Here is a 143,403-nt window from a genome sequence, read left to right on the forward strand (position 1 = left end):
GGCAATGAACCTGGATGTTTAGCTGCTCAGATTTCCAAGCAAAGTGTTGAAGGTGCAGCCTGATTTCTCCTTGCTGCTCACAGTAAAATGCAAAAGGAAGGACATGAAGGACTGTAAAACAAAAACAAAAACAAAAAACCAGCACTTGATAATTTTCAAGGTTTTCAGCCCATTCAGATTGCAAAAGATGCTAAAATTAAGAAATTCACTATTGGAAAGGCATCCTCTGCAGAGTAGGACAAGGGTGCAGCTGGACTAAGTGTGTGACTCATAGACTCACTCAAGCATCTCAGCAGAAGCCAGGAATTGAGATGGGGTTGCCTAAGAAAGATCTGGGCTTTTTGTCTAATGGTATGTAGACTCCCCGAACATACACAGGAGACCTGCAACATTTTTGAGAATATCACAAAAACCAGCTTGGACTGAAAGGGGCAGAGAGAGGATGAAAAGAGATGTCTGTTGGACTTCCAATTCTTCAGGCTGAGAATGGTTGGTAAGAGTCACTCACTTACATATGTGCGCCTTCAAGGGAAAGTGGAATGATTCTGAGGGCATACATTTGGATACAAAGACAGAGGCTGGAGGAGGACGCACAGAAACAGAGGCCGATGAGTCACTGTGGGCACAAACTCGAGGCCTATGGAGCTGGCGTGGGCCCAGCGGGCAGAGCCTCAAGTGACACAGAATGATTCTCAAGACTTGATACCTAATGGAATTTGCCTAGCTGGATTTCAAGCTTGCTTAGGACTGGTGACTCCTTTATTCCTTTCAATCTCCTCCTTTTGGAACAGGAATATCTATTATATGCATATCTCACCATTGTATCTTGGAAGCAGGTAACTTGTTTTCTAGTTTCACAGGTCTACAGATGGAAGACTTTCGACCCAGATGGTTCATGCCAAATCTCCCCGAATGTGATGAGGATGATGAAATTCAAGACTTCTGAGCTGACGACATTTAGACTTTGGTCGTGGAGCTGGTTCTGTAATGGGTTGAGACTTCTGGGGATGTTGGGATGGGGTGAATGTATTTTACGTGTGGGATGAGCATAAATTTTGAGGGGCTAGATAGTAGACTGGAGTGGGTTAAATGGTGGCCCCCGCTGGAAGAAATGTCCACATCTTAAATTGCAGAATCTGTGAATATTGCCTTACATGGCAAAACGTGATTAAATGAAGGGTCCTGAGACGAGGAGCTTATCCTGGATTATCCAGATCAGCCCTAAATTCAGTCACAACGGTTCTAATAATAGGCACACAGGGGAGATTTGACAGGCAGAAGACGAAATGGCAATATGACCATGGAAGCAGAGATGCAGCCACAAGGGATCACCTGGACTCCCCAGAAGCTAGAAGGAGCAAGGAAAAGAATCTCCCCTACAGTCTTCGGAGAAAGCGCTGTCCTGTCAGCACCCCGATTCCAGACTTCTGGCCTCCAGAATTGTGAGAGACCAATTTCTGCTGTGTTAGGCCATGCAGTGGGTGGTGATTCGTTACAGCAGCCCTGGGAGTCTAATACCACTAGAGGGAGCAGGCTCTTTAGTTGTGCCTGTTGGCTTCTCCAGCGCCCAGCTGGGGACAGATGAAGCAAAAGGAAAACCCAAGGAACTCACCACCATGTCACTGCTCAGGTCCAAGGTCTCCAGCTGCTCTTTGGCCTTCTACCTTTCAGCAACTTCTTATATTTGCTTATAAAAAATGCTGAAGGACTTTAGTTATATTTAAAGGGAGGACTGGGGAAAGTACATCTGCTTCTGTTCTCGGAAGCAGAAGTCCTACCTCGAGTTTTCACTTTTTAAAAAATCAATTAGCATATCCCAGTTACATTAGTCTTTTTAAATCATTGCTTTGGTGATGTCATTTTCTTTTCAAAATTCTTCAGTGACTCCCGAGTGCCTATAAAATAAGCCTATAACCCTTAGCCCAACATTTATTCCCTCCCCAATCTGGCCCCATCCCAGCCTGTCTTTGTGGTATGATTTCCCACTATGCTCCTCATCAGTATTTCCAAAATCATGCTGTATCCAACTCCAGCTCTTTGGGATGTTAATAAATGTTACACTCACATGGTGGGGGGAAAGGCTCTATTGTCCGTGTTCGGTAAACAGATTTACACAGTTAAGGCAGTTTATCATCACAGGACTCTCAGAAACTTTAATAGGCCAGTGTACAATGTGAATCTCCAAGAGACAATTAAAGCATGAAGCATTTCCTAAACTTACTTGACCATGAAACCTGTTGTACTGTTTCCATGGAAGCCAGTTTGTGAAACTCTTTTATTCCAACTTCCTTCTCTGACCAAACTCGCCTATTTGTGCTCATCTGAACTCGTCTTACTTTCCTGCTTTAATATACAGAAGTTTGGTGAAATGTCAAAGAAGCAGTGCTAGAGCTACATGGCACCATTTGATCCATGTGCTATTCAATTTCATGACATCTTCCATTAAGTTGGTTTTCGAGTTCCTAAGTCCTAACCATAAATATTGTAAAAATAGATTGTGGAACCCAGTACAAATGTTTGAGTTACGTTACAAAATATAGAAACTATTTTTTAAATAAATCAATTTAATAATACTGCTAGATGATATGAGAAGCAGGGGCCCCCCCGTCCCGCCACCGGCCCCACACAGCTGTGTCTGAGCAAGTTCAGGTGTGGGCACGGCGGCCGGCAGACGTGGGGCTGACAGGTACGCTTTTCTTCTTTCCTTCTTCCCCACGATGACTCGCTCCCAGGTGGTCTCTGGGACCCGAAGGAAGGAAGCGGCTCGTCTGCACTAGCTCTCGCGAGTCACTCTGTGGCTGAAAGGGCTGTGGCGGGGAGAGCTAGTGTTCACCTACAACCTTGCCGAGGGGGCACAACCACCAAAGTCGTCGGTAAAAGGGAAATCTTAGCAGCAGTGAAATGAAAAGAGGAAGAGAAAGGATGGGGCCAGGCAAGTCTATGATTTAGAAGTCTGTTTGGTTCCGAATCCAGATGAAACACTAGCTGTGAGGACAGGTGGATCAGGGCCTCTGGAGATCAGGAAGGTCGGGAGAGGACAGGCTGACATCGAGTGTCCTTCACACTGGGTCCTGAAAGAGTCCCGTCAGACATTTGTCCAGTGGTCTGTGGGGCAAGTACCTTGAGCACTTTTTGAGAGCAGAGGAAGCAGCTCGTGCCTGGCATCAGTGTTCGCTGAGCCTCTGTGATGGAGGACTTCCAGTGTGCGGACAAGTTGCTGGTAGTGCCCACAGAGGGCCACACCCCTGGCCCGTGGCCAATGTCTCAACTCGTGGGGAAGTGACAAGATCTTTGGGTGCCGAAGACTTCCGGGACGTCATTAGAGCAGGGGCCACCGTGGGAGGACCTCAGGCCAGGCAGCCCCCTCAGGTCAAGGCCACCCACACAGTCAAGAGGCCTGTTCCAGGCTATTCTGCTCCTCTTCTTCCGTCTGTAACCAGCTCCAGTCTAGAGACTGAAAGTCAACAGGCACGTTAAAAATACATTGGCCACCAATACACCTCAGGTTGTTTGTCTTCCTCAGGAGGCGACCAGTACAGTTCAGAAGGAAATTTAAATCCTCTCATTCATAGCAGTCTTGTTATTTTAGGCCACTCTTGGGCTAAAGCTACATTTTCAAAACCGTACACGAACTTTCCTTTGGCCTAGCATGAAGTCCCTCAGATGCTGTGACTATGGAAACTAGATGGGAAGTTTTAGTATGACCTGGGGCTCACAGCACTTGTTTATGCTCGCTGTGGGTAGGTGGTACCAAGAGCTAACCTCAGCTACCCATTTCCAACCCTACCAGACGAAATGGCCTGATAAGACTTCCTTTTCCTCTGGCAGAAGTGCAACTCAGCAGTGAAATGCTCCACATACACCCTTGTCAGGAGGAGGACGAACAGCGACGAAGAACAGAGAAAGCCCCAAACCAGAGCGGACACTCGAATAAATAAGAAGTGATTACAATTAGTAGTGGTATCCCGTCTGATTCCTCTGACAACTGAGAAGTTAGGGGGAGATTGGCAGGTCACTGTCTTGGCAGGAAAGGGCCTTTTAAAATCTGAGGAATGACTTAGGGTCCTCTCAGCAAGGTAAGCTTTGCCTTAAAATGTACCTGTGTCTTGACTCACTTTTCGTCAGCTTAGCTTCCCTTCAACGAGTACTACCTACTGCTATGAATAATAATAATATGTACTAGAAAAGCATAAGCATATACTGAGACAGAGGACATGCTGGATTGCCTTTCCGTTTTCTTTTTCTGGTTTGCCGTGGAAAGGATGGACATGGTATAGCTGGGATTCACACAGCCCATTACCCTCAAACTCTGGTCCTGTTCTTTGATGGTGTCTTGCATTGCATTTTCTAGCTGGGTGCAGAGAGTATGTGCTTCAGCCACCAGTTCTTCACTAAAGGAAAGGATCACAGTGTTAGAAAATGCTCCGTGTGATTTTTCAGAGATAATATGCTACAGAGCCTTTGACAAGATTTTAAAAATTAAATTACAATTACTTTGATGCTGAGTGTCTTAAAGCACCATGTCCTGACTAGTAATCTCATTCATCTCGTTAAGCACTTTTCAGAAGCCCATACCCAGCCATAAATAAGCATTACCATTTCACACTGTGAAAAAGATCTTTTTCTTTTTTTTTCACTTAAGTTCTTACTTTATTCAGATCTCATTAGTTTTTACCTAATGTCTTTTTTTTATGTTATATTAATCACCATACGTTACATCATTAGTTTTTGATGTAGTGTTCCATGATTCATTGTTTGCATATAACACCCAGTGCTCCATGCAGAACGTGCCCTCTTTAATACCCATCACCAGGCTAACTCATCCCCCCACCCCCTCCCCTCTAGAACCTCCAGTTTGTTTCTCAGAGTCCATAGTCTCTCATGGTTCGTCTCCCCCTCCGACCTCTCTTTTTAATAGAAAAGTTAGAAGTAAATGAGCGCTTTCTGACTTAACTAGATAGCTGAATTTAATTCTCTCCAAATTGCCAAAATCTGAAGATATCTCACAAATCACCTGTTTCCCAATTTTTGAAATAGAAAAAAAAATTATATAGACCAAGTAATTTCACCATGTCCACAGATCTTGAGATCTGTGAAAAAGCAAGTTCTAGGAGCTGATTTGATTTAATCCACTCTCTCTTTTCTAGGATAAGAAATGCACATGTCCTTTCAAGAACCGCTGTGGGGAGAGAGGGGAGAGTACAACAAGCCGCTGTCCTAGTCCAACCTCAGCCTCATGACATGGACAGACAATCTCTCCCGGGACGACTTTTCTAAAGCTTCCAGGATATCACTGGAGGGACTATGCCCAATCCAGGAAGACAGTGCCCTGGAACTCTGCTCACCTTGCAAAACATGATGCTCTGATGGAAGGAACACAGACCACATGTTTGCTCAGCCCCTTCCGCGTGGCTACTAACTAGTGTGAAGGCTCAGTGCCAGCTCCAGAGGGCAACGGAAGAGGCACAGGACCCGGTTACCGTCCTCAAGCTCACCGCAGGTTGGGCAGAGTTAAGAATCTAAGGCCACGTATGATTAAGTTCCACAACAGCAGAGGCTATGAACTCCCCAAGCACAGGAACAGGATTTTTAAAACAGCTTTACTGAGATATAATTTACAGACCCTAAAGTTCACCCATTTAAACTGTATAATTAGATAGTTTTAGTATACTTACAGAATTACACAATTTTTACAATCTAGTTTTAAAACATTTTCATCATCTAAAAAGAAACCTTGTTTGTACCCATTATTAGCCCTTTCCCATCCCCCCTCCACCTGCCCTAGGCAATCAATTTTTTTTTTAAAGCTTTTATTTGTTTGACAGAGAGAGAGAGACAGTGAGAGGGGGAACATAAGCAGGGGGAGTGGGAGAGGGAGAAGCAGGCTTCCTGCTGAGCAGGGAGCCCGATCCCAGGACCCTGGGATCATGACCTGAGCCGAAGGCAGACGCTTAACGACTGAGCCACCCAGGCGCCCCTCATTAATCTATTTTCTATGTCTGAAGACTGGGTCACGGGAATGATTTGAACCATCGCCAGTGCCTAAGGCCCAACACACAGAAGGTGCTGAAGAAACTTCGTGGGGCTGAACTAGAAACAACTCCCCCCTCCCGCCCCCAGTGGTCTAAGAAGAGAGAGCTGTGTGTGTGTGAGTGGTCAGGGCACTGGAGGAGGGGGAAACAGAGGTGTCCTGCAGGTGGGAGGACCACCCAGGGCAGGACACTGGCCAGAGGTTCTGGAACTTCAGTGTGCATCAGCAAGCAGCCCAGGCTTCTGAAAAGCTACCTGCTGGGCCCACCCCTGAGCAGCTGATTCAGCATCTGCATCTCTAACAACTGCCCAGATGCTGCTGCTGTTGCTGGTCTGGATCAGACTCTGCGACCACTGGGCGAGGCCAGGAGTTTGTACGGGAGGGAATAGGGGATCAGCCTGGAGAGATCAGCCTCGGAGAGTGGCTCCGAGGTGGCCTCAAATGTCCGAAAAGGCTCAGCGTGGATCCTCTAGGGGAGTGGGAAGCCACTGCTAGTTACTGGCCAAGAAAATAACTTGATCCACTCGTAGTCTGTGAAGACTCGTTTGACCAGAAAGGGCTTGGAGGCGGTACTAGACAGGAAGCAGGGAGGTGAAATGCCTTACAGAAAAGGCGGAGACGCTCTGCTCCCCACCTCGGTGGCAGTGGCCCAGGCGACAGGAGGGGAAAGCTAGGGAGGAGTGGGGGGTGAGGACAGGCAGGAGGAGGAAAACCGCAGCTTGGTAACTCAGAGTGTGGGGGGTGAGAGGGATGAGGCAAGATGACCGAGGCGTGGCCAACAGGGCATGCCCTGTGGGGAATCTGGTTTTCAACAACAGGTGATGGCTGACGGGACTAGCACTTCCGATGTCCTCATCAAGCAATTCGTAATCCAACCCTCAGACCACAAAAGTACTTAGCTAGCGAGTTACAAGGGACTTGGAGAGTAAAATACCACATCTGCAGAGCATATGAACCAACACAAAGAAAAACATGCACGAAATCACTAGACAGATGAAATGATCTCTCAATGATAAACATGCATTTCCATTCCCATGACCTCCCAATGCGCCCATGGCTGTCACGCCTGGCACTGAACAGTGACCCACCTTTTCTTGACGGCTTCGGGTAAGCTGTTGGGGGCAGCAGAAGGCTGAGACAACAGCTGACCCGAGTGACTGAGGCGAGAAGCATTCATGCTGTCTGGGCTTCCGCTGACAGGACCACGAACTTTGCTCTAAAGGACAAAACCAAAAGAAAGTCAATAGAATTTGGGAGAAAGGGACAATCCCAATTTTGTATTCACACCATGGGATTTTCTCATGAAACAACTGGTCACAAGACCAGGACATTGGCTATTCCTACAAATTTTTAGTCAACATCCTGACTCATGACCACAGTTTGCATTTTGGCTTGGAAAATCTTTGTGTCTATAGGTGTACTTTTTTTTTTTTAAGATTTTATTTATTTGACAGACGGAGAGAGAGAGAGACACGGCACAAGCAGGGGGAGAGCAGCAGGCAAAGGGAGAGGGAGAAGCAGGCTCCCCGCTGAGCAGGGAGCCAGAAGTGGGGCTCGATCCCAGGACCCCAAGCCGAAGGCAGATGGTATAGGTGTACCTTTTGATAAAAGATTCTAAATTAGGGAGATCTGAGTACCTGTATTCATAGGCTTTATTCACTAGTTTGCTTAACAAACTCTAACAAGGAAATTAAGACAGAGATGGTTTCACTTTTCCAAGCAGAAGACTTGAGACACACAAAAAGCTTGTAAGTGGCCTTCTGTGAACCACATCATCTGTGGGACGGCCGAGAAGAAAACCAAGATGTTCTGACCGCCCCCAGCGGCCCGCTGGCTGCCGCAGCCACTCCACCTCAGTCAAGAGGTTAAACCAGTGGCTCGGGCTCCAGGTGCCTGCCGCCTGCAGACATGACCCACTGTCAACCTTCTCGGCACCTCATGCCCCTCCCCTTTCCACGGCCCCAGCCAAGCGCTCTTCTGTTGGCCTCGCTATCTTCTCGCGGACCCGGCTCCTGTGCTTGCCACAGCCCATGTGACTTCAATCCCACTCAGCCTCGCAAGCTGGGGGACCCACCCTGGTTCCACATCCCTCCTTCCAGCTGAACATCAAGGTCCAGCTTTAACCAGTCAGGCCCCCCCCCCCCACTTTTGCCCTACTGCTCGTCACCCATGGAGAGACCCAGCCATCCTCCTTCTCCCCTCTGCCTGGGCCTGCGAGTGTGGCAGGAGGGCAGCCCTCCCACTGTCCTGTCCTGTGCAGCCAGGGCTCTGCGACTCCAGCCCCTCTCGGGGGCAAGGTCTGTCCAAGCCTCAAATCCCTTCTCCAGCTGCCATGAGGGATTTCTCCAAAACCCAGATGTGATCAAACCATTCCCATGCTTAACTTCCTGCAACATGGAAGATAAAAACAAATTCTGTGGTGTTTTCTGTGCCTTCAAAACAAAGTGTGGCCTGTGTAAGCATGGCCCTCACCTGCCTCCCCAGTTCATCCCACAGGACACCCTTTCCCCCACACCCCAACACTCTGCGTGTAGCACCCAGAACACACCCACTCTTTCCGGCCAAAGTCCTGGGCCTCTGACAGAGCAAAGTCTTCACTCCTGAAGGTCACCTCCACCTATCCACCTAACTCCTACTCATTCTTCAGCTGAAGCAACACCTCCTTGTGAACGTTCCCTGTGCTTCCCTCCCCTCCAAGACTGAAGCAGGCGTAGCTCTTTGCATTCATGCTACAGCTCAGCTTCTAGCACTAAAGCTGCTGATTAACACTTCCTACCCCCAAATTCAAATTCACTTCCCTGCCCCTCACCAGATTATGAGCTCCTGGGTTGGGCACCATGCTTCTTTCCTCCTTTAGCTCCAGTTTTCATCACATTCCTAGGCTCCTGGGCACATGGTCAGTGCTCAATAAATGTCACATGAATGCAGATGGTGGATCAGGCCATCCCTGGGAATACCTCAACTTCCCTCTCCTTCCTCAATCTTCTCTCCTTGTCATCTCTTTTTTCTTTTCTTCCTTTCTTACAGGAGGAGATGTCACCCACCCCTTCCCAAGGCCATGCATGCTCATCATCATGCTGATACCCCATTGTTCTCAGGACTTAGAGACTCAACTGTCTCTTGCCTCTTTGATTCTGTGAATCTCCCAGTACACTGTCTCCTTCTGCTTGGCCTACAAATCTGCTCCAGTCCATGATCTTAAAAACAACACCCTTGCATCCTGCTTCCACCTTAGGCAACTATCTTCCCATTCTCCTCTTTGCTCTTTAACACTATCAGTGACTTAATCGCTCTTCATCCCAGGCAAGCTCTCTGCAGCCTGCACAGTGTGGTCTCTTTCCCTTCAGCTCTGGCTTTCATGGCCTTTACCTGGCTCTTCTCCCTCTCTGTCTTAGGCTCTTTTTTGTGTCCTGTTTTCTCTCTGAGCAACATGCAGCAAAATCTCAGCTACAGTAAGACGGCGGTAGGGGGGTGGGGGGGAGCAGGAAGCCTGTGTGGCTCAGCTGGTTAAGCATCTGCCTTCGGCTCAGGTCATGATCTCCAGGTCCTGGGATTGAGTCCTGTGTCGGGCTCCCAGCTCAGCGGGGCGTCTGCTTCTCCCTCTGCCTGCCGCCCCCCGCCCCCCAGCTTGTGCACACACTCTCTCTCTCCCTCTCAAGTGAATAAATAAAATCTACAGTAAGACAGTGGGCAAGAAAGTGCGGGTGACAATACTAAGCAGATCCGGATGAGGATCAACCAGGTCATGCAGACATGCCCTGTAGTGGACTGCATGAAGGTCCCCCCAAAAGACCCACCATGTCCTAACTCCAGGAAACTGGGAATGTGACCTTAGTGGAAAAAGGGTCTTCACAGATGCAGTTAAGGATCCTGAGAGGAGATGAGGATCTCCCCAAGAGGGGACCCAAATCCGATGGCAAGGGTACTTATACGAGACACCGAGGAGACAGACACAGAGAAGAAGGCCTTGTGAAGACACAGGCAGACACTGGAGTGATGCGGCCACAAGCCAAGGAATGCCTGGGGCCACCAGAAGCTGGAAGAAGCAAGGAGGGATTCTCCCCTAGAGCTTGCAGAGGGAGCCCCGCCCCGCCAACACCTTGGTTTCAGACGTCCGGCCTCCAGAACCGTGACGGAGTAACTCTGTGGTGGTACCTCAGTACAGGAGCCACGGGAAACGCATGCAGGCAGAAGTAAGAACACCCGGCGCAGGCCTGACTCCGCCCCTCCCGCCCACGCCCGGTCCCGGAGGAGGGCAATGGGAACGCAGTGGCGGCAGCTGAGTGCTTGGTCCGTGGCTCCGTGGTCTCCCTTGGAGGGTGGTGACAGCAGCACAGAGGTGGAAAGGCCCCGAGGAGCTGGCGGGCTGAGGGCTGAGGGCCTGGCCGTGGGGCTCACTCACACAAGCGATCTTCAGGAGATTCCAGAGCTCCTTCTGCCGCTTCTCCTGAAGCCGCACAACAGTCTTCTCATCTTCGTTCATTAAACTCACCACCTCTTCCACTTTGGGCAACAATTCCAGGGCCTTCTGCTTGCAAACCACAGTTTTACTGTAAAGAGTAAACGGGACAAGCTCCAGTGGCACTGGGGTTGGAAAAAGCAGGAGAACATAATCCCTGGGAATTATGAATCCAACAGCAGCTGCAGATAAATTTTCTCCAGGCTAAGCAAGTCAGAGGGGACTGAGAAAATGACCTCACGTGTGGCCTCGCTGCTTCTCCGAACTCCACCCTCGGGAAGGGAAGTCAGGGCGTATACCTGAGCTGCGTGTAAATCACTCGCACTTTCTTCTCAAAGCCTTGGATGGCCTGGAGGAGCAGCCGGACCATCTCCTGACTGTCGCCATCCGTTCGCTGGTCTGGAGAGAGGGACGTAGACGCACAGCTCCTCAAGGCAGCTGACAGAGAGCGCCTACACCACACAATGACAAAACAAGGCCCCCGCCACACACAGAAAGCCCGACATACCTCTGGGTTTTTCCCGAAGTCTCCTGTAAAGCTCCCTCGCCTGCTCTTCTCTGAAACATATGAAGGAGAAGCTCTGTCAAGATGTGAGGTCAAATAAGCACATCTGAAACACTGGTTAGCTAATTTCTGCCAGTACAATTACTGACTTTTAGAAGCAAGACTGGCATTGTCTTGATTGGGGAAAAGTATTACCCCTGGAGACATCATAGGTGATGCCTACAACAAGGAAATGATGGCCCTCGTCATCAAACCTGAACCATCTCTAAGGTTTAATGAAAGTCTCAAGGAAGCGCGTTTCTCCTGTCCCTCGGAATCTCCTCTCCACGCAGCTTCTGCAATAACAACCCCAGTACCATCACTGGGCCTGAGCCCTTGAAAACTCAAGCCCAGGGGCAACGCAATCTCCTATCCCTTTCTGGCCTCCACACAGTGAAACTGGCTGACATTTTCAGAGGTGACTTTCATTTGAAAACGAAAGAGAATAAAGGGTTAAATAATTTAAGAAAATATAGAATCCGGATCATCAGATTTCTAGTATTTGAGCTGCTGGTCCTGAGAACCCTAGTAAAGGCATTAGAGGACCCAGCTGAGCTCAAGCCAGAGCTCCTGAGTCTGATGCAGCTCGCCTGCTTTCCTCCCACCTGCCCCTGGGAGCTCCACGTGATTCCCTTCAGGTAGGATGGTGTTGCCGGGACACCTTATCACCTCCTAGAGCCAAGGCCAAATTCCTGATAAAGACTCAAATGAACAGTTTCTGGGTTCAAACTCTCAAGACCTGGCAGGCTCCTTCTCTGTTGTACTTTCTGCTCTTCGAACCACGCCTGGATCAGGCCGGGCTGCACGAACAGTGACGTCTGATACTGTGGCGAAGGCTGCTTCCATCACAGCCTGTAAGTTTATGAACTCATGCTCTATCTGAATCATCTGAATTGACCTTCACAACTCTGTGAGGTCAGACAGTTCTGCTCGCCGCTGATCGTCCCTTGCTCATCTCTGGAACTCCCCTGGAACATGCCAAGATGCTTCACCAGGGGGTCATGCTCTACAGAATGGTCTCAGAGAGCTGCCATAATAAACGCACTCGAACCCTTGGATGATCACAACACCTGTGCAGAAGCTTGTCTGGGGCGTCTGCGGGTTGGCCTGCTGCCCGGCTGCTACTCACAGGTCGTCCAGCGTGCCCCCCTGCTTCCGCCCCATTGGGCTCCTCTGCAGGTCCACTATGTCAGTCTGCAGCGCCATCATCCGCTCCACCAGGTGCTTCACTTCATTCTCCTAATGAAAAAGCTGTGCTAATGTCAACTGACGTAATAAGAGCCTTCTGAGGCGCGAGATTTGGGGGGAACACCCTCCAAATGCACTGAAGACTCTCGAAAGACTGGCTAGAAGGGATACAGACTTTGGAGTCAGATGGCCTGGGTCTGGAGCCCAGGTCTATCACTTTCTAGCTGTGTGACCCATGGGCAAATCACCTAACCCCTGAGCTGTAGTTTCCTGACTTTTAAGCAAGACTGGCATTGTCTTGATTGGGGAATGTTTCATGAAACCATGAAACAGGCTTCTAAAGGGGCCACTTTAGGGGTTAGATAAGATACAGCATGTAAAGTACCCGGCAGGGTGCCTGGCATAGAGAAGATGCCCAACATGCATCCCTTTCTCTTCCCTTACTTTGTCCATCCCACGTGGGAGGCCCAGACTCCTCTGTTTCATAGCTTTTGTGTGTGAGGGCAAGGTGGGACTGTCTCTGTGGCTAGGGGAGGCATTATCTACGTAATACCCACCTTTAAGTCAGTATTGATTCATAGAAACTGATGTTAAGACACAGAGGTGAAGGTCCCTACCCAAGTTCACAGCAGAAAATGGCGAAAAGTCCAGAAAAGGCCTTGGAGGCTTCAGTCTTCAATTTGTGTGGGGTTTACTAAAGCCATACTTCCCTTACCTCACAATTCACGCTTTTCAGTGGTATTTGATTTATGCTATCCTACTACTTTATGCTCAGACTTTTTCTTTTCTGTGGATTTAGAGTCTCAGCAAAACCAGGCAAAACCCCTGGCAGGATGGAGTGTCGATCATTCATCCGAGGCCCTTTCTAAGAGGAAGAGGTCTGGGCTGCCTGCAAGGATGCTTCACATTTTGCTCCTTACTCAAGTCTGCACCAGGTCTGGGGGTGCTCCTCCATCTGCCATTGTGAGGCCCCCTTTACTGGCTACCGCCCTGGCCTCTTCCTAGCAAGGCCTAGTTAAGGTCAGACAGCATGACAAGGACAACCTGATTTCAGACATACAAATCGATCCAGTGTTTGAGGAGAGAGTGAGAAACGGTAGTAAGAAGCCTCCCCCCCCCCCCCCCCCCCCCCCCCCCCCCCCCCCGCCCCGGTAAGAACAGGGGTCTAAAATGAGTCTCCTGGGACACCTGGGTGGCTCAGCTGGTTAAGTGTCTGACTTCAGCTCAGGTCATGATCCCAGGGCCCTGGGATCGAGTCCCACATCGGGCTTCCTGCTCAGCAGGGAGCCTGCTTCTCCCCCTGCTTGTGCTCTCTCTCTCTCTCTCAGACAAATAAATAAATAAAATCTTTAAAAAAATAAAATAAAATGAGTCTCCTACCCGCCCACAGAGCTCCACAGCCTGTTCCATTTCCCTCCAGGCCAGCAGCAGCTTATCTGATGCTGGAAAAAAAAAATGTAGGGGAAAAAAAGAAAAACAAAATGAAAACACCACAAAACCAAAATAGAAACAAACAACTCAATTATAAGAGGCAAAAGAAACCTCAGGAAGAGGGGGGAAAAAAAAAGACAAGAATGGTCTCTCCACACGGATTGCAGAGAGTACACTCACTGATCCCAAACTCAGTTTGCTCACTGTACTTCTCCAGGTCAATCTGGATGCTGGTTTTAAAGAAGTCCAATTTGGCTTTGAGCTGCTGAGACATGGAAGCCATAGAGTTCTTCATCTTGGAGAGGCAGCTATTATTCCGAAGCAGATTCATCCTGCAGGGACCACAAGAAACAGAACCTTCGGGCATCCCTGGGATCCAAATACCATTTTCTATATAATACCAAAACCACCTCAAAGGCCAAGGCAGGTCCCTATTATAATTATTATTGTTGTAACAAAAGCAGCCACCTCTAATCATAAAGACAATTTCCTAGCCCTCGGCGAGCATGAGGTTCTGCACCAAAACTGGAATTAGGCACAGAACCACACCCAAGGGCCAATAACCCGGAGAGGGAGTCAGGCAGTCCCCGGCATGACAGTCAGGGGAGTTTTGCTGACCCAAATTGCCATAAGCTTTTCCACAGTCCAAATTCTGCCCCTAGTTCAGCCAGCCCGGCCCTCAGTTTATACTCCTGCTCCATGTGCTGACCTCACTCACCTCATAAAGTCAATCCTGCCCAGCCAACCACTTCCTGCCCGTCCAAACCAGTGTCTCCCTCTTGTCTCTCCTACCAGTGGCTTTCTGGGCCCCTCCCTGTGGCAAAAGCCACCAAGCAATTTAAAATAAGTGAAGTCCCAGACCGCCTGGTACAGTACATGGCAGCTCGCTGTCCCTGCTGCAGCCGGTTACAGTCCTCCCTCAGGGTTTGGATGCTGTGCCAGACCTGGCCCCACACCTTCCTCAGCTGGAAGAAAGACAGGTTCCTCTTGGGCTCTTGAACTGCAACAGAGACATATGCCACCGTCAGAAAATAACTGCCCTCACATTAACCATGTCCTACCTTGGTTAATGTGTACTCTCACATTTTTTAGTTATAGAACTGGTACTCAGGAAGCGTCTGCCTTCAGCTCAGGTCATGATAACAGGGTCCTGGGATCGAGCCCTGCAATGGGCTCCCTGCTCAGTGGGGAGCCTGCTTCTCCCTCTCATTCTCCCTCTGTGCTCTCTTTCTCAAATAAATAAATAAAATCTTAAAAGAAGAAAAAAAGAACTACTATGCTATTACATAAGTTATTTGGGTGATAAGCCTGGTTACTGTCACATACATTTGTTTTTGCACTCCATTAATAGCACAAGCATGTACCAGTCAATAAATACCTATCGATTTGAAGAAACAGTCTGTGAACCATGTATAGACAATCATATGTATACAGGCTCACATGCTTTCAATAGAAACCTTTATGTTTATAACATTTAAAGTCACGTGAACTTTTCCAAAAATTCAGCTTCAACCGGTAGTATTAGCATATGTTTAAACAAGCAGTAAGTCTGGAACTAAGACTTTGGACTCTTGATCTATTCTAAATGTGTGTGGGGGGGGGTAGTAATGCGGGAATGCATTAATATGTCCATCTAACACTCATACAATGGAATACTACACAAGCATTAGAAATTAGGGAGCTCATGGGGCGCCTGGGTGGCTCAGTTGTTAAGTGTCTGCCTTCGGCTCAGGTCATGGTCCCAGGGTCCTGGGATCGAGCCCTGCATCAGGCTCCCTGCTCTGCAGGAAGCCTGCTTCTCCCTCTCCCACTCCCCCTGCTTGTGTTCCCTCTCTGGCTGTGTCTCTATCTGTCAAATAAATAAATAAAATCTTTAAAAAAAAAAAAAAAGAAATTAGGGAGCTCAGGGCACCTGGTGGCTCCACTGGCTGAGCAGCCGACTGGATTTTGACTCAGGTCATGATCTCAGGGTCCTGCGATCTAGCCCTGCTTCAGGTTCCAAGCTCAGTGGGGAGTCTGCTTGGGGATTCTCTCTCTCCCTCTCTCTCTGCCCCTCCCCCTGCTCCCACACACTCTCTCTCAAATGAATGAATAAATCTTTAGAAAAAAGTTTTATTAAAAAAAAAAAAGAAATTAGGCAGCTCTATATGCACCAACAGGGGAAAAAATCTCTAAAATATATTATTAAGTGAAAAAGACAGGTGCAGAACAGTACATGTTGTATGCTACCATTTGTTGGGGGAGATATATATATATATAAACTTTATATATGAGGAGAATACTCCCAGAAGATATATATACCCAAGAATCTGACAGGAGCAGTTTCCCTGGAAGAGACTGGGAAATTGGGAAGAGAGGATGGCTTATTTTTCACTGTTTATTCTTTTTGTACCTTTTGCTTTTTTTGTATCATATACATGTATTAATTATTAAAATATAAATAAAACTTCAAAAATAAATAAAATGGCCATCTGATTTGATCAAGTTCAGAGACTTGCAGGCAGTATTCTCTGTTCTGTGTTTAAAGTTCTACCTATGACACTGAAATTGAAGACTCCCTTTCCTCTTTTCTGGCTGGGCTACACAGAGGCCCCAAGTAAAGAAGGCTGCTCTGGGGACCAGGTAAGCTCATTTCCTTGGTGTGGACCCCCTCCCCTGGTCCATGTCTCTCCCTCCTCCTACCCCGTCCCAAGCATTACAAAAGATTATTTTTTTAAGAAAACAATGCTGTTCTTACGGATACAGCTGACACTTTCAGGTTGGGGCCGGGGGGAGATCTGAGTCTCATAGGCAATTTTACTGTTGTCAAACAGAAAGACGAGATCCATGTCCAGCGTGCGGCCCTCAATCAGCTGCAAAGGAATAAGAACAAGATGAGATCTTGTGGCTCCCAACCCTGCTTTTTCCAATTCATAACACAGGGATTTCAGAGCTTTTCCCACTGTTCACCAATGGCATCATCTTCAGCCAGCAAGTACTGAGTGCCCATGCAGGCTTTCTTCATGACTCCAGCCTAGATTTCCCTTTCCTGTTCCTTTTACACTTATTATCCAAATGTATGCCTTATTTACAACTTACTACTTTCTATCTATTCTCTGTTGTCTTTACTGTGCAATGTAGACATTCGCCATCTCCCTTCCTATCCAATGCTTGTTTCTCCTAAGTTGGCTTTATCAGTTCCTTGGGGCAGGGGCCGTGGCGTGCATAGCTGTGGCTGTCTGCACAGTTTTGTACCCGAGAGGTACACCGGACAAAGCTTTGGTTGACTCGGAGGAATGAAGCATTGCTTGGCAACAAAAGCAATGGAAAGGCACTCTGAGCGGTCTGGAAGTAACGAGTCAAGCGTGGAGGGACTCGTGTCTCCTGTGGGGCCATGCAGGGGATCTGACGTTCGAACTGAAAACACAGGCAGGTGTCTGCACTGTGTGACAAAGTAGAGCTGAAATCTGAACAGCTGGGAGGCGAAGTCCGAGGAACACAGGGCCTTCGGTGGGGAGCAGGGGCTCACCTTGCCATCTGAAATACACTGAGTGGCAGGCTTGTCAGGGATCAGCGCCAGCCCAGCTTCCTGCAGCAGCTCCTGGTCCTTCTCAGGGATTCCTGTGTCTTGCTGGATTCTGGCCTGCAAGCTCTGCAGACTCTCGTCCTCTGTCACTGGATAGGTGTGAATGATGCCTGTGACCATGTTCAAGATATGAACCAGCTGCAACACAACCCAGATGTTACTGGAAAAAACCCATCTTTAGAGAGAGGCCCGTCTATTTGCCTGGATCGTCTGCTGCTCCCAACATTCCCCAGCCACACAAAGAGAGCGGCTAGGCTAGCGGGAGGGAAGGGAGCCCCAGTGCCAAGGTTCATACATTCTGGTCTTTAATACTCCTGTTTGTCCACAGCTACTACCTCACAACCAACGTCAGTTGGCCCAGGCGCAGGCACTCTCACGGGGCCTCCCTTCCCACTGCTCAGATGGCCCACGACCTGCTTCTTAAGGCGCTCTTCTTTCTCCCAAGCCCTGCCACAGCCCATCGGGGACCTGACCTGCTGCCTCGAGGCTGACCCGGCTCCGCACTCACCTTCAGGTTTAAGATGTCATCCAGGGCCTTGAAGCAGCCGTTGGGCCCGTATACAGGATCGGTGCCCCTTTGTCGTGGGTGCCACATCAGCATCAGCTGCAGCCACTTCTCCAGTCGCTGTGCCAGGATGCTGAGGAGAACAAGAGCATGGTGTGGAAGGAGACAGCTCCAACACCGTTCTCAGGCAGCCTCCCACGCGACCTCACGTACATTCACCGCTACACACATCCGTGGCAGCCAGTATGTGATTACTGAAAATGAGTTAATCTGAGGGAAAGCGAACGTTTCCAGCCAAACTAATGATTCGGGTGCTTATCCCTTCGCCTGGTCTGCTATGACACCCCCTGAAAGCCAAGATTTCTTAACAGATGAGTCAACAGACTGATCTCCACCTGGCTGCATGAGAATGATCTGTGAGGCTCTTTGAATGCTGCAGGCATGTCCTACCTCCCGGTGAGCCCCACACACAAGCTAGATGCCATCCTGCCAGATTTGTTAATCCACGCCCCCCCCACCAAAAAAAAACCACTCGTGGCCCCACAACAAAGTTTACACTCCTTCCTGGCCACAGGTCCTCCTTATGCAGGTGCTCTCAGCCTCCACAGAGGCCAACACCCTACTCACTGCCCCCTGGAATATGCCTTTGCTCCCCTCACTCCTTCCCCCTCAAACTTCCTTCCTCTTCATCTATCCATGTCCTGCACATCGTTCCAGATCCTTCCAGAAAGTTTCAGCTCATCCAAAGTCATTCCACACAGCTCTAGTCCACACGATACCTCTCTCCCCATTCTCTAAATACTCATGGTAATTATTATCCGTGCTACTCAGTTGTGTGACTGCCTTGCCACTTTCTTTTGTACTACTACCCAATGCTGATATTACTATTTAAGTGTTCACATTTGGGCTCTAAGACTAGAATATAATGCTGTTCAAACTACAAAGATCTATTTGTTGACTAAGACACAGTATGAGTCTACACAGGAGTGCAAAGAGAAGTAAAATATAATTCCCTACCCTGAAAAGGCTTACAGTTGAGGAGATAAGCCCTATGCAAAACCAAATGTAGTATGAGGTAAAACCAAATGTAATATGAGGTAGAAGCTACTAAGAGTGGTAAGAGGTACAGATCAATTGTTATGTGAATTTAGGAAAGAGATGATTTCTAGATGGGGTGAGGGGTGGGAATCCATTCTAAGTTTAAGATGGAGATGGTTATGTCAAGTCCCTAGTCACGGGATGCTATCCTAATAACCTCTTTAAAAGCTATCCGATGTCATTGCAGACATTTATTTGTAAAAGAGGAAGAGAACTACGTAGAGAAGCGCCACTGGGCCTTACCTGTTCAGATTATTGGGGTAGGGTAAGGAGCTTGAAAACTTCACCGCTCCATTCAAGTCCTCACTGACGACAATGTCCATCTCACTCTTCTGCCGGACTCTGGAATGCCTGCGAACGTGTCATCTCCTTAATTACAGCCTCTAAGTCACTTAATGGGCAAGATGCACTTTACATCTGTAACAGATCACTTTACAACTGTACGGGATACCCCCAGGTCGCGATTTTATCTTTGGGTGACAGTCAGTGCCTCAGGATCCTGCTAGGATGGCTTCTTTCAGAGCCGGAGGCTAGTCTGGACTGCCTGTGGGAGTGGAGGCAGTGACCATCCTGTGCCCAGAGCTCCATAGCCAGGACAGCCGACTCCTGATCTCGCCCTTAGCGTGTCTTCATCATTTCCTCTACTTTTCATTTTATCTCATACAAAATTCATGTTTTGACAGAGGATAAAATTAGAACTTCCAAACCAGGATCATTGCACGCGTATCACATTGATGGGCAATATGAACACATGCATGCACAACTCACATCCCTCTAAATGTAGATGGCTAGATGTTACCTCTAGTGGTGAAGGAACTTTTATATTTCCCAGTTTAGAGAACTCACGGATGCACTGATGCATCTGAAATAGTATTTGAAGGGGAAAAATTTGAAAGATTCTACTTATTTATTTGATAGAGACAACAGCGAGAGAGGGAACACAAGCAGGGGGAGTGGGAGAGGGAGAAGCAGGCTTCCCGCGGAGCAGGGAGCCCGATGCGGGGCTCGATCCCAGGACCCCGGGATCATGACCTGAGCCAAAGGCAGACGCTTAACGACTGAGCCACCCAGGCGTCCTGAAGGAGAAAAATTTTAAACCCGACTGGTTTCAAAGCTTTTTGGTGATGAGGAAAAGAACTTAAGTGTGAACAATGCTTCAAAGATAACCAATTACTGAGAGAGTGAAGTTTTTAAAAAGTTGTCTGAGGCATTACAAGGCACATGAGACAGACACTTCTCACAAACTAGTCCACTGAACAGCTCCTGACTGGGGGTCCAAGAAGACTACCTGAAAGTATCATCTGGTCTTCCAGCACTGGTGAGGAGAGTTCTAAGAAGCGAATTCTGCAGACAACAGGCTTACTATAAAGATGCTGAGACATTAGAGATGTATTTTCAAATAGCACTTGTTCTTCCAGTTCGAGTGGATTTTTAACTCATCTTGTTAAAAATATTGGAAAAACTCAACATCTGAACTGCAGAAATGCAGTAATTCTTTGGTTAGTTAAAAACACTACTGATATACAGATAAAGTTATTTTTACGATGGCTAGAGTATCCGGTGTGACTATAAATTAATGAGCTAATTCCTCAATACTCCAGAACCTATGTAGCTCAACAAGTATTGCTTGTTTTAAAATAAATCACCAGAGGAGGGCATACTTTGCCATTTCACCAGACTCCTGAAGAGCAGGGACCTGGCTGCAATCATCTTTGCATTTCCAATGTTTGGCTTATACATATTGACTAAACTGGACTGCCATCACAAAAACCACTCTTCTGGAATGGATTTCCAAGGTTACATCTTATAAATAAATAATTCATGGGGCGCCTGGGTGGCTCAGATGGTTAAGCGTCTGCCTTCGGCTCAGGTCATGATCCCAGGGTCCTGGGATCGAGTCCCGCATCGGGCTCCCTGCTAGGCAGGGAGCCTGCTTCTCCCTCTGCCTCTCTCTCTCTCTCTCTCTCTCTCTGACTCTCATGAATAAATAAATAAAACATTAAAAAAAAAATTAAAAAAAAAAAAGAAAAAAAAATAATTCATGATGCAAATACCTGTCCTTTGAAAAAGTTAATGTTTTCATTACTTCCAGAAAGCTATTTAGAAAAATGATAATAGCCAGTGCTGGCAGTGGTGTGGTGAAAGAGGCAGCTTTGTATGTTCCTGTGGAAACATTACTTATATAGCCTTTCTGTTGAGCATTTTAATACACATCAAAAACCTTTAAAATGTGCATAATCTTTGATCAGTTCATTCCACTTCTAGGGATATACAGGGATTTCCATACAAGGACATTATTCTTGGTGCTCTTTTAAGAAGTAAAAATTACAAACCACCCATGCTTCCAGCAACAAGGGATAAGTTAAAAAAAAATTCCAGTGTAGCCACTCAGTTGAATACCGAACAGACATTACAAATAATGGAAAAACATAAAGCCCTTTTCAATAAATAGCAAGACTGAAAAAGAGGTTATATGAGGGTGTTTGCAGTAATTTATTTGTGGGTTTTTTAAAAGTATAACACATATACTGAAGAGCCTAGAGACACAAAAACGTCTGTGGTGGTTGTTTCTGGATTGTGTGAAGGAAATTTTCACGGTGTAGAAATGCTTTGAGAGCACTTGCGGAGCAGTTCACATTATGCTATCACTGATGTAAAAAAGGGGTGAAACACATAAATGAACCAACAGACAAATATAGGCCAATTTGCTTGTACCCATCTGAAACATCCCTGGAAGCACACACAAAACCAGTGGTATCAGGTGCCTGTGGGGAAGGAAGCCAGGTGGCTGGCAGGCTGGTCAGAGACGACTTTCAGTGCATACTCTTTCATTACTTTTGGAAGCTTGAACCACGTGAACTTATTACTGCTCCAAAAGGACAAACACTGGAAATAAAAACAAAATTTGGAGTAACAGTAGCATCATTCAAATTAGCGTGTGGCCTCTCAAGGAACACTCCGAATGAAACCTGATTTAGGGAAATGTTAAGTTTTCGTACTATGCATTTTGGTAATGATTAACGTTCACATATACAATGAGTACATATTTTTGTAATAAAAAAAGGTAAAGATATAATTTTTTAAAAACTTAATTATATCCTTCGGTTGTTATTAAGAAATCTTTTTTTTGGTAACTTATTTGTGTACATACTGGTTCATATTTTAAGCCACTTTCTTATGCTTTTGAAACAAAAATTTCTATTGAGGTACAGTAAAATATGTCAGTAATACATTTCCATGTAAATACTTCTCATTTGTCAGGTGTACATGTCCTTTTCTTACTAATACACAGCACCCGCAGCGGAAGTGCACAATGTACGCAACGGTCTGTAAACACGGCCATGTTACCACTGCACACACGGCAAACGTTCATACGGTGTTATATTTACAGACGTTAACACTTAACAACTGCTCTCCTTTTCTAGGACTCCGGAGCCTGGACCACCCACATGCTGGGTCCTAAAGGGACATGCTCTATGGGAGACAGATGACAGAGGTCTTAGGCTGGGAGCACCCAGTGAGATGGGAACAGGTGAAAGACATGACAAAGACAGAGGGACACACTCGCCCCTTCAGGGGGTGCTCCTGGCTCCACCCGCAGGCCCCAGCCCCTCACTCACCACTGTACGGGCTGCCAGTTAGGGAGAAAAGGTCGGAACCCCGTGATGCACTCAAAAGCCAAGGTGCCGAAGCTCCAGTAGTCCACGGTCACCGTGTACTTCTGCTGCTCCAGAAGTTCTGGGGCCTGTAGAAGAACATGTGGTGGGGAAGCACCTGAGCTGCTCCTGCTGCTGAGGAGCCTCCACAGGAGGGGGCAACAGGCCCTTCTCATCATGTCCCCCCATTCCCCTGACTCCATCCAGAGGACACTGGCACGTCCACACTCAAGGGGGAGGAGGTGACCACATGTGTAGCTGGGGGTATCTAGAATTTTTCTGTATCTCATGCAGGCCTGATGCTGATACAAGGGCCCCTGGGGGTATTTTTAGGTATACCAGAGCACATCATACACCCTTTTCTTGGGTGCCGTGTCCAGGTGGGAAGATAAGTTACATACAACAAAGGAAAATGATACCAGGCTAGACACACCAAATGCATAACACACACATTAAATGCTGACCACGTCTCCTAAACCGACGTGACTCAGGATGTGTGGTCGTACAATGGGATGGGATATTTATAATCAGGCAGGAAAAAAGCCAGATGCATGACTGCTGACCAAGCAGAGAGAGCTGGAGTGACCGAGCAAAGCTCTGAAGCACAGGTGGGAATGGAACCTGGCACAGAAGGCGGCACTTCACATGAGTGTCTGTGAAGAGACATTCTAGAAAGGACCGTCATAAGCAAAGGCAGGGAGACAGGACCGTGCACGGTCTGGTTAGAAGTGTGACACTTATGGAAAGGCCAGGGAGTGCAAACCATGAGGAAAAATTGGGGGATGGGCAGATCAATCTCTGTATCTGGTTATGGACAGAAGTTTTAGTTCTTGAAGGTGAAGGATTTGACTAAGCATCCTGGTCAGAGCATGGGGTCCCCCTGCTTAACTGCTGCTGAGCCCATGAGGATCTCAGAGGATGCTCAGCAGGACCTACATAATTATGGGATATGGACACAGGGCCCGAATCACAGCCCCCCCATGGGTCACCACTCTGAAACCTCCATTCCATAGAGCAGGTCATAAAGCAATGGAGCCCATTACCCTAGTTGGTGGGATAAGCAGGAAGCAGAAACGCACTCAGAGAGACTTCAAAGAATTTTTCTGTTTTATTTAAGAACTAGATAAAATATTTAAGCTCATTTAGCCCAGTGGCCTTCAACTTCTTCTTGTTTATTAAACTGCCAACCCTTTGATTCAATCAAAATTTTACTGGTTGTTACAATCCACAAGCAATCTATTACCAAGTCTTACTGAGTCTCTTGCTAGGCATTTCTTGACTTACCTGTGCTGCTTTTCACAACAGCCTCCTTACTACTCACCCACTATTTACTTGTTCAGTACAATTCGTTCTCCACACTGCATCAAGAATGATCTTTTCAAAGGGTAAACCCAATTCCTCTCCAAATTAAAACCCTTCAATGTCCTTCTGGCTCTCCATGGACTACATCCTTTGCTTCAATTTCCTCTCCTTTCCCCTACCTCCAGCCCCTTGCATCTATTCGTCCTTCGGTCCCAGACTAGGTGAGGTCCTCCTAATACATATTCTTATAACACCCTGCACTTCCCCTTTGTAGTACTTGTCACAATTTTAATTTCTTAGTTATCTGTGTAAGTGTGGGGTTAATGCCTGCTTTCTCACTAAACTCCAAGCTCCTAAAGACCAGGGAAATGCTTGTCTTCTTTACCAATCCATCGCCAGTTCCCAGCACAGTGCCTGGTAAACATAGACTATACTCAGTCAGTATTTTCTGAATGAATGAGTGACTCAAATAGAACACCAATGAATTCAGACCAAATAATGTAAAGAAGGGGTGGGGGGCTCAGAGCTCAGCTCCTTCTTGGTGGCCCGAGACATGTCATGGAAACTGTGGCTTCTACAAACCAGCATGAATCTAGTTTAAACTCTTTATTTTCAGATAAAATACTAAAGCCCAAGATGTTACGAGATGTGTGCGAGAGCACACACTAGCAAAGCCCTTTTGACATCAGAGAAGATGACCATATCTTTCCATTGGGCCTCCACTGGCAAAAAGTGCTGACTTGAACAGAGTATGTCTCTGTCATACAACAATTCCTATACATCTGGGAAACCTCTCAAGAGCTGGCAAGATTTTGATGCTAGAAGGCAAGGACAGAGAGGAGCCGCACACGTACAGCCATCAGAGAGCAGCTGATAAGCAAACATGTAAACCCCATCGCTTACCAGGTATTGCAGGGTCCCCACAAAGGAAGTACAAAGACTGCCCTGATCCAGTTCCTTGGCATATCCTAGGTCAATAATTTTGTGTATTAACTGAAAAAGAAGGAAAAATCGGAGGATTATGAGAATACACTGTCCTCCTATAAGAACAGATTGCTGACCAGAGCAGAGGATATTCTGAATTTCCCAGGTGGTGTTAGATCCTGAATTCCTAAGAACCATCAAATACACAGGAGACTGCCTTCAACATGGCAGATAGAGGGCAAGAGAAAACATACACGGTAAAAATGCTGAAAAAAGGCACATGTTCTCCTTTGCTCTGCAACTACTCACCAGAGGAAGGTCAAAATGAACGGACTCTGCACCAGCCCTCAAGATTGCTAAACCTGGACTTGATGAGGTGAAAGATCTCCTCAGTGAATACCCATAGTTCTCAAATCTTAGAACCACTGGCAAGAAAGAGTATGAACCGGAACCAAGGTGAGCACTAAGACAGTCATGGGTCAGGCCCAGAATGCTGATGGAAGCTCCACCAGAAGAGACTGAGTGGCCCGCAGGTTGGGTTACTATATTCCACTCGGCTGAGCCCTTGCTTGTCACCCCCAGCTAAACAAACAAGGCTATGAAAGGGTACAGCGCCAAGCCCCATGGGGAGGTAACCGCCACACCCAAGCAGGAGGGGCCCTGAGGAGGGTCCCAAAGAGCTCTGGGGAGACTGCAGGCTGGGCCAGGCTCTACGGGCAGGTGTCAGCTCCAAATGCCTCCTCTGTGTCACATCCAGAACCAGCTGAGAGCTGGTTTCCAGGTTAGCCTCAAAAGCTGTACTCTCGAACACAGAGAAAACAAAAAGTCTATTTCTCAGAGGGGCTGGTCCCAAAGGCTGGGGCGGAGGTGGGAATAGAAACATTATGTTCCTTATCAGATTCCTGCAACTTGGGCAACAATGTGATCCATTCAAATTTGCCTCCATCTGCAAGCAGGAGTTTTTTGCTGAATTCTGTTTCAAATCAAAAAGTGTTCACAGAGAATCAAAGCAAACACAAAGTCAAGGAAACACAAACATAAACAAAGACACAAAGGGTGTTCTTTCTCTGCTAGAGCAGCTCCCCTGAGGCAGTCCCCAGGACTTTCCAGGAAGGTGACTCACTCTTTGCTCTCCTTGCTGCAGGACGATGTTTTCTGGCTTTAGATCCCGATGGATGATTCTGTTTTCGTGAAGGTATCTAAGTGCAGAGGCTGAGAGGGTGGAAAGGGGGTCAATTTTCATTAAACCTACAAAATGTGTTTCACTTCAAAATCGCCTATCCTGTAAAAGATGAATATTGTGTGCCCCTGACACACACTCTCTCAGCGCAGACTCAGAGGGAGGGACAGGGCCTGGGGCAGAAGCTCCTGGGGTGACGTGAAGGGGGACCTGGTTACTCGAGCAGAATTTGGAGACCACAGGAATCTGGCTTTTTCGCACGAAGTCACCAATTAGTCTAGAGCCATGGTTTCCAAACTGCACTGCCAGACCAGCAGCGTCTGAGCTTGTGAGAAACGCAAAATTCTGCGGTACCACCCCAGACCTACTAACTCAGAAATGCAGGGGTGACCCCACAATCTGTGTTTTAACAAGATCTCAGGTGATGCTGATGAAGTCTGAGAAGGGGAAAGTCTCTGGTGTAGAAGCTCAAAAGTCTAAACTCCACAGGGTGGGTAAAGGAGAAGGGCCTTCTGGGCAGAGAGCACTCTGGTCTTCTGATCTAAAGTCCACTGATGTCCGAGCCAGCTTCAAGAAAGAAGTGGAGAGCCCTGAAGAAGAGACTAGGAGCACATTCCAGGAATCTGACAGTTCAACACGTGTTTATTATGTGCTCAGTTCTCTGCTGGCTCTGGGAAGGACATAAAAGAAGAGGCATGACGGCCAAGAGCTCAGAATCCAGCTGGGAAGGAAGGAAGGAGCCTGCGCGACCCTGGCTGTGCAGAGATGTGAGCATGTTGTACGGGAGGGCCACGGCACAGAGCACCAGGGCTCCCGCTGCAGCAGGGCTCCCGCTGCAGCAGGGCTCCAAGCCCGATGTGATCTGCACCCATGAAAGAGGTTTAATAACTTTAACAGAAGTCCTAGCTCAGTGTACTACAAAAGAAAAAAATGGGGTAAATACTGGAAGGTGATAAAATTATCTTTATTTGATATGACTTTATGATTAGAAACTCAAGAGACTGGGGCGCCTAGGTGGCTTGGTTGGTTAAGCGTCTGCCTTCAGCTCAGGTCATGATCCCAGGGTCCTGGGATCGAGCCCCGAATCATGCTCCCTGCTCAGTGGAGAGTCTGCTTCTCCCTCTCCCTATGCCGCTCCCCCTGCTTGTGCTTGCTCTCTCTGTGTCAAATAAATAAAATCTTAAAAAAAAAAAAGTTTATGGCAACATGACGCTATACACAAAGTCAAGAGACAAAAAGTCTAGAAAAAAATAACTGCAACACACATGACAGCAAATATACCTAATGGACAAAAAGTTCTTACAAATCAGTAAGAAAGCAGCTCAGGAGAAAAGGGAGCAATTTACACAAGAAATGCAAATAGTGAACAACTCTGCACAAAGTTGCTTGAGCTCATGAGTAATCCACAAACTGCAAATTAAAGCAAAATGAAGAGTGGCTGGGTGGCTCAGATGATTAAGCGTCTGCCTTCGGCTCAGGTCATGATCTCAGGGTCCTGCGATTGAGCCCCATGTTGGGATCCCAGCTCAGCGGGGAGCCTGCTTCTCCCTCTGCCTCTGTTCATGCTCTCTCTCTGTATCTGTCTCAAATGAATAAATAAAATCTTTTAAAAAATACTTTAAAAATTAATAAAAATAAAACAAAATGAAATGCCTTCTTCCATCTCTTCAACCGGCAAGAATTTTAGATGAGAAATAAAAAGCATTTCCCTACATGGCTGAAGGAGTACAGATTGCTGTGCCTTTTTGGGAAATATGGCAATATCTATTAAGTCTTAAATGTACATATTGTTTGACCCATTATTTCCACCTCTAGTAATCTAGCTTATAAAGTCAAAAGCTCCATAACATATAGATAAGGATGCTTATTGCATAGCTTGGAGTAAAATACTTAGAAATGAACTGGAAGTCATCAATTAGGAACGGCTGGACCAACGATAACAGAGCCACGTTACAGCAGGCACTGGTCTCCAAATCTTTTACATTTATAGAGAACATAACTCAGAGATAATTCGAGTCAGAAGGATGTCAAAGATGGGGGGGGGGTTGTTTTAAAAAGGTAATAAGCAATGGGGTGCTTGGGTAGCTCAATCAGTTAAGTGTCCAATTCTTGATTTTGGCTCAGGTCATGATCTCAGGGTTGCGAGACAGAGTCCCGTGTCGGGCTCCGTGCTGGGGGTGGAGCCTGCTTGGGATTCTCCCTTTCCTTCTCCCTCTGCCCCTCCCTGCTTGCACTCTCTCTCTTAAAAAGAAAATAAAATTTAAAAAGGTAATAAGCAAAGACAACACTAAGATGTTCAACAGTGAGGCTTCCCTGTGCTGCCACGCCCCCCTACACACACACACACACACACTCACACTCTCTATCTCTCTCACTCACTCACTCATCACACCAGACAGAATGTAGGCAAACCAGGGATGTGGGCATTTTCTGTCTTCTCTGCAGAGCGGGAGAAGGCCTTCCACAGAAACCAAGCTGTCAAACACACTGCATAAAGACTTTCATGCTGAAGGTTTCCTGAAAACACTTCTGAAAATCCAACCCAGATAAACAAGTGACTTCCATCTTACTAGGGGAGTTCCATCGCAGAATATTAGGTTAATTACGAAACATCTAATTACATCTGCCCTTTTAACCCAGGCTTTGACCATATAGTTCCATATTTCATACTTGTTCCTTATTTTTCTTTTCTTTCATAACTGAATACAGAGGACTGGCTTAGGTCCAATGAATGTCCAAATGAAGTGAAAGTCATGCTGCAAAACATTCCACTCTATCTTGTTCCCAACTGTATTAACTTTTTTTTTTTTTTTAAGATTTTATTTATTTATTTGACAGAGAGAGAGACAGCAAGAGGGAACACAGGCAGGGGGAATGGGAGAGGGAGAAGCAGGCCTCCCGCAGAGCAGGGAGCCCGATGCGGGGCTCGATCCCAGGACCCTGGGACCATGACCCGAGCCAAAGGCAGACGCTTAACGACTGAGCCACCCAGGCACCCCCCAACTGTATTAACTTTTAAAGACTGATGCTTCTGGAGGTGCTTGGGTTGCTCAGTCAGTTAAGCGTCTGCCTTCAGCTCAGGTCATGATCTCAGGGTCCTGGGATGGAGCCCCTGCATCAGGCTCCCTGCTCAGTGGGGAGTCTTCTTCTCCCCCTGCCTCCCTCCCACCCTACTTGTTCTCTCTCTCAAATAAATAAATAAAATCTTTAAAAAAAAAAAAAAAGACTGATGCTTCTGACCAGCACTTTCATTTGTTTTACTAATTTTTTTTTTCTTAGAGAAAGAGAGAGTGCAGGGTGGGGGAAGGGGCAGAGGAAGAGGGAGAGAATCTTTTTTTTTGAATGGATGCTTGAAAGCAATTTATTCTTTTTTTTTTTGATGCAGTGTTCCATGATTCATTGTTTGTGCATAACACCCAGTGCTCCATGCAGAACGTGCCCTCTTTAATACCCATCACCAGGCTAACCCATCCTCCTACCGCCCCCCTCCCCTCTAGAACCCTCAGTTTGTTTTTCAGAGTCCATCGTCAGGGAGAGAGAGAATCTTAAGCAGACTATGCTGAGGCTGGAGCCCGACGTAGGGCTCGACCTCACAGCCCTGAGATCATGACTTGAGCCAAAATCAAGAGTTGGACGCTTAACCGACTGAGCCACCCAGGTGCCCCTGTGTTTTCCTAATTTTTATTAAAGAATCAAGGCAAAGTATAGCAAAACATTCGAATAACTGCACAAACACCACCTTGCACGCAGGGATGGTGCAACTGAAGCAGATCTCGTGGCTGGCTGTGAGCCCTGCGTGCAGTAACTCAACATGTGTGCACACTGACTGACTCACAACAGGCCCATTTTGGTATCTGACAAGAGTGTCAGGGCATGATCTCTAAAAGTGTGGGCCTGTTGCTCCAAACAGAATATATGAAAGTTAAGACAAACTGTGTTTTGAGCAAGTACATACACCCAGGCTAACATAACTCCTCTGAAGTCAGGTGTGCGCATCTCATCGCATATACCATGGGCCACAAGCTGGGGAGACGTCCCAAGAAGCCCCCCAGTGATGGAGAAGAACAGTCAGATCAGCCTGAAAGCACTATTCACTACACCGGGCTGATTAGGAAATATCATTTGATCTTTGGTGAGGAGGGATACAAGCTGGTAACTAATCCTCTGATTACCATTAATAGCTGTCTATTTATGTTTAAGCAACTGTGCATAACAAACTTTAACCCTCGTCTCAGGACATTTGTTCTCAAATACCTTTGTCAACTTAATATTACGTCCGGAAATAAAGAATTCTTCAAGTATTGTTATATGTAGTTTGTTGGACTGAATAAGATAGTCGAAATTTCGATAGGCAACAACTCTGAAACAGCTCCCCTTACTGAATCAGTCTGTAAAAGGCACAGCCTGTGTTGCATTTTACAAAATAGAACCTGAGGAGCAGTGTCACAGAATGAGTCAAACTTGTCTCGAGATGAGAGAACCTAATTTAATTGGATGGAAAAATGAGAATTTGAGATTAAGAAAAATACTTTTTGCACCTGAAAGTTTATAAAAAATCTAAACCCTTGGGTCGCCTGGGTGGCTCAGTCAGTTGGGCGTCTGCCTTCTGCTCGGGTCATGGGATCAAGTCCCACTTCAGGCTCTCTGCTCAGCGGGGAGCCTGCTTCTCCCTCTCCCTCTGGCTCCCCCTGCTTATGCTCTCTCTCAGATAAATATTAAAAAAAAAAAAAATCTAAACCCTTAGTGATAGTGATAATACACGTGTATAAAAACTGAAAATCATACCACAGTGCATAAAGCCTAAAAGTTAATTTCTCACATTCTAATTCTAGAAAAGAGTTGTAAGAAGTACTGACTCTTTGTGAACTTTTAAGCTACACAGTGACATTTCCTAGGAAAGACTGTAGAGAAGGTCCAGGTTAAGGGCTTGCCACAGGAGAACAACAGCCTTCTCTGTTATCCCTTTCAGGAATGGCAACCGGGTAGTTACCCCAACTTTCCCTTAGTTCATGAGAAGACATAAATATCTAACTGAAGAATGCTACACTCTGGAGTTCTTACTGATGAACCAGAATTTCAAATCACAGCTCTTACGTATTTTTTTCAGATTACAACCACAAATCAGGGACCAGCCAGGAGCAGCGAGATTTCCACGCAGAAAAGCAGTTTTGTAAGAATTGTATCGATGAATCCCTATTTACCACAGCCCAAATTTAAAGGGATTATTAAACTCCCTTAAGAACATTCTTGTTTGGGGCGCCTGGGTGGTTCAGTCGGTTAAGCGTCTGCCTTCGGCTTGGGTCATGATCCTAGCGTCCTGGGATCGAGCCCCACATCGGGCTCCCTGCTTGGTGGGGAGTCTGCTTCTCCCTCTCCCTCTGCCTCTCCCCCCTGCTCATGCTCTCTCTAATAAATCAAATCTTAAAAAAATATATATATATATTGTTTGGGATACATTCCGTGGAAAAGAAATGGAAAGATAAATGGACCAAAAAACTGAGAAAGAGATGAGAAAGGAAAGACAGTCGCCAACTGATTTAAGTCACCAATGACTAAGAAGTAGAACAGGATATTTGTTCACTCAATAAAAATTGACTGTGTTACAAAAGAAACAGGTCCAAAATGGTACCCCTTGTCCTAAGGCCACATCACCAACAGGGACTTAATACCAAACCTAACTGGGTGCTTGGGTGGCTCAGTTAGTTAAGCATCTGCCTTCGACTCAGGTCATGATCCTGGGGTCCTGCGATCGAGCCCTACATCGGGCTCCTGGCTCAGTGGGGAGTCTGCTTCTCCCTCTGCCCCTCCCCCTGCTCATGTTTTCTCTCTCAAAAATAAATAAAATAAAATCTTTTAAAAAAAAAAGACTCACCTAACTGCATTTTCAGCCTGTCCTAGTAATGTAATCTTAACTAGTCAGTCTAGAACTACCTGGTCAGCACTAGTGAGGTAATCTGCCTGATAGATCCCTGCTATCCCCCAAAGGAAGGTAACCTTACCTGAAACAATCCACCTCTTTGCTAGTGACTACCACGTCCCTCCCCCTTCTGTCTATAAGTCTTTCATTTTGTACAGCTCTTTGGAACTCCCTTCTGTTTGCTAGATGGGATGCTGTCCAATTCATGAATAGTTGAACAAAGCCAGCAAGATCTTAGGAATTTACTCAGCTGGCTTCTGTTTTCCCAACACATTTGGTGACAACCGTGGGATCCGAAGGAAACTTCTGATAACTTCAGGAACAACAAGAAACACAGGCATGGTACCCTCGAACCCTTCAAGTTCTCCTTTTTGCTGTCCAAGGGCCATTGGTAAGTTCCTCTTGGTTCTGAGCTCGGCTCTTTGCACTAACTGGCAATAAGATGGCTCCCCACCTAACTGGCTTTCCACAGTTCCCCATTTGATTGGAATCCCTAGCTCTTGGTTCAGTCCCCAGATTCCACCTTGGGAACTGCTGGCGGTTCAGTTCACAGTTCTCCATCTGTTTAGAATCCCAGCCCACAGTCCCCATTCTTTGGCGTCTGTGCTTTAGTCCTTTCCCCAGTCCCCAGCTCCATGTGGGGAATTGCTGGTGGTTACCGACCAGGGTCAGATTGGGTCCACTGTGATTTGTGTAGATGAAGGCTATTGTTAATCTCAGAAGCCAAAATCCACAAAACTAGTGGGCACAAATGAGCATGTAAAAGCTGTTAGAATGCATGCTACCTAACTCTTGAGACTCCTGTGTTTTAAATTGGTCACCTAACTTAAGAATAAATTGATTACAGGTTGGGTTAGATTGACACTAGGGCACCTGCAACCTTAAGAAAATTTCCACATGATGAGGTATCCCGTACAACACCTTATAATCAGTAAACCACCAGCACATTCCCCTTAGGTATTAAGTTGATTTGATTCCAAGGGAATCGAAGACTTAGCTAAAAAAAAAAAAAAAAAAAGAAAGGAAAAAAGTCCTTAAATTCCAAAGAGTTGAGTGCACTACCTTCCAGCAACCTGCTTATTTAATGACTAAGAACTATGGTTTGGGAAGCTATAAATATCTACAAAAATGACAAAATCTTACTAACTAAAGACAACCTAGAATTACAATGACCAATATGGGGAACATTTCAATTAAACAAGATACTTTATTGAAGAAGTACACTTAAACGCAAGGGTTCCCCAATCAAACAAATAGAACGGGATACCTATTTTAATAGATGCATAGAAGCTTTCAAAAGGTCTCAAGATTTCAAAATAGCTTCATTGAAAGTTCCACTGCAGGGCGCCTGGGTGGCTCAGTTGGTTAAGCAACTGCCTTCAGCTCAGGTCATGATCCCAGGGTGCTGGGATCGAGTCCCGCATCGGGCTCCCTGCTCTGCAGGGAGCCTGCTTCTCCCTCTCCCACTCCCCCTGCTTGTGTTCCCTCTCTCGCTGTGTCTCTCTCTGTCAAATAAATAAATAAAATCTTTAAAAAAGAAAAAGAAAAAAAAAAGAAAGTTTCATTGCAAAAAGGCTAATGAAAAATCAGACACAAAAGGTATCTAGAACAACACCTAGGGGTACCTGGGTGGCTCAGTTGGTTGAGTGTCTGACTCTTGATTTTGGCTCAAGTAGTGATCTCAGGGTTGTGGGGTTGAGCTCCGCACCGGGCTCTGTGCTGAATGTAGAGCCTGCTTAGGATTCTCTCTCCCTCTCCTTCTGCCTCTGTCCCCCCACCCTGCTCGTACACACGCTCCTCCCACCCTCTCTCTCTCAACAAATAAAAAATAAATAAAACACCTAGGTCTTCTGCATTGCCTCCTCCCAGGGGTGCATTATCAAAAAACTGGCTTGGAAATCAATGTTTCATTGGCAATCAACTGGGACACTGGAAAAAAGGTTTTCTCAAAGGTTTTGTACATGTCCTTCACATATTTGCCTCCGAAGGAAGGCCCCCAATTATGAGACTCTGAGGGATTTTCTGGTAAAGTGCTACATTATTCCCTTAAACAGCTAAGGGGAAACTGAAATTAAAACTAATGAAAATCCTTACCAAATTCTGGTAGACACAGGAGCTACACTCTCTACTTTAAACCCCACTCAGAGTCTATAGATGGGATCCTTAAAGACTGGCAGAAGCCAGCTAAGCTGAGAATTCTTACTAGAGTCAGCTCTTCCTGATATCTGTTTCTAGTACCCAGTGGAGAGAGGAAAGAAAAGAAAATATCTTTTGCATCCTCTCTGGGGAGGCCTCTTGAGTCCAAAGGATCGTTCAGTACTGCCAGGAATATTTACTGTTTGTCCCAGCTCCAACTTGACAAAATATTTGAAAGGACATTTTTTTTTTCCAGGTAATCTCTATACCCGACATGGGGCTTGAACTCACAACCCTGAGATCAAAGGTCGCACACTCTACCAACTGAGCCAGCCAGGTGCCCCTGAAAGGACTTTTTAAAAATAACACTGTGGTCAGAAGTTGGCCAAATTGGAAGCTGATATTCAGAGCCTGATAGGCATTTTTTTTTTTAGGCCTTCTCCCCTAAACTAAAATAAAACTATGTATCCAGAGGGAAAGAAAAAAAACTTCTGAAGCCCTTGCAGAAGGATTTGCTAAACATTCCAAAGACAAATGGCTCTAAATCTAGAACACAGCAATCTTTTGATTTTAAGATTTTTTTTTTTTTTTTTTTTTTTTTTTGTGAGAGAGAGAATGAGAGACAGCATGAGAGGGAGGAGGGTCAGAGGGAGAAGCAGACTCCCTGCTGAGCAGGGAGCCCGATGCGGGACTTGATCCCGGGACTCCAGGATCATGACCTGAGCCGAAGGCAGTTGCTTAATCAACTAGCCAAAGGCAGTCGCTTAACCAACTGAGCCACCCAGGCGCCCCAATCTTTTGATTTTAATTAGAAATCTTCTCCTTGATATATAAAAAAAAGCAAATTAAAGATAATGTGGTTTAAATGGGTAAATCAGTCTATGTTATCACTTAAGTTTCAGCCCAATTCCTTGAGAAATTAAAAGCAACTGTCCTTGCCTTACAAATCTTTACAAAACCAGAAACACAGCTCTAGAAACAATTCAAAGCCCACCTATCCTTTTTACCAATCCCAAAACCTCCCCTAGTTTTCTCAAAAGTCTTGTAAGGACTGTGAAAATTCTGACTTTGGGGAACAAAAGTACTTCTTTTTTTAATCTTTTTTTTATTTTTTAAAAATTTTATTTATTTATTTGACAACAGAGAACGAGAGAGCACAAGCAGGGGGAATGGCAGAGCTGGAGAGGGAGAAGCAGGCTCCCCACTGAGCGGGGAGCCTGATGCAGGGCTTGATCCCAAGACCCCAGAATCACAAACTGAGCCGAAGGCAGACACAACCGACTGAGCCACCCAGGCACACCCAAAAGTACTTCTTAGAGGAACTTGCACTCTTTCCCTGAGCCTTTGAGAGGTAAATGCTCTACCTGCTTGTCTCCAGGAACTCTTATCTAGACCATCCCCAATTCCTAAGACTTAAGAAAAAAGCGGGGGAGGTTATTTACAAATACAAATTGCTGTAGAAGCTCCCATGTCCCAAATCTGGTCCACAGCTTCCATACATTTACTTTTAAGGACAACTACAAATCTTAAGTGTCTTCCCCACGGATATTGGTAGAAAAAGCTTTAAGCATCTAAGTAGATAACCTTATTTCATCTGCCAGAAATCTGATTTGGATCCAAATTCTCTTTTATAAATTAGTGAGTTTTGCATTATCATACCCATCTTATTGCTACAATTTTAAAACGAAAGCTATAAGGGCTCTGTTTGCATACGTCTGTATATTTATGGGTGCCTATACGTACGTGTGTTGCAGATGTGTGGTATATTCTTCCTCTGAATGGTACTGCCAAAATTCATATGCAAAAGGGCTCTATTTAATTGGCTTAAAAACAAACAAGCATTTATATGAAGTATTCCTAAAATTCTCAGAAATATAATAGAAACTAACCCAAATGCCTTTCAGGTTCATATGTTCTGGGAAAATATTCAGTATTAAAGTTAATTTAAGTTTGTTGGTTCAATTAAAACAGACATGTCTTCAGTGTTCTCAGCATTAAATATGATGCAGACATAGAACATTTATTCTACATAGTTTTACAAGTCAAATAACCTGATATTATCTATATGATAATATGATATGAACGTATGATATCTATATTATATCGTCAACAGGAAAAATAAGAGGATGATGGCTGACTTTGTCTAATGTCTCATGAAGTTTCCCTGGGTAGTTTAAACAAAAGCATATGCTTCTAAATATATTCATACATTTGCATGGTAATGAATGTTGGTGTAACAGGCAGTTCACAACTGCTTACGTCTTAGTTTTCACTATAAAGTTTCTAAGGGTTAAAAATTCTAAATAATACATAATCAAAGCTACTGGAAATGATAAGAGAAATATCTCTGTACGCAAGGAAAGCAGGGTGTGTGTTTTTGGTAAAAGAAGGTATGAGGAACAGAGAGGCATTTCTGTTGAGGGAAAAGACATTTTGTCTTAAAGTGAGGCTACTTATTTCAGAATGGAAAAGAGGAAAAACACAGGACAAAATCTGAATGTAAAAAAGATGTAGAAGGTTTGTAAAAAAGGAAATCTTGGGAAAGGAATTTTATGTGTGGTCAAGTTAGCTAAGATTAAAATGAATTTATTTGAATAAAAGAGGAGTTTTTTAAGATCAAAAATAAGCTGGTACAAAATTAGAATTTGGTTTTTCTCTGTTAAAAGGACAAAGTTTTCTTGGACTATTGGTCTAAATGAAGTCTTTCTGACCTTGAACTATCTGATATTTTGCAGAGGGCTCCTGGAACATCTCAAAAGATTTATTCTCTCCATACAAAAGGGTGTGGAAAACTAATTGGGCTTATTTGCTATGTTAAATTACATGGAAAGCATTGTCAAGTGGGGAGTAATACTAAGCTTTCTTTATTCTGTACTTGTGTGGATTTGTAAGTGTTCCAGAAATTGTAGGAAATTCCTGGAAATCTACATGTTCTAGAATATTACCAATGATAATTCCAGTTATTATCCTAAAATGTTGTATATCACAGAAATTACTAAATGTCCTTATCAAATGAACTCTCATCAGATTTTTAACAATGGGCATTTTTAAGTCTTTGTCACTTGCAGAGAGTTACTGTTCTACTCTGATGCTCTTAAGAAAGTGTTTTTGTGCAAGTGCTCCATCTTCAAAGAGAACAGGTTTGTACTCTGGAAAGAACTTTGGCGAGTACAGGTTTCTGATCACTTTAAGATCATAAAACTGTCCTCAGTAAGAATTCCGAGAACTAATGGAAGAACTGGATACAAGCAGAACAGATGTTAATTAAATGACTGAAAGACCAGAGGAGGAGGATTATGACTTTTTGTTTGAAACACTGCTGGTTCCTCAATGTTTTGTTTTTCCTTTCCAGATTTAAGGAAACTTTTTAAGCTACCTATGACTTATAGCAATTTGATACTTTGTAACAAAAGTATGAACGAAACCTTTCCTTTTTCTCCCTGCCCGATCCCTCCAGAATCCAGAATCTCTTGAGTATTCTTATCATGGTAATATAGTTAGGTATCTGTGTAAGTTCAGTAAGACTCCATTCTCCTTGTAACAGGACAAAATTAAAAACATGGGCTATATTACCAAGGACTTGACTGAAATGTCACATTTAAGAAAGATGTTTAGGGGCGCCTGGGTGGCTCAGTCGTTAAGCGTCTGCCTTTGGCTCAGGTCGTGATTCCAGGTCCTGGGATCAAGCCCCGCATCGGGCTCCCTGCTCTGCGGGAAGCCTGCTTCTCCCTCTCCCACTCCCCCTGCTCGTGTTCCCTCTCTCGCTGTGTCTCTCTCTGTCAAATAAATAAATAAATAAAATCTTTAAAAAAAAAAAAAAAGAAAGAAAGAAAGATGTTTATAGACTCAGATATGACGGGACAGTTTAAGGAACTGTTTGGAAAAATTACTTGGTACCTTGCTTATAAAAGGTTCCTAGGAGCCTTACCAGATGAGTAAGAAAGGTCACTTCCTAGCAGGCCCAGAAACCTCAGGATATTTAGGGGAACCTCGAGGAGAGAGAAATTCACCCAAATTATTGGTACTGCAGGTAAAATCTGATGGTAAGTCCTTGGAGTGGCTTCCTGGCCTCAGAGGCTTTTAAGAATTCGATCTGATTCTTTATGAAAAGTTCCACAAAGTAGTCTTAAAAGGAGCTTATATGACTAATCATGATTCTTGCTGCATTTATCTAAGTAATCAGGCCAAGTTGAATGCAAACAAATCGGTTTTACTGCAATTATCTTTAATTAAAAAATAGGGGTAACTGTAGAGAAAATTTGTTTGCACTTTTGTAAATATTAGATTCTAGTCCTGTTAATTTTCTTTGAGGTTTTGTTATATACCCGTAAACTGGACTGGATCCTGAATTCTTCTAGTTTCTTCAAATATCTAGCTATGATTCTCCAAACTAACGTTTCTAATTTTCTCCCACCCTTCTGATTTGGAATCAATAAGGACAGAGACTGCCCTTGAATCTCCTTTGAAGGGACTACACTAGGTCCTCCTCACCACACAAACGGCAGCCAGACTTCACGGACTTAGGTCCACGTCTACCAGTTAAAAAGGGCTCCTTCAGACTTCAGGGACTACACACCAGCTGAAGATCTCAAAATCAAATTGACTAGGAAGAGAAATAGCTAACACCAAAGTAGTCTACTTCCACCCAAGCCACCAGATCAAGACTTCATACTTTAAACATGAAATCCTCTCTTCCTCCTTTTCTGCCCTTTACTCTGGCACTGGCCTGGGAAGAGAACACCGTCCTCTGTATCTTGCAAGCCACTGCTAAGGTGGGTAACCCAACCGCCAAATAACTGTTGGGCAGGCCACAATGGTGGTGATTGTGCAGTTCTGCCTATCACAAACATCCAATTTCCAATGTGTCAGTTTCTCTAGAACAAACTCTGCCCCCTCTCTATTGTGTCAGACTCCCTAACCCCAGGGGGCCCATTTCCTGGTCCCTGGTTAACAATCCCAAACCCAGGGAACCTTGCATCCAGGCTCTACACAAAGAAAGGGACACAAGGCAAGGGTAATGAGAATAAAAACCGCCTGTGTGGACCACAGACCCCTAAATTTCACCGGCCTCCATGCCAGTCCCGTGCCATAGACTCAAATGGGAATTACCAGGAGGCATTCAAAATTAGCTCCCTTCTGCAGATCCTTGCTTTCCCAGTTAGGGGTACAAATGATCAAGAAGCTCTCCTGAACTCTTATGGCAACAGGTGCCCAACAAAAATCCTTAGACTCTGACCAAAGTTGCGCTCAATAAAAGGACAGTCCTTCTTGATAATCCGGCAGCTGAGCAAGGTGTCTGTGCTATGGGTGACAGTGCTTGCTGCCCCTGCATTGACACTTCTGGGGAAGCTGGAACTCAGCTACATAAAACCACTGAACTAAGCCGCCTGGCCTAACAAAGGGACTCAACACAGTCATTCTTTATTGAATTTTGATTGGCTTGGGCCTTGAGACCATGGCTTTGAAGTGCACTCTAGACATCAGGAATCACCCTGCATATAATAATCACAGTCATCCCCCTGGTGCACTGTATTTCCTCAAAAAGTTGTAAATGCATGTTCACTGCCACTAGCCGCCAAATGATCGCCGTAAGACTGGAATGTCAAAAAAGGAATGAAGAGAGTTACTGACTGAAAAAATGAGAACCTCAAGTCGTGACCTGTGAATACCACAGAGATTCGGCAAGAGCTATAAGAACTTCAGAGCAGTAGCTTGGAGTGGCGCTAATGCCTTAAATTTTGATCACATCTCTTAGTTAAGCTGAAAGTCTAATCAAAAGGGAGGAATTGTTAAAAAAAAAAAAAAAGAGAGAGATAAAAGGCCCAAAATGGAGTCACTTGTGCTAAGCCCACGTCACCAAACTGAGACTTAATACCTAACCTAACCATAGATTCAGCCTCTCCCAAGAATGTAACCTTAGTCAGTCTGGAATTACCCGGTCTGCACTAATGAGGTAATCTGCCTGATGGGACCCCTGCCATCTCCAAAAAAAGGTGACCTTACCTGAAACAATCCACTCTTTACTAGTAACTTCCTTGTCCTGCCGCCTTCTGCCTATCAAAGCCTTTCATTTTCTACAGCTCTTCAGAGCTCCTTTCTATTTGCTAGACTGGACACTGCCCAATTCATGAATCACTGAATAAAGCCAATAAGATCTTTAAAATCGACTCAGCTGAATTTTGTCTTTTCACATTTCATACTACTATGTGCCAGTCACTCTGCTGTCACTAGACTTTCCAAACAAAACATATCAGAAGGCCCCGTGTGAACACATGGAGAAAGATTTCATCCAGCTGAGGGTTTCTTGGCTAAAATAGCCCCTATGATTAATCAGCAAGGTTAACAAGGCAGTCACACTGAGTGCTGAGGGAAAAGTGCACAACCATTCTCGTTCGTTCAACAAGTACTGATAAGGTGTCTTGTATTTCCTAGGTATTGTGGGAAATGTGCCACTGAAGCAAGGCATTTTCTTCACTTACTGCAGAGTCTGGCCAGCAGCCCCCGCGCCAGAAGTCAGTCTCCATGGTCAAGCACGGGCAGAGATCCCACAGCGATAGCAGAGACACCAAGTACCAAGTGCAGGAGGCGGCGGGCGGAGGAAAGCCATGAGAAGGAGAACCACTGTGAGTGACAGGTCAGGGCAGGTCTACAGCCGTGTCCTGGAAGACAGGAAGGCTTAGGGTCGCGGGGGAGGTGTAGGAGCAGCATTCTAAAGAGAGCGGCCATGTACGAAGGGTAGCAGGAGGTTGATTAAGGGGGTTTTGAGAGCCATATAGATGCTAAGTTGGCAACAGTGGATTGAGAGAAAGTGAGGTGAAGAGGTCTGGCCTTGAAGGATTATGATAAAAGTGTCCTCTTCAAAAGCATGGAAGATGGGTGAGTAAGATGGGGCTAGGGAGGCCGGGTGAGGGATCATGACAGTGATTTGCTCGGACACTGACATAGAGCAGGCAGTGGGAACAGAGAGGAAAAACGGGATATGTGACACAAAGGAGGGCTGAAAGGATCTGGAGCCTTTAAATGAGAGGGTATGGAGCAGGAAGAGGGCAGGTTCTAAGAGACGAGATTCATGTCTGGGTTGCCGATGGGAAGATGGGCTGGTGACACAACAAAGGGATGCTGGGAAAGGATCTGGCTTAAGGAAGAAATCTAGGACTTCCATTTGGTAATGACTTTGGGAGAAGTACACAGACATGGGTATGGAGTTGACGATAGAGCTCAGGGTTGAATACACAGACTTTGGAGAGAATATGGTTGATAAAGATGTCGTGAGAACAGCCTGGCAAACAGAATACTGGAAAGCAGTGGGCAGTCAGCCCAGGTGCAGACAAGGACAAAGGGGATGGAGCAGGAATGAACAGAAAGCATCTAGACAAAACTCTGGTGGAAGATGACACATTAGGGGAGAGGTGAGAGACACCAGGCACGCGGTCAGGCTGGGACAGTGGAGAGGGTGTCAAAGACATTCTGGAGTGCCCATTCTGAAAACCAGCCCCCTGAATAATAAAAATGAAATATTTAGTTAGAAGGGACCTTAGAGACCACCTAGCTCAACCCCTTCATTTTAAAGTTGAGGACATGTAGGCCCAGAAAATTACCAGTTTTCCATAGAGAAGAAATGAAAAAATAAACAGACCAAAAGGTCCTTGCCCAAGGTGACAGAGCTGGGAACATGGAGAAGCCAGGACCGAAAGGCAGTTGTCTTCTATTATTACAAAGTTCACTTATGCTTTCCAACATACTTTATATACCAATGATCTGAATTTCTGAGATCAGGTAATCCTCCTGTATTATAAATCCACAATTAGACAGAAACACTAAATAGAGAGGCCAATTTTCTGATTCATAGATGAAGTTCTTTTCCCTAAAGCCCTGTATTCTCTTTGAAACCCTCTCTGCTTTTTAATGTTGACATACTGCTGCCTGAGAGGAGGAGCTCCAACAGGAACAGAGATGGTGACTCTGAGAATGCAGCACAAATGAGATGGGGAGTGGGGTTCCTGAAGGTTCAGAGGACAAGATGGTCAGTCACCACAGTGAACTGGCAATCCGGAGAACCAAGGAAGATCGACTCAGACTGAAGACCCAATAAGGCCATGAGATCACACAACTGGGACCACCCAGCTGGCCAAGGCACAGGCAGGTCCCCATCAGATGGTGGAGACATGGGCATGTGTCCATCTGTCCCTCAACCTTGTTTCAGGAATTTGTACCTCTGCTGGCAAAAGGAAACACACTCCAATATTTTCCAAAGGATAATGAGCAAGACTGTTTAAATAGAGTCCACTTAGATGTAACTTCCTTGAGCTATTTTAGGGTTATATGGAAATCCAGATCATTTCCGGCTGCATCTGTACCTGTCTCCTGATCTTTTACGAGCACAAGAGAATTTGTCTAGGGATGCCTGGGTGGCTCAGTCAGTTAAGCACCTGCCTTCACCTCAGGTCATGCGGCTCAGGCCACATCGGACTCCCTACTCGGCGGGAAGTCTGCTTCTCCCTCTCCTTCTGCCCACGCCAACGCCCCACCCCACCCCCCGCCACCACTCGTGCTCACTCATGCGCTCTCTCAAATAAATAAAATCTTAAAAAAAAAAAAAAAGAATTTGTCTAATATGTCTAGCATGTCCTGGCACATGCTCACCAGGCAACTGCTCATTTTCTCATGTGTACTCTGTAGTATCTTCTTGGCCAATATAAAGTTCATTGGAAAAATCTTTTCTATTATCTTGATGCTGCTCTGAGTAGGCATCTCTGTAAGGTTAGTGGTGCAGAAGAGGTTTTATGTTAAAACAGGTTTAATCCAGAAGAGAAGATTATGAATTCTGGACCCCGTGGTCAAGGGTGTGGCTCTGCCCCTTATCTGAAGTCGACTCAGCAGAGAACAGCAGTGGCAACTCCAACAAAGGAAACATGAGGCCAGCACTTGGAACAAACTGGAACAAAATATGCTCAGGAAATGTTTCAGAATACAAAAGAGTTATATTAGATGAGCTCCAAGAAAAGCTTTTGAACTCTCAGTGGGGAGATCCTTGCAAAAGAAATAAATGTGATAAATCTTGTACACAAATCAGAAATGGGAATGAAAGTAAAATACAAGCTTATCAACAACCTCCGCAACCACAATACCAGGGGATGTGATTGCCTCCAAAAAGTGACTGACACAGGAACAGGTCTGAAAGGTAACCATTTCCAGGAAGGGAAGTTTCAACAAGGGAACCAGCAGCCTGGCTTACCAGATCCCAAATCAGGGTGACTGAGGTTTTTCAAAAGGGATGCTATTAATCCAAATCCAGAGGAGGAAGGAACTGAGAATGGAACAAACATGTGCTAGCGGCACATGATGCTAGGGGCAGGAGACACTGTGCTGGCAGCTGTTGGTACAGCACCTCATTTGATCCTCGTAACAATTCTAATGAGGCAAGTGATAGTCCCATTCTATAGCCAATAAAACAGATGTTCTCAAAAACTAGGTAACATGCCTAAAATCACAGTGCCGATGAGCGGAGGAATGGGCGTTTGACCTGGGACTGTTTATTATCTATGAACTTTTTTTTTTTTTAAGCAGGTCCTTACTTATTTTAATTTCCTTTGGGATTTAGGTCATTCACTTGACAGATATTTACAGAGAAGCTGCTACATAAGATACCACTACTGCAGACGCTGGAGATACAGCAATGACTCAAGTCTCTACCTTCAAGAATTTAATTCTAGTGCATTAGTACTTCAAAGCCTCATTACTTCCAATTTAGGGTCATGAAGAGGAAAGAGAGGGAATCAGTGACCTAAAGAATTTGAATGTTCATCCACCTGTAGGAGAGCTGAACTACATACGCACTTGGGCACTTATCAGCATTCATAATTCTGACTTACGTGGGACTTAAACACACACCTACAACTTCAATACATAATGACGGCTGTCACAACAGTCAATGGTAACTGGATACAAAATGTGCCCAGTCCAAAGAAGACACGACCAGCAGAGGCACTATTAATATCACTACAGAGTCACTTGAGGAAGTAAAAGTTATATGAGGAAGTAGAATGTTCTGTGTACTCCAGCCAATAAAGACTTTCTTAATAACTATTTGCTGAATGCACAATCTCATCAGTGAAAGAAAAATATCTGAGAGAATAACATTTAAAAAAAATGAGTTAAAGCTCTAACCAGAAAGAAAGAAAATAAGTTTCCCATGAAGAGCAAAAGAATATTCCCAACCTACTAACCTGCCTTTAAGGGAACTCAACATAGAATAAATGAGTAATCTGGTCACTGGGGTAACAAGACAAGTATTGTCTAAGCAAAATTTGGCTTGGCGAGCCATGTGGCAAAGTAAGTGTCAGGAAAACAGGTGGGACTCTTAACCTATGGACTAGATCCTCCAGGCAAACAAAGAGGGCCCTTCCGGCAGACCCACCCAGGCCAACTTATGAAGGAATCAGCCTGGCCGGTGGTGGACACCATTCAAGTCAGATAAAACTAGTGCAACATCAACTTGTCCTCACGGTGAACTCCATCCAAAGGACAAAGACATGGGAAACAGAGAGGGAGATGGAATTTTCTGCGTCAGATTGCTTGGATCCTAACTTGATGTCATTGCTGGGCTCTCCCTGCCTTCATTTCCTTCTTGCCCACCCTCTATGAAAAGTGGCGCAGGGTAAGGTAGAGGTGGACCCATACCTATGAAACAAAGCGTTTTAGAGACTGGAGGCCCACGTATCCTTCCAGGACAAAAGTTAGAAAACACAGGTTTACAAATGTGGCAAGATGGTAATGACTGGTGAACCCAGTTGGAAGGTATGTGGGTTTCACTGTACTACTCTTTCAACTTTTCTATACACTTGATATTTTTCTAAAAAAAAAAGTTTGAGCAAACGAAAAGAAAAAAACATGCAGCTTCAAAGAGCTCGCAAGGGAGAGGGATGAAAACTGTATCAGTGCCCACGTCTGGGGGCAAACACTCAGTGATAAGCTCTGGATAACTTTAAACTTTAAACTATCAACTTGTACCAACAACCTCGGAGATTTAAAAAAAAAAAGAGGCTTGGATCAGGCCCTCTCTCACGTCTGAAGGCTGGAGCCATGTGCTAACCTGCGGAGACCCCCGTCCACGTTCCCTCCAGAGCAGGCAGCAGGTTCCAGAAGACTGCATCTGAGCTCTGTGATCTGAGGTCACTCTTTTCCCTGACCTTCTCAGAGACAGTGGCAGACACCCTCATCCAAGTCCGAGGACAGTAAGAGCACCAAAGGATAAAGCGGGAGCAGTTTTTCCTATGCCTATAACTGGCAAAAGAACTGCCAATGTAGAAGTGGAAAAATTAGTTGCCAAGGGATGAAATTCATTCAAATGACAACCCATTCCATTGCTGGCCATTCCAGGAAAGTAGGGAGTGGAGCTTTTTAATGGGAAGGAAATCTGTTATTCTATATACACCACAATTCACTTCATGACCTAGTCCGGAAGGAAGAGAAATCTATTTGAGTTCAGCACCTGCCTGCTAGTCCCCTGTTGACCTCCCCATTCTGTCTGTGCCCCCTCAACCCCACCCTCTGGAGGGAACGGAGGACCAAAATAGCTCCCCTCTGTGCTCCGCCAGGACTCACAGGCGCACCACAGACTCTCCCCGGAGGGCACAGCCTGACTTCCAGGGCTGGGATTTACCAATGTCACTCAGCAAGGTGAGGATGGCTCCTTCCCGCAGGCCACAGCAGTTCTCAAACTGGTTCAGGTACTGTCAAGAAGGTGAGAAGAAGCATCAGAGTGAGCGGTCCCTGACCACCGACAAGCCCACAGTGTGATTTTCCCAGCTGAAGTCATCTGAGTGCTCACCCCAGCCCTGGGCTTTGGGGATGTGGGCTAATAGGTGGCCTGGGCAGGGAAGGAGGAAGCAATAGTGAGAACTCCCAGAAGAGCTCACATACTCACAGGTGAGGTGTCTGAGTCCTTCTGAGAGGAGGGCTTTTCAGGCTCACCTGAGCCGCAGTTCTGAGGGAGGCAGGCCAGAGGCCATGCTCCACCACAGTGGGACCACTGCTCCTGTGTCCCAAAGAGGGCAGGGTGGAAGGCACTCGCTGCACACCACGCTCTGACCGCTTCCCCAACGTGGCCAGTGGGGTGATGATGGTAGTGAGGAATATTTAATGAGCCTGGGACCCGGCAAACCTCTACACGGTTTAGCTCAGTGAAGCTCTACCTACGTTGTCTCATTTCATCCATCCCCCCACTGCCACCAAGGGAAATACTGTCGGAATTTGCACCTCACAGGTGAGGAGCCTGAGACTGGAGAGGTTCCGTGAGGTCTGCTCACACAGCCATTCCAGCACAGTCCTGGAATATGAAGCCGTGTCTAGCTGAGGCCTGAGCTCAAACACTTGCCCCCTCTGCCCTCCTGGCCCTGGCTGAATATGCTGCTGGCGGCTGGTCTCAAATGAAAACAGTGGAGAAAATAACTTCCCAGCTGAGGGTTATAGCCATTAACTAATATTTATATCCAAGAACGTCGAAGAGCCCGTTTCCTGAGCTGGACATACAGACTTCACTCAGTCAGTTTTGGCTTCTACATTTGCTCACGTGCTGCCAAGCTGGTCTCTCGGTGCGCAGGGGAGTAGGCTTTGAACTCTTGAGGGGGGGGAAAGACAGGCTACCTCATTTGGAACAGAGAGAGAACAGAGGTCTCAGGTGCTCTGGGCAGCTGCGCCCTCCCTGCACTGCCCACCCCCTGTGGGGGGACCCCACAGACAAAGGCCCGTTACAGGGCAAGGGCTGCCCGCCCTCCCCAGATCATCTTGTGCCCCATGCAAGGTCAATCACGCTGCAGTTTGCGTCATCTTCTTCCCTGGCTGACTGGCTCTCCGCGGCCAGCACGATCAAGTCTCAAGTTCCCGGCCGGGCTTCCGAGCCCTCCGTAATCAGGTCACAGCCCACCAACTCCCACGCTGCCCTCTAAGAACCACTCACTCAACTGCAACAACACGACTCTAGCTCCCATTTTAAATAACTGCATTTAGTAATCAGATGATTGTCAAAGGTTAGGAAAATAAAGAGGAAAACTGAAGCACTATCAAGTTCCCCATTTCTCATCCATTATCAGTGCCCAGCTTGTAGGTCGTGCCAATGACTGTTCACATCCTGCTGCACCACTCCCTTGACCCGCCTATCTCCCATGGCAGGAGAAAGCCACTCAGGCAGATCAACCCTTGCGGAAAGTTTCCTTTACAAAAAGACGACGGAAGGGGCCAAAAAAAGTAATGGAAACAGCACATGATGCTGGGTCCAGGAAACTGCCAAACAGAGAAATGCTGGGGTATCCTGCCTCCCCGCCCCCCCCAAAATATTGTGACCCTTCTTCTAGAGGGAAGAGTTCAGGGAGATGAGCACTAACAGAGCAACCTCTTTTTCAATACAAAAACAACTTAGTTGTCCAGAGACGACTTTTATTTTGCCTCATACCATGTGGCATTCTTCAGTGTCCTAGATGGAGAGGTGGCCTGCAGTTGGCTTCCCATGGGCTGTGACCCAAGCTCTGCCACTGTAGCTGTGTGAGGCCTGGAATCCACCTCACCATCCTGGGCCATGATCTACATCCTTCACATGGGAATCGTGTTATACCAGCATCACAGGGATGCTGAAAATCAAACAAGGCCAAGTATAAAAGCAGGTTGTATGATCCTGTTTCGTAACACTGGGGAGGGGGCCAGACACGACCGTCCCCAAGACAAGGGAGGGCTGATGTCACCCACCCTGAAGTACATGCTCTAGTAAGGAGAAGTGAATGCACTAGAGGGACGAATGCCCAGATGATGAGTCAGTGGTGGCTCTGGAACATCAGCCCAGTTCCCTGATTACTAAGCCAGCTCCCTTCCTGCTCCACTCTGTGACCCTGTCTGCAGTGCTGCCACATTTGGGGACAAAAGCCCTCCTAATAAGGACAGTGGTGACTTGGACGCTGAAGGACAGCCGGTGGCCCTAACATGCCCAGGGAAGGAAAGTTTGTTTTGGAACTGGTCCAGTCTTTCCCCATCCTCAAAACCTGGTGACTTTTTCTTGTCATTTTAGTAATCACCGTGCAGGACATACATACAGCAAGCCCCTCCCTGGCTTTCCCGTAAGAGCTTCTGATTCAGTCTCTTGATTCACATCACACACGTCGCCCCACCCTGAGCATGGAAGAGGGGGATCTGAGAAGGAAAAGCAAGCCCACTGAAGTCACCACGGCTGCCCGAGCTTCTGGGTGAGGAAAGGGGCGAACGGTGTCCCCGCTGCTTCCTGCCCAGACAGGCTGCGCCCCGCCACCCTGGAAGCCTCACCTTTCGGAGATCTCCTCCCTGGCAGTACTCCATGGCCAGCAGGGGCAAGTCATTGGGAGCCAAGTTCTGCATCCCCTCGGGGACGTCCCGGGCAGCCACCACATTGGGGTGGTTCAGCCTAGGAAGGAGACAGCAATGAGGGAAAAACCCAGGATCTGGCTCAAACCCAATCCCCCCTCTGTCCATTTTACGTTTTACAACGAAGGCCCAGACAAGCCGAGGGCCCTCCGGCATAAACAGGAGGACAGAGGTCAGGCACAGGCTACTTACCTCGGTGCCGGGTCAGTTAGCATCCACCCAGCTCTACTTTCAGCACCATGAGCTCAAGGACTGTGAGTGCCTCATGTGCAACTTAAGTTTCTTTAGAGTGCCCATATCAAGTCCTCACTGTACTTTGAAGCTGCTTGTAAAAGCAGAAAAAGTAGAGGGACTTCCAATCTCAGGCCATTCAAGCAGGGATTGGGGGGGATGTGTGTGTGTGTACGTGTGTGTATGTGTGTGTTTTAAGAGGTTCACGGAGGGAGCACCTGTTTGAGGTCTTGCAAAACAACTAGGTTGCTAGTTTACCTAAATGCTTACTTAAACCCCTCACTACCTGGGAGGACAGCACCCAGGCAGGGCCTCACAGTCCCTGTCTCCACACTGGAGGAATAAGTATCTTCGATCAGTTTACAGCAGTGGAGAGGCACATACCATCTTGGAATCGGAAATATAGGAGGGAAAAAAAAGGATCTCTGCTGTGACAAAGGACAAGTCACTGTGATGGCTATCTTAAATTATTTAATATAAGAAATAAAGCTGACCAAAAGCCCAGAGTTGGACACTAAGGGCCACTCCTCTAGAAGTCATCTGTTATCCTGACTGAGGGACTGAGATTTAGGACTCTCTTTTCCAGATGCAGCAGGTGGGGTTGTTGGTCCAGATCCCGAAGCTCAGAGGGCTCCCTCCAGATTTCATTGCAATGCCCCACAGCCCCGCAGCTGCTGCATTCTCCTCGTCCCCCCCACCTGTCTTGGCTTGGTGTGTGGGGTCCTCACCTTCTCATGATCTGGATCTCCAGGCACCACCGCTCTCGATTCCGGGGGCTGAGCTCCTGCCGGCACTGCTTGATGGCAATCTGCTCACCTGTTTCCTACAGAGAGAGCACACACAGGGAAAAGAGGAGCAGAACTCACAACCAAACCCACCGAGAAAGCCATGGGTCAAATATGAATTGTCTCCTTAGGGCCCGGAGCATGGACTGCAAGACCTCTGGGATCCTAAGGCCCACATATGTGTCCTCTGATAGATGTCCCCAAGTCACTTGCCAGCCTGTGAGGCTGGCCTCCACACCTCCACCTCTTGCCTGACTTTCTCACTTCGAGCCACTCAGAGTCTACACCAAGGTCTTGTTCAGTTCCCACCTCCTCCATGAAACCTCTGCTCACCATTCCTGCCGAAGAGCTTTCTCACTTCTCTGAGCCCCAACTGCTAGATAGAACCATAGGACATTGCTGGTATTGACCATTTTGACCCACGCCCATGGCACTTGCATGTGACTCAACCTAACAGTTAATGACACACTGCCTTCATATTTCATGCAAGAGTTTCGTCTCTCCACAGAGAGGGCAAACCTAGCACAGCAGCTGGAACACAGAGGATGATTCAATTTAGCATTTCCTAGCTCTGTGACCTGGGGCAGAGCACTTGGTCTGACTCAGTTTCTTCATCTGTAAAATAAGAACGCCTACACCCACCTTTCAGAGCTCGCCTGAAGCTTAGCACCTAGCAGTGTCCAGCTTTCAGCAGGCGTTCAATAACACTGCTGGGGGCAGAGCAGACCCATGTCACACAAGTACTCCTGGCATTTAAAATCCTCTGCAGCTTGGCAACACCCTGCCTTTCCAGCCACTCTGCCGAGAAGCCCCCCACCCCACCCCCCCAGCCCGCGCATCTGAAGCTGCAGCTGTATCAGACCACCTGTCCAGTCCCGGGCTTCTCTGGTCTATGCTCTTGCTCACGTAGGCGCGCAGGCGCTCCAGGAGCCCACCTCAAGGGGCTCTTACTCTGCTCTCCAAACAGGCCACTTCATCACACACACCTACCAAAGACTTATTTTCTGTAGAGTCAGAGCTTTATTTTCTTTTCTTGGTTAGATTACAGGCTTATCCATCTTCACGCACTTTAACCTCTTCTCTAGTAACCAGCACAATGCCCTTGGCCGAGAGATTTTGTGAATGGAAGGGAAGGCAATCAATAAGACGTTTGTGAATAATTAACTGCCTGCCTGGGTCCTGAGGATTAACTCATCCCTTTTCCTTGGTACTCTAGGCAGCACCAAGGAGCCCCAGGGAACAGACTAAGAGGAGTGAGCCCTAAGGCTACAGTGCCGGAAGCAGCAGGGACCGTAACTCTGGCCTCGGGTGCTCTGCCCACCACAGGGAGCCACTGCTGCCAAGCCTCCTCAGGCCCACAGGGCCTCCAGGATGGCTGAGGGACAGTGGGTGCCCCTGGCCATGCCTCTAGTGGCAGGGGCCTGAAAGCTGGGCCCGCCACCAGTGAGCAAGCTGACTTATACCAGCAACCTGTATATTCTGTGTCCATGCAGCAACGAACGACCTCCCCAACAGCCCTACATACTAGGGAAGAGCCACACCTGCAGGAGGCTTTCAGCAAATCCTCCAGCTAGAAAAGATGGCAGAACAGTACCAAGATTCTACTACTCGCCCAAGTGAAGAAGGATATTCTAGAGGCCCTGACAGACCATTTTCTTAGTTTTGTCATTTTAGGAAACGCACCCTGAAAAGAATCCCCATTCTTGTAAGTGTAGCAATTCATATGGTGCTGAATGGGACTTGAACAAGACACGTCGAGAGGCACCTGGGTGACTCAGTCGGTTGAAGGTCAGACTCTGGCTGGCATCTCAGGTTATGATCTCAGCTGGGAGTCTGCTCAAGATTCTTTTCCTCCCTCTCCCTCTCCTTCCCCCTCAGCCCTTCCCCCCGCTCACACATCTTTCTCCCTCTCTCTCTCTCAAATAAATAAATAAAATCTTGAAACAGGCACCTGAAGAAGTGCGGCAGGACCTCCCCATGCGCACGCGCTGTCTTGCAGCAGGAACTGCATGGCGGGCACGCAGCTACCAAACTGGTCGTGATCCCTGCAGGACCACAGACCCACCCAGTAAGAAAAGGAAAAATGGAAGTCTCCAAACAAGGGCGGAAGTAGTCTAAGAAAACCACTGAGTCACTGATTGTTAGACCAATCCCTAAAACTGACCTCCGAGAAAGATGAGCTTCAGAAAGAAGCCTCTTGTGCCTCTTACAGCGCCAGTGCCAGAAAACAGAGACAACACCTCTACGATACTCTCAGAAGTTGCTTCTACCAGATCCCAACATTGCTGTGGTCAAGCTGTGTGTCAGCAGTTCCCTCACATGCCTACTTTTTTTTTTTTAACAGCTCTACTGAAATATAATTCACATACGTGTGTCAAGCAGTTCCCTCACATGCCTTTTTTTTTTTTTAACAGCTCTACTGAAATATAATTCACATACCACACAATTCATCCATTTTAAAGTGTGCCGTGTAACAGTGTGGGGTATGGTCAGCATAGTACAACCAAAACCACACATCAATTTTAAAACATGTTCATCATCCCCCAAGGAAACCCCATATTCATTAGCAGGCACCCTTCCCCCAGCCCCTTGAGCAAGGGCAATCACCTATCCTTACAGATTCACCTGTTCTGAACATTTCACAAATGGAATCCCATGCTACGTGTAGGTCTTCTGTGATGGCTTCTTTCACTTCACATGATGTTTCCAAGGCCCACCCATGCAGTAGCCACATGCCTATTTTTGTAAGGACACACACTCCTGAGGGTGCAGCCCGTGGCAGCAGGCACGGATAATCAGGTCCTGCCACATCATTCACACGTTGCTATTAGAACCCCGATCTTTGGCCCAGATCCAGAGGCACTCTCTGAAGAAGGGCTGATCTCTTTCAAAAATCATAAATCCTGGGGCGCCTGGGTGGCTCAGTTGGTTAAGCGAATGCCTTCGGCTCAGGTCATGATCCTGGAGTCCCGGGATCGAGTCCCGCATCGGGCTCCCTGCTCGGCAGGGAGTCTGCTTCTCCCTCTCCCACTCCCCGTTTGTGTTCCCTCTCTCGCTGTGTCTTTCTCTGTCAAATAAATAAATAAAATCTTAAAAAAAAAAAAAATCATAAATCCTGTTGCTATTGAACCAACCAGTGCAGCTGTACAAGTGAACTCGAGTAGAAATCCATCTAATACTTTTCATGAGTTAGGGAATGTGTGAAAATACTGTTTCTTCAATTGATGTACAGACTGTTAGATCTCACAAAACGTTACACCCTCTACATCACGAACTTCCCGATTCCTGTCTGTTCTCAAACTGATTTAAATTTGCTTTCAAGTTTCACTTCCCCTGAGTGTTCACACTCAAACATTTTAGCCCAGTTCTATGGTAACTTCATTAATGGCAGCTCTGACATGCCATTAGAGATGCTTGTTTCCAGTCAGGTGGGATCTCCATGGAAACTGAGACTGGAATGCACAGTTCTAAAACTGATGGGCCAAGTGCAAAACGAGGTAACGGTGCCAAGGGAGTCCATTCAGCACGTAATGTTTTAATGGACAGTCTGATAAAAGTAACAGTTTAGAACAAGATACTGTAACCCACGGTCTGTTACCTCAGAATGACTCAGAGCTTAAATCAAGATATTTAAAGATCTGCACCTATTTTAACTTCCATACACAGAACAGTTAGTTTTTTTGTTTTTTTTTTACTGCTGCTACTAATAAATTGCCACAAACTTAGTGGCTTAAAACACAAATTTATTTCCTTACAGTTCTTGAGTCAGAAATCTGGTACAGATCTCACTGGGCTAAAATCAAGATGTTAGGGGCGCCTGGGTGGCTCAGTCGTTGGGCGTCTGCCTTCGGCTCATGTCGTGATCCCGGGGTTCTGGGATCGAGCCCCGCATCGGGCTCCCTGATCCGCGGGAGGCCTGCTTCTCCCACTCCCCCTGCTTGTGTTCCCTCTCTCGCTCTCTCTCTCTCTCTCTGTCAAATAAATAAATAAATAAAATCTTTCTTTAAAAAAAATTTTTTTTTTAAATAAATAAATGAAAAAAAATACAATCAAGATGTTAGCAGGGCCATGTTCTTTTCTGGAAGCTTTAGGGGAGAATAAATTTCCTTGACCTTTCCAACTTCTTTTTTTTTTTTTTTTAAAGATTTTATTTATTTATTTGAGAGAGAGAATGAGAGAGAGCACATGAGAGGGGGGAGGGTCAGAGGGAGAAGCAGACTCCCTGCAGAGCAGGGAGCCCGATGCGGGACTCGATCCCGGGACTCCAGGATCATGACCTGAGCCGAAGGCAGTCGCTTAACCAACTGAGCCACCCAGGCGCCCGACCTTTCCAGCTTCTTGAAGCTGCCTGTATTCGTTGGCTCAGGGTCCCTCCCTCCATCCCCAAAGCCAGCAAGGACCAGTTGACTCTTGTCACATTGTATCACTTTGACACTGACTCTCCCGCCTCCCCCTTCCACTTTTTTTTTAAAAGATATTCACAGGTTCAGGAGTTAGGATGCCGACATCTTGGGAGGGGCCATTATTCTGCCTACCACAGACAGTATGCTTCCTTCATAAAAATGACAAATAAATCAAACCCCAAAGGTAGATTAAGTGATTTAGAAAATATTTTAGGTAATCTATCTATACATTGGATAACTCTAGATAACTGCAATCTTCTATTCAACACAAACACTGGATCTAACACACAGCTGTTACCCGGCCCAACCCAGAGTCCAGAAATAGATTTTGATATTGAAGACTGATATTAAAGATTGAAGATTTGATCCTGGCCTCAGTATCCTAATTCAAACTAAAAAGTGAACTTCACAATATGAATACTAAACACATTGTGGACTAACTGGGCACAGACATCAAAACTCACTTTCTGTTTGTGGACAACTCAGCTTAGCCCTACGGTTGCAGGGGAAATCCTAACTCCCTAGGCTTGGGAATGTCTCATACAGATACAGACACACTTAAACTTTTCTTATACGGTGACCCTTGAGGCAGTATTCTAAAACATTCCAGTTTTCCATGAGTAATACTTCATTTGAAACAGAAACCCAAACAGAATGTCTTTCCGTTGCTAAAAACATACCTGCTCTAGAAAGCAAAATTCAGTTAAACAGTTCAGAAAGAGACTAAAAATACTGGTTTTGAAACCCTGGGGAGTTTGTTCTTCACTAGCAATGAAACTCCAAGAGCAGCGGATGACTTTATTTGGGTTAGAACTTCCTAGAGTCTTAGCTCCGTTCTGTGGAAACCCAGACTTGGCCCAAACCATCTCAGCCTCCAACTTCTGTTAAGGGACACCTCATGTGGGACCAAATTTAAAACTGGTTTGTATTTTGAGAAAATGGAGACAGGTACCAACCGTGTAATCCATACTGAATGCAGTTTATCATGAAGGTCCCTCAAGTCTGTGATTCTTTTGTACATGAAAACATAAAAGGTGTGTGGAACTGGGGTGTGGTATAAAGTGGCAGGGGGCACCCCCTCAGATGGCTGAGAGCCACCGAAAGGTGTGACAGCAGAAGTGAGCTGAAGGCCAGTCTACTCAGGAGCTGACCCAGCTTCCCAAAGTTAGCCTTCTTTACATGAGGAGGGGAAACTCGCTGGAAGCCAAGAGGTACATTCAAACCTTTGGCTCAGAAACCTGTCCCCCGTTACCGTAGCAACCATCCAACAGGCCACTGTGGTAAAAGGGGATAATCAGTAATAACCAGCTCATTCCTTCTCAGGCCCTGCCCTCCAAGATAAACACTTCAGAGAGGAAGTGCAAAGCTAGGCCTAGAGAGATCCTAGGGACAGAATTCAGGTCTGAGAGTCAAAAGGTACAGGGTCTGGCTACAGCTTTCACCCCTGACTCAACCACGCTGAGCAGTCTATGCTGAGAAGGCTCTGCGTTCAACCCATTCCCTTTGGTGTAAACAGCCAACACACATAGTGGCCTCCAAACTCACCCACAGGGGCTTATGGGGTGAAATAAGTCAGGGTGTACCTCCTTCATCCTTCACCTGGTATATGTGGGACACTGAGCCCACTAGTTTAGCTTCCGGGTCTTTATCCATAAGAGGGAGAGGACTCTGTCCCTCAGGCAAAACGAGATGGAGTGTCTGACACAGAGTGAGCCTTGAGCAAATTATAGTAGCGTCACTTCCTTTCTCTGGCCTTGTGTCGATGTTACTCTACCCATTTGGTTTGTCTTCTCTTCAGACTCTACAGTCTGTCTCCTTCCAAGATTCTGCTCAAGTTCCCTCTCCTCAAGAAGCCTTCCCTCTCCCCTGAGCGTTCACGAGAGAACATGGATAGCGCATCGAGCACTGCTGGTGCAGGACGCAGCCATTCATAGTTCTACACAATTTTGAGCCCATATTTAGACCTATTTAATAGATGGCTAAGTATTCATTTTACCTCCTCAATTGGAGCATAAGCACACCGAGGACAAGGTCGTTTCTTTTCTTCCCCTACTGGAGCTTGGGCTGGTGCTCAATACATTCTTAGTGAGTTGAATGAAGTCTTTTAAGACTCCCAAAACACACACATAAGCTGAAGTGAGCTTATTCTTGTCCAGTGAGGAAACAAGTCAAAGTCAGTACTACTTCGTAGAAGAGATAATTAGTAACACCTTACCTTTTATAGCTTTATGATAGCCAATACATACATTACCTCGTGTCATCCTAAAAGGCATCCTTGAGAAACCAGACAGCAATTCCCAGCCTCTTTCACAGCAAAGTGCACAGAGAATATATTTGCAAGGCACCCTGGGACATTTCCAGATCCTTTCAGAAAGCAGCTGCTCTAGTTCATGCCCAGACATGCTGAGAGCCAAGGAGATCAATATCTTAGCATCCTCAAAAATCCATGGGGGAAGTTTGGGCCCAAAGCCATGAAGCTGGCAAGTAACAGAGCCAGGACTGGAACCCAGGTATGGGTGACTGGGAGTCATGTGGTTTTCCCCCCTTATTCCCAAAAGGTGCTGCAGGCTGAGATCACTCAAGTCATCTTTTTCTTCTTCCTCTGTATTTAACAAAGGTCTTATTGAAAACATCAGCCTATCTAGTCTGTACTGATAAATGGTTTGTGCTGACCCTTGGGCTGAGGATTTATGGGAGTACAGACACAGCAAGGACTGCCAAGGCCCATGCTTGGTAACAGATTCCAAAAACTCAGGGAAACAGGGGTAGGGGCATTTGGTACACGGCCCTTACTCACTAAGAAATATTTGTTTAGAAAGATTTATGCATGTTGTCCTCCAAAGGAGAGTTTTTCCCTTAGTGCTTCAAAATGGTTTAGACTGATTGAAGAGACCTGAGAATGTTCTAGAGGTGTCCATAACCTTGGATCACCCACCATGGAAAAGCCACAAGCCACAGTAGAGAAAGCAGGAAGTTGGGATTTGAATGGGTGTAGGTTCAGATTCCAGCTCCTTCACTTACTAGCTTAGCCTCTTTAGGTAAATGACCTAACCTCTCTGTGCTTCAATTGCCTCGGCGATAAACATAAATAAAGATAATAGGCTGGCTTACTTGGAGGAGTGTGTGACCCTTGACCCCGGGATCGTGAGTTCGAGCCCCACTTTGAGGGTAGAGATTACTTAAATAAACTTAAAAAAAAAAAAGGTAACAGTTCTTCCTTTTAGGTTATGCAGGCTGGAGATAAAACATGTAAAATGCCTAGCCCACTGATGGCACATGATAGGTCTGATTACTGGGCATCACAAATGTGACTGAGGATACCAAGGCTTAGATTCTTTAATGCAATTGCTCTTGTGATAAACTAAAAAGTCTCTCTTTTGTAGACAAGATAAAGTATATGGAATATTAGGAAACGTACATGGTTGCAAAGTACAATCGTTGTATGTGTATATAGATATATGTATAATCATGATATGACTGGAGTTAAATTGTCAAACCACCTATCCCACCAGCTTTCTTCAAGAGGCTCTGAACACTGGCGCATCCACCAAAGAATACACTACTCCCGTTCTGATCGTGGACATCAACTGAAGAACCTCCTAAGCACCCACAGCAGACTTAAGGCTTTCCCCACCCGAGTAACAACCCAGGAAGGTGACGGAGAGCTTCCCAGACTGAGCCAGGCTCATCAGCAAGGTTTCACTAAGTATTTGTGAAGTTGACTCCTCCTGCTCTCTCAGCCCTCACCTTCCATTCCCCCACTAAGTCCTAAATAGCTCTTAGATCTGCCCACTTCTCTCCACCTCCAGCCACCTTCAGCCCCGTCCAATCTCTCACCTGTCCAATCTCCAAAAGCTTCATGACTGGTCTCCCTATGTGACAGGGTGTCCTCGTACCAGCTCTTCTGAGAGCGGATTGTTAAACATTCGGGAATTCAGTGAGACCCGCTAATTAAACTGTCAGTGGCTTGAAACAAGCCATGGTGGGAGTAGTTACCCCATGGAAACTGGTAAACACTACTACTCAGGATGTTACTTTGGGGAGCCAATTTCCCAGCACATCACTGCCTGGGCCCCCTCCAAACTCTTCCTGCAGTCAGAGCAGGAAGAGCCTTCCAACAGCTTCCTGTTGCTCTTCAGATAAAAACGAAAGCTCTTGGCAGGGTCTCACTGTCACTTTCTACATTCCAGCCTCCCTTGCGCCCAGCTCCCCCCCTTCCTCCCTTCTGGTCCTGCTGGCCTTTCTGTCCCACCTGCTTGCCAAGACCTGCCCCACCACAGGGGTTCTGAATAGGCGGCTCCCTCTTCCTGGAACTCTCTTCCCACTTTCTTAGCCCGGCTAAGCCCAGTTAACTTCTACCAATAACTCAGGTCTCTACTTAAGTGCCACTTCCTTAAAGCAGCCTCTCCCCCCAACCCCCCACTCCCGACCTCCTGACTGATCCCACCTCCTGGTATAAAGTATCACTGCTGTGGGCCCCTCTCCATGTCACACTTAGGATAGTTGGGAGCTTACATTTGTAATGACAGATTAATGGCTCTTTCCCTTTTCCAAAAAGATCTTTAGAGGGGCGCCTGGGTGGCTCAGATGGTTAAGCGTCTGCCTTCGGCTCAGGTCATGATCCCAGGGTCCTGGGATCGAGTCCCACATCGGGCTCTCTGCTCCTTGGGAGCCTGCTTCTCCCTCTGCCTCTCTCTCTCTCTCGGTCTCTCATGAATAAATAAATAAAATCTTAAAAAAAAAAAAAAAGATCTTTAGAGAAAGTGAATGACTTTATGCACCTAACATGTGTATAATATAAAGACAATTGCTATGGGGGAACTGAAAGAAAGCCAAAGCCAGACAGGGCCCTAGCTGACCAGGAACTTAGAGCCTTGACAAGACACATTCTTATACACAGACAAAAGGGCAGTATATGAAGCATGCCAAATGAGTGGAGCTGAGGGAATTCAATGGAAAAACGAATTTCCATAGAATGAAGGAGTCCATGGCAGGTTTATTGAGGAAGTGGTCTAGAGCTGATCATGGAGGAATGGGCAGAATTACGTAAAGCTGTCCAGGAGAGAGAGGCTTGTCCCAGAGAAGGCGCAGCCAACCAACTTGTTGGGAGCCAACAAGCGGAGGTAATGCTAGATAGGGTAAGGCTAGACTGTAAAGAGGCCTCAAACAGCAGAATGAGGAGTTTGGCTTTTAAAAAATAAAGAAAAAAAAAAAAAAAAGAACAATGATCAACAAAATGAAAAGGCAACCTAGGGAGAAGATATTTGCAAATGATATGTCCAATAAGGGGTTAGTATGCAAAATATAACAACTTAACAACTCAACACCAAAAAACCCTAACAATCCAGTTAAAAAATGGGCAGAAGACCTGAACAGACATTTTTCCAAAGACATACAAATGGAAAATGGACACATGAAAAGATGCTCAACATCACTCATCATCAGGGAAATGCAAATCAAAACCACAATGAGATATCACCTTATACCTGTCAGAATGGCTAGAATCAAAAAGACAAGAAATAACAGGTGTTGGCGAGGATGTGAAGAAAGAGGAAGACTTGTGCACTGTTAGTAGGAATGCAAACTGCTGCAGCCACTGTGGAAAACAGGATGGAGGTTCCTCAAAAACTTAAAAACAGAACTATCATATGATCCGGTAATTCCACTGCTGGGTATTTAATTACAGAAAACAAAACCACTAATTTGACAACACTAGTATCTGCACCCCTATGTTCACTGCAGCATTATTTATAACAACCAAGACAGAGAAGCAACCTAAGTGTCCATCAACAGATGAATGGATAAAGAAGATGTGGGAGATATATATATATATATGTATATATATATGTATATATATGCAATGGAATATTACTCAGCCATAAGAAAGAATGAAATCGTGCCATCTGTGGCAAACATGGATGCACATAAAGGGTATTATACTAATTGAAATAAGTTAGAGGAAAAAATGTCACATGATTTCACTTCATGTGGAATCTAAGCAAAACAAATGAAGGAACAAACAAAAAAAAAAGTAGAAACAGACTCATAAATACAGAGAACTGATGGTTCCCAGAAGGAGAGAGTTGGGGGATAGGTGAAACAGGTGAAGGAATTAAGAGATACAAACTTTCAGTACATAAATAAGTCATGGGGGGATGAAAAGTACAGCATTGGAAATACAGTCAATAATACTATAAGAACACTGTATGGGGACAGATGGTGACTATATCACGGTGAGCACTGTATAATGTACAGAATCATCAAATCGTTGTACACCTAAAACTAATATAACAATGTATGCCAACTATACTTCAATTAAAAGATAAAATAAAAATGAAAAACAAATTAAGGGTTTTGAACAGGGGAAGGAACTTGAAAGTAGTAATTCTAGAAGACCAGCCTACACACACACACACATTTTTTCAGGCCTATATCTATAAAGCCAGGAACAAATTCCATCTGACAATAGCTTTCCAAACTCACAGAGCAGACGGAGGCCATTTTGAGCTAGAGAGGACAGACACATGGCACAGCTGGACAGAACTCCTTTTGAGGGAAACCAAACAACTCTAGTTCAGCTGCTGCGAGACAGATGCTGTAGTCAAGAATCTAAAAGCTGTGGCCTATCTAGAAGCAGCCCAGACCAGGTTTAAGTGGGGCCATAGAATGATCTGGCTCTTACATTGTAATGCGAGGCCCATGGTTATATTCAGAGCAGAACACATTTGAGCCAGTTGTGGTGTTCTGTTTTGTTTTTTTTTTGAAGATTTTATTTATTTATTTGACACAGAGAGAGACAGTGAGAGAGGGAACACAAGCAGGGGGAGTGGGAAAGGGAGAAGCAGGCTTCCTGCCGAGCAGGGAGCCCGATGCGGGGCTCGATCCCAGGACCCTGAGATCATGACCTGAGCCGAAGGCAGTCGCTTAACCAACTGAGCCACCCAGGCGCCCCGAGCCAGTTGTGTTTCTATGGCCCACTTGGCCATAGTGTTTGCTGGAATTCTGGCTTCCGGGTTGAACGTGGGAATTACCGCCCTCCAGCTCTGGCTCCCGCATTCCTCCAGGGGTCATTCCATCTACTCAAAGCTGACAGGACTCAGGGCAGGGCCTAGAATGTCTTCCAACTGATAAAGGAGGGTGGCTGTCTGGAATGACGCTCTCATGTGGCTGGCCAGTAGGCTTGATGACTCTCCCGCGGGGTTCTGCAGCGGGCTCCTAGGAAGCGGGGCACAACCTGCCATCCCTTCAGCCCATAAAAGCGCTCAGCAGCCCCTGATCAAAAAGCAGGTGCCTTCCTTCGAGGACCTCACAGGTCTGATTTTGGAGTCAGAAAGCTAACTTTAGTTATTTGGTGACTGAGGGTTCCCTAGAGCAGTGGTCTCCAAATTGGGTGTATGTGCACCAGGGTTACCCAAGACTGGAATCCAAAAGAATTAAAAAGAAATTAAGCTTTTCTGATATTAGCTTTATGACACCCTCCTCACATTATTTTTCAGAAGAGCACATATCACTTGTGATTCCACAGGCACTGGTGGACAGGGGCCCTGGCTTAGGTAGATTATGGATTGTATTATCCAATTTCAATAAAATGACTCTCATAAAATGGATAAGTGCCTAAAGAAATTCCTGCAGAGAACTTCAGTACATGTAACACCCGCACAAGCAAACAGGAAAATGGAAGAACTAACGCTCCTCTTGTGAGAAACTCATTTCAGACACAGGAGTAAAAACAATGAGGATCTAATCAGATCTAAAAAAAAAAAAAATCAGCCCAAATAATTCCAAATTATAAAAATTCTTTGAAACATGGATTTTCATCCACTACCCTTAACGATAATTCTCACTTTCATATGGATCTGTATATCCTGCGCTGTGCAGTATTGCAAACAATACTGGGAAGGTATCATAATTAGTACATATTTAAAATATTTTTAAAGCAACTTTTTAAACACTTAAATATATTTTACTATGGTCATCCTTTAAATTTTTCTATTTTTGTATGTTTTGTAACATGTAATATATTAGTACATGATAGTGTGATGGTAGCACAGATACTAATTTAAGATACATAAAACTGAGGCTAAAAACTTAAAATACTTGTACTATTTATTTGGGGAGCATAGTCAGTAAAGTTTGGAGACCACTTAGAGTCAGCTCCGCAGCTCTGAAGCCCCTTCCCAGTTCCACCTTCTCACTCTCTCCCAAGAAGCCCCTGGCCAAAGGTGAGCCCCATCCCCCACCCAGCAGAGTGTGGGGCAGAGGTGATTCCAGGGGAACCTGTCTTCCCCACCTCCGACCCTTGCTCGCCCTTAGCTCTTCCCAACTCCACAGAGGCCCTACCTGATTGTGCCATCGGATGACGTTTCCAAATCCCCCTGTCCCAAGTCGTTCTTTCATCTCCCAGGCCCCACATGTCTGGGTTGGCAGAGAAGGTGACCAGCTCATACTGATGCCGTGCTAACTCTGTAAGCAATTTGGAGTGGGGGACAAAGGATTAAAAAAAATGAAACTCAAGGAGATAGACGGAGAAGGTAAGAAATAACATTTACCTTCGATGCGAGAGACGAAAAACCTCAGCTGGTTTTCATTTTGTAAATAAACCAGGTTGTCTGGTTTGTTTTGGGGTTTTGGTAGCAAACTTTTTTCTCACCTTCCCCCACCCCCACCTCAGCTGTTGTGGAAGGAGGCAGAAAGGAAAGACACTCAAAGGAGACGTTACTCCACAACCCCTGAACTCGAAAGGGCATCCCAGCCTAGACTCCAGCAAGGGGCGCCCTGCCCCGCGCGCATTCTGCTCAAGGTGTCAGGGACAGAGTCTAACGTTGCGATTCCCCACGGTCACGTGTGTCTTCACACAGTCCAAATGAATCATGGCTCTCTCTCCCAAAGCCACCACCTCCAAGAGGCCACCTGGAACCACCCGAGCCAGAGCTGTTCCGGGCCTCCCAACCCCACCCCGCGCAAGAGACAGGTTTGTACGCCCAGAAACCCCGACTTTTAAACTCGACAGAAGTTCCTTCGGGAGCCTCAAGTGAGGAGGGAGGTGCGAGCTCGCCGGTGCAGAGGAGAGGCGGGGTCTGCAGGTGGCACCAGGGGCCCCCCCGCGCGGCCGCCCGAGGGACTCACCTGTCGGCAGGGACGCGGGGCAAGGGAGACGCTCCCCGGGGCGGGGGAGGCGGGGGCTGGGGCGGCAAAACCGGGGGCTCTGGCACCTCCCCGAAGACATTAAAATGCGGGAATCTTAAACCTGCCAGCCCAGCGCGACTTCCTCAAACACTTCCTGCTCTGACGTCACGGAGCACGTGGGCCGCCGCGGGCCCTTAAAGGAGCCGCGGGGGGCGCCAGCCCAGACCACGCCCGGTACCCGCGGCCGCGCGGGGGACCCCCTCGTCCTCGCCCAGGTGACTCTGGGAGGGCTGCGTGTGGCTTCTAGGCGGCTCCGGTCAGCCCTGCACAGGCTGTGCTCCCTGAAATAAAAGAGTGCCCCTAAAATGAACCCGAATGCGCCAAACTGTTTAGACAGTGACTTTAACCTGATGCAGTTTCTGGACAAGGGGAGATGGGGATTTCCTCACCAGAGCCCTCCTGGGGTGAACTTGACACCGCTTCCTAGACCTTTAACTAGGTGGAATTTCCCGCGCCCCCGCCAGGATTTATTTAGGGACGGTTTACAAGAATTGCCCGGGCCTCCTCTCCTCAGGCTGCGTCCCCTTTATCTGGAGGATTTTTGGCTCGGGATCAAGAATGATAAATCACAGCTGTACTCCCTAGACGTGTCAGCCCCCACTCCCCCCTTAAAAAAAGTAAAGAAAAGAGGGGGGGAATCTCGTAGTGTTAACGAGAAACTGCAGTTTCAGCCGCAGTGATGTAGGGAAATTGTGAGAGAAGCTCACAGCCCTGAAGTTCACCGTTCTACTCCTACCTACTTGACATGATTAAGGTCTTTTGCTATGGAGTTTCTCAGGTCTGTGGCATTATGCTATCACACAAAGGTGGTGTGTGTTGGTAGATTTACTCAAGCCGGAAAAAAGGCGTTAAAGGAAACTAAGATAATAGCTCGCATTTATAAAATGCTTACCAAGTGCCTGGCACTATCTACATACACTCTGTACTTAGAATTCGTCATTCAAATCCTCAAGGCAACCCTACACATGGGACAATAACTGCATTATTGGTATCTCCATTTTGCAGATGAGAAGACTGATGTGCAGAGAGGAAAATATGTCAAAGGCACAGGCTAGTAAGTGGATGAACTGATATTCCAACCCAAGCGGCTGGTTCTTAGCTCCAAGCTCTTAATATTCGGTTAGAAGTATCATACTAAGAATTTCAGAAGGAGGCAAACTGGATTTTGAATCCTAATACTGCTATTGACTACGCTGAGATTTTAGGGCCAATTACTTAACGACTCCAAGCTTCCATTTCTCTTCTTTAAAATGTGGGCAACATTAGGTTGAACTGCATGAAATTGCCATTTTTTAATAAAACAGAAACAGTTGAAACACCAGCGACAAACATCAGTGGTTTCATCTGGTTCAGCCTAAGAGCAGCAGGGAAGACAGGAGAGTACACACGTCCGAGAAACGAACCAGCAGGGTTGTTGTAGGGAGTTAATGAGAATAACCATGCCTGACACGGGACACTCCTGCCTGCACGGAGCCTGAGGCCAAAGTTAACCCTTAGGAACATAGTGATGTGATTTGAAATGGTGGGGCTCAGAGCCCACGGCAAGAAAGAATTCTTGAGACATCTTCAGTGCAAAAGGTGTTTTATTAAAGCACGGAGACAGGACCCATAGGCAGAAAGAGCTGCTGCCCCGGGGACTGTGAGAAGCAACCAATTATATACTTGGGAGTTGGGGGAGGTAAAGACCAAGGGAAGTTTCCAAAAGGACTTTCAGATACTAAAGAGGACTCACAGAATCCTGGAGGCCTTGTTATTGTCAAGCTAAGGCTGTTTTTCCCTCTAGCAAAACATCAACATTAAGACAGCTGGGAGTTTCCTGGAGGAATGTTACACTCTGCCTGCTTCAATGGGCTGCAGGTTATAAGGAAATTTAATTTTATCTACATTTCCTTCTGCCGTTGTTCCCCACATCATTCAGAACAATTCTGACCCTTAAATCTTTAAGGTTGTTGAGGGTGGAAGTGCTTATCTTCTGTAACTTCTTCCTCCTTCCACCTCCTGGGGCATAGAGGTGTATAGGAGTTACCAAAGTCAGAGGCAGCCAATCCAAGGTAGACAACATATATGAACCCCCTTGAGTAGAAAGGATTATCTGTCGTTTGGAAGTTATGGCAGTGAAGAAGTCTTGGCACCAGGCAGGGAGACACAAGAAAAGACAACAAAATAAGGTTAATATTATAATAAGAAAGAGAAGCCCAATAAAAATGGCATTGATAGTTAACTAAAATTTTTCTCCAGTCCTTTATTGTCGTTTAAAGAGAAATTTGAGATCTTCCACAGGTTCACAAGAATAAAAAGGCACGTTAGTTTGCTCCTTAGTTTCCCGTGAAGGAGGTACAGGTTTTATTCTAGATCTAGCAGCCCATGAAGAGTGCCCCTCTAATTGTATTGCAGTGGGAGCACATAATATGACCCAATAGGGGCCCTTCCATTTTGGAGTTAAATCCCCTGCTGTATTAGATTTCCAATCCTTTAAATAAACCATCTCTCTGGGGTTTATATGGGGTGGGTTGCTAGTGACTATCAGATCAGTTTTAGGGAGGATATAGTTTGCATTTTCATTATTTAGAGATTTATGAATTAACCTGGCCTCAAGTGAATAATTTAACAGAGCGTCATAGTATCCATCTCTTGGTAGGTATACAGTGAGAAAAGGTTTTTTTCATATAGTAACTCAAAGGAACTTAACCCTATTGGTTGTTTTGGGGGCAATCCTCACTCTGAGAAGCCTTAACAGTAAAAGAGTAATCCGGTTTTCTTGAGTCACAATACTTAAAATAGAATACCTACAAAGATGTGTTATTGAAACATTTTCTCTATAGTCTAATCACCCTAATTTTAACAGAGATAGCGGGGCGCCTTGGTGGCTCAGTCATTAAGCGTCTGCCTTCGGCTCAGGTCATGATCTGGGAGCCGTGGAACTGAGCCCCACATTGGCCTTCCCGCTCGGTGGGAGGCCTGCTTCTCCCTTTCCCTCTCCCCCTGCTTGTGTTCCTGCTCTCGCTGTCTCTCTCTCTGTCAAATAAATAAATAAAATCTTTAAATAAATAAATAAATCAGAGATAACCAAATCAAGACTAATTCATTTCATAAACAAGTCCAGTTTTAACAAACTTGGCCTAATTATTTACATAAGCTCAGCAAGAATAATGATTGATGATATAGATCTTTTAGAATGTGCTTTGCTGGAACTTTTTGTAAGGAATCTCCAGGTTGAACTTTTAGTAGCATCTCTAGGCCAGAAACCAAGTCAAATAAACTTGCCATCAGACATGCCTGCAATACCTTTAGATTTGGGAGAATTCCTCTTCCTGAGGTCCCCAAGGTATCCTGAGGTTCCTGCACCTGCCAGGAAGTGACATTCTTTACTCACCTGGTAAGGCTGCTGGAAATTCTGTAAGCAAGGTATCAGGCCAACATTTCCATGGGGCTCTATTGGCTTCTTGCTTCATAAAGTCAACCTTAGTTCCTTAAAGCTGTCTGGTGACATCTGAGTCTATGCAGGTCTCTCAAATACGATAATCCAGTCAAAGCCTTGGAAAAATAACTAATGTTTCTAATGATGTCCTGTTACAAGGAGAACAGATTCTTAACCAACTGAGCCACCCAGGCGCCCCAAGGAGAACAGATTCTTATTGAACCTATGCAAATGACTATGATTGCTGTGGAAGAAAGAATACTTATTGAGACCTTTTGAATTTCAGAGGGTTCTGCTAGAGAGAAAAGTTAAATGCTTCAATTTATTCACAGAAGAATATTTTATCCTATTTCTGTACATGATGGATATCTTAAGAGAAATTTCCTTAACCTGGAAGAGCAAACATTACAAAACCAGCAATGTTTCAAACAAGAGTCACAAAAACCATAATCATCTTCTTCAGTTCATTTAGTCTCATGTTACTGATTCTTGGTTCCATGTGAATGCAGCTTTTAGTTCTGGAAATTTTTACCAATTTTAGTTTTAGGATTTTAAAGATATCAAAAACCTGTATTTGTCAAAAGCCTTTTTTATGAATCTCCTTGAAGATGAAACACATTTCACGAGAGAATAAGAACAATAACTATAAATGATAAAAGACTCAAAAATGGACATGGTTAAAGTTCTGATGAGAGGTTACAATATAGCTGGCAAGGAAATCTGGTCATTTCTGTGACACATAGCATATCAATAATCAGAATATTAAGTGATGGCCTTATACCAAAACATATTGAAACTTTGGGAATTGCATATAATCTCTAGAATAGTTATAGCATTTACCCAAGCAATACAATTCAAGTCTCATTATTTGTTTAACAGTGCTTCCAGAATAACTTAACATACCAAATAAGCAAGGCTATTGGTCAAAAAGACTTCATTTATAATTTAAATCTTGGGAAGTATGTTAAAAAAAACAACTCAGTTATAAAGCACATGCCTGAATAGTGGATTACAGATCATTACAAAGCTTATAACTTAATTATTTATTTAACCTTTAACCAAGGTGACAATAGGAGATTCAAAAGGCAGATATGTAGGGTTATATAGCTGAAAACTTACCTTGAGATTTATGTAATCAAAGACCTGATAAAGAGAAAACATAAGTTTTGTTTTTCTGGGCAGACAAAAACAAACAAACAACCCTTTGTTTATATTTTCTTATCAAGTGCAAACCAACATCCAAGAAAACTTTTTTGAACAGAGAGAAAAGCAGAATTTCAATCTCATACCAGTGTACCTTTAAAATCCTTTCCTTTTGACTTTAACCCTGACCACATACAAAAAAAATTCCTTTCCAGGGGTGCCTGGGTGGCTCAGTCAGTTAAGCGTCTGCCTTCAGCTCAGGTCATGATCCCAGGGTCCTGGTATCGAGCCCCGCATTGGGCTCCCTGCTCAGTGGGGAGTCTGCTTCTCCCACTCCCCCTCCCCCCACTCATGCCTGCCCTTTCTGTCCCTCTCTGAAATAAATGATCTTTTTGAAAAAATTCCTTTCCAAAGATTTCCCTATATAAATCTTTTACAACTTTTCGTTCAGAGTTGCTTCCCTTATTTCCATCAGTCTTAACTACATTTGCAGAATTTTGCACTCTTGGAAACCTTAGTCTCCAGTGAAAACTAAATAGTAACCAATTGTGAACTGTTATGACAGAATTTTTCAATAACAATTTTATAAATACATTTTACAATTTTAAAAACAGGTTTTTTCATAGTACAATCTTTTAATAAAGCACAAAGCATATTTACCAATAGACCCTAGTATCCTCAGCAATAAGAAGCCAAAAGCACAAACCTAAGTTCAATAATCAAACTTAGTATTTTATCTCATTTGGAAAAGGCCTAGATGTCCAATGAATTCAATCCCATTTATTATCCAAGTAAAACTTTAAATTTTTAGTTTACCAAAGACTTTGAAAGCTATCTTAACAATTACCCATGAAAACTTTGAGACAAAAAATTAACCATCATTTTAAGTCCTCTTTTTGCTGACAAATTGCAACAGAGCTAACATGAACTTATTTGACTTTCAGCAAACCCTGGCAGAATAAAAGTTTCACACTTAATGCTGATAACTCTAAAGACATGTGTATCTTAATTAAACCAGCAAATTTAAATTAGTTTAAATAACCGAATTATGTTCCACCTGCGTCCACTTAAAAGTCAAACAATTTGTTCCCCATTTTCAATTTTTACCTGGGGTGCCAGTGGGGAAATCTGAAGTGGGCGGTGTATGCAGGCTACACCCGAGATGGTGCAGAGACAGGAGGAGGAGGAGGGGAAGGCAGAAGAGGTGAAGTGCTCCAGAAGGCAGAGAAAAAGGGTTCCCGGTTCTAAAACTTGTCAGCTCGGACAGATGAGCAGACACCATGTTTTTTTTTTCCACCAAAGTGGAAATAGGCAGTCCATGTCAGGCCAGGAAAGACAGGGAACTTACCAGAAACAAAAGGAGTTTGGGCAGTTGCTTGGAAATATTCCATAAACTCCCCATGCTGAGGTAGACTAATCAGAGACTCTTGGCTCCAGTTATAGCCATTAACCCAGGAAATGAATGAGGGAGAAGCCCCCACATACTGCTAGAGTAACCAGGATCTATTAGGAGGAACAGTGAGAGAGAGAGTGAGAGCCTGCATACACCGCCCACTTCAGATTTCCCCACTGGCACCCCAGGTAAAAATTGAAAATGGGGAACAAATTAATTGACTTTTAAGTGGACACAGGTGGAACATAATGCGGTATTTAAACTAATTTAAATTTGTTGGTTTAATTAAGATACACATGTCTTTAGAGTTATCAGCATTAAGTGTGAAACTTTTATTCTACCAATTTTGTAACTTAAGTAGTCAGTAGGGGACATTGACAGAAAACGGCAAAGATAGAAATCCATCATGGTCTAAGCAACACTCCAACACATGTAGTCTTTGCAGCCAACTTCTCTAGGAAACAGTCCCTGGTTGGGTTTTAATTCCTTCCAGTACTGGTTTCGGTGGGTTCCCAGTGGAGGTCCCGCGGCCAGAAGCAGCTAGACCAGGGATGTTGGGAGGATCACATTAGACCAATGAGGAGGAAACTTCACACAACAGTCTTAAGATTGGCAGCCGTCCTGGTGACATAGGTGGCTGTCCTGTGCCCAAGACAGACAATTTTGTATAAGGACAGAAATGAAGGGAGGGCAAGTTTCTGGGTCTTATTACCATTCCGGCCAGGGTACTAACATCCAGCCAAAAGGCAGACTTTCTCCTCCCCATAGAGTAGCCACAGGCTAGAGGATTTCAGCCTGAGCAATTGACATGAAAGTGTTCCAATAAGACCACACTCCTTGAAAAGCCCCTGAAATGAAAATAAAGCGAGAGGAGACGAAGAACGCACTAAGTTTTCACCGAGGCTCAGAGTCCAGACGAGAAGACTCGAAGCCCCACGTTGGGAGCCAATATGCTGTGGTTTGAGGTGGTGGGGTTCGGAGCCCACAACCAAGAAAGAATTCTTGAGACGTCTTTGGTGCAAAAGGTGGTTTTATTAAAACACGGGGACAGGACCCATAGGCAGAAAGAGCTTCTGCCCCAGGATTGTGAGGAGCAACCAATTATATACTTGGGAGTTGGGGGAAGTAAAGACCGAGGGAACTTTCCAAAAGGACTTTCGGGGTGCCTGGGTGGCTCAGACGGTTAAGCATCTGCCTTCCACTCAGGTCATGATCCCAGGGTCCTGGGATCAAGCCGCTTTGGGGCTCTCCGCTTGGCAGGAAGCCTGCTTCTCCCTTTCCCACTCCCCCTGCTTGTGTTCCCTCTCTCGCTGTGTCTCTCTCTGTCAAATAAATAAAATCTTAAAAAAAAAAAAAAAGGGATTTTAATATGCTAAAGAAGACTCAGGGGATACTGGAGGCCTTGCTCTTGTCAAGCTAAGGTTGTTTTTCCCTCTAGCAAAGCATCAACATTAAGACAGCTAGGAGTTTCCTGGAGGATTGTTACACTCTGCCTGCCTCAAGTGTTGTCAATGGGCTGCAGGTTATAAGGAAATTTAATTTTATCTACATTTCCTTCTGCCTTTGTTCCCCACATCAATATGTCAAACCAAACAGGTGGGTCATCAGGTCATCAGTGCCCAGAAACACCCCGCCCCCAGTATTTACCTTATTATGCTAATTAGCAAGCTCAGTTTCAAAGCAGGAAGAGAAAGGAGCATGATTGAATAGTTGTAAAGCACTTAGAATAGTGCCTGATGTATTCCAAGTGCAACATAAGTGTTTGTTTAACAAATAAAACATATTTATTGAGCACCTAGATGTTCTGGGCCCTATGTAAAGTCTGTTTGCTATATGACATCATAAAAAATTTCTCTTTAGGGACACCTGGGTGGCTCAGTCTGTTAAGCATCTACCTTCAGCTCAGGTCATGATCTGGGAGCCCTGGGATTGAGCCCCAGATAGGCTCCCTGCTCAGCGGGGGGTCTGCTTCTCTCTCTCCCTCTGCCACTCCCCCTGTTTGTGCTCGCTCATGCGCACCCTCTCTCTCTCTGTCAAGTAAATAAATAAAATCTTTTTTAAAAATAAAAAATAAAAAATTTCTCTTTAATCCTGTCACTTCTGCAAATCACTGTCCCTGAGAAACTTAGCAAGACAGCCACAGCTTTGCCAAAGATTTATTCTGCACCATTATAATTTAAGAGTTATCAATTGCTCAGCTCAAAATAACTTGGTTTTCAATGGAACATAAATCTTTCTGATAAGGTAACATATATTTAGATCTTTTAAAATTTGATGATGGCCCAGGAAAGGGCCTCCAGATTTTATCATATCCCACCATATCTATCATCTTAAGCCCTGTCTTCCCTCAAGATAAGACATGTCCACTGCCTACATCTGGTCTCTATCCTGCTCTAGAGACATGAGCAGACCATTTAAAAAAATTTTTTTCAGATGCAGCAAAAAACATATCCCTTTTTCTTCCTGCTTTGGGGCTTAGCGTGCTTTTGAGCAGTGACTATAGGGTAATCAGGGAACACTGAGCAGCCTGAGTGCTTGGCACAGTCCTGAGCGCCACTAATCCAGGGGATACAAGCAATGTAACTCTCATCAAAGGTACCTAGAATCTTGTTGAGGACATAAGATCCACGGAAAGCCATCAACTGATGAGTAATAAGGACCAAGCCATAAAATGTGTGTGCTAATTCGTTCTGCTGTAGAGGCAGAACTGTACTAGTGATAAGGATAAATTTTCTAAGGGGTTGATTTTAAAATAAAATCTTCTGAGGATAAATCAAAGATAACTATCTTCTTACGCAGTCTTTTTGTGTAATCAGTCAAGAAAACTGCTCTCTTACCTACTAGCAGCCAGGCAAAGCAGCACTGAGCTCTTTTGAATGAGGAAAGAATTGTTATCTGAATAATCTGGGAACTGAGTCATACATAGTAAGAGGAGACAGATTAACAGATAGGAAGGCAATGAAACAGACCACTCAGAATAGAAAGGATTTCCCCAGCCCCCAGAGAGCCAGCTCTGGCTCAGTGATTTCAGCAACTCTATCTTTCCAATTTTGTTGTACTCCAGCCCTGCAGAGAGAAGACTCTGCAAGTCAGAACTTGCTCCTTCAACAAGCAAAACTTCTTCTGCCAGAAAAGTCGGAAAACTCGTTAGTTGGAAGACATGAAGAAACCGTTTTTCTTCTAGGGGAGCTGGTGGGAGATGCAGAAGGGCTGGTGGAGACGGAGGGCGGAGGGCGAGCATGAACTTCAGCCTGGACCCCTAGCACAGAGCTAGCTGCAAAAGAAGGAAAGAAAACACGGCTCACTTCCATCTCTGGGAATGAGATCTGGGCCAATAGTGAAACCTTAGAGAAGCAGAGACTGCCAGGCCATTGTGCCTCAAATCTTGCATGAAACACTGAAAGCTGAGGATTTAGGGCACGTGGGTCACTCTTTCTGGAGAAAGATAGTTTGGGGGAGGAAATCACTTTGCCTGCTCCCTTCATTTTTGCACACACATGTTTTTATTCTAGTAAATCAAATTAAAGAGAAAGAAATAACTAAAGGACAGCTGCCCAACCTTTGGCAATGGTGGCAGGGAAAAACTGAATACAGGCTGGGCTTGTGTGTTTATACCACCCGGCAGGTGTGTTTCTTCTCTCACTTCCGTTCTGAGCTTTTACTCCGTGGAAGCAGAAATTTTGTTCACTGCTACATTCCCAATTCCTGGTACATGACAGAGATGTAACTCAATGTAAATTTACTGAATGAATGACTGAATTGGCCAATGCAAAGACACTGTATTCTTTAGCACTTGGTTATACATAGTGACTGGAGTCTGAGAGACATGGGTTCTAACCTTGGCTCTGCGTTTTCTTGGCTTTGAGAACTCAGGGCACTTTACTAAACCTCACTGAGCCTCAGTTTTCTCATCTCTCAAATGAGGGCTAATAAAACCTATTTCTCACGGTTCAAAGGTATAAGTGAGATTATATACACGAGGTGCCTAGGACAGAGCCTAGTGCTTGTTAAGCCCTCTCTGAATAGCAGTTATTAATGCTGTTATCTTTTAAATGCAATAATCCTGAAGTCAGCTGAGATCCCTGTCTTCTGTGATTCACAGTGGAAGGGTTTCACACCTTCCGCTGCCCCTTAACAGTAAAAGGCCTCTGGTCCTTTCGCCTTTCACATCTCTCCAGGAATTTGGTGTAAGAGGTGGTGGTGTGTGATGGTGGGGTGAGGTGGATGGCATGTATCTTAGTTAACATCTGATTCTGAACTCCTACCTTTGCAAAGTTCTTTTTTTTTGAAAGATTTTATTTTTAGGGACGCCTGGGTGGCTCAGTCGGTTGGGCATCTGCCTGCAGCTCAGGTCATGATCCCGGGTCCTGGGATCAAGTCCCACATCGGACTCCTTGCTCAGCGGGAAGCCTGCTTCTCCCTCTGCCTCTGCTGCTCTCCCCTGTTTGTGTGCTCTCTCTCTTTGACAAATAAATAAATAAAATCTTTAAAAAAAAAGATTTTATTTTTAAGTAATCTCTATGCCCAACAGGGGCTCCAACTCATGACCCCGAGATCAAGAGTCGTATGCTTTACTGACTGAGGCAGCCAGGCGCCCCCGCAAAATTTTTAATCCCCCTTTTTAAATAGGTCCTCTTCTTTACCACCACTGGGTATTTTGTTCCTACGCCTCGCTGATTTTTTTAGAGAGTTCATCTTTTTATGGAACATGTTACAAAAGAGATCTAATCATAAAGAACAAAGCCTCTGTCATCATTGGACCCCTCGGTTGCTTCTTTCTTTGCTTCCAGTGTCTTCTCTTGTGCTGAGGCAGCAGCAGAGGAAGTGGTGGGACCTCCTGCCCGGGCAAGGCACCAGCCCTACCCTGCAGCTCAGCTTCCAGATATTGACATTGGCCAGGGTGAGTCACCAGACAATAAGAAGATCACATGTTTGGTAAGAAGAGGTTTACCCTGCCATCCAGATAGGTCATTCAGATAAAAGTTTTCTCTGCTAATAGCTCTCTCTCCCTCTCTTTCTCTAAGCCAGGCTTCATATTTAAATTCTTTTAGAGGGTTAAGGGGGGAGCTAAAAGTTTTTCTTGAGTCCGCTGGGTCATGATTGCCTTCAGCTCAAAAGAATCCAAAAGCCAAAGTGGCATATTTTCAGGTCGCATATCCTGGTCCCCGTCAAGGGCTGAGTGGATGGATGCAGGTGAACTCAGAGCAAAGCCAGAGTGCAGGTGAGTGCTAGGCTAGCAGGTGTCAAGCATGGTGCTAGTTGCCAGACAAAGTAAGGGCCTTACTCCAACTCAGCCTTCCTCGGAAGGACTGAGCACCTTAGCACAGCGGCAGAAAGGGTATTCCCACTAATTTTGACACAATATTAGTTTACTGTTTATTGCCTGCCTCCTCCAATACTGTCAGCCCCTGCCTGCCTCTTTGGTGCCCCACATCACCTAGTACAGGCCTCCACGTAATAATCAATCAATCAATCAATCGATGCATTTATGACTGCATAGTAGGTGCTCTATAATTCTTTCTGTATTGGAAGAGTTTAATCAGTTTCAGGATCATGTTGTCACCCTGGGCTTGTGGATCCTGTTCTTTGCCCAGGCATGGAAGTCAGTCCTTTCCTTCGAATTCATCCAAATGATCATACACAGAAGGACTTGGTATTTCACAGAGTTCACCAAAAGTCTGGAGAGATGAGAGAATGGACATCACAGTGCCACAGCAATCTGAAATTAAACATCAGACAACTTCTCTTTAGAAGTTCCCATTTCTACCACCTGGATTTTAGCCCCCACCAACCCTTCCCCCAGCTTCTCGGACCTCTTGAACAAAGAACGGATCCCTCCTGGTTTTTCATGCAGAGCAGCCAGCTCTCCTCAGCCACAACCCCCAACCTCAGCTCGGTCCTGAGGAGGAGCTTGCAACCAGGGCCTGTGACATACCCAGCACAGCCACTCACTTCTATTCTGAATCCCAGGGCCTTAGGCTGCAGCCCAAAGCCTGTCCAGTGTCCCTGCTGATGCCACACCCACCAGCTCACAAGCTGCAGCCTCTCAGGCTGACATGACCTACTCCAGACCCTCTGTGACCCCCTGGAAGGCTTCCCCTTGGCATGAGCAAGTTCTGAACTAAACGGGCCATGCATGCGGTGTTTAATCTCTTTCTCTGTCCCTGCCCAGCCACCACTTTCTGTAAGAAAAAGGGACCTGTAGTGATTTGCTATGAATTATGCCTCCCCTTAGAAGGTAGAGACGCCAATCTGAGTCAATTCACACTGGTCCAGTGGGCAGGTCTGCAAAGTGGGCAAAAATGGCATGACCCAGAGGGATAATTCCTTGGAGAAAAAAGAACTGTAGACCCCTATTCATTTTATTATCAGAGGATGTCAGATAATTTAAATACACAGATAATTTCTCTACTTCATTTTGGTCCTTTTAAAAAATCAGGTTTATAGAGGTATAACTTACATAATAATAAAATTTACCGATTTTAAGTATACAATTTAATGAGTTATTTTACAAGCGTATATAACCTAGTAACTATCATGAGAATCACTCTACAGAACATGTCTATCACCCCAAAAGATTCCCCCATGCCCCTGCCATCAACCTCCTCCCCTAGCTCCTAACCCCCAGCCCCTGGCACCCACTGATGCAGTCACAATAGTTTTGCAGTTTGGCCCATTTTCACTTAAATTCTTAGCAACCATTTCTGGAGAACTGCTAAGGTGTGGTCAGACTGCTGGGTTGAGCTGGATTTCTCATGTTCAAGAGTCAGAGGCCAGAGATGATCAAATCACTGACCCAACAGGGTACGGCTCCAGAAGAATGCAGGGCTGAGCTAGCGGAGGCGGGAAGGACAACTAATCACCGAGTCTGCAGAGCCTCTGCCAAGAATGAGGAACAAAGAGGAAAGGGAAAAGCCAGTGCACAGTCTGGTGGGGAGGAAGACCACACAGCCCGCCAGCCGAGATGGGAACTTTAATCACAGGCCCGGGCTGTGTTGCAATTCAACTGTCAGACCCAAAGCCATCCTGAGCCCAGGCTGCCTTCAGCACTTCCCCTTGTCAGGGCTTGGTCCCACCTACCTGCCAATCCCAGCTTCTCCTTTCTGCAGGAGGCTACGGGCCACACTCAGGGCCGCCAGATCGCCAAACAGGAAAACTGGATCTTGGTCCCTGGGCCAGCCCCCGTCCTGGCTCAGGAGCCAGGGGGCTCTATCTGAGTGTGTCGCACCCAACTCCTTTCTCCTTTTTCCCGTGGGCCTCCATCTTCAAGTTCAGGCCCTTTTCTATGAGTGGGAGCATTTCAGTTTTTATTGGAAGAAGGAAAAGAAGGAAGGAAATTAACATGTATGGAACATCTTTTACCAGAGGGAAGGAAAAATTCGACAAGGAGAAAGATGCAAAATGAAACATAAAAACCTGGGGCACCTGGGTGGCTCAGTCGTTAAGCGTCTGCCTTCAGCTCGGGTCATGATCCCAGGGTCCTGGGATTGAGCCCCGTATCAGGCTTCCTGCTAGGCGGGAAGCCTGCTTCTCCCTCTCCCACTCCCCCTGCTTGTGTTCCCTCTCTCGCTGTGTCTCTTTCTGTCAAATAAATAAATAAAATCTTTAAAAAAAAAAAAAAAAGAAAGAAAAGTAAAAACCTCTCTCCAGGTCTTGATTCCTAGCCTGTCCCCCAAGAGCCAACATTGTGAAACATACCTTGTACATCCTTTACACAGGGGGGAGAAGGGACATTGTTTAAAAGCAACAAAATAAACACGTGGCTCTGCACCGTCCCTTCGTCACCCCAGAATTCATCTTGGAGTGCTTTCCATGCCAGCATATATATTGATTTTGATATAATTTCAAACTTATAGAAAACCTACAAGAATAATAGAGCTCATGACCCAGATTCACTAATTATTCACATTTAACCCCTTTTAATCATTTTCTCTGTATCTATCTCTCCATCTACATATTATTTTTCCTGAGCCATTTTAAAGTATGTTGGAGACACTGTACCCCTCCCCCTAATTTCCAGTGAGTATTTACTAAGAATAGGACCTTTTCTTATGTAACCACAGTTCAATTCTTATAGTCAGGAGACTTAACATTGATACTATTACCTGATTCACAGTCTGTACTTAAATTCTGTCAGTTGTTCCAGTTCCAGTTCCTTTCCCACCAATGCACAATGACATTTGATTTTCCTATCCCATCACCTCCTTTCATCTGGAAAAATTCCCCAGGCTTTCTTTGTATTCCTTGACGTTAGCATTTTTTAAGGCGTGCATGCCAGTTATTTTGTGGAACGCGGGTTTGTCTGACTTGATGTTGTGTCTGTTTCAGGGTAGCATCTCAGGGGGCACATGATGTCATAGTATCCCCCCCACTACTGGTGTCCTTGACTTTGATCACTTGGTTAAGGGGAGGTCTGCCAGATTTCTACCCTTGTAAAGTTACTATTTTCTCTTTGTAATTAAGGCGATTTGTGTAAATGTCCAATTCCTCACCAAACTTTTTCATCCATTCAATTCAGCATCCATTGATGACTTTCCTATTATTCTTTTTTTTTCCCTAGGCACAGAACTTTATTTTTTTTAAAAAGATTTTATTTATTTATTCATGAGAGACAGAGAGAGAGAGAGAGGCAGAGGGAGAAGCAGGCTCCCAAGGAGCAGGGAGCCCGATGTGGGACTCGATCCCAGGACCCTGGGATCATGACCTGAGCCGAAGGCAGACGCTTAACCATCTGAGCCACCCAGGCGCCCATAGGCACAGAACTTTATTAACCTTGTTTCAAATTTTATTCCCAGGCTTCTTCAGCTTAATTAGCTGCAAAGAATGAATTGTGTATAAGCAAAAACTGAAAAGAGCTGCAGTGTCCAAGGGGCTTGGGCTTAAAAATATTGGAGAGTCAGATCCATGAACGAAATTTTAAAAAGCAGTCATAATATAAAATAGCAGCTCCCAGTAACTTCTTCAAGTTTTATCTTCTTCAGAAGTTGACTCAGTTCAGTTTGCTTCATTCTTGGAAGCTTCATCAGAATTCTCCATAAGATCTGGAACTTCACCATCATCACCCTCTCTGGTAGCAGGTGGTGCTTTTCCATCCACAGATTGCGTGGGCAGAGCTTCAGCCAGTCTTCTTCAACTAGTCAGACTGTCTGCACCGAGTTGGTTTAAGATCCCGGGTAGCATTTCTGTCAGCTGCTTTGTCCCAGCATGGCCTGGAATGGTGGTAGTGTTGCGGCCAGCGACACCTGAACTTCGGGGTTGTTAGAGCGCATCACCGTTCCTTGGTCTGTGAACATATTCACTTCTTCAATACCAGAGATATTGTTTACCCCTAACTTCTTTAAGGAGAACTGCAGTTTTTTTATCATCTGCTGTAGCCGTTCTATGAACCACCTTCTTCTTTCGGTGGGCAGTTCCTTTCCCACCAATGCGGACTTGTGCTTACAGTTTGGCGAGTTTCTCCTGGTTCATGATAGTTTCTTTCCTCTTGTTGGATCCGCAATGGGACCGCGTGGGGGAATAGGGTTGGCGCTCAGGGGGTCCTGGGCGGACCAGCTGACATTAGGTGCACGGGGACACAAGATGGCAGCTAGAGGGCTCCTGCTATTATTCTTATAGTCGGAATTCTACTGCAAAGAAGTTGGTTTTTTTAAGCTGGCGTTCTACAATAAAAAAGAGCTTTCCTTTCTCTGACATTTATTTATTTATGTGTTTGTTTATAATAGTGTGAACTCTTAGATTTTTTTTCTTTTTTAGAGAGAGAGAGAGAGAGCACAAGCACACAAGCAGGGGGAGTAGCAGGCTCTCCTCTGAGCAGGGAGCCGGATGTAGGACTCTATCCCAGGACCCTGGGGTCACAACCTGAGCCTAAGGCAGGCCCTTAACTGACTGAGCCACCCAGGCGTCCCATGAACTCTTAGATTCTTAGATTATTCAATGAGTTATAATCTAATGCCATTATTTTATTTGTTCTGATGCTCAAACTGTTCCAGATGGCCAGTGAAAGCCACTTCAAATTTAAGTGTCCTTTTGATGGGTCCCCATCATTCTTTGAGCACTTCCTTACATTCTGGCGTGAAAAGCTGTTTTAGGATCATCTTATACTTTCTATGCAGCTGCCCTGAAATCAGCCTTTTCTCCCAGGAGTCCTGGCTCCTTTTAGTGGAGAATGATATTTGGAAACCAAGATCAGGCTGCTAGCAGCTCATACATTTTCACCTAATTGATTTATCAGCTGAGTATTATTCTATGGTATGTATGTAACATGATTTATATAACCAGTCACCTCTAATGGACATTTGGAGTGTTACCAGTTTTTGCTAACAAAAGCATGCTGCTGTGAATATTCTTGCACTTATATCTTGGCTTACATTTGGACATATGTCTGGAGAGCAGATTTCTAGCAATGAAATGCTGGATCAAGTTTATACATCCAAAAACATTTTATGTTTCCAATTATTCCTTGAAAAGATTAGAAAATTATACTGCTTCCCATATACTCCCAACAGTGAGGTATGGGAATATCTGTCGGACCAAATCTTACTAACTCTAAATACTAGCAAAATTTTTAAATTTTCTCAATTTGACTATGGTTTCTTGTGTTACAATTGATGCTGAATATTTTTCATTGGTTTATTGGCCATGTGTATTTCATACCACCTGGTCACATTTTTTTCTCATTAGTACATATTTTCTTTATTCTTATTGATATATATACCTTCCTTGTAAACTGAGAAAATTTGCCTTTTGACAAAATTTTTCCCAACTTATTTTCTGACACTCCTTAGTGTTATTTTTTTTTGTTATTGTGAAAAACTTTTAAACATTTATGATAGCCAATTTACTGATGTGTTGTGGCTTCTGGGCTTTATATTCTGTTTAGACAAGCCTTCCCTACTACAAGATTATTTTAAAAAATCTAACTTTCTTTTTGTACATTTGTAGTTTCTTTCTTTCTTTCTTTCTTTCTTTCTTTTTAGGGTTAATAATCCATTTAGAATTTCTTTTTTATGCGGAATAAGGAAGTGATTCAGCACTACTCCCCCAAGGAGCTAGCTTATTGTTCTGGCCATTTATTTAAAAATCCATCTTATTGGGGCGCCTGGGTGGCTCAGTCATTAAGCGTCTGCCTTCGGCTCAGGTCATGATCCTGGAGTCCTGGGATCGAGCCCCACATCGAGCCCCACATCGAGCCCCACATCGGGCTCCCTGCTCCACGGGAAGCCTGCTTCTCCCTCTCCCGCTCCCCCTGCTTGTGTTCCCTCTCTTGCTGTGTCTCTCTCTGTCAAATAAATAAATAAAATCTTAAAAAAAAAAAATCCATCTTATTGAGGCTCCTGGGTGGCTCAGTCGGTTAAGCATCTGCCTTCTGCTCAGGTTATGATCCCAGGATCCCGGGATTGAGTCCAACATTGGGCTCCCTGCTCAGTGGGGAGTCTGCTTCTCCCTCTGCCCCTCCCTCCTCGTGCTCGCTCTTTCTCAAATAAATAAATAAAATCTTTAAAAAAATAAAAATCCATCTTATTTCTCACTTCATTGAAATGCCACCTTTATCAGAAACATCTTTCTCATTTGTTTTGAGTCTATTTCTGAACTCTATTTTGTTCAGTTCAGCTCTCTCTTATTCTCTGGGGTGGGGGGACTATATTAATTATTGTAGCTTCATAATATGTTTTATTTTTTTTTAAGATTTTATTTATTTATTTGACAGAAAGAGACACAGTGAGAGAGGGAACACAAGCAGGGGGAGGGGGAGAGGGAGAAGCAGGCTTCCTGCAGAGCGGGGAGCCCGATGCGGGGCTCAATCCCAGGACTGGGATCATGACCTGAGCCGAAGGCATACACTTAACTGACTGAGCCACCCAGGCGCCCCCATAATATGTTTTAATATCTGGAAGATAATACGTAAATATATTTCTCCATCATTGCTAATGAAGAAAAGGAAAAGGGATGAAGCAACTTGCTCCAGGCTACAGAGAAGTTAGTAGAATGTGGGGACTCACAGCAGCCTCTCGTTCCTCTTCAGGGCTTGTTTGAAAGGCATTGCCATAGAGCAGGGCTTAGCAGGTTCTGATGTCTCACTAGGATTCAGAAGAGTTATCAGCGTGGCTGCCTGCCCCGGCCCGCCCCCAACAATAAAGGTCTTGCAGTTAATCTTAGTAATAGATGTTTCTGAAAGGTTGTATTAACCAATTTTTATAAAGTGAATCCTTTTTCATATGAACCAGAAAGAGTCCCTGTTGAAAAGAACCTCTTAAAGATCTTCTAGTAAAGCAGAGTCTTTTTGCAATTGTTAAATTTGCTCCTTCATGTGGGGGGTCTCCTGATGGAATGCGGGCCACCAAATGTGGGGTGTTCTGATGGGGGGGTAGGCTGGCACAGTGCAGTTTGCGGGTGTTGAGAGAATTCACGGGAGGCAGAACAAAGGAGAAAGAAGTTTACTGAATACATTGCAAGGAGTTGCAGACCAGATAGCGAGGGAGAGACCATCTGCCAGGAGGCAGTGGTGGGGGCTGTCGTTAAAGGGGGAAGGGGAGGAGGTATGGAAACATATGGAATTTTCCTTCTTTGGTACCTTTGTCCGGGTGTAAGTAACCCACCGGTCAGCTAGGGCTTATGGCTATTTTGAAGTAGGTGGCCTGATGGGCCTGTCTGTATTCAGCCAAGGGGCTGGGGGTCACTCTGGGCCCTTCTACCTTACTCAGCTTTCCATGGTTCAAGCTGGTTGCCAAAAGTGGTCCCTACACTTCACTTATCTGTTCTGTGATTCATATTTGGAGAAGATATCTGGGTCTCTTAAAAAGAGGCATACCCACCCTATTAGAGTCCAATCACATTATGGCCAGTGTGCAGTGAGACCAAAGATATCTGTGAAAGAAGCAATAAGATAGAGATCAGAGCCTCCTGGGGAACATCCTTTTTATTTCACCAGCATCTGATAGTCACTGAACGGTTGTCTGGCAAAAATGAGCAGCCAGACAAATGGTGGTATCAATGGTCTAAAGAACAAGTTCATCTTCCTTAGTCAGGAAACTTGAAATTGCTGCGTAGGGACAGTCAAAGGGCAGAAAAACTGCTGGAGAAACTGGCTCTTCTCACAGGGATGCTGTGGTTTTCTGCAACAAGATCAAGAAGGATCTCTTGCACCTAGATGTTTCCTGACATTGCAGAGCTAGGATTTGGTAAGCGTCGATTCATGGCTAATCTGCGCTAGGGGATCCATATAAATCTATAAATTTATAAACTGGGTCCTCATGCATAAGTTTTATGACATACACTTTTCCTATTTAAATACATTTTTAAAATGCAAAGCAATATATTTCAGGGGGGAAAATCAGAACAATACAGCAATGTATTGTATAGAAAGTGAAAACACCCACAAGGCCACTCACAGAGATACTTTTCTGCAATCTTTTTCTACTTAATACTTTCAATGTCTTGAAAATATATCTCTGCCCATTCTTATTCTTTTTAATAGCAGCTTCATATCCTGTTGGATGGATGTATCACTTCTTAACCCATTCATGGCTGTTCCAAATGTCAGCCATTACACACGCGACCATAAACATCCTTGAATGTGTTAATGGGCGCCTGGGTGGCTCAGTCGGTTAAGCGTCTGCCTTCGGCTCAGGTCATGATCCCAGGGTCCTGGGATCGAGCCCCTCATCGGGCTCCCTGCTCAGCAGTGAGTCTGCTTCTCCCTTTTCCTCTGCCCCTCTGCCTGCTTGTGCTCTCTCTCTCTCTCAAATAAATAAATAAAAATATATTTTAAATAATCCTAGGGGCGCCTGGGTGGCCCAGTCGTTAAGCGTCTGCCTTCGGCTCAGGTCATGATCCCAGGGTCCTGGGATCGAGCCCTGCATCCGGCTCCCTGCTCCGTGGGAAGCCTGCTTCTCCGTCTCCCACTCCCCCTGCTTGTGTTCCCTTTCTCGCTCTCTCTCTCTCTCACTGTCAAAATAAATAAATAACATCTTTAAATAATAATAATAAAAATCGTAGAATGTGTATCTTTGCACACATGTCAAGAATTTCATAGAAGTCCCTAGAAGTGGAATTGCAAGTTCAAAAAAGTATGCAGTTATAATTGTTGTAATAGTTATTGCCAAACTGCTTTCCAAAATGTTTGTTTTCTGACATTTTCCAGATGAGGACTCTTGTGTCTGGTAAACTAAGGGATGCCTTTCTCCTCTTAGCCTGAGTCTTCAATTCTTTTATGATCACAGTAGGATGGAACTATGGGATCCTGGAGACAGGGTCTCACTCCACCTTTATTTTCTGTCAGATGCTTACCAAGTGGTGTCCAGATAAAGCCCACACTGCTCTCTGCCTGCCCATGTGATTGTCCACCACCCAACAGTTTCTCTGCCCCAGAGCTGGGCGGCCCCTGGGTGCTGCCGACGTGTGGCTGGTGACCTGACCTGCCGCTTAGCCTCTGCGCACACAGTCAGCGGAGGTACTGAGGGGGTGGGGTGCCTGGACCTGTTTTGCTGCTTTCCTCAGATCAGAAGTTGCAGACCCCTGGTGTCTTTGGATCACAATGCTTTCACTTCTTTGGGGGGACCAAGGGGAAAAGAGAGAGCCATTCCTCACATGCAGAGAATTGTAAAAAGTGTGATTGCTAAACAAAGGCTTAACAGCCCCTTTAGGCCAGGGCTTTCCCTGAGATCCTTTGGGTACAGATGTATATATACTCTGTCGGGGAAAAGGCACACAGACCTTGGGGCAGCTGCATTAGGAAAACAGACAAACCACAGCCTATGTATCTCACTGACTTCCATTCGGAGGGCAAGTCCATTTGTAGGAGATTTTCCTGAGGATATCCTATATATTGCTGGAGTAGTGATTATGACAGTCAGTATCTGAACCCAGGTCTTACTTGATTTAAACACCTATATGCTAAGGAACAGACAGTCTTTTCAACAAATGGTCTTGGAAAAATCAGATATCCACACACAAAAGAATGAAGTTGGACCTTTACCTTATAACCCACACACAAAAATTGCCTGAAAGTGGATCATATACAACCCAATGTCAAAAAACCCAAATAACCCAACTTAAAAATGGGCACAGGGGGAGCACACAACTCTTGATCTCGGGGTTGTGAGTTCGAGCCCCACGTTGGGTGTAGAGATTACTTAAAAATAAAAACCTTTATTAAAAAATGGGCAAAGGACCTGAACAGACATTTTCCCATCAAAAACCTACAAATGACCAATAGGTACATGAAATGGTGCTCAACATCACTAATCCTTAGGGAAATGCAAATCAAAACCACAATGAGGTATCACCTCATATCCATTAGGTTGGCTGTATCAAAAAGAGCAGGAAATAACAAGGGTTGGTGAGGATGTGGAAAAATTGCAGCCCTGGTACACTGTTGGTAAGAATGTAAAACAGTAGAGCATCTGTGGAAAACAGAGTAGCAGTTCCTCAAAAAATAGAATTACCATGTGAGTCCAGCCATCCTACTTCTGGATACATATCCCAAATAACTGAAAGCAGAGACTTGAAGAATATTTGTACACCTCTGTTCATTATTAGCAATATGCAAAAGGTAGAAACAACCCAAGTGTCCACTGACAAATGACTGGATGAACAAAAGTGGTACATAAACACCGCAAAAAATTATTCACCCTTAAAAAAGGAAGGAAAGCCTAACCCAGGCTACAACATGGATGAACCTTGAGGTCACTATGTGAAGTGAAATAAGCTGGTCACAAAAAGACAGAGACTGTATGATTCCACTTGTATGAGGTACTAGTGTGGTCAAATTCATAGAAATAACGTAGAATGGTGGTTGCCCAGGGGAGTGGGGAGTTATTGTTTAATGAGCAGAGTTTTCGTTTTGCAGGATGAAGAGAGTCCTGGAGATGTGTGTTGGTGATGAGTGTCTGGCAATGTGAATATATTTAATGCCACTGAACGGTACACTTAAAAATGGGTGAGATGGCAAATACTACATTATGGGTATATTTTACCACAATTAAAAAAATTTTAACAGTCCATGTTAGTTCTCCTCCAATGTAGAGCCTACATTGTTTCTCAAAAGTGTGCCCCACAGACCATTAGTTTCTTAAAAGTTCAGATGCCTGGGCCTCACCCCCAACCTATGGGATAGTACTCTAGGAAGAAGAGCCCAGGAATCTGCCTTTTGACAGGTTCAGATGATTCCTAAGCCCACCAGTTTGAGAACCACTGTCTTACAACCAAGTGGCCGACATGCGGAACACAAGCAGCTCTCTTACACATAGCCTTCTGCACGGGAAAAGTGAAAGCTGGGACTTTGAAAATCAAAATGAACCACAAGGTGCACCTGGCTGGCTCAGTCAGTGGAGCATGCGACTCTGCATCTCGGTTGTGAGTTCAAGCCCCACGTCGGATATAGAGATTATTTAAAAATAAAAAATCTTTTAAAAAAATAGGGGCGCCTGGGTCACTCAGTCAGTTGAGCATCTGACTCTTGGTTTCAGTTCAGGTCACAGTCCAGGGTCCTGGGACGGAGCCCCGAGTTGGGCTCCACACTCAGCGCGGAGTCTGCTTGTCCTTCTCCCTCCTGCTCTGCTCCTCTCCCTGCTCGTGTCGCTCTCTCCTTCTCTCTAAAATAAATAAATAAAATCTTAAAAACAAAACAAAACAAAAAACGAACCACAACGATATCTCGCTTTTGCAGCATGGGCATGGTCAGTCAGCAACCTGCTCCCCCTCTTCACCATCCTCACCTAGAGGTTCAGGACGCTGCCTTACGGCTGGGCCTCATGCACAGCTGACCTGGGTCAGGCCTCGTTCTGACATGGGAGCAGCCTCTCTAACCTGATAAAACTGGGGGATAATTAACTGTCCCACTAGGTTGGCATGAGGATGAAATGAGAAATAAATACAAACTATGCTTTAAAGTAGTAAGTAGATTTATTATTATTATTATTATTATTATTATTGTGGAACACTGAAAATAAATCATTTTGGCAACAACACACTATCAAATCAGTCTCTTGAGTGCAACAGAAGACGTTCCTCTATAGGGTATAGAGTACAGGGATAGAGCTGATGTGCAGTCCAGCCTGTTACAGTTTAGGAAATAGTACTGTCCTTCCAATCCCAGGCCATTCCTGCTCTCTGTAATCATGTGGCTGGAGAATCCATTCCTAGGTGACAATTTAACATATACAATTAATTGTAAATTCCTTTTTTGAACAATTGTTATTCCAACGCAGGCGTACAGTAAAGAAGAGTAAAAGAAGCAAAAGGGGAGCCCCTGGCTGGCTCAATCAGTGGAGTATGTGGCTCTTGGTCTCGGGGTTGGGAGTTTGAGCCTCACATTGGGTATAGAGATTACTTAAAAATAAAAATAAATAAAAGAAGCCAAAGGAACTCGGCACACTTAAATCAAGTCTGCCCAAAACATCGTTTGTAGCATCTTAAGTGTCCAGTCACATGCCCAACTGCCCCAGCGCTGGGGCCGTACATATTCTCCCTTATTTTCCAGATGGGAAACCCAGAATGGACTGTTTTACTATCTTCTTCTCCCAATCAGGGTGATTAACACCTTGTGTCCAGTGGAGGTCAGACTAGAAAACTATGAGGCTTGGGGCGCCTGGGTGGTTCAGTCGGTTAAGCGTCTGCCTTTGGCTCAAGTCATGGTCCCAGGGTCCTGGGATCGAGCCACTGCGTTGGGCTCCCTGCTTGGCAGGAAGCCTGCTTCTCCCTCTCCCTCTGTCTGCCGTTCCCCCTGCTTGTGCTCTCTCCTACTCTCTCAAATAAATAAAATCTTAAAAAAAAATGAAAAGAAAACTATGAGGCTTTAAGTAATCAAAAAATTACCCCGCCCATGTTACAAATGTACGGGCCTGGCTCTCCACATCTTGTTTGGATAACCTCAAAGTATGACAAACCTCCCATATAAAATCATTAACATTATTTAATGAAAAGTGTTCATATATCATCCATGAAACCAAAACCTGATTACTAGAAATAGTTACCCCCCAAAATAATAGGAAACCTGTTTTGGAGCTTATATAAGACAATATGGCCTTAAAGACAGATTAGAATACCCTCACAGGGTAACTGCTAATAAAGCAAGATATGCTCAATAAAGTCCTACCTTGTCTGAGTTTGGCCCAGTTTCTATATATATTCTATTTTTTCCAATATAAACAAAATTCTAGACCACATGCTGTTCTAAAAGCTCAAATAGTATATGTCCAATGTTCTTAAAATGATTTATCACAGAAACAGGGCAGTTTACTCTTATTTTAATGTTCTGAATACCAGTCCCTCACTGTACTCACTCGCCCTTATAAACTTTGGGTTCCCATCAGTACCGTCTTGCTTACACTCAGTCCTGGGATCTGACTCAGCCTCACACCCACGGGGCCTCATGCAGCGATCCAGCGGAAGTGCAAGCGGGCTCATACAGAGTTCTGCTCATTGACATTCTGACATTCTGCTGGCTAGCATGTTGATTAATATTGTTATTAATCCTAACCACGGCTCAGGGGTTGTGGTTAGGATTGCAGATGTTTTAGGGCTCCCAGAACAGAGAAGACACAGACCTATGTCCTGAGTGACCTGCCCGTTGTCAGCAAGCTGGTTCCACAGCAAGCATTTGTGACAATGATGACGGGGCGTCTCCAGTCCCCAGTGTTCCTTAGCCCTCCTGGAGAGTATCGGAAGTGCCAGAAGTAGCTGGGAGAGGCTCTGAGGACCAGCGGGGAAAAGGGGACACCAGTAGCAGATGTGGCATTGGTTTATAAACCAAAGGTCATGGAAGGACTGTGGGCAGCTGCAGCAGGTGCGACAGAGTGAGGACAATGACGAATATGCAGGCAGAATGGGTTGACATCTTTGTGGAAGGCGGCAGAAAATAGCATGGGCCAGAGTGCTCCCCCACCCCTACAAGCTCCATCACTACTAATTGACCAACCACATATAGGGAGTTTTTATGTTACTTCTGTTATTGCTTATAGGCCCTACCTCCTTTGCATATCCACCTGGCAACACCTACCTTAGTATCTCTAACTTTTCTATTACTTTCAGTGCACAGTGCTGCTGTAGGGGGAAGCTGTCTAATCAGAGCACCTGACACCTGCAACATCAGGTCTACTCAAAATCTTAACTATTTTTCAGTGCTAGAAATTTTTCTCCCAACCATAGGGAAGATGCTCTTAACCATGTTTACTTTGGATTGATGCTCTTTATTTTGCCATGTTAGGGAGCCTCTCTACCCGATATAAGTAAATCAGCTCTCTGCGCTAAGCCTGAGTCCCACCCATTCTTTCTCTTCCGCCAGATTAACAACATGGCTTTTACCTACTGCTCATAAGCAGATGAGCTTCCATTTCCATATTAACTCCACCACTTTCTACTACAAATAGCTAAGACTCTCTCCATAGTTTTCATTTGTTTCCGGTTGTGTTTCTACCTGCTCACTGAAGCTTCTATAAAATCTTCAACAGATAATTCTACCATCTCTGTCATCTCAATCTTGGCATTTCTTGATTGATTGTCTTTTTTCATTCAGTTTGGGGTCTTCCTGATACTTGGTATGATGAGTGATTTTTTTATTGGAACCTGGGCATTTGGGGTGATACATTATGAGGCTCTGGATCTTTTTAACTTTGTATTTTAGCTCGCTGCTTCTGACACCACTCCCACAGAGGAACTTGGTGTGTGGGGGGGCGGGGGTTACTGCCTCATTACAGTTAGGAGGGGTAGAAGTCCAGGTTTCCCACTCAGCCGATATTTTTTGTTGTTGTTTTTGTTTTTTGTAAAAAAAAAAAAAAGGCATTTTATGGTAATTTTCAACCATACACAAAAGCAGAGAAAATGAAACTATCAACACCTGGCCATTCTTCATTCATCTGCTCCCCAACCTTCTCCTTAAAAAAAAAAAAAAAAGCTTGGGGCACCTGAATGGCTCAGTTGGTAGAGCATCCGACTCTTGATTTAGGCTCAAGTCATGATCTCAAGGTACTGAGATTGAGCCCTGCATGGGGCTCTACCTTCAGCGTGGAGTCTGCTGGTCCCTCTTCCTATCCCACCCGCCCCCCCACCACTCTCGCACTCTCCCTCTCAAATAAATAAATAAATCTCTTAAAAATAAATTTAAAAAATTAAAAATCTGGATTATTTTAAAGCAACTCCAAAATATCATTTGATTTTACCCATAAATATATCAAAATGTATCTATCTAAAGCCTTAAAAAATATAATCACAACACCATTATAACACATATAACAAAATTAACAATAATTTCTTAATATTCCCTAAAGCCCAATCTGTGTTTAATATTGTCCAATTGTCCTTGACTTTATTTTTTACAATTGGCCTGTTTGAATCAAGATCCAAACAAGGTTCACATATTGCATCTGGCTGATAGGTCTCCTATGTTTTTTAAAAATTGATAACATTGGGGGCCTGGGTGGCTCGGTTGGTTAAGCGACTGCCTTCGGCTCAGGTCATGATCCTGGAGTCCCTGGATCGAGTCCCGCATTGGGCTCCCTGCTCGGCAGGGAGCCTGCTTCTGCCTCTGACCCTCCCCCCTCTCATGTGCTCTCTCTCTCTCATTCTCTCTGTCTCAAATAAATAAATAAAATCTTTAAAAAAAATTGATAACATTTTCCTATTCCCATCTTTTTCCCCAGGCCATGAATTTATTGAATAAAGCAGGTTATTAAATATAGATTTTCCTATTGTATGGATTTGACAGATTGACTCCTTGGGTCATTTAGCATGTTCTTCTTTCTATTTTTTTTTTAGTTGAAAGGTAATTGACATGTAACATTATGCTAGTTTCAGGTGTTCAACATAATGATTGCATATATGTATATACTGTGAAATGATCGCCACATTAGGGGTACAGTCGACCCTTGAACAATACAGGTTTGAACCACTTACGTGTGGGGTTTTAAAAATAAATACAATCCAGTACTGTAAATGTATTTTCTCTTATGACTTTCTTTTTTTTTTTTTTTAAAGATTTTATTTATTTATTTGACACAGAGAGAGACAACGAGAGAGGGAACACAAGCAGGGGGTGTGAGAGAGGGAGAAGCAAGCCTCCTGCAGAGCAGGGAGCCCAATGCGGGGCTCGATCCCAGGACCCTGGAATCATGACCCGAGCCGAAGGCAGATGCCCAACAACTGAGCCACCCAGGCGCCCCTCTCTTATGACTTTCTTAATAACAGTTTCTTTTTTCTAGCTTACTTTATAGCTTACTAGCTTTTCTCACTTACTCTAAGAATACGCTATGTAATACCTATGACATACAGAATATGTGTTAATTGACAATGTTATTGGGAAGGCTTCTGGTCAATAGTAGGCTGTTAAGTTTTTGGGGAGTCAAAAGTTATTCATGGATTTTTTAAAAAAGATTTTATTTATTTATTTGACAGAGAGACAGTGAGAAAGGGGAACACAAGCAGGGGGGAGTGGGAGAGGGAGAAGCAGGCTTCCCGCTGAGCAGGGAGCCCCATGCGGGGCTCGATCCCAGGACCCTGGGATCATGACCTGAGCCGAAGGCAGACGTCTAACGACCGAGCCACCCAGGTGCCCCTATACGTGGATTTTTGACTATGTGGGGGTCAGCATCGGTAACGTCGTGTAGTTCAAGGGTCAACTGTAGTTGACATACATAATCACACATAGTTACAAATTTTTCCCACTGGGCCAGTGTTGATACGGGAGGGTGGGGCTCCTTTTTATTGCAGGGCAGGTGCGAGTTCCGGCTCCTCATGTGGTCTCCACTGACACCCGGTTGGGGGTGGGGGGAGCGACCTTGTTACCACTGAGTGGTGGAGAAAGTCCTTGTTCTTCATGAGGCTCCAGGAGGCAGGCATAGTAGGAATACCTCATTCCAGCTGGGCTGGGGGAGAGAGTGGAGATCGAGGCTCCCTGCTCAGCCTTTCTGGTGTGGGTGAGTGTGGTCCAGTTTTTCCTGCAATGTTTGGAGAGGGTAGAGTTATTGTCTACAAGTTTTCTGTCTTGCTAGGCTGCCCCTTCCTTGATCCTTTGGCTACAGAAAGCAGGCTTTTCTTGGGGGCTTCCGTGTGTGTGTGTGTGTGTGTGTGTGTGTGTGTGTGTGTGTGTCTGCAGTTCATCGCCATTGCTAGGTGGCTCACTGCTTCAGTTCTGCATGTGGGTATGTGAGGCACGAAGAAAGCCCAGGAAACACACCACCATGTTGTTTCTGGGGTCTCATAGACCCAGCCAGTCTGTCTTCTCTCCACCTTTCGGAGTCTTCTTAAGTTTGTTTTATATATAATGCTCAGGGTTTCTAGTTGTATGTAGCGGGGGAATAGGGAAAAGCATGTCTACACCATCTTCCTGGAAGCAGAAGAACTTATCCATTTTTACTATTGCCTGTAAGTGGTATATTTATAAGACTTAAAATCACAAATGACTTTTTCACAGGCAATATTAGCTGCAGCACTCATTCAAGCACATGAAGGTTTGTAGGAGTAAAAACTCTTACAATCTCTCATGGTTGAACTTCTGTATTATTTATTCAATAATTCAAATCATGAGAAAATTCACTGGAGTACTATTTATTTGTTTGAAGATATGAACATTACTATCAGCTGACTTAAGCTAGCTTTTACTCCTATTAATCTAATTGGAGCAAACTTGGGGCTCCTGGCTGGCTCAGTCGGAAGAGCATGCGACTCTTGATCTCCGGGTTGTGAGTTTGAGCCCCACATTGGGTATAGAGATTACTTAGATAAATAAATATTAAAAAATAATAATTGGGGCAAACTCGTAAGATTCTTTTTTTAAAAAATCTAGCATTATAGCTTTACTGCTAGGTCCAAACTTAGTTATTAGAGCTCTTTGTAATTATACAGTGTCATTATAGTTGAATGTAGTACATATATACACCATTTTAATTGTACTAACCCATCTTTTTTTTTAAGATTCTATTTATTTATTTGACAGAAAGAGAAAGTACAAGCAGGGGGAGTGGCAGGCAGAGGGAGAGGGAGAAGCTGGGTCCCTGCTGAGCAGGGCACCCAATGTGGGGCTCGATCCCAGGACCCTGAGATCATTTCCTTAACCAAAGGCAGATGCTTAACTGACTGAGCCACCCAGGCGCCCCCTAACCTATCTTTTATATATAAACATACATAAATTTATGTGTAATTTCTCTTTTACTCCTGTAATTTAACCTTAAAATTATTCTTGGGTTCAAGTACTATAAATACAATTTAATTTAAACCTTGGATTGTGACGCTGCCTTAGTAGAAGCTTATTACTTCTTATTCTCTGAGAAAGATTTTAAGAATTTCTAGTTCCTATTACTTATATAACAGTAGTTTTTTTTCAGGTCTTAGATAATGATAGTTATTTTTTGGTTTTAGGTGATACTCCAAATTAAGAAGTATTATTATATTTATTATTTTATTTATTTATAATTTTTAAAAAATATTTATTTGAGAGAGAGATAGCAGAGTGGAGGGTTGTGGGGAAGAGAGGCAGAGGGAGAGGGAGAAGCAGACTCCCCGCTGAGCAGGGAGCCTGACACAGGGCTTCATCCCAGGACCCTGAGATCATGACCTGAGCCAAACGCAGACACCTAACTGACTGAGCCACCCAGGCTCCCGTATATTTTTTTAATTATAGTAACCTGATGACCACTTTTACTACATTATTCACACATTTGAACAAATTATATCAATATTCACATTACCTTAAGATAGTTATTCTCAGGGCACCTTGGTGGCTCAGGTCGGTTGGGCATCTGATGATTTCGGCTCGGGTCATGATTTTTGGGTCATGGGATCAAGCCCCATGTCAGGCTCTGCACTCAGCAGGGAGTCTGCTTGAATTCACTCTCTCCCTTTCTCTCTGCCCCTCTCCCCTCTCTCTTTCTCTAAAATAAATTAATAAATAAATCTTTAAAAAAAATAGTTATTCCCCATGCCTTTATAATGAGTCTTGTCCCTGGTCTTACATTTAGTAATGCAGGACAGATGATTACTATTTCAAACCTGCATTGATCAATAATCCAAGTATTTAGGCCAATGAAAAGTGTTAAATTTGATTATATTTCAGTCATCTTTATTTCTACTGCCCTTTTAATGATGTGCTCAATTCTGAAATTTTTACAAATGAGTATGTACTTACTTAAATATTAATCACTTACTTCAATTAAATATTAATCATTTACTGTCATTTATAATCACTATAATTAATTACTCTTAACAATATTATCAAACTTTTTGGGATGCCTGGGTGGCTCAGTTGGTTAAGTATCTGCCTTTGGCTAGGGCATGATCCCGGGGTCCTGGGACCAAGTCCCACGTCGGGCTCCTTGCTCAGTTTCTCCCTCTCCCTCTGCTGCTCCCCATGCCTATGTGTTCTCTCTCTCTCTCTGACAAATAAAATCTTTGAAAACAAAACAAAACCAATATTATCAAACTTTTTATGGAGTAAGAAGGCCTAGAAGTCATGTCATGTTATTCATTGGTTAATAATATGTTCAAACAGATGCAAACACAGCATCTCCTCCAAGTAGTTCCCTGTACCTACGTTGAAAAGTCAGCTTTGAATCATGGCTTGAAAAATTTATAATTAGCTCTACTTCATAAGCGGGTTTTTTTAGAGGGGGAGGAGGCAGAGGGAATGAGAGAATCTTAAGCAAGCTCCACGACCTACACAGAGCCCAATGCGGGGTTTGATCTCACAACCCTGAGATCTGACCTGAGCCAAAATCAGGAGTCAGACACTTAACCAACTGAGCCACCCAGGCACCCCTACTTTATAAGCTTTTAGCTAATTTTTATAATCAACTGTAATTGGCTACCCATTTTAGGTATTTGAAATACCTAAGAAATCTCCCCAGCTTCTGGTCATGACTGCCTTCTACTGTAGAATTCTTCCACCACTGACAGCCTTACCTCTTTCCAGGAAAAGAGCAGGAACAGGGTTTGTTTACGCTATCTGAATCTAATATCCCCTAGAGAAAATAAAACAAAAGAAAACAAGTCAAAACAAAACACTTAAACCATAAACCTCTGTTTATGAGCCCAGACAACACCACTTACAGCAATCTATGAAAAAATTATATTTTAAAGATAGTTCCTTTTTCAACTTTTGACCTACTAGGAGCTATAATAATGCCAACTGGAATTAATCAAACCTACTTAAAAAGAAGATGTGTACGGGTGCCTGGGTGGCTCAGTTGGTTAAGCATTTGACTCTTGGTTTTGGCTCAGGCATGATCTCAGGGTTATGAGATGGAGCTCTGCATTGGGCTCCGTGCTTAGCGTGGAGTCTGCTTGAGATTCTTCCCTCTCCCTCTGCCCCTCTTCCTGCTCACTCTCTCTCTCTCAAATAAATAAATAAAATCTTAAAAAAAAAAAGATGTAGAGATGGCAAATAAGCACATGAAAAGATGCTCCTCATCATATGTTATTAATGAATTACAAATTAAAACAGCAGGGTACCACTAAACACTTATTAGAATGGCCCAAATCCAAAACACTGGCAATACAAAATGCTGGCAAAGATGTGGGGCAACAGGAAATCTCTCCTTCATCACTGGTGGGAATGCAAAGGTACAGCCAATTTAGAAGACATTCTGGCAGTTTATTACAAAACTAAACATACTCTAGCCATATGACCCAACAATCCTGCTCCTTGGTGTTTACCCAGATGAGTTGAAAATTTATGTCCACACAAAAACCCACATCCTGATGTTTATTGCAGCTTTATTTATAATTGCCAAAACTTGGAAGCAACCAAGATATCCTTCAGTAGGTGAAGGGGCAAATAACCTGTGGTATATCCAATCGATGGAAATTCATTCAACTGTTAGTTTGCAACCCTCCTGGGAGCTTCCCAGCTATAATCTGAAACTGGCCTCTGTAGTCAAAGGGTAGGGGGAGGACGAAGAAAGAGGCAGGCCACTCCAGGTTGGTAGGGAGTTGTTTGTTTTTTTTAAGATTTTATTTATTTATTTGAGAGAGAGAGCGCACACATGAGAGGGGGAGGGTCAGAGGGAGAAGCAGACTCCCTGCTGACTCCCCGCTGAGCAGGGAGCCTGATGCGGGACTCGATCCAGGGACTCCAGGATCATGACCTGAGCCGAAGGCAGTCGCTTAACCAACTGAGCCACCCAGGCGCCCAGTAGGGAGCAGTTTTAATAAAAGAGGGGACTTACATAGAAGACTTACCTTGGGTGGCAGCAAGACAGATGGACCCCCACATTACCCCACAACACATCTTAAAAGTTTGTCTTTATATAACCGCGTTCAGTCATGTACACTGTGCAGGTGTTTTCAACACCACATCACCATCTCAACGCTATGTTGTTGGAGCAGTTTCTGAGAGCAAGAAAGGTAAGAGGAGCCCACATTTCAAAGACTGGGAAGGGGGTGAGGAACCTCTAATACCCCATCTCCAGCTCAGAGATCAATTGGCAGTCATGTCTTTTTGATGACCTTCCCCAAAATCAGCACTAAAAAGATATGAGCTGTCAAGCCATGATAAGACATGGAGAAACTTAAAATGTATATTCAGAAGTGAAAGAAGGCAATCTGAAAATGCTATATACTGTATGATTCCAACTATACGACATTCTGGAAAAAGCAAAACTATGGAGAGAGTAAAAAGATCAGTGGTTGCCAGCCGTTAGGGAGCAGGGAGGGATGAATAGGTGGAACACATAGGATTTTTTAGAGTAGTGAAACTATTCTGTGTATTATAATGGCGGATACATCTGTACAACATCAAGAGTGAATCCTGATGAAAACAATGGACTTTGGGCCTCTCTCCCTCTCTCTCTCTCTGCCCCTCCCCATTGCTTGTTTTCTCTCTCTCTCAAATAAGTAAATAAAGTCTTTAAAAAGAGGGGGAGCACCTGGGTGGCTCAGTCGGTTAAGCGTCTGCCTGCGGCTCAGGTCATGATCCCAGAGTCCTGGGATCGAGCCCCACATTGGGCTCCCTGCTCAGCAGAGAGTCTGCTTCTCTCTCTCTCTCTGCCTCTCCCCACTGCTCAATCTCTCTCTCTCAAATAAATAAATAAAATCTTAAAAAAAAAAAACAATGGACTTTGGGCAATGGTGATGTGTCAATTTACCTTCATCCGTTGTAAGGAATAAACCACTCCAGTAGGGGGATGTTGATGGAGGGAGGCTGTACCAGTGAGGGGAGCTGGGAGTATATGGGACTTTTCTATACCTTCCTTTCAATTTTGCTATGAACCTAAAATTGCTCTAAAAACAAAGTCTATTTTTAAAGATTTATTTATTTATTTTAGAGAGAGCGCAGGGGTGGAGGGAGGGGAGAAGGGGCAGAGGAAGAGGGAGAAAGAAATTCAAGTAGACTCCGTGCTGAGTGCAGAGCCTAATGTTGGGATCCTACAACTCCGAGATCACGACCTGAGCCAAAACCAAGAGTCAGACGCTCAACTGACTTCACCACCCAGGTACCCCTATTGTTCTTTTTTTCACTTTCTGCCTACTAGAAGTAATAATAACACCAACTGGAATTAAGCCAATGTACTTAAAAAATCCTTTACATCTAAACACATGCTTTTGTTAAAGCAATTTTATTCACACATCTGAGCTCTATTAATCACAGCTTTAATGATTAACAAGACATTTGCAAGGCAGGAGGTCTAGTCACATCCTTCCTCTTTACTGTGTCATCTTTAGGACCTCACTTTATTTTTTTTAAGATTTTATTTATTTGTCAGAGAGGACAAACACACAAGCAGGGGGAGCGGCAGAGGGAGAGGGAGAAGCAGGCTCCCCGCTGAGCAAGGAGCCTGATGCGGAACTCAATCCCAGGACCTTGGGATCATGACCTGAGCAGAAGGCAGGTGCTTAACTGACTGAGCCACCCAGGTGTCCCATAGGACCTCACTTTAATGGAGTGCTTTTTCCAAATTATTTTTTAAACTATAGGTTGTAAAATATATCAACCTTCAGAAAGTAAAGAAAATAATATGACAGCCATATATCCACTACTGATTTAAAAATAAATGTTAACATTTTGCCATATTTACTTCATTAGCATTTTTTAAAGACAAAGTACATTACTCTGCCAATGGGTCATATCACTACGATTTGGAAGCCTTATCACTATGTATATCATCTCTACTTTCTTTCCATGATCAGTAAACTTGTAAAAAAACAGCAACACTTTTGGAGAAGGTCTTTCTTCTTGGTCCTGGCCCATTGTTCAAAGCAGTTTTTTTGTTTTTCTGTTTTTGTTTTTGTTAAGGTTTTTTTTTTAAGTTATCTCTACACCCAATGTGGGGCTGGAACTCATAAACCTGAGATCAAGGGTCACACGCTCTACCGACTGAGCCAGCCAGGTGCCCCTCAACACCATGGATTTTTTTTTTTTTAAGATTTTATTTATTTATTTGACAGAGAGAGACACAGCGAGAGAGGGAACACAAGCAGAGGGAGTGGGAGAGGGAGAAGCAGGCTTCCCGCGGAGCAGGGAGCCCAATGTGGGGCTCGATCCCAGGACCCTGGGATCATGACCTGAGCCGAAGGCAGACGCTTAACAACTGAGCCACCCAGGCGCCCCACACCATGGATTTTTTTTAAGTTATATGAAATACAATGCAATTCTAACAATAAACAACTAACAGTGAAGCCAGGCTTCATTAGTTAAACTAATTTAATTAATTACATTAATTTCTTTCTTCTTTTTTTTTGAGCTCTCTGCCCAACATGGGGCTTGAACTCAAGACCCCATGATCAAGAGTCATCACATGCTCTACCTACCAACAGAGCCAGCAAGAAACCCTTCAAAGCAGTTTCTTTTTATTTAAATATATTTTTTTTAAAGATTTAAAGATTTTTTAAAGATTTTATTTATTTATTTGAGAGAGAGAGAGTAAGAGAGTAAGAGCGGTGGGGAGGGACAGAGGGAGAGGGAGAAGCAGACCCGCCGCCCCCCAGCTGAGCAGGGAGCCCGATGTAGGGCTCGATCCCAGGACCCTGAGATCATGACCTGAGCTGAAGGCAAACAATCAACTGACTGAGCCACCCAGGCGCCCCACTTCAAAGCAGTTTTTAAGTTGAGATATACATAGCTGGTATCCAGTTCTTTTTTTCAAGATCATGCAACCTAAAATTGCCCTTAATTCCTCTTAAATAAAACATTATGACAATGAGGAGCGCTTGTCTGGCTCAGGTGGTTAAGCGTCTACCTTCGGCTCAGGTCATGATCCCAGGGTCCTGGGATTGAGCCCCGGACTGGGCTCCCTGCTCAGTGGGGAGTCTGCTTTCTCCCTCTGCCCCTCACCCCACTTCTGCTCTCCCTCCTCTCTCTCTCAAATAAACAAAATCTAAAAAAAATTATGACAATGAATTCATGACTAATTGGTCTATAGCCACACATAACTGTATTTTCATCAGTTGGATATCTTTTGTTTTAAGTTACCTTAATCCACATACAGAAAAGCACATAAATTATAAGAGTACAGCCTGGCATCACTCAGATCACATGGTATCTTATTAAATGAGGGAGATGCTGTAATCCAGACATGGCTATAAAAACCTCAATAGAGTCTAAGAACTTGCAGCATATAATCTATAAATGCTATTTACTTAATGCTTATGAGACATAAAATAAAATAAATATTTTATTAAAATTCATGTGTGGCACATGAGTTAGTTAAATATAAACTAGAAATAGTTTACACTTAGAAGTAAGTATAAAATTAAATTTAATTAGTTTAATGCAAACCCTCCTGCCTTCCTGAATTACCTAGCTCAATTACTTGTTAGAACTCTAAAGTAAGATTAGTATGTAGAATAGCAATAACTAGTATCCTCCATCAAAAGACTAATTTTTAAGTACAGATAATGTTGTGGGGCGCCTGGGTGGTTCAGTTGATTAAGTGTCTGCCTTCGGTTCAGGTTGTGATCCCAGCGTCCTGGGATTGAGCCCCAAGTCCAGTGGAGCTCCCGGCTCAGCAGGGAATCTGCTTCTCCCTCTCCCTCTGCCCTCCCCCCTGCCACTCTCTCGCTCTCTCTCAAGTAAATAAATAAAATATTTATTTTTTTAAGATTATTTATTTATTTATTTGAGAGAGTGAGAGAGAGAGATGGGGGGGCGGTGAGGAAGGAGTGCTACCGCTGAGCAGGGAGCAGGACGTGGGGCTTGATCCCAGGACCCCCAGGATCACGACCTGAGTGGAAGGCAGATGCTTAACGACTGAGCCACCCAGGCGCCCCAATAAATAAAATCGTTTTTTTTAAGAAAGGTACAAATAATGTTGAAATTACTAATGTATCTTATAGAATTTTTGCCTTGCTTTGGCATTTATGTAAATCACCTGACTTTAGGCTTCACTACAGACACAGCCTGCAAAAGCCTCCAGAGTTAATTTAGCTTATACTGAAGCTGGGGAGCGGAACCGTGCAGATAGGCTACTACAGGCTTGTAAACATAGAGGTTAGGCCTGGCTTCGTTGTTAGTTGTTTATTGTTAGAATTACATGCGCAAGCTCCAGCACACCAATGAGAAGCGTGTCTAGCTCCCTGGAAACTGAAAGGCCCTAGCACCAAAAACACCACAAGACAGCTCACCGCATCGCGTTTGACCGTGTCCCCAAGGAATCAGCAGAGATTTTTTTTTTTTTTAATCAAACAATAGGGGCGCCTGGGTGGCTCAGTCATTAAGCATCTGCCTTCGGCTCAGGTCATGATCCCAGGGTCCTGGGATCGAGCTCCGCATCGGCGGGCTCCCTGCTCAGCAGGAAGCCTGCCTCTCCCTCTCCCACTCCCCCTGCTTGTGTTCCCTCTCTCACTGTCTCTCTCTCTTTGTCAAATAAATAAATAAAATCTTAAAAAAAAATCAAACAATAAATGAGGGTTTGAGGGCCTCCTGGTTGGCACAGTCGGTTAAGTATCCAACCTTGGTTTCCAGTTGGGTCATGATCTCGCCGTCATGGGATCGAGCCTGGTGCTGGGCTCCATGCTCAGTGCAGAGTCTGCTTGAGGTTTCTCTCTCCCTCTCCCTCCACTCCTCCTGCTTGTGCTTTCTCTCTCTCTCAAAAATAAATAAATAAATCTTTAAAAAAAATAAATGAAGGTTTGATGAAGCTGTCCTTAGAGTGGTAAATTTTATCCCAGCAATGAGTTCATATAATTGAACTAAACCAATACTTCCTGTGTAAAGCATGTCTAAGACTTTATGAAGTTAAAATTCAACTAATGTGGATAGTTCCTGCTAAAATATAAATGAAGATATTTTATTTTTTCCCTTTTTTTAGGAAAGGACAGGGGGATTTCAAACACACAGTAAAGTTGAAAGCATTATGCAATGAAAATCCTCAAATCTTCCACCCAAATTAAACAACTGCTAATATTTTGCCTGCCATATTGTTCACCCCCTCTTTCTCTCTCAATCTCTCCATGTCTCTGTCTCTCTAGATAGATAGGTAGATCAACTGATAGATCAATAGTTAGATAGGTAGATCAATCAGTAGATTGATAGGTAGATGTTATGTTTATATTTTGCTATGTCATTTGAAAGTAAGTTATAGGCATTATGGAGAGTTCATCCCTAAATATTCCAGCATGAGTCTTCTAAGAATAAAGACAATCTCCTACATAACTATCAGTGCTATTATCAAACCTCAAAAATTAGTAATCATTCCGTAACAGCATCTCTATGCAATACATATTCAAATTTCCTAAATTGTCCCAAGAATGTTTTTATAGCTTTTGTTGCCTTGTACTTACTCGTCCGGAGTTCTTCAATCTCTTTCAATCCAGCAGTTCTGCCACCCCCTTTCTTCCTCAGTGACCTTGACCTTTGGATGAGCCCAGGACAATTGCCTTGTGGAATGTTCCATAGTCTGGATTTGCCTAGAGTTATCTAATTGGCTTCTTGATATTTTTTAACATTTCCCCCCTCCCCTGGACTTCCTGTGAACTGGAAGTTAGGTTTACAACTTGGATTAGACTCGGGTTGAATATTCTAGGCAATATTTTGTGGGTGATTCTGCGTGTTTTTTGCAATACATTAGGAGGCACATACCCAGACTGTCACACAATTTGTAAGACTGATTTTGACCAGGGCGCCTGGGTGGCTCAGTTGGTTAAGCGACTGCCTTCAGCTCAGGTCATGATCCTGGAGTCCCAGGATCGAGTCCCACATCGGGCTCCCTGCTCGGCGGGGAGCCTGCTTCTCCCTCTGACCCTCCCCCATCTCGTGCTCTCTCTCTCTGTCTCATTCTCTCTCTCAAATAAATAAATAAAATCTTTAAAAAAAAAAAAAGACGGATTTTGATCACTTGATTAAAGTGGTGGTCATCAGGGGTGCCTGGCTGGCTCAGTCTCTGGAGCATGGGACTCTTGATCTCGGGCTGTAAGTTCAAGCCTCATGTTGGGTGTAGAGATTACTTAAAATAAAATCTTTTTTTTTTTTTTTAAGATTTATTTATTTGACAGAGGGAGACACAGAGAGAGAGGGAACACAAGCAGGGGGATTGGGAGAGGGAGAAGCAGGCTTCCCGCGAAGCAGGGAGCCCGACGCGAGGCTCGATCCTAGGATCCTGGGACCATGACCTGAGCTGAAGGCAGACGCCTAACGGCTGAGCCACCCGGGCGCCCCTAAAATAAAATCTTTAAAAAATAATAATAAAGTGGTGCCCACCAGATCTCTCCATTATAAAGGTACATGTCCCTTTGCGATTCATAATTACTCTGCGGCTGGGACTTTGGTGCCATGAAAATATTCTGTTCACTAATAATATTTCACCTAATGGTTTTAGCATCTATTGATGATCATTGACTGAATATATTATTACATTTAGGGGTGCAAATTGGTGACTTTAAGAAAATGACTTTAATATTAGAGAATACATAAGTCAAGACCCTCATTAGATTTAGATACTTTACCATGCTTTATCCTAAACTAACCAAAGACAGTGCATGTTTTGCTGAAAAGCTGCTAGTAATGGCTTAAAACTCAAATCATGTGTGCTTCTTATATCTCTCTGAGTCTGTTCCGTAACTGATAGTCTCCTACACCTCAGCTTCCTTACCCCCTATATCAGCAAAGCTTTCGTTCAGCAGAAGAGTAAGCACAAGTACAATCATGGTTATAAAATCACCTAATTTTATGCTTCACTACAGACAGAGCATGCAAAATTTAGCATTATAATTTAGCTTATACCCAAGCTGGGCAATGGAAATGCTCAGATGGGCTTCTATAGGCTCAGGAAAAAGGTGCAACATTTGGGTTAAGAATAAATCAGCTACGTTCTCTAGAGCACAGTACTTATGCAAGTTTCCAAGGAGGATTTAATAATTAAGAAAAACTCTATAGGAGCACCTGGGTGGCTCAGTCGTTAAGCTTCTGCCTTCGGCTCAGGTCATGATCCCAGCGTCCTGGGGGGGTCCCAGCCCTTTGTGGGGGGGGGGTGCGGGCGGCGGCGGTCCCTGCTCCGTGGGGGGCCTGCTTTTCCCTCTCCTTCTGCCCCTCCCCCTGCTTGTGCTCTCTTTTTCTCTGCCAAATAAATAAATAAAATCTTTAAAAAAAAAAAGAAAAAGAGGGCGCCTGGGTGGCTCAGTTGGTTAAGCGACTGCCTTCGGCTCAGGTCATGATCTTGGAGTCCGGGGATCGAGTCCCGCATCGGGCTCCCTGCTCGGCAGGGAGTCTGCTTCTCCCTCTGACCCTCCTCCCTCTCATGCTCTCTGTCTCTCATTCTCTCTCTCTCAAATAAATAAATAAAATCTTTAAAAAAAAAAGAAAAAGAAAAACTATAAAGCGCTCATACACCACTTCACTCTCTCCTCAGTGAAAAATATGTACAAATCCAATTTTCTTATTTCTTATGTGTCCAATTGTTTGTTAAAGAGTACTGGTTGATTATCAGAATTAAGCCACTTAATTGATGTCTGCTGTTATGTCCACTAGGAATTTTTGGCAATACAAATACAAATCATGTATTCGATTGGGACTTGTAGAGGAGATGAGTGAGAGCATGGTAAGCAGACTGAAAGGTACACTTGAATGAACCCAGTTGTAGCTTATTGATTTGGGGGACCCCTAGTTACTTTGGACTCACCCTAGTCCTTTCCTAAGTCTCATTAAAGTGTGTTTAACATTTCCTCAAACATTCAAGTTCACTCACAGAAATGAAAAAAACTTTGAGGGTTTTAAGAAAGTGCTATAAGAACATGACAAAGGAATTGTGAAAGTTAACTTGCAACTTTGGCATAAAAATTAACCAGAACCGTACACCCCAAATCTTACTGGTTTGAAATCCCGTAACTAAGTGAACAACGCATGAACAATTAATACCATGAAGTCATCTATGTCGCAATATAGTGAGAGGGGTTATTAGTAAGGGGGAGAGGTCAGCTCCGCCTCGAGATAGTCAACTGTCTAAAATGGGATTCAGGTTAAACTTCAAATGCACTTTTAGCAATCATAACCTCAAGTCTAATTTAACAGAAAAAGAAGGTACAGGTCTTTCGAAATAGGAAGTATTCTTTTTTAATAAATAAAACTGCCAAAAATTCCTCGTGGACATAACAGCAGACATCAATTAAGTGGCTTAATTCCGACAATCAACCAGTACTCTTTAACAAACGATTGGACGCATTTGTAGAAGAAATAATGCTTATATAAGTTAGGAATAAGAAAACCAGATTTGTAAGCACACCTTCATTTAAAGGAAAGTAGGATAGAAGGCTGCAAAGGTGAGCTGGAGACCAGGTGGTCTCCCATAGGCAGCAGGGAGCCAATGAATGTTCTGGGGCAAGGTGACAATCTGAAGAAGGCATTATTGGGAGATAAGTGGGAACAACTGTTTGGGCAATGATAACCCCCCATCTGGGGCATCCCGGATGCGCCAGGCTCTGTGCAGGCCTGCTGGGCATTCGTTCTCTGAGCCTCACAGCCATCATGCAAAGGGAACATTATCCCCGTTTTACAAACGAGGAACAGGCTCAGAGAGCATGTAGCTGACCAAAGGCAACACTGCTGGCAAATTGTGAAACTAAGATTCAAAACACCCTCGTCCTTTCCTAAGTCTCATTAAAGCTGGCGTTTTTGGGTCTACCCCAGGCAATGGCCATGAAGAAAGCCTGCCTTCTGTGCTCGGGAGCCGAGCTGAGGACCAAGGGCCGTAGGACTTCTGCTATCTTTCCAGGGACAGGGGCGCAACCAGAGGACTCTCTTCCCCCTGCCCAGCCTTTGCCACTTTATGAGCTATATGAACTTGGACAAGTCACCTCACCTTCACTCTGAACCTCTAAAGGCTTGGCAAAGGAATGAAGAGATGGGACACAGGATATATGTAGCCTATGTAACATGGAAATTTCAGCGGTGAGGTATTTGGCTCTGATTCTCAAATGTGTCACTTAAAAAAAATTTCTTCCACTTCCTTCTTACCTAGCCACCCATCAGGAAGCAGGAAGGGGGCAGATACATGCAAGGGGAAAAATCGTGAAGGGGGAGACATTTGTGGGGGTTAATAATTTCTTCTGGACTCAGACTAGAGCTGGATTCAGAATATATAAATATTGCTTTTGAGGTTAAAGTATGAGGTTAGAGGCCATTTTTAAGTACAGTTGCAAAATCATGTACTGTTGTTTCTCAAACTCAAATGTGCAGACGAATCACCTGGGGATCTTATTAGACTAAAGATTGTGATTTACTAGGTCTGGGCGGAGGCCTGAGATCCTCCCAGCTGGTCGGTGCCTCTTGGAGTAGGAAGAAGCCAGGCTTCTTCTTTTTTTTTAATTAATTTATTTATTTGAGAGACAGAATGAGAGAGGGAGAGAGAGAGCATGAGAGTCAGAGGGAGAAGCAGACTCCCTGCTGAGCGGGGAGCCTAATGCGGGACTCGATCCCAGGACTCCAGGATCATGACCTGAGCTGAAGGCAGTCCCTCAACCAACTGAGCCACCCAGGCGCCCCTGGAAGCCAGGCTTCTATAAAGGACAAACCTCTGCGAATGGCTTCGGAAAGTCTTGGTGTGGAGCAAGCGTGGAAAACCCAAATAAAAGACATTTATAGAAATAATATACTTTAATGTTAATGGTTTAATTCAACACATATTTATTGAACACCTACCAAACAAATGCCTGGCATATATGGTAGAGGAAAAAGACACCTGTTCTGGTGAATGACCCTCACGTTCAGACGGTGGAATCAAAGAACCAAAATGTTCAGCAACGAAGTAACCAAGTAAAGTCAGCCCAGGAAGGAGATGAGCCAGGGATGATGCGCAGCAGGAATCTCTAGAATTCCTCTCACTTCATGACCTCAGGCAATAGACAGCAGTGGAGCTGAGCCCCTTCCAGGGCTCAAATGCGGCACTGAAGGCACTCCCTCCTCTCCGCCCCCACCCCTTTCCCCAGGGAACCAGGCTTTCGCTGGCTCCCCGCCAGCCTTGTGGGAACGCCTGGGTGCCAGGAGGGACCTGCTGCCCTCCCCACCTGACTCCCCGGGGTGACTGGCCAACGCCCCTGCTTCTCGAGATCCCATTCTCCCCTCCCCCCTCAGATCTCCCCCACCGCCCAGGGGTTCACTTTTCCCCGCACGAAGTCCTGTCCAACTCTGAGAAATCAGTGGCATTCTCTCGACGCTTCCTGCTGGCAGGAGGGAGGCCCCTGACCGTGGAGCGAGGGGGGAAAGGCTCGGCGGTGCGTGGGCCCCACAAGGGGCAGCGTGTGGGGGGAGCCGGGGCTCTGGCGCCTGACTCTGCCGCTTCGGGGAAGCAGTGAACTTCCGGCAAATGTTCTTATCACAAATTAATTAGTCATACCGGATTGTTAATAATTACGAATTAATAACACCGGGTTGATAATATAATAATACTGACCTCACTGTGTTTTGCGAGGAAGAGATGAGATTGTTTCTGTAAATTCTCTAGAATAGCAGCTGGAACACAGAAGCCCCCCCCCACGTTTGCTCATCTTCCACGTCTGCCCTGAGCACAAACACCGAACTCCTCGGTGCGGCTCAGGGAGCCTCTCGGGCTGGCCCGACCCCCTCTCCAGCCTCATCGCCGGCTCCCCATTTCCCGCCTGTCGCTAGCCACGCGGACCGGTGTGGCCGCCTAAGCGCCTTGCTTTCCCGTGTGCCTCCTTTTCCAGCGATGCGGCCCCTCGCCCCCGCCCGGGTGACAAAGGAGACCCCTCTCGTTCAACTCGGCAGCAGCGCCTCGTTCGCGAAGACTGCCGGGTGCTGGCATCTCCTCGCCGAGAGGGACCCCTCCCGCCTTCGAGCCGGCTGCACCGCGTGCTTGCCCCCGTCCTGTCGGGCGGCCTTTCTGTCCAGCCCCTGGCAGGCTACAGCCCGGGGGCCGAATCAACCCGCCGCGGGCTTTTGTAAGGAAAGATTCTTCGGCCAGCTGGTAGTTTGAGCCCCAGCTCAGCGGCTCACCCCTTGTCTGTGGCTGCTTTCACGCTGACGTGACAACACTGTGTGGTTATGACAGAGCTTGTATGAACCGTAACGCCTAAAGTCTTTATCATCCGGCCCTTTATGGAGTAATTCTGCCGACTTCCCTAGTACGTAATACAGCTGTGAGGGTATAGTTAGTATCGTTAGCGGCTCTACTATAGTGAGGGGCGTTGACCTCCCGTGCAATTGAAAATCTGAGCGTAACTTTTGAATCTCCAAAAACTTACCTACTAATGGCCTACTGTTGACTAGAAGCCTTACCCATAACATAACAGTTGATGAACACATAGTCTGTATATTATTATATATTGTGTTCTTACAATAGAGTAAGCTAGAGAAAAGAAACGTAATTAAGAAAATCGTAAGGAAGAGGGGCGCCTGGGTGGCTCAGTCGCTTAAGTGTCTGCCTTCCACTCAGGTCACGATCCCAGGATCCTCAGATTGAGCCCCATGTTGGCTCCCTGCTCAGTGGGGCGTCTGCTTCTCCCTCTCCCTCTGCCCCCCCCGACCCCCGCTTGTGTTCCTCTCTCTGTCAACTAAATACATAAAACTTTTTTGGGGCACCTGGGTGGCTCAGTCGGTTAAGCGGCTGCCTTCGGCTCAGGTCATGATCCCGGGGTCCTGCGCTCGAGCCCCGCATCGGGCTCCCTGCTCAGCGGGGAGCCTGCTTCTCCCTCTCCCTCTGCCTGCCTCTCTGCCTACTTGTGCTCTCTATCTCTCTGTCAAATAAATAAATAAAATTTTTTTAAAAAATCTTTTTTAAAAAAGAAAATCATAAGAAAGAGAAAATGCATTTATAGTACTGTACTGTATTTATAAAAAAACCCAAACAAACCCTGAGTCTAGGTGGACCCACACGGTTCAAACCCTGTTGTGCAAGAGTCAGCTGTACAAACTTGTGTCTCCTCACTAGACTGTTACCTGACAGCAGAGTGTCACTTGCCTCTCTAACCCCAGCGTGGAGCACACTGCCTGACATATAGTAAAGGATCCAATAAATGTTTTGAGAAGTAAAAGACTGAGCTCATAAATCAATGAATGCCTAGGTCTTCTTCTGTCTCCCTGATCCCTAGGTGGAGTGAGGACCGACCATATGGCTTGAATTTAGAGGCATAGGATTTGTTTGATTGAGATGAAGTTTCCGGGATCTCGGTATGTGTATCAGAATGAAATGGTGAAATGAAGTAGCTTTATTTATCTGGATCATGAAAAGCTCAGTTGCATGAAAGAGATTCACTCTCTCGGCAAAACACTCTGAGGATGGCTCCTAGGATACCCCAGAAGTATAAAACAGACTGTACAGACAGAAGAACAGTGGAAACCAGAAGTTGTGTGCACCTGCTTCTGTCTCTTCTGTCTGAAGAAGAGTTAAGACAGTCAGATTTCATAAAGAGGGAAAGCAAGTGATCAAATCAGTCGGCCATGGAGGGATAATGACTTTGTGCATTGAATTGGCTGGGGCTTTTTAGACCTATTTTTGTGGAGGCTCATATGGAGCCTTTTCTCAGATAGACAGCATCCTTACCCTGTGATCATATTTAACTTTGTCTAATTTCATTTCTTTGGAGCAGTAAGGTTTATTCCATGGTGTTCTGGAGAGAGAGGGCTGGTCGAGGCACCCCAGTGGCTCAGATCTACCACCAACTGGTAGAGTACCTGAGGGTCCAGAGCAATGAAAGTGCCAAGCGTAGGCTAAACCAAGGGAAATCCAGGGCTTTTTCTAGTTCTATAATTCTGCAAATCCGATTAGCCTACCCTTGGATTTGGGAGTACAAGACTCCCTTCACCTCCATGGGACTCAGGTGCAAGGATCTCAGTGCAGAGAGAGACTAGTATCTGTTCTCAAGAGGCAGTATGTTGTGTCTACCGCCTTTGTATTTTTTTTTTTAAGATTTTATTTTAGAGAGTGAGCATGAGCAGGGGGAGGCCACAGGGAGACAGAGAAGCCGGCTTGATGCCGAGCAGGGAGCCCAATGCGGGGCTCGATCCCAGGACCCTGGGGTTAATGACCTGAGCCGAAGGCAGACACTTAACCCACTGAGCCACCGAGGCACACCCCCCGCCTTTGTCTTCTTGCACCCCTTTCTGCTTCGTCTGGTAACAGACCCCACACCCCAAGCCGCAGAGATAGACAGAGGACCCAGGCCCGGCCGGTCCCCAGAATCTACCTTAGGTAATGGACTGTAAGAATGTGAGCCGGAGCCATCCAGTCCGTGTCCCCCAGAGGCCAGAGCAGCCGTCCGAGGGGAGCTGTCACACAGAGAGAGGAGAGGAGAGATGGCAAGCACAGACCAGGGTGTGTTGCCCATCAGGCCCGCTGACTGCTCGCCCGGGCCAATCAACCTCCTCCTGTGCTCAAGGTGGCTCAGGGCGGCCACAGCTCGCCAGCACACGGCAGAGTCCCAGCCTTTCCATGGCATGCCGGCCGGCTGGCTAGCGCAAGCCCAACGTGCTGCCTTGTTAACGGCCTTTCTGTTCTCTCTGGACAGTCAGGTCTGGGCGTTCCCGTCTTCACCAGGCCGCCTTGCACCGCAGTTGCTCGGGCAAACTCTGGAGTCAGGCTGGATCGAATGCTGTCACTCACTAATTGTATGACGTCGGGCAAGTGACTGCCCCTCTGGGGGCTTCGGTTTTCTCGTCTGCAAACTGGGGACGATCCCACACCAACTTCACGGGATTAAATGCATGTGACGTGCCCAACCCTGGAAAGTGCTACGTAAGAGGTCGTACCTATTAACATTCTACACAGTGACCTCAGCCTCCTTTTACTAACCTTTAGAAAACAGTTTTTAAGATGATAGCCAGATCGAGGGAGCCAGGGGTGGCGAAAAGTTTGACACCTGGCCAAGAGGAGGGGCAGGACCCCAGAGGCAGCCGTGCGTCACCCCATCAGCCAGCGGGGGCACAACGGGTCATACAGGATCACAGAGTGGCACGTTTACCAGTGGCAGAGTCACTCCGGGGTTTAAAACCCTGGGGAAAGAAAAATGCAGGTTCCTGGGTCCCAGGAGCAGCCTCCCTGCCCCCCTCCCCCAGGGTGTGCTGACCCCTGCTGTGGGGTCCAGAGCCTTCCAGGCATCTGCCGCAGCTGGGAGAGGTCAGAGTGTGGAGACACGGTCCCCTTTCAGCCTGAGTGGCATGCGGACATTCGTAAAAGATCGTATCTAACTTTGTGTCCAATTCCCAGCCGGATAGAACCACTTCAGATGTATTTTTGTTTACGGCTTCACCTTGAATTATTTATAGGAATTCAGTACTCAGGCCCCATTTCCTGTTTAGGACAAGCAGAGTGCTTAAAGGAATTGGTGCCTGTTAGCCTTTCCTGGCCCTGTGCTCCCTGCCCTGCCGACCCCCTGGACAGTCAACCCCCCCTCCGCGGCTGCCTGACTCCAGGGAGGCCCAAACAAAGTCCCGGGGCCCCCGGGTTCCAGGTGCAGTGGGCCGAGGTAGCTGCACTTCCTTGCCCACCTTCCCTGCCCTCTACCCGCCTTTTTGCTCTGCACTCTTCATGAAGGTACTTCATAGGGAATCATAATCCGACTTATCGGGCCGCCTGGCTGGCTCAGTCAGTGGGGACGCGGCTCTTAATCCTGGAGCCGTGAGTTCAAGCCCCATGTTGGGCATAAAGCTTAATTCAGGAAAATAAAATTGACTTATGTTTACATAGCAATGTCTCGCCAATTATCATTTGACCCTCCAAAAACGCCTCCGAAAGTAGGCAGTGTCAGATTTCATTCCGGTTTTACAGATGAGGAAACTGGCTCCAGGAACTCAGGGTGCTTGACCTCTGGACCTATCAGTGTTGTTACAGGCCGTCAGGGCCTTTGGGCGGCCACGTTCCAGATGTGAGCCTGTTCCTCCCACTGTTTCCTGTTGCCTCTCTCAGCTGGAGAGTGGCTTCCCCAGCCTGGCCCCGTGGCAACAGGCAGGAGGCCTGGCCACCACGGTGAGGCTTATGTCCAATGGGAGGTCACAGCTACAGGGACAACTTTAATTACTCTGGCATCTCTAGGGATGGAAAAAGAGTGATCTGTCCCAGGCTCAACAGGGTGGAGGCAGGTGGGAAGGGCGAAGCGCCACTGCTCCTGGGTGTTGAGGCCCTCCCCCTGACCGGGAGGCTGTGGTGGGTTCAGATGAGGGGTTGCCAGGGCTGCCCACCTAGGGGGTGGGAGCTGAGATGTGGGGGGTGGTCACAGGACTATTCCCATTAGTGAGGGAGACAAGCAGGAGAACATGCAAGAGGCAGTCTCAGGAACATTCCGTGGAGACAAGAGCCCGCCACACGGCGCTGCCTTGAGGACGTGAAGAGCTCAGGGGTGGCGTGTGCGCTACCACAGCGGGATTCCTCTGGCCAGTGTGCCAGGAGAGCCTGTTTCTGATGTGGTGCGGGTTCTCCTGGTAGCAGGACAGACAAAAACATCAACAAACTGCATCGTCATCTGAGTTGCCGCCTATGGCAGGCTGATGCTGGGTATAACACCTTCTCTGTCCCTCTCACAGGATGTCACTTGTGCGAAGAACAGATGTGACAGTGTATATGGAAGAGCTTCGTAGAAGACCGGGCACTACGCAAAATCGGTTCTTAGCCGCAGCCACACGGCAGCTCAGCTGGCAGGTTTTGGCAGGTAGTGGCTTCTTGTTTGAAGTCTCCTTCCTCTCACTATCTTCGCTCCAGATAGGTACCATCCCTGGGTATCAGAGCTGTGGTGTGGTGACACGGAGGGCCGCGTGGTCAACGCCACCCTTCAGAAATAACTTCTACTTTCCTTCATGAGTCAGATTACCTTCCACTAGCCCAGCGACTACCTTCCTTCTCCTCTTCGTGTTACCTGCCCCCAGAGCCTTGTGGTTCCTCCGGTCTCCTCTGCTCTTCGGCATCAGCCCTCCTTCTCCCTGAGCCCTTTGCCTTCGGCCAGCCTGGACACAGAGGCCCACTACGTGCTAGAAATTCTCACCCTAGAAAATCTTACTCTAAATCCAAGGTTCAGACCTCGGCACTCTCAACACTCTCTACTGAGAGGCTCACCTACTCCCTTGGTTTACAATATTGTTTCAGAGCAGTTGCTTTTCCGATCTGTAGCTATAACCTCTCCTATGCTGTTAACCCTTTGGGGAGTGTGTTTTTTTACAAGTTGGTATCATAGGGCACCTGGGTGGCTCAGTCGGTTAAGCATTGGACTCCTGATTTCGACCCAGGTCATGATCTCAGGGTTGTGAGATCGAGCCCCACATTGGGCTCCGTGCTCAGCGTCTGGAGTCTGCTCAGGATTCTTTCCTTCACCCTCTGCCCCTCCGCTCACCCGCTCGCTCGTGTGTTCTCTCTTTCTGTAAAATAAATAAATCTTAAAAAAAAAATAACTTGGCATCATAGTGTTTTCTAACCTGATGTATACATTCTTCACATTCCAAGGTGATTTCTATATTAGCCCAAACCCATGAAATAGTAACTTGGGAATGGATGGGTCTGCGGCCTTGACCTGTTACAGTTGTGATGGTCATTACACGTAAGTAAGTAGGGGCTCACGAAGCCCTTTTTTTTTTTTTTTTTTTTTACGATTTATTTATTTTAGAGAGACAGAGAGAGCAAGGGTAGGGAGGAGGGGCAGAGGGAGAGGGAGAGAGAATCCCAAGCAGACTCCCTGCTGAATGAAGAGCCTGACACCGGGCTCGATCCCACAACCCTGAGATCACAGACCTGAGATCATGACCTACGCCGAAACCAAGAGTCAGACGCCCAACTGACTGCACTACTTCGGCGCCCCCACAAAGTCTTTCTTTTAAATTGGAGGTCAGGTCAGAATATTCAGATCAACAGGAGCTTGTTCGGTGCTCTGATTCTGGCAACTTCCCTCTGTTTCTAATAAAAGCTGTGGACTGGGCCACCTCATCCCTGAACCAACACAGTGAGATAGGACAAGTGACATTTGGAATGTGTGTGATTAAAGGCATCAATCTAAAATCAAACAGGAAACCCTGTGCCCCATAGATAAAGGGAGACTGGGGGCAATTTTTGATCTCAGATTCACTCAGATTGGTGCAAATCCATCACAGGGGGAAAAAAAATGTACATTTCAGTCAGAATGAGCTCAAAAAGCATCTTGTAAAACATGCATCATTTCCCTGAGGTGGAGTCTGGATATGCAGGGAGCTATGGAAAGCTACACCAGAACTTTATTCACTGGGCAAAAATGCTTGACTCAGGAAGAAGGCCACCGGAGCAGAGCCCTGTGATGGCATGGTGGGAAGGTGGGTCCAGTGTAAACAGTATGTTCCCGTCGCCCTGAACACATGCTGTTCCCCAGCTGGTGACCAGAACTGATGCAGAGCCTGCCCTGCGTAAGTGATCACACCTCCCTATCAGGGATGATCTCATCGCAGAGGTGAGGAGGACTGGGCGGCTTTCTCCAAGGAGCCTGTCCCCGCCACACACGGCAAGGACCTCACACTTGGGGTCAGCCTGGGGGCAGAACGGATGGAGGGATCTGTGCCCATTTGGATTTGGTTATTGCTGCTGTTGTTGTTTTAGAACAAAATGAAATGACAGGAAAGGCTGAAAGGAGACAAATCAAGGACTTCAAGGAAGCCACCGGGTTTGGTAGCGCTAGGTACAGCAGGACAAGGGCACACAGAGGAGACCAGCACTCCCGCACTGGCCCCCAACACTCACACCGCCACCTGGGGCAGCCACTTCTCAGTGTCCTCAAGCATAGAGGAAGGGATTAGGGTAGCTCAAGTCACCTCAGATGGAGCACAGACACCCTTAAAATCATAAGATGTTGATAGAATACTTAGAGCTATTGATTAAATAAGCTATGCCTAGATATGAGCAGATGGCAGTGGATGATTTCACAGACCAATTAATCTCTGCAAAATACCCCACAAAACTAGATTCTTATGTATACATAAATATAATATTAAGATACAGTTTTATAATATCAGAAATGGTTGTATTGTGCATTTTCAAATAAATATTTTTTTAATTAACAGACATTTTTTAGAGAAGTTTTAGATTTACAGAAAAATTGAGTAGGAAGTACAGAATTTTCCCATATACCCTCTCTTCCCTGACACAATCTCCTCCTTCATTAATTTGTGTTTAGTGTGGAAATTTTTTTTTTTTTTTTTGAGAGAGAGAGAGAGGCGGTGGTGGGGGGCAGTGGGGAGAACAGAGGGAGAGGGAGACAGAATCTTAAGCAGGCCCCACACCCAGCACAGAGCCTAATGCAGGGTTCAATCTCATGACCCTGAGATCATGACCTGAGCTGAAATCAAGAGTCAGATGCTTAACTGACTGAGCCACCCGGGCGCCCCTGTAAAATGGCTTTTAAAAGAAAAAATATTATTAGCATTGGTTTTTTTCACAGGTATGACACTAATATCGCTTAGAAGACAGTACAGAGGGCGCCTGGGTGGCTCAGTTGGTTAAGCAACTGCCTTTGGCTCAGGTCATGATCCTGGAGTCCCTGGATCGAGTCCCGCATCGGGCTCCCTGCTCAGCGAGGAGCCTGCTTCTCCCTCTGACCCTCCCCCCTCTCATGTACTCTCTCTCATTCTCACTCTTTCAAATGAATAAATAAATCTTTAAAAAAAAAATTTTAAAAAGAAGACAGTACAGGACTGCAAAAAATATTGACAAAATGACTTATTAAATCACCAATTTTATATCACTTTCCTCAAAGTGTTTTCTTTCCTCTGTTATCCTACTTGACCAAATAATACTCCTGTGAGTTGATTGCTCTCAAGCTAAAGCACAGGGTAAACTGGCCCAGAGTCATCCACCTAATTTCAGAGAAAAAAGACAAACTTCCCGATTTAGAGCCGTGGGCTCTCTCCACCAGCCCCACCGCTCAGCAGGGAGCCGGTGCAATGGGACAGGTGTGTGTTTACCCCTCCTAGAAGTTTGAAACTGGAGGTCACGTCTCAGAGGTCCAAGGGGTAGCTTAGAACCAAGGATGTGAAGTTGTTTTAGAGAATGGGGGGGAAGAAACTCGATCCCTCCAAGAAGGAATTGATTGAAAATGAGATGTATTCAAGAAGAGTTTGAATAAATGCAAGAATAACTTTATAACAGGTTAAGGAAAATCCTAATCTTCCAACACGTTGTCCTAGACAACCCTGTCCTTCTGGGGCCTGAGTCAGAGAGAAACTGCTAGACACTCACACTGGCTTGGATCCACTGTGGAGTCAGTAAGTCTCTTTTTATTAAAACAGTTTAAAAATATCATGAAAGGAATTGACAAAACACCTCCAAAAAGTACAACACTCCAACACTTGATTTTCTCTTCCAATCTTCGTTATACATATACGTGGTATTTACGTGGTTTATATTATAGTGCATAATACATATCTGTTTTCTACTTCTTTTGGGTGAGGTAATTTATGATCAGTTTTGATTTTCTATATAATTATATTATCAATCACCATAATGGCTATGTAATACTGCATTATACTAACATATTATTCCCCTATTTTGGACATATGTTATTCTCAGTCTTTAGATAGCCCAAATAATGTTTTATACCTACATTTTCTTGTTTAGGAATTTTAAAAATTTATTTCATTGGGCTACATACAGTTGACCCTTAAACAACATGGGTTTGAACCAAATGGGTCCACTTATATGCAGATATTTAAAAAAATAAATACAGTACAATACTGTAAATGTTTTTTCTCTTCTTTATGATTTTCTTAATAACACTTCTTTTTTTGGCTGACTTCATTGTAAGAATACAGTATATAATGCATATAACACACAAAATATGTGTTAATCAACTATGTTATCGGTAAGGCTTCTAGTCAACAGTAGGCTATTAGTAGTTATATTGGGGGGGAGTCAAAAGGTATACAAGAATTTTTAACAGTGTGGGGGTCGGCACCCCTATGCAGAAGTAGAATTACTTCTCCAAGAGAATAACCCAATTTTTACCTTTTTATTTTGAAATAATTTCACACTTATAGAAGAGTTGCAAATATAGTACAAAAAACTCTGGTACCGTCTCGTGAATGACTCTTAACAAAACAACCATATTTAAAGGCATTTCTCAGGGTGCCTGGGTGGCTCAGTCAGCTAAGCGTCTGCCTTTGGCTCAGGTCATGGTTCCAGAGACCTGGGATCGAGCCCTGCATCAGGCTCCCTGCTCAGCGGAGAGTTGGCTTCTCCCTCTCCCTCTGCCTGCCACTCTCCTGCTTGTGCTCTCTCTCTCCGTCAAATAAATAAATAAAATCTTTTTTCTTTTTGGATTTTTTTTTTTTAAGATTTTTATTTATTTATTCGACAGAGAAAGACACAGCGAGAGAGGGAACACAAACAGGGAGTGGGAGAGGGAGAAGCAGACTCCCTGCCGAGCAGGGAGCCCGATGCGGGACTCAATCCTGGGACTCCAGGATCATGACCTGAGCTGAAGGCAGTCGCTTAACCTACTGAGCCACCCAGGCGCCCTCTTTTTGGATTTTTTGAATTTTTATTTATTTGACAGAGAGAGAGAGAGACAGTGAGAGAGGGAACACAAGCAGGCAGAGTGGGAGAGGGAGAAGCAGGCCTCCCGCTGAGCAGGGAGCCCCATGCGGGGCTCCATCCCAGGACCCCGGGATCATGACCCGAGCCGAAGGCAAACGCTTAATGATTGAGCCACCCAGACGCCCCAATAAATAAAATCTTAAAAAAAAAATAAAGGCACTTCTCAGGCTTTCAGCCTATTTGATGTTTCTCGATGTTTTGCGTGGAATTCAGGTCAGTGATACAGCTGAGCAATTCGAGAGTCTCTAGTTGGGATGAAGGCATAGACAATGAATGCCATATACCACCACCTCACATCTGTTAGGATATCTACCCCACTGATCGCTGGGGCGCCTGGGTGGCTCAGTCAGCTAAGCATCTGCCTTCGGCTCAGGTCATGATCCCAGGGTCCTGGGATGGAGCCCCGCGTCGGGCTCCCTGCTCAGCGGGGAGTCTGCTTCTCCCTCTCCCTCTGCCTCTGCTAGTGTTCTCTCTCTCTCTCAAATTAAAAAAAAAAAAAAAAGATATTAAAAAAATCCACCTTGATGGCTAACAAAATTAAACTTCCTTAGATTGTACACAAAATTTCTGTCTTCTGTTTCCTAAACCATCTTGTCCTAAGGCTCTTGCCCATTTCTCTTTTCTTGGAGTTTCCACAAACATCACATCATTTCTTAGTCAGTGTGGTCCTTGTTCTCATGCGCCATCCCTGCGCCCATTCCAGTGATAAGGGGTCCCCACCGGTGACTCACACATTCTGCAAGGGCTGGGTGCCACCTTGAAAGAATGCCAGGCTGGGAAAGTGCTGTAGGAATATTTCCTTCCGGTTTCCCTGAGCCCATTTTGTCTCCATGTTATTTGGGCTGGGGTTTTATTTCTCTGCCTTGAAAGCAAAGGGTTTTGATACAATTTTCCCAGGATGTGATTTCACCAAGATTTCTTTTTTCTTTTTCCCTCCTCCGCAACAATCCCTCGTCTAGAATCAAGGCCCCCATTGTCACTGTATCAGCTTCTCTACACCTACCTCCTCCTTCTCAGGCTTCCCCAAAGAAAAACAATCTCTTATTTAATAGGAACACAAAGGCCCCAGTTCCTAGGTTCTAGCAAGGTATAATCTGGTCTGAGTCACTTGGGTGTATTGCAGCAAAGCTGAGGGGTACCTGTTGGTGACTGGAAACCTCTCCTCTTAATCTCCTGCTCCCTCTTGGTCTCCCCCTCTCTCCCTCAAGACCCCAGGCCTGTAGTTCCCTTGAGGCCAACAGACAGCTCCACCCCACTGGAGACTACTTTGAAGGTTGTGATTAAATTTGCATTTTAGCTGGGGGCTAAAAACCTAAGGGAATGCATTTCTAAAGGGGGAATTGTAGGTATCTTGACACGTGTTGGGAAAGGACTCTCCCTGCCCACTCCGGGATCACACCCTGTTATGGATCCTGGCATACAGATCCTACCCCTGCTCAGGCTTTAGGAGCCAATACCCAGGCTCCAATCTCTGTGTGATCTAAGGATTTAAGCATAATCATTCCAGAGTAAATCATCCTCTACAGGAGTTCAGATTAAAGATCCCTCCATCCCTGCCGAACCAAAATGGCAGAAAAAGCCTCTGGCCCTTATCATGGCATCCCACACTACAGGGAGGTAGAGACGTCTCCGTAAGACAGAGCCATTCTTGGCTGCAGCTAATCTGATGTCCTAGGCCCAATGCTCTGTAGCTAACTTGACCCCCGTGGTTCCCCTTTTCTATAACGGCCATTGGCAGAGCTACGGCTTGATAAAAATATAGAAACACAGTTTGACTTTGGACACGACTGCCTCATTTTCCCACCTCAAAATCAGCTCTCATTGCTTGACAAATATGAGCACACTTAGGATCAGAATCTATGAAATCTGGCCTCTCCTACAAGAGCTGGTCATCCCTCAATTTCTTCTGCCCACCTCAGCCTTCTGATCCCTCTCCTGGCATCCCTCTTGCTTCTTTTTTTCACACTGCCTTGTCTCAGCCAGACACTAACCAATAATACAGATGCCACATATTGAGCCCCGAGGTACGCCAGGGAGCTCCTGCACATGGTCACGCTCTAATCCACGCACGTGACCTCTGATGCGCGCTAGCTCAGCACGACTGAAAACCCTGGCTGAAGTCACGTCCCTCATTACTGGTACCGCTGATTCAAGCCTAAGCCTCCCCTTAACCTGCTGCTTTTCCTTATCAGTCGTCTGCAGATTCTAACAGGTCAAACAGGTTGCCCATTTCTAGGAGCATTTGCATTTAAAAGCAAACTCCAGAACAGGGGAAAGTTTAAGGGATGGATAGCCAATGATAGAATTTCAGGCAAGGCTGTGCAGAAAAAGAGTTTAGACAGAGCATTGATTCAGGGCCCTCCACCTTTATTCCATTGCCCCACTCAGGGAATGCTGGAGCCAAGAAGTCCTCAGCCATCACTTTACAGGGAAGTGAAATGATCTCTCCATGATTATAGCGTGGGGGAGTGGCAGGGTGGGTGCCTGATGCAGATTTCAGGCTGGGGTACCTTCCACAGCAGAGGAGCCCTGCCCACCTTTGTTTACTGACCCCCCCCCAACCCCATTCCCCACGTGCCCCAACCCTGGCACTTCTGTGCCTCGAGGGAACTGGTCCACCTGTCCAGTCCTCCCAACCTCTTGTGTCCAGAGGGGCAGATTTACTGCTGGAGATTCCAGAAGAAGCCCTCGAGGCCTCGTCTGTATTTGTTTAGAATTGTAAATTCCTCTTTCCATGATAGGCTTACAGCCAGCTGATACCGAGGGTCCCATTTAGGTCATAGACCAGGGCTTTAAAGGAAGATGATTGTTAAGGTTCCGTCCAACTCCCAAATTCCTGTGATTTGATGACATCAGGATTGTGAATACTCAGGCTGGCCCTAAACCAGGTTGGGCTGTGCTGCTTCCATCAGAAACTTCCTCCCCCTCTTTATAAAAACAGGCCCGCCCCGTTGGGCTCCCTCAGGGCCCTGTCCACTGGGCATTCTCCGGCTGCAGAGAAACCCGCCCACCCAGGGCCACTGACCCCACCCCCTGCCTTGAAATTTAAAGCAGGCCGGAGCTGTGCAAGGAGATTGGAGCTGAGGTCCCGCAAGAGCCCCGGGCTGAAGAGAAAGCTCTCCAGGGAGGGAAGGAAAGCGAGCAGTGGCGGTAAGTTGAATTCTGTGCCTCCCTGTCTGTCCATCTCCTCCTGCCTCTCTTCAAAGTCTTTCAGGCAAACTGAGCCAATAGAGGAATGCCTTAAGGAGGGACTGACTTTGTAATTCAGGCAAAAAGCGGATTAGCTAGAATCCGAGCCCAAAGGGAGCCTTCTTTTTGTATCTGCATTTCATTGGGATGGGCTGAAGCATTTTGGAGGGGCGAGGGCGGTCAGGGGAAGAGAGAATTAGGAGGGATTATTTGTTGGAGAAGAAATCTCTGCAGAGTAAAGGGGAAAGTGAAAAGAATTAGAGAGTAATGCTCTGAAGAGACAACGGGAGCCCCTCATGACTAAAGGGCAAAAAAACGTGCAATCAACTGCCTTCGGGATTTGTGGCTATCAGAGCCTGGAGGGTCCACAGTGTCTGGGCTGCCACCCTCCCTCAGTGAGCCCATTAAGAAACCGGGGCTGGGGATGGGGCGGGATGGGCGGAGAGAGCGGTGCACGACTTGCCTCCTTGCCTCAGAGCAGGATTAAGTAGGTGGGAAGTGCTGGTAAAGAGAAGGCCTCTGATCTACCCCATGTCCCCTACCCCCATCTCCACTGGTCAGTTTTTGCCCAGTGTGCAAGTATGAGGTCCTCTTTAAGGACTTTCAATTACAGAGGGGAGAATAACATCAATGGCTTTTCTTCCTAACTGCAGGACGCATATCAGAGCTTTCCAGATTTTCGCTGTTATTATCTTTATTTTCTTAACCTCCCTGGGAGGGAGCCAGGGAAGTAGAAAAACATGCTGAGCTCCCAGGTTAACTAGTGACAAACTGAAATGCAAAGAAGTGTGGAAATGATGACTTACCTGGTGGTCAAGTCGGATTAATAATGGTGATCTCCTGCAGTGGATTGATGACAGAAAATTGTGTGTATGTGTGTGTGTATTTGCAATTCCATGAACAAATTCTGCAAATATAACTAGTAAGCGGAGTCCCCTCAAAGGGGACTTCCTAGCAATTCTTGCCCACGGGCAGGAAGACTCATCCTGGGATCTAGACGCTGACTTCTCCAGAATCAATATATGACGGTCAGCCTGAGTGCTTCCTGTGAGAGCCCAGCCAGGCTCGGGGCACCAGCAGGGATTTGTGAATGTTGAAACAGAAAAAGCTCCACACCACTCATCAATTTATTCCACCTAAAGTGTTCTCAGGGATGCCAACCTCAAACCTCTGGATCTCATCAAGAATAAATGGTAGCTCCCCTCTGCCTGGGCTTAGTCTCTGTCCAGATTCCCTAAGACCAACTCAGTTTATTTTGTGATGCCCCAGATCAGATACTCCTGGTGCCTGCTACTCATCAGTGGCTTCATCACACGGGGTGGGGGGCGGGGAGGGACGGGACGACAGCCAGGGAGCAGCTGAGGGACAGCAGTGATTTGTGCTCATGGAGGAGAGATTCTGGGACTCGGCTTTATTTTCCTGGGTCCCAACATGTTGAGTACATGTTGAGTACAACATGCTCAGTACATTTCAAACTATTGTAACCAGCAACCCGGCCATACCTAGTGACCGTACCCATCTAACGCTTTTATAAATGACTGGCTGGGACCACAGAGCATTCGGGGGAACTTACTGTCCAGGGGAGGCCTGTTACTAATCTGCAAACAGCACCTTTTCTAGTTAGGGGGTTTTAGAGCCACTGAAGGGGCCCTTTGACGAAGATCATCATTTGGAAGGAGCGGTGCCAGCTTCGGGATTTCCAAAGCTTCTAATATGTATGCAGGTTATTTTCAGTCAGACAGGTGAGGGGGCAACGTGGTTCACAAGAATGGTGGTGAGCTTAGCTCCAGTTCAAATTCAAAGTCCATCCACTTTTCAGGGATACTGAGTGCCTGGTGCTGAGGAAGAATTTAGGTGTTGAGTTGAAATGTTCAATTTCACTTGATTATTTGGCACCGTGCATCTGCAGTCTCAGAATAAAATTTCTACTTTCTGTGAGTGAATTTCAGCTCTGCTCTGATGAGATGGCTAGGATGGACCATGAGTGACCAGAATATTCTCTTCATTCGTTCTTTGGGTCATTAGCTTTGCATGGAGAAAAATTCTGTGCATAGTTTCAGGCTATAAGCCTCATCTTAAGCCAACCAGCTCACAAAGCTGGTAGTCTGAAATCAAACCAGATAAAAGAATGAGGACAATTTAGACTCACAGAAAGTCAGAGCTAGAAAGCATCTTAGCGGTTATTCACTCTGGTCCAACCCTAGGTCCAGCCACATAGTCTCCTAATCCTGCCTTAGCTGTCTACTTACACATAAGAAGAGCATATTTTCTTGGCGATCTTTTGTACATTCTCCTGCCTGAGAAATTGACTTCTGGAGAAGGGGGTAGAGCGACAGACAAGCCTCTCGATCACCTGAAAAATAACACGTGTGCCAGTGGGGCAAACGAACCAGGTGCTAGGCACACAGCAAGCAATGCATAAACATTCTTAAAAGGGATGACTTGGGCAAGTTCTGGTGCCTATTACCATTACCCAGGAAATACTAACTAGCTGTTCTTCCTATAAAACTTAATGTAATTGCATGGCCTTTGCGGCTGCCCAGCACCGTCTATGCCAACAGCCGCGATCCTGAGGGTGACTCTTGGCTAGCAGGCCCATGGTCAGGCAAGCACAGCTTGCTTACGTGATGCTCCTGACGCAGGCATCCAAGGCTTGGAGAGGTTGGTTGGGGACTGATCTGGAAAACCTGATTCCCCCTTGAGCCTCTGAAGTAACCCACTTCAAGGTCAGGCTGAACCTAGATACTGAGATACCTTTATTCAAAGCCTTTTCTGTTTATTATGTGGTCACAAATATTCCACTAATTCACAACCAGACATTAGGGAATTGAAACTGAACTCATGCCCCAAAGGCTCCTCCATCCTTGGAACTTTCGGGCTTTCCGAACCATATTTCCTCCTAGGGATGCCCTCGAAGGGAGAGCCTGGGGTGTGTGAATCCTATTCCTTTGCCCAGTGGCAGGTGTTCGTGCTGAAGAGTAAGGGGTTCCGGCTGCTTGCTGCTATTACCCTGGGCCCCAGGCTGTGGTCACCTCTTGGCAATATACTCTCCGGAACACCTCTTTATTTTGTTCAACCAGCAGGTTATATAAGACCAATGCCAGGAAGCCTACCTTGACCAGCCCCTTATCTCAACAAGAGGGAACTAGATCTCCCTCCTCCACGTTCTACTAAGACCCCTTCTTCCTCTGCATTTCCACCTTCTATCCCTACCTCCCTGCATGTACCACAGCGCCGATCACACTGTACTCTGATCACCTAATCACTTGTCTGTCCTGTGCCTACAGTATGAGGTTTTGAGGATAGAACATAAATGTCTTTGCACCGTGGAGCCTGTGCTGGTCTGTGGTTGGGGCTCAGGAAACGTTTGATGGTGACTACATAGAGTTGTTAAATCTTCGCCCATGAATTCAAGAAAGAAGGAAATTAGACTGAGCTGGGGCTTGAAGGAGAGGTGGGGGGGGGGGTGGAGGACCTGATAGATGGCCCCCCAGGAGGACACCCAAAGAGGCCCTCAAGCCCCCTTGTGAGAAGACTTTGCATGAACAGCTTGATGTCAGCTGAGGCCTCTGCAGGTAGGGGACAGGTAGGGAAGCTAAGCCCAGTAACCTGCTAGGAGTAATCTAAAAGAGAAAGACCGCCAGTCAGCTGGATCTCTGCTGGCTTTTCACATTTTGTCCTGTTCATAGAAAAGAGAAACTTGTTTTATTTTGCCTTTATTTTGTAGCAAGAGCCAGTGTCTGCCACCTGGGCTGTAGAGAAAAAGAGAAGTAGTTTGGTTTTGTTTTTTCTTTTTCTGGGAAGCTCCAGTTTCCTTATTTTTCTAGCCTAATGTCTCTGGTTTTTAAACATCCTCGTGGTCTTCATCAGACGGGCCTATCAGTAGCAACAGCCTGATCTTCCAGCTGTCTCGGGCGCTAATTCCGGCTTCCTCTGAGAGTCCAGAGTGGGCCTGAGGTAAATAGGTCCTGGAAAGGCAAATTAAAAAAAAAAAAAAACATTCAAAATAGGATAAAGGACACCACCTCATATCCAGGAACTAATGGCTCCTGTTAATACTGGTCTGTGTGTGTAAATGAAAGGCGTGAGCTTTTATATCAGTTGTAAAGAATCTGGTGGCAGGTTATCACAAGATGTCCGCATGATCTAGGAAACAGTATTTGGGTATTAATGCTTGACCACAATGGGGAACCCCATAGACGTTAGCATCTTTCTGCCTCGGTAGCTTTCGGTTGTTTTTCCAGGGAGAAGCTGTTAATTTTGGTGCTCCCGTTATTGAAGGACACTTGTGACAGTCAGTACGGTTGACCTTACCGTGCACTGGCCATTGCGTCATAGGGCCTTTGCCTGCTGCTTCTCTAATTGCTGTAATAATTCAGCAAGGTGGGAATGATTGGCCCATTAGAAAATCCAGGAAACCACACACAACCTGTGTGTCATGGTTGTGTCATGGAACTTGAAGTGAAGACTCCAGAGGCTAAGCCGCTTGCCCTGAGACATGCTGCCCTTCCCAAACAGCAGCTCTGAGCGCATTAAAAACATTACGGTCCAGCAACAGGACACAGGAAGGAGTGGTGGAAAGTGTCGGCTCGAGTCCCGACACCACCTCTCACCACGTGTCTTGCCTTACGGCCAAGGCCCTTATGCTTTTTTGAAGTTCGATTCTCTCATCTGTAGAAACAAGAGAATACTATTGCCTTAAATGATTCAAGGGTTGTAAAAGGGTTTTGTAAACTCTGCCCGGTAAGTGGTAGGTACTCAAATGCCCGCGGAGCAAGGGGCATTAATCCACATACAGCTCTCTCAAACACACTGTAACATCGCTTTCCTGCGAGCCCAGGAAAACGTGGATACATTCAGTAATGATACAAGGAAAGCTTCTGATCAGTTTTCTGACTCATGGGTGTTGCAATCTGGAGGTAAACTGCAGAATTATCAAAGGATTGCGCATTTCATTGCTATGTGGCGATGTTGGTTTTAGGGAGCGGAAGGAACGCGAGGAACTACCTTTATGCCTAACACGAGACACTGTTTTAGATTAACATCAGATTGCAGGGGTTGTTTAAATTCAACCTTTGGGTTTAACATTTTATTGCACTGACTAATTGCATGAGCGTTTGTCAGTTGAACCTTGTTTTTTCTTCACAGGGTAAAAAGTTTATTAGGAAAGGGTTTCTTTTGTTTTTATCCTAAAAGGAGGCAGGATGGGTTTCTGTTTTCCTAGACCCACAACCAGCTCTCCCTTATTTCCTCCTAACAGGATTACCCAGCAGAGGGTGGACAGGGAGTAGATGACAGTGCTCAGTGCAGAGTTTTTGGAGTTGCCAGATTAATTTCATGCAACTCAGACACAAGTCATCCGCCTATGGTTTGAAGGTGTTTTGGAGAGGATTCTGCCCTGAGTAACTAGTGAGATGGGAGGGAGCTAGGAGAGGATGCTATTCTCTTCACCTCATTGGAATGGATCAAATTAGGTAAGAAACAGACTCTTCCTCTCTTGTCCCCTCGTTATTCAAGAAGAGAGAAAATAAACCTTAACACACAGAAATTTAAGTATTGAAAAGTTAAGAATTGCCTACATGATGGCAGTTTCTGAAAATGGTTTTTATTCTGAGAGCACGGCCTCTATAAAAAGCAGGACCTGTATAAGCAAGACCGGGGCTAAGAGGCTAGTGGCCCCTGTCCTGGGCTCCATCTGGGACCCACAAAGGTGAGCTTTCGTGAGGTCCCCACCTGTGGGGCAGGCCTCCTCCTGCCATCTTACCCCCTCTCTTGTCCCGACTCTAGTGACATGCCTTTGCTCTTCCAAGGAGTTCTGCCTTGGACCATTTCTTTTCTAATTTGTTGGCATTCATTCTGGGCCACGGTGGTTGGGGGGTGGAAGGAGGGTGTTGTTTGTTTAAAGCCATGAGTCACTTTACATATTGGTATTCTTGGAGACCGACTCTCTCTTACTCAGATTTCCAGAGAGAAGCTTTGCAAAGCAATAATAACCTGAGACTCTCCTCTACCAAAGATTAAGGTAACAAACCTTGCACACAGTGTAAAATTTGATCATAGTATCAACGTACTTTTGTCTTTCCCTTGCAATTTCCTGTCTCCTCTAGCTTGCTCATATTTATGCCTTTTTCTTGCTGGCAAGAGTAAAAACTACAAGTCCTTGAGTTCTATACCAGCTGGGGCAATTGCATTGTTTGTATCTAGAACCACAGAACTTGATTGAGTGACTGTGTTTGTACAGTTCTTCTATTACAGATCACTTTCACACATGTGGTTGTGTTTAAATAAAAGTACTTATATGCATTTTTAAGTGTTTCACAGTTTATACCCGTTATATCATTTGTTTTCACAACAGCAGAAACCACAGTGTGTTAGCCCTGGAGGAAACCTCGAGAGTCCGGTCCACTTGGTTTTGCATCCCTGGTCGCTGATTTTATGTCTCAAAATATAGGCGCTTTTGGGAAAGGCAGCATATCAATTTTTACTCAGTCATTCTAACCTTGTGTGAATGAGCATATCGGTCCCTTTCCGAAGGGCAGACTTTTTTTTTTCAAAGATTTTATTTATTTGACAGAGAGAGTGAGAGAACACAAGCAGAGGGAGAGGGAGAGGGAGAAGCAGGCTCCCCACTGAGCAAGGAGCCCGATGTGGGGCTCGATCCCAGGACCCTGGGTCATGACCTGAGCCGAAGGCAGACGCTTAACCGACTGAGCCCCCCCCCCCCCCCGGTTCCATCCCCGGAGGGCAGATTTTTAAGGGGGAAGATGGAGAAAGTAGGACAGTTAAGCGTCCAACTCTTGCCTGCAGCTCCTCATGATCTCAGGTCATTATCTCAGGGTTGCGAGATTGAGCCCTGCATCTGGGCTCAGTGGGGAGTCTGCTTGCGATTCCCTCCCTCTGCCTCTCCCTCAGCCCCCCGCATTCGTGCGCGCACGCATGCGTTCTCTCTCAAAGAAATAAATCTTAAAAAAAAAAAAAAAAGGACCATCTAAAGGCACTGCAACAATGGTTCATGTACTTTCCCCCGGTCCTGCCTCCAGCGGTCCTGCTGCCGTTCCAGCGGCCTCACCCAGTGCAGACTCCACAGCTATGAATGGGTGCCCATCAGTCAGCATTCCCCCACGTTACCACTGCAGAAACAAACCCTGAGGTTCTGGCTAGCATGACCATTGATTTCTCGGCCACAAGGGCACACTTCCTTGGCTCTAGCAGAGTAATCCCCTCCCTGGTTACCAGTGCATTGTTCCTGTTCTTCTCTAGAACAGTCATCACTCATGGCCGTTCAGAGGGGCCAGGGAACAGAGCCACTCCAGTGCCGTCGCCGGCAGGACCCAACGCAGCTTCCAGACAGAAGGTCAGAGATGCTCTGGAAGCAGATGAAGCTTCCACACGCAGACGTGCAGGCTGGGTCCCGCACAAGGATTCCTGCCCATGCATCCTTGAAATCCAGGCCATGCTTTATTTGCCAGGCCCTGTGTCCTGCTTTTGTTGTAGTTGTTTTTTAATTTGCACAGATTCTTTGTCAATTTGCCAAGCTCTGTGTCTGCTGAACTCCATCCACCAGAGAGGGTGCCTTTTGCAAATCTGCTGAAATCAACTCTGTGTGCTAGCGTGGGCCTGCCCGTGCTGGGGCCCCAGGATCTTGGGGACCACAGGCCTTATGGCCATTCCACCGTTACCCTCATACAGCGATGTTTTCAGTGATTCAGATTCCAGTCTAACTAAAGTGAGACATCCTGGTGGTTTTCCTTCTTCCTTCCTTTCTTCCTACTTTCCTTCCTTCCTTCCTCTTCCTTCTTTTCTTGCTTTTTGTTCTCTGACTCTGGGAAACTATGAAATAGAGCAGAAGGAAGAGAACACAGAAAAAAAATAACAAGTCATCTTTGTATTTATAGAATGAGCCTAGAAGGCCTTATACTTACTCCACACATGTCACCCCCCACCCTCCTCACCCCCAGGAGCCTGTCCTGGCACTGGCTGGCCCCACGCACCTGGAGTCCGAGTCCCTGTTTCTGGTATTCACTTTGTTCTTTGTCCAGGTGCTGCCCCCAGACCTCTACACCCACTTTAATGAAGGCAAAATAAGGACACATTTTTTCCTCCTCTCTTCCTTCTCCCTTGTCTTTGGACTGCACTGTTTGTCTGCTGGCGGGATGACTCATTTCTTTGTCATCCTCCTACCCCATTCAGCCTGTCCAGATGCTCTCATTGCCTCTGTGCAGCGAGATGGAGCTATGGCCTTGTTTGAGATTGTCCCTGGATCGGCTCAAGGCCCAGCAGGGCCCCAAAAAGTGGAGGAAGGTAAGGACTGACAGAACAGAGACTGTCTCGCACTCTCCCCAGAGCAGAAGACAAAAATAGACTCCTTTGCCCCTTACGCCCCTCAGTTACCAAGGCTTTTCACATGAGGCAGCTGTGGGAGCCGCAATGGAAGCCCTAAGTCCTGCTCCGCCTCCCCATCTGGTCCCCGCCCCCATTTGTCCGGGGAATGCAAATGTGTTGATACCGCACTTCTCACTTGGCAATGTTCCAGCATCTAGAATTGTGTTCCAGTTAGAAGGACCCAGAGGTCCTTCTTTTTTTTTTTTTTTTTTTTTTTTTAGGACCCTGAATTCTTGAAATAAAACTGTCTTGGTGGGCATCCAGGGGAAAAAAAAAAAAGCAACCCCCACCCCGCCCCGCACTGGGGGCTTAGGCTAACGAGTTTATTGAAAGGGCTGGTTGGTTTGGCAGGCAGTGCTCAAGTTCCTTGTTGATGGGTGGCTCATTTACTCATTCATTGCTTCAGAATTTCTTCATAAAATCCCCGAGAGCTACCTCAAGGCTTGGCCAGGATAATAAAGGATGGGACAGTCTATATGCATATGTGAAACAGGATTAACATCTGGAGGAAGAGGGGCAGTGCATTTAACAAGATCTATTTTAAAAGGTTATAGGAAATGGGATGAAATTAAGAAGGGAAATTTAAGAGGGGTTTTGGGAAATTTTGAAAAAGAAATCCAGAGCAGTTCCCTGTGACCAGAAGATTCCACCAAGTGCTCTTGTTTCCGATGGGCTCAACTCCCCACTGCTCTCTTCTGAAACTTCAAGAAGCCTGTGAGCAGTAGCAAGCTTCCTCCTCCCAGTGAGAAAAAGGCCCCCAAAGAGCACACCCTACGTGGCCCCCTGCCCAGTGGGGGGGCCTTGGCACTCCAAATTAGAACAAAGGCAGATTAGATCCTGCCTTCTTTCTGTTTCCTTCACAATGGGGGAGGGAGGTGGGGCCGGGCTGTGCTGGTTGGCAAGCTGCCCCTCTGAGCCTTGCCTGCTATTTCTCGTTGGAATCCTGTCAGCCAGCCCCTGCTGCTCCCTCCCCTCGTCCCCGGCTCCATTTGCCCTCCCCTGCTTGTCCCCAGCAGCCCCAGAAGAAGCAGTGGGGCATAGAGTCCTTGCACCCCCCACTCACCCTCTCTTTTTACCCTTGCTCCGAGGGGGGCCTGTGGCCAGTGACTGCATGGGCACTTCCAACAGGGAAGTTCTTTGCAAAGAAACAAAGGGGCCAGAGCCAGGCCAGGATGAGAGTTTTGGAAGCCTCTGATCTGACAGGGCCCTTGAGGATCCTTGCGATGGGGGAGGGGTGGGACCCAAAGTTGTTGTGACTGAAGGGAAATGAGTCAAGGGAAGAAATGCCCTGATTTAATTCTTGTGGACAAAGGAGTGAGTGGGCCTACCAGACCACAAAATAACACTCCGACCAACTAACCTAGTTTAAGCTGCAGAGGGCAAGATCACTGGGGAAACTGGGAATTTGGAGTCCAGGAAGATCTGAGTCTAAAGACCAAAAGCCAGATGCCTCTGTTCCTCTCTGCCAATTTGCACTTTGCTGGGCCTGTCTATAAAATAAGAGACAGACCTTCCAAGGGAGCAGTGGGGGGCGGGAGGGGTGAGAGCTGGGGCAGAGGAGCATTTCCTGTGTGGGACAAGGAGGCGTGGAAGTTCTAAGCGCAAGAACCGAGATTATCGGAGGTAAGTTGGCTCTGCGAGGTGCCGGCCGTAGAATCCCTGTGGTGTCCTCTGAAAAAGTTTCAGAGGGGACATTTCTGTGGTTCCACCTAGTTGACCCCAGGGCAGGAACTCACTTTGAGCAAACCAAACTGGGACACTGGGTCCCTGGGCTGCCAAGAAGCACCAGGGATGGTCTCACTATTCAGCCCACAGAGAACTCTGGGCGAGACGATCTAGCCACCTGTGTCTATTGATGGATGAATGGATAAACAAGATGTGGTCTATACAGACAACGGAATCTCAGTCAGCTTTAAAAAGGGAGATTTGGAGGCACCTGGGTGGCTCAGTCAGTTAAGCTTCCGACTCTTGATCTCATCTCAGGTCTTGATCTCAGGGTCATGAGTTCAAGCCCTACGTTGGGCTCCATGCTGGGTGTAGAGCCTACTTTACAAAAAAAAAAAAAAGGAGATTCTGACACATGGCTCCACATAGATGAACCTTGAGAAGAGTATGCAAAGTGAAATGAGCCAGTCACAAAAGGACACGTACTCTTATGATTCCACCTATATGAGGAACCTAGAGAGTCATCATAGGCATAAAGACAGAAAGCATTCTACTTTCTGGTGGTTGCCAGGGGAATGGGGAGTTACTGTTTATTGGGTGCAGAGTTTCAGTTTGGGAAGATAATAAAGTTCTGCAGAGGGGTGGTGGTGATGCTTGCATAACAGTGTGAACATGCTTAATGCCACTGAACTGTGCACATAAAAAGGGTTAAGATGGTCAACTTTGATGTATTTTACCACAATAAAAAATATATACAATTAAAAATGTCTTCCAGAGGCACCTGGGTGGCTCAGTCCATTAAGGTCTGTCTTCGGCTCAGGTCATGATCCCAGGATCCTGGGATCGAGCCCCACGTTGGGCTCCCTGCTCAGTGGAGAGTCTGCTTCTCCCTCTCCCTCTGCCTACTTGTGCTCTCTATCTCTCTGTCAAATAAATAAAATCTTCAAAAACATCTTCCAGGCATCCATGGGAGCTGATGCTGGAGGGACTGGCCATGATCAAGTCCTAGGTTCTTGACCTTTCCATACTCCTTGATCTCTCGATCACACGATAAAGTTTTTTTTCCCCCTTCCTCTTCCAGAATTTAAGGGACACTCTGAAGGAACAGTGACTACAATGAGGAGAGAGCTGGTGTGCGTCCTGCTGCTTTGTGGAGCAGCCCTCACCTTGTCCAGCCAGGTAGGAGGGCAGTTCAGGTCTGCCCCGAGCCTCGAGCCCGTGTCCCCTCAATGGACTCAGGAGCCCCAAAGTGGGGTTCTGTCAGAGTGCAGAGGTCAGCAGTTACGGAGCGCAGTGCACACACTCCTCTCTCTGTAGGATGCTCAGGATTCAGGGTTCCGGGTGCAGAACCCTAGGCAGTTCTTCTGACTTGGGCAAATAGTACTTAATCCTATTCCACTGCTACTGCCTGCCTTCTTTGGAGCTGTTTTTAAAGGATGTGTTTGAATTCATCCATAAAGCATCTAAAAAAGATGGTGCACAAGCCGTGAGCCATGGAAGCTGGCAAGCTGACCTAGGCTGCTTACTATCTACTTGGGATGGAAGCCATACTACGGACATGCTCTCTAAAAACGCCCAGCGAGCAAGGGCACCATGGAGGGCCCGATGAGCAGTACCTGCACAGTGAGATTTTAGAGGAGAGAGTTGGAGGGGATGGAGCGGGGCTACAACTCCACTAACCCCTTGTGGCTATTTAAATTTAGAATTAAATGCAATTAAAAATTCAGTTCAGTCGCACTAGCCCCATTTCAAGTGCTCAGTCACCACACGTGACTAGTGGTTACGGTATTGGACAGCACAGGTATTAAAGATTTTCATCACTCAGAAAGCTATTTTGGCAGCATTGCTCTTTCTAGAAGGGGAGGACGAATTAGAAAAGAAGGCAAGAAGTGGACATTGCACCTGGGGCCGGCTACCCGAGGGGGAATCTTCAGGGCAGGTGGCATCTGACTGGGGGTGTGTACGCGGGCTCTAGATCAACCACGTTTATTCCTAACACGCCCAGCATGGGCTGATCCTTCCTCCACCGCTGGTTGCTTTGCAGGAAATCCACACCCGATTCAGAAGAGGAGCCAGATCTTACAGAGGTAAGGTGAAGCTGAGGTGGAAGGGGGTCTATGGAAGCAGGAAGCAGAGTCAGGGTTTAGGAACTCAGGGTGCCCTAGGCGCTGTCGCGGATTTATCTTCCACCACACCCAGCTTATGTAAGCTGTGTGAAGGTGAAATTTTGCTGGGTCATTCCGTAAAGATGCCTGCGTCACCCCCCAGCCCTTACTCATTCACCTAGTTAGCTGAGGCCAGGTTGTGAGAGGACAGGAACAGGCGTGCCCTCAAGGAGTCCGGCTGTCAGAGGGTCACAGAGCTGGTGGGAGCCTGCCAGCCCAGGGGCCCGAAGTCCTGTTACACAGGTGACAAGACAGAGCCAGAGATTGAGCGACTGGCCCAAGGCCACACCGAGGCCAGGCACTGGTCCTCCAGGGTCCTTTTCTGGGCTGTGAGCCCCATCCCGCCAGAGTCCACCTGGCATCTTGTTAACTGCCACCTCCGTGCTTCCACGTCTTCTGGTTGGTAAAACTGGAGTAACGAACCTGGGTTACCTCACAGAAGTTCCACAGGTGTGGAAAGACCTTTCGCTCTAGAGTCGACTCTAGAAACCTGAGGAAATCGCCATGAGCATTAGGTAGGATTCCAAAAATAAAACATGCTAGCAGCCAGATTGTCTTGACTCTGGCTGGAAGAACTCTTGGGCCCAGCTTCACGTCTAAAGCTACCAATTTAGGACCCTCATTTCTTGTCCTTCATGACCTAGTTCCTTTGGCTCTGGAAGGCTTTGCAATACCTCTTTTAAAGCGGAAGTATGCTGTAACTTTTTTTTTTTTGAGAGAGAGCGAGAGCGCGAGTGTACACGCATATACACACACGCACGCACACACCCACGTACATGCAGGGTGGGGGGAGGCGCAGAGGGAGAGGGAGAATTTTCAGCAGGCTCAAGAGGGCCCAACATGGGGCTCAGTCTGAGACCCTGAGATCATGACCTGAGCCAAAACCGAGAGTCAGACGCTTTAACTGACTGAACCACCCAGGCGCCCCAACGCTATTCACCCATAAAGCAACTCTTAATGCCTTTGCTGTTGGATAGCACAGCATTTCCGACAACGGTATCCTGGCCCCAGGGGACCCTCAAAAGAAACAACAGTATTATTTACAATGAGCATGTGTCACTTCTTTAATTCATGAAAAGTTGAAGATTTCTTAAGTTGGCATTCTGGTTTGCAAACAGAGAGGCAAAGAGGGCTAGAATATCAGTGTGAGTACTTAGACCGTTTTCATTATATCAAAGATACTAGTGAGAGCAGCACATTCCCCACACAGACTAAGGTGTGAATTTTCTTTCTTTTGGGCTAGCAATGTGTCATTTCAGTGTGGTAACACTCATGTGGATCAATAACTCTGGTAGGCAATTATATACGTGTGCATATTTCTGATGAATTAAAATGAAAAATTAGGGGCACCTGGGTGGCTCAGTCGGTTGGGCATCTGCCTTCGGCTCGGGTCATGATCGCAGGATCCTGGGGTCGAGTCCCACATCGGGCTCCCTGCTCGGCGGGAAGCCTGCTTCTCCTTCTCCCTCTGCTTCTCCCCTCCACTCCTGCTCACCCTCTCTCTCTCTCAAAGAAATAGAATCTTTAAAAAAATAAATAAAAACATAAAATATAATGAAAAAGTAGAGTATTACTTAGTAAATGCATTTTGATAAATTCTTCCGAGATGAGGGCCCCGCCAGGGAAGAACAATAGAAGCGGTCTTTGGTGACAGATTCGCAGGTGTGTGTTGTCTTCCGGCCGGGAGCAGGGAAGGGATGAAGGGTGGGTTGTATGACAAGTGAGTGAGGGACTCTCAGAAGGACCCGCGGTGGGGCGGCAGCGTTTGGGGATCGTGCCCTCAAGAGGCCGCCTGTCCCTCGTTCTAGTGAGCTGCAGAGACGAGAAGACGCAGACGCTGTACCTGCAGAGCGAGGCGTGGCTGCGCCCGGGCCTGCGGGGCAACCGCGTGGAGTACTGCCGCTGCATGGCCGGCCGCGCGCACTGCCACTCGGTGCCCGTCAGGGGTACGTACGCGCGCCCCGCTCTCCGGCCCACGCCCCGTGTGTCGCCGGTCCCGCGGGGCGCAACTTCAGATGGAGGTTCTGGGCGTGCTGGGCCTCAGGCTAAGGTGGAGGCGCTGAGCCAGAGAGTGAGACTGACCTGGGGCCCTCGACTTCCGCCTGGCCTCAGCTTCCACCTCCGTCAAATGGGGAGAATGGGCGCACCTACCTCACGGTTTGCCAAGGGAAAAGATAGCTCCTTTTGTCAACCGCCGAGACTGGTGCCTGGCAGGCGGAGCTCACTCCTCAGATCCTAACCCCTGTTATCCTTGGAACTGCTGTGAAAGTGATTGGGGCTTCCTTGTTTGTCCTTGACAGTTTGCAGCGAACAGAGGTGCTTCAATGACGGGGCGTGTCGGCAGGCTCTCTACTTCTCAGATTTTGTCTGCGAGTGTCCTGAAGGCTTTTTGGGGAAACGCTGCGAAATAGGTGAGTGGTGGGTGGGTGGTGTGAGAAGAGGGCCAGAATCCCAGGTCTTCCCAGAAAGGAGAGGAAGTGTGTGGTGACGGGGGCGGGGTGGGGACAGGGAAGGGTCCTCCAAGGGTCCGTTAGGAAGCCAGAGTGCTGGGCGCAGCGGGCAGAGCCTTGGGTGCCAAGCTGGGGTCTGCCTGGGGGAGCCTGGCCACCCCGTGTACCTCCTGCGCCCCAGAAGCTTCAGCAGCCAGCCTGCCTCGCTGGTTTGGGGTGACGCCAGAGCAGACGTGAAACCCCTTTGGAAAACTAAATGGCAGAGGGGGGAATGCACATGGGAGGCGTCACGTGTCCTGTTTTCTCTCTCTTTTTTTAAAGATTTTATTTATTTATTTGAGAGAGAGAGGGAGCATGAGTGGGGTGAAGGGCAGAGGGAGAAGCAGACTCCCCGCTGAGCGGGGAGCCTGAGGCGGGGCTCGATCTCGGGAGTTCGGGATCATGACTGAGCCACCCAGGTGCCCCATGTGTCCTGTTGTCAATCAGATGCCAGTGCCACGTGCTACAAGGACCAGGGTATCACCTACAGGGGCACGTGGAGCACCGCGGAAAGCGGGGCCGAGTGTGTGAACTGGAACAGCAGCGTGCTGGCCCTGAAGCGCTACTCGGGCCGGAGGCCCAACGCCATCCAGCTGGGCCTCGGGAATCACAATTACTGCAGGTGCGGGGCCCCCCTTCCCGCGTGAGCTCGCTTCCCGCTGGGGAGGAGCGGCCACAGCTGGGGACACCACCGGGGGCTCATCAGGCGGCGGGCTCCACGGAAACAGAACGGGCGCCTTCTCTACCGATGCAGCGACGTGCGTGGGGGGCGCGGGGGGCGCGGGGCTGGCCCGTCTGGAGCCTGTGGGCAGGCCCGCGGGCTGCGAACTCACACGGGCTTTGCTGTCGCGGTCTGGAGGCAGAGGTCTTCCCAGCTTTTGCCCCGACGGCCTTCCGCAGGCTGGATGAGGCTGCCACATGATACAGGATAATCTCCTCTACTTGAGGTCCGCTGATTGCGGCTGTTAACCCTAGCTACAAAATCTCTTCTCGGCGGCAGCTGGATTAGCGTTCGATTAGATAACTGGGCACTTAGAGCCAAGTTAACCCATAAAACTAAACACCACAGGCCAGCCCTTGTCAACATGGCTTCTGTGCACACCTCCTTAAAGCATACTTAGTCTCAGAACGCAGACGGTAGCTAAGTCATACTTCCACCCAGCATGAGCCAGCTCCCCGGTGGACCGCCGAAAGTGCACTGACCTTTTCCCTGGAAGAGGATGCAAAGTCTTTGGGTCTCAGAGGGAGGCTTCACTTGTCACCTCCCCCGGCCTTCCCTGGCTGCTTTTTCAGAAACCCGGACGGGGACTCAAGGCCCTGGTGCTACGTCTTCAAGGCGGGCAAGTACAGCAGTGAGTTCTGCAGCACGCCAGCCTGCCCCGAGGGTAAGTGCTGCTTGCCCACCCTCCCGGGCAGCGTCCCCGGAAGTAGAGCCTAGGACAACCAAGCTGATAGTGTTTCTACAACTGAGGAGACTAAGGAGTGGGCTGGTGGTTCATCATTTTGGTTGCAGAGGGAAGAAAGTCAGGAGACTTAGGTCCTCACCCGGGCCTGGCCTCTAACTAGCGGTTGGACCTTGAGCTGGCCTCTTTACCCCCCGGGCCCCCCATTTCCTCATGTACAGAGGAGAAGGGGGGCTGCATTGGTGCTTTCCGGTCCTTTTGAGGATGAATGGGGATGCTCCCTTTTGTGATTGATGGGCCTTTTTCTCAGTCTCTTTCTCTTTAAGATGTTTAATATGAGAAGATTTTCCAAATTCAAAAATACTAAATTATAAAAAAGCACTATGAACTCTGTGGTGCTTTTACAAATAATGATATCCCAATAGTATTAAACATGTGTTTTAAAGTTCTAAATATTCATATACAATAATAATGTGCCTTCTGCCTACAGGTAAATCTGACATACCTGTGAATTTGAGGACTCTTTATAGTAATTCTAAAGCATCCTCTCCCCTCCCAGGATCAGTAAATTGGGACTCACTAGTCTAGGTGGCGTTAAAGATCGCCTTAATTATGCTGTTTATAGTGGTACACTCTGCCAGTTTCAAATGGGGAGAAAGGAGGCTAAAATGGGGCAAATCGGTGAAAATAGGCAGCATCCATAGGTCCATATGCTCTCTTCCTGCTCAAGCCCAACAAACCCTTCAGAGCACTGCAGACAAAATCTGAGAAACTGGGGCCTCTGACGTGTCCCTCCACTGAAGAACTCTGCTTTGCACAACCTGTCAAGTATAAGTAAGGAAACCCCCAGTTACTTTCAAAGCAGCTCCAGCAATAATCGCTACTAACTGGGCATAGACCCTTCCTGCCGAACGTGAACAAACCCTCGGAATCTCTCAACACAGCAAACCAGGCAGCCGCATCCAACCGATGAAAGTTGGCCCCCCAACTGAAAGCCATTTACCATCCCTATGTCAAAGGCCTTGAAGGAGGAGGAAAGAGGGGAGCGGGATGGTGTCTCCTCCCTCCTATGGGCAGGCTAACTGCCTTCATCCTCTCAGGCCAGCAGCCCCGCTCAGGGCCTGCTGCAAACCCCGACTCGCCTGCTGTAGCATTTAATTGGTTTTGTTTCAGTTTGAGATTTCTTCTGTTCCAGAAAAAAATGAGGACTGCTACTTTGGTAAAGGGTTAGCATACCGTGGCACCTACAGCCGCACTACGTCTGGTGCCTCCTGCCTCCAGTGGAATTCCATAGTCCTAAAAGGCAAGTTCTACACAGCGTGGAGGACCAATTCTCAGGCCCTGGGCCTGGGCAACCACAATCACTGCCGGTACGTAGCACCGGGTCTGTGGGGTTCATGTCTGGGCAGAAGGCAGCACTGGGACGTGGGGTAGGAGATTTCATGCCTCAAGTTACATGAAAGACCCAGTGGGTGGGAAGGAACCATGGGTATTCTCTAGTCACACCCATTCACTCGCTAGAATAACACCTATTATAAAGAGGGAAGTTCACCAGTTTGTCAGCCCACATCCCACGTTCGAGGTACTGTCCCATAGCCACTTAGTCCTCATCGGTTCTGTTCTTGTCTGGCTCCTTTCTCCCAGGGAATCACAAGACTGTCCTCACAGCACAGCTCACAGTCCCTTCCAACATCCCTGTGAGAGGGGAATGTTGTGTTGCTGATAGAAAAACAAAATTAAAGTTGTTTTCCTCTGGTGAGATCTCGCACAGAGCCAAGTTCAGAACTCAGGCCCCTCCTTCCCAGCTCATTGTTTTGCCATTGGTTTACTGAGCCTCCTCCTGCTCTCACGTGGCTTCTGATGTGCTTGAAAACCTTAAACTCTCTTACCATCTAGGAACCCAGATGGGGATGCCAAGCCTTGGTGCCACGTGCTGAAGGACCGCAAGTTGACGTGGGAATACTGTGACGTGCCCCAGTGCTGTAAGGGCTGGCCCTTGGCCACCTCCCACTGCCCAGCCCCCCTTACTGACCATTCCCTCCGCCACTTCCTGTGTCCTCACAGCTGTCTGATTCAGACTGTGTAGCTCCCAGATTTTCAGGAAGGCCTTGGTGGGGGAGTCTCCATGACTGAAGCAATGGCGGGATGACAACTCTCTGGGCAGGTGTTCACTTCTCATGCACGAGGGTGACGCAGAGGGGCAAAACGGAAGAGAAGAACGGCCAGTTTCTCTTAGAATTCATTAGGCTCTGAACTTCTCTCTCCAGATGCCTTTATTAATGATCGATGATGAGGTCATGGTGAGCATGGAGGAGGATAGCTCACGTATACGGCTCCCTAGATAACAAAGTGCTCTCATAGCGTTCTCCTGACAGTGTGGTGAGAGGCAGTCTTCCTGTCTTCGGTTTCTGGATGAGGAAACCAGCTCAGAAGTCACATGGCCTGCCCAAGCTCACTGGGCTCCGAGTAGCAGAGCCCGGGTCTGATCCCACGTCCTCTGACCCCACAGCTGCTACTTCTGCTGTGAACTCTTCCAGCCTTTCTCACAGAGCCCGTTTCACACAGGGGACCTGGGTGGGTGGAGGGAGTGGAAGACGGAGAGGAAATTCAAGTTGGCACATTTTGCTAAAAAACTTTAGTTTAGAAATTGTCTGAGAATAGATTAGTATTAGTCCATTCCTGTGAACACACATATTAGCCAGAATGTTTCTCAAGGAACATAGTACCTAACTGGGCAGGTAAGACACAAACTACCAGTGGACTCACAACCAAGGCCATGCATGGTGCGTCCTCCCTGAGCAGTACCGGTGAGCCCGCTCGGAGCCGGTGGGTTGGGTGTGTGAAGAAAGCTCCATGAGGAGGTGGGATTTCACCTAGGCCTTGAAGGATGGACAGGGTGCAGTAGATGGAAAAGAAACAGGGTAGACATTCTCCAGGAGGGAGCTGCAGGGCCGCGTTATTTCTGAAGCCAGGAGGCGGGTGCAGGAGAAAACGGGGGGTAATGAAGCATGGCAGAAAGATCCCATTTGGAGTCAGACAAATCTGGGTTCTAATCCGGGGGCCGCTGTGACCTTGGGCAAAAATTTCCCAGCCTCTCTGAAGTTCAGTGTTGTGAGGGTTAAAGATAGTGTATGTGCAGTGGTCGGTGTGCACTATGTACCCAACAGATGAGAGCTGTGGTTTTCGTTAGCGCGGACACTGTTCTGTCCCTCTGTGTAGCCTGGACACAAGCAGTAAGCCTGTGGAAACTCGGGGTTCCAAGAGGGGAAACCAAGATAGGTGCTCAAGGAACTCACCCAAGGACCGCAGGTCTGATCTCCCTTCTCTGTGCTTTCCTCTCCCAGCCACCTGTGGTCAGAGACAGTACAAGCAGCCGCAGTTTCGCATTAAGGGAGGACTCTACACAGACATCACGTCCCATCCGTGGCAGGCCGCCATCTTTGTCAAGAGCAGGAGGTCACCAGGAGAGAAGTTTTTTTGTGGGGGAATACTGATCAGTTCCTGCTGGGTCCTGTCCGCTGCCCACTGCTTCCAGGAGAGGTAGGGACTTCAGAAAACCCAGTCAGTCTCCCTAGACTTTGAGGCCTTGAAACCGGGGCCCGTTAGAAGAAGCCTCACAGCGAGCAGCATGTCCTAAGGCTCTTTCTCCATTAGGTACGATGCCCACCACCTTAGGGTGGTCTTGGGCAGAACATACCGAGAGGTCCCTGGAGAGGAGGAACAGAAATTTGAAGTCGAAAAATACATCATCCATGAGGAATTTGATGGCGACACTTACAACAACGATATTGGTGAGATGTCCTATGCCCCCTGCTCCGGATGACACGACACACACCCACCCATGTGCATCCACACCTCGGCCTTCCACACCCTCGCCCTCTCTTCATCTTCCTCCCCTCCAATCAGACGAGCATCGCATGGGGCTTATTCTCTTCTCGCTCTCCTCCCAGTCCTGCTGAAACTGAAGTCGGAGTCGCTACACTGCGCCCAGGAGAGCGACGCCGTCCGCACCGTGTGTCTCCCCGAGGCCAACCTGCTGCTGCCCGACTGGACAGAATGCGAGCTGTCTGGCTACGGCAAGCATGAGGCGTGTAAGTGGAAGGAAGTCTCGGCCCCATCCTGTCTGTCTGCAGGATGGCGGGGCGTGCAGTTATTGAGAGGAAAAAGTCATGAGAAAGTTCTAGCCCTGGCTCAGGCACTGACGCTGTGTAAATGTAGGCAAGTTCCCTGCAGACCGAGAACCAACGTCTGCCTGCCCCACCTCTCGGGGTCACTGTGCAGGTCAAGAAAGGGGTGAAAAGTACAAGTGCTTCTTCGAAGGGCCTAAGATCGCAGGAAGGTTCTGATAAGAAGTGGAGGCCGGTGATGAGGGTATGCGGCTCTTGCGCCTCTCTGTTCATGCAGGCCCGAGTCCACACCCTAGATCTGCACCTTGTAGCGGTGGGACCCAGGACGGGTTTTTATGTTACACGGCTCCGAGCCTCGGCCCCCTCACTGGTCACATGGGGGTAGAATTGCCTACCTCCTTAGATTATGAGAATTGAATGATAGTAGGTTAAGCCAGTGGTTTTCAGCTGGGGTGTTTTTGCTCCCCAGAACACAATGGCCATGTCTGGAGGCATTTTTGCTTGTTACAACTCAGGATGGAGGTTTATACTAACATTTAGTGAGTCGAAGCGAGGGGACCTGCCAAATACCTGCAGTGCACAGGACAGCCCCCCTCAAAAAAATGATCTGGCCCCAAATGTCAGTAGCGCTGCTCCTGAGAAACCATGGGCTAACCTCTATAAAAGAGCTGGTTTTGTCGGTCAAAACGATATTGACAATATTTCGTAGGCTTCAGCCTCATCGATCTGAAAGCTGGATCCAAGTTAGCCATTATTAGAAACGTCGGCTTCCTCCTTCTAAAAGGTTTACAAATAACTTTCCCTAAAACGGTCAGCTATCTTCCCTTCTCTGTTTCAGCTTCTCCTTTCTATTCTGAGCGGCTGAAGGAGGCTCATGTCAGGCTGTACCCGGCCAGCCGCTGCACATCACAGCATCTGTTCAACAAAACCGTCACGAACAACATGCTGTGCGCCGGAGACACGCGAAGTGGCGGGAACCAGGCAAACCTGCATGATGCCTGCCAGGTAGACACGGGGGTCTCGCCCACCTGAGGGGAAAAGTGGTCCTCGGCCCACAGGTTCCTAAGCAAGACAAAAGTTATAGCCCGAATGGATGCGTTCATTTTGGTGAGGTGCTAGAGATTCTAGATGAGGGCCTCAACAAAATAACACAATCGGAGAGAGATCAAAGTTACCCAAACCTAAGAAATCTAAACTGCAGGAAATGTCCCCAATGTCTACACCGGAAACTCCACCTGATTCAGGGTTTCCTGTAAGCCCAGGCAATTGATCAACTATTGAAGTGATGGGTAAAGCAACACAAACGAAGCAATTCTTGACTTCTGGAGGGGCTGGAGAATTGGAGTCCGCCATGTAGGGGTGGGGAGGAGAAGCTGCAGCTTGCCGGGGAGTATGACCCAGATGATTTGTGAGAAAGAAGTTTTAAGAACTCATATCAGCCCTAATATGAGGTTTTTCGCCTGGGAAAGCAAACTATGTCAGGCTCTCTGTCAGAGTCGGTACTTCTATCTCATGAAAACAGGGCACTGGCATGGGACACACACCAACGGTGGTATTAGGACCGAAATATAACCAAGGCCCCATTACTGATGAGACATTTTCGAGCCTACAGTGTGCCAAGCTCTCCATCGAGGGGCTGGGGGTTAGAGGGGAAACAAAAAGAGGGAAGCAGGGCTCTTCCATTGAAGACTTTGTGGGCTTTGTTCTTATAAGGTAAATCATATCAGCATTTTCCCTTCAGTTCCTTGACAACCTTTGTCTCTTTTTGAATGGTTTCTTCAGAAACCTCAGCTGTACCCCTAGCTCAACAGTCATAAAAAGGTTGTATGTAAAGTGAAACCATGATCTGTAAGCTTCAAGTTAAAAGCAAAAACGAGATCATTTTGATTCAGTAAGACAATAACAGCCAACATTTACCAAGAGTTTTACAAAATGTCATGCTTTCTCCCAATTAATTCCCATAACAACCTCCCATACAGTAGATAGTATGATCCCTATCTTTGAGATAAGAATACTGAAGCATAGTTAGCCTAAGGCCACACAGCTAGTAAGTGGTAGAGTTAAAAGGAGGGTTGTGGCCTGAAATATCTGAGCAATTATCTCAATTCTACTTTGCAATGTAGATACAGCGTAATTGTCTACAGGATCAAGATCATCGAGATAAAAATTTCCCTCTCTGAATTTTGAATAAGACAACAATTAGCACTACAGATATTAACCCTAACTACCCCCCCCCCCCCCCCGCCCCGCAAAGAGTCTGCGTTTTTTGCAAACAACTAACCTGTTCTCTCTATTGCAGGGTGACTCAGGTGGCCCCTTGGTGTGTATGAAGGACAACCGCATGACTCTGGTTGGCATCATCAGTTGGGGCATTGGCTGTGGGCAGAAAGATGTTCCTGGTATATATACCAAGGTTATTAATTACCTAGACTGGATTCAAAACAATATGCAACTGTGACCAAGGACATCCAGTTCCCTGAAATCACGGGAGACCCTACTTCCTCTACTTCAGAAGACACACTAAGGCGGAGTGCTTCTTTATAGAGCTGAGCCATCACACAGTACAAGTGGATGGCAGGGCAGGGGGAACCCATAGGAGAGGGGAGAGGATAGGTTTTAATAGGTACTTCCCATTTTAGAAGTTTTCAGGGGTTAAGATCTGATTTCAGAATATAGTTTGTCAGCCGAGAAGACAGATAACGCCAACCCCTCCTGGAATACCACCATCTAAGGCAGAAGAGAGGGAGAAGAGAAACCCAACCTCCTGATCTGTCACCACGAGCAGCTTTGGAAATGGGACCACAAAGATAAAAGCATGTCTCAATAGTAAAAAAGTAACTAGATCCTTCAGGAAGGAAGGATTGCATTAGAAATGGAATGTCTGTCTATAGTCACAAGGAAGCCCAACAGGCGCCTCCTAATAAGGGATGGGCTGGCTGGCCAGGTCATGTTTCTCAACACCATCTTTTAAATCAAGTATTTGGCTTTTCCCTTTCTCCACTTTACAGCTCTTGGAAGGAAATCTTTTTGTGTATAGTGTAAATCTTTTTTTCTTTATAATAAAACAGGAGACTTGTATCATTTTAGTAACTGGTAAACTAGGCTTTAGTATATTTATATCAATCCATTTTAGTTTTTACTTTGTTGTCACGCCCCTGTATTATACTGTGCTGAAATAATAAATTCAGATTATTTTTCACGTATTTTCCCAAATCAGAGTGGGATAATTTTGTTACACTTGCAGTATCTCACAGCTCATTTATTCTTGTTACTCATGGTCACATTTTAAAAATCATCTCAAGTATTTCCTTTCATTCATTTGGAATATACAGAATACTCGCTGCATACAAGGCAACATGCTAGGTGCTGCAGACAGTAAAAAGGGGGAGGGAGGCAGTTCTCGGTTTGACAGGAAAATAAGATAAAGAAATACCCAGGTAGAACAGAGACGGGTCACAAAAACGGCAGAGAGAAACTTTTACTTTTCAGTTGCAGGAAGTATGAGGGAATCTTAAGGAAAAACAAGTAGGGCCTTCAAAAATTGGGCGAGATCTGGACTGGTGGGGAGGAGGTGTGGGCAAGGCATCCTTGAGACCAGGAATGTCACTGCATGGAAATATAGAGATCTGGAGAGGAAAAAGGGCGGTGGGAGTATGGGGAAGGATTTTGTACAGGTTGTTGGAAGTGAAGGTCATGAAGAGTGTGGGTAGGAACTTAGATTATGGTGCTTTGAATGCCAAACTGAGTTTTGGACTTAATTCTAGAGGCAACAGGGAGCCACTGGGGCTTGTGCGTAAGAGAAGTAACGAACAGAGCATGCCCCGGGGAAAAAGAACCCTGAGGGGGATGGAATGAAAGCCGACTGGGTATGCAGACTCCGTGGGCCACAAGCGAGGTAGTAGAAAGGAGAAGCAAGAGGGTACGAAGAACAGAAGCACGACCTTGAAGCTAGTATTGGCCGTTTTCTTCCCATTCCATTTTCCTTCCCTGTTGTCTGAAAGAATTAACTCCCAGACCGTGGGGCGCCTGGCTGCCTCAGTCAGAAGAGCATACAGCTCTTGATCTCGAGGTTGTGAGTTCGAGCCCCATGAGGGGTGTAGAGATTATTTAAATAAATAAAACTTAAAAGAAAAAAAAACATGAATTCCCAGACCAGTCCACACTAGTATGTTACTTCAGGATGCTGCTTTCTGCTTCTC

At 46.1% G+C, this 143,403-nt stretch overlaps 2 protein-coding genes across 6 annotated transcripts; one reads left to right on the top strand and one right to left on the bottom strand.

The window, feature by feature from the left end:
* Positions 1-2,075: 2,075 nt before the first annotated feature.
* Positions 2,076-63,008, bottom strand: IKBKB (inhibitor of nuclear factor kappa B kinase subunit beta). Of its 4 annotated transcripts, none has more exons than XM_035003950.1 (22): positions 62,867-63,008; positions 62,081-62,203; positions 49,281-49,375; positions 48,244-48,361; positions 45,599-45,668; positions 25,827-25,915; positions 24,683-24,772; positions 22,442-22,566; positions 19,065-19,172; positions 17,727-17,856; positions 17,162-17,356; positions 16,391-16,505; positions 14,515-14,653; positions 13,858-13,985; positions 13,603-13,664; positions 12,164-12,273; positions 10,999-11,048; positions 10,790-10,889; positions 10,434-10,581; positions 7,120-7,247; positions 4,301-4,391; positions 2,076-3,454 (listed from the first exon to the last, which is right to left on the bottom strand). In XM_035003950.1, exons 2-22 carry the CDS (start codon positions 62,183-62,185, stop codon positions 3,389-3,391), a joined length of 2,262 nt encoding a protein of 753 aa, XP_034859841.1. In that variant the 5' UTR covers positions 62,186-62,203; positions 62,867-63,008; the 3' UTR covers positions 2,076-3,388. The 4 variants fall into 4 exon arrangements, with proteins under 4 accessions (XP_034859841.1, XP_034859838.1, XP_034859840.1 ...); XM_035003947.1 differs by having other exon boundaries at positions 13,834-13,985; XM_035003949.1 differs by having other exon boundaries at positions 13,834-13,985; positions 14,530-14,653; positions 62,867-63,007.
* Positions 63,009-118,825: 55,817 nt separating this feature from the next.
* On the top strand, positions 118,826-142,404 carry PLAT (plasminogen activator, tissue type). Of its 2 annotated transcripts, none has more exons than XM_035003952.1 (14): positions 118,826-118,934; positions 130,102-130,199; positions 131,065-131,107; positions 132,994-133,131; positions 133,486-133,596; positions 134,122-134,296; positions 134,968-135,059; positions 136,273-136,447; positions 136,974-137,059; positions 138,422-138,617; positions 138,732-138,868; positions 139,028-139,168; positions 140,043-140,209; positions 141,504-142,404. In XM_035003952.1, the coding sequence occupies exons 2-14, from the start codon at positions 130,137-130,139 to the stop codon at positions 141,660-141,662; spliced, it is 1,683 nt and encodes a 560-aa protein (XP_034859843.1). In that variant the 5' UTR covers positions 118,826-118,934; positions 130,102-130,136; the 3' UTR covers positions 141,663-142,404. The 2 variants fall into 2 exon arrangements, with proteins under 2 accessions (XP_034859843.1, XP_034859842.1); XM_035003951.1 differs by lacking the exon at positions 118,826-118,934 and adding an exon at positions 125,989-126,327.
* The last annotated feature ends 999 nt before the right edge of the window (positions 142,405-143,403 follow it).

Source organism: Mirounga leonina, unplaced genomic scaffold, assembly GCF_011800145.1.
Source record: "Mirounga leonina isolate KUSES-001 unplaced genomic scaffold, KU_Mleo_1.0 Mir_128, whole genome shotgun sequence".
NCBI lineage: Eukaryota > Metazoa > Chordata > Mammalia > Carnivora > Phocidae > Mirounga > Mirounga leonina.

Excerpts from the sequence above, each read along its gene's own strand:
- IKBKB (XM_035003947.1), bottom strand. The coding sequence starts at position 62,185 with ATGAGCTGGTCACCTTCTCTGCCAACCCAGACATGTGGGGCCTGGGAG. Across the intron at positions 49,376-62,080 it reads TCATCCGATGGCACAATCAG|GAAACAGGTGAGCAGATTGC; the intron begins GTAGGGCCTCTG and ends CTCTCTCTGTAG. Across the intron at positions 45,669-48,243 it reads AGGGAGGAGATCTCCGAAAG|TACCTGAACCAGTTTGAGAA; the intron begins GTGAGGCTTCCA and ends CCTTCTTGACAG.
- PLAT (XM_035003952.1), top strand. The coding sequence starts at position 130,137 with ATGAGGAGAGAGCTGGTGTGCGTCCTGCTGCTTTGTGGAGCAGCCCTC. Across the intron at positions 131,108-132,993 it reads AGGAGCCAGATCTTACAGAG|TGAGCTGCAGAGACGAGAAG; the intron begins GTAAGGTGAAGC and ends CCCTCGTTCTAG. Across the intron at positions 134,297-134,967 it reads GGGAATCACAATTACTGCAG|AAACCCGGACGGGGACTCAA; the intron begins GTGCGGGGCCCC and ends CTGCTTTTTCAG.